General features: G+C 42.3%; 7 protein-coding genes across 14 annotated transcripts in view; 4 read left to right on the top strand and 3 right to left on the bottom strand.

The window, feature by feature from the left end:
* LOC131592299 (C-type lectin domain family 5 member A-like) overlaps positions 1-6,944 on the top strand; it is an 8,011-nt gene extending 1,067 nt beyond the window's left edge. The window contains exons 2-7 of the mRNA XM_058863716.1: positions 1,067-1,135; positions 1,676-1,762; positions 3,181-3,246; positions 4,547-4,689; positions 5,315-5,424; positions 5,976-6,944. Of these exons, the coding sequence (XP_058719699.1) occupies positions 1,067-1,135; positions 1,676-1,762; positions 3,181-3,246; positions 4,547-4,689; positions 5,315-5,424; positions 5,976-6,126 (626 nt within the window). The 3' untranslated portion in view covers positions 6,127-6,944. The remainder of the gene's footprint in view (positions 1-1,066; positions 1,136-1,675; positions 1,763-3,180; positions 3,247-4,546; positions 4,690-5,314; positions 5,425-5,975) is intronic.
* Positions 6,945-11,570: 4,626 nt separating this feature from the next.
* LOC131592301 (C-type lectin domain family 2 member L-like) lies at positions 11,571-17,949 on the top strand. Its single transcript, XM_058863718.1, has 5 exons — positions 11,571-11,729; positions 12,410-12,493; positions 13,730-13,914; positions 14,660-14,760; positions 16,385-17,949. The coding sequence occupies exons 1-5, from the start codon at positions 11,672-11,674 to the stop codon at positions 16,500-16,502; spliced, it is 546 nt and encodes a 181-aa protein (XP_058719701.1). The 5' UTR covers positions 11,571-11,671; the 3' UTR covers positions 16,503-17,949.
* A 209-nt stretch (positions 17,950-18,158) lies between these two features.
* LOC131592293 (killer cell lectin-like receptor subfamily F member 1) lies at positions 18,159-28,270 on the bottom strand. Of its 3 annotated transcripts, none has more exons than XM_058863709.1 (7): positions 28,122-28,270; positions 23,796-23,870; positions 22,622-22,720; positions 21,852-21,989; positions 21,335-21,486; positions 20,771-20,883; positions 18,159-20,172 (listed from the first exon to the last, which is right to left on the bottom strand). In XM_058863709.1, the coding sequence occupies exons 1-7, from the start codon at positions 28,201-28,203 to the stop codon at positions 20,037-20,039; spliced, it is 795 nt and encodes a 264-aa protein (XP_058719692.1). In that variant the 5' UTR covers positions 28,204-28,270; the 3' UTR covers positions 18,159-20,036. The 3 variants fall into 3 exon arrangements, with proteins under 3 accessions (XP_058719692.1, XP_058719693.1, XP_058719691.1); XM_058863710.1 differs by having other exon boundaries at positions 18,159-20,169; XM_058863708.1 differs by lacking the exons at positions 18,159-20,172; positions 20,771-20,883 and having other exon boundaries at positions 20,957-21,486.
* A 21,583-nt stretch (positions 28,271-49,853) lies between these two features.
* Positions 49,854-75,585, top strand: LOC131591960 (ADP-ribosylation factor GTPase-activating protein 3-like). The gene is made up of 16 exons (XM_058863101.1): positions 49,854-50,065; positions 55,694-55,812; positions 56,309-56,381; positions 58,851-58,982; positions 60,417-60,503; positions 61,382-61,463; positions 61,755-61,811; positions 62,630-62,676; positions 63,771-63,916; positions 65,989-66,114; positions 66,544-66,666; positions 69,171-69,308; positions 69,987-70,110; positions 71,022-71,112; positions 74,279-74,400; positions 74,664-75,585. Exons 1-16 carry the CDS (start codon positions 49,997-49,999, stop codon positions 74,679-74,681), a joined length of 1,554 nt encoding a protein of 517 aa, XP_058719084.1. The 5' UTR covers positions 49,854-49,996; the 3' UTR covers positions 74,682-75,585.
* Positions 75,586-86,591: 11,006 nt separating this feature from the next.
* LOC131591522 (dynein axonemal intermediate chain 7-like) lies at positions 86,592-104,514 on the bottom strand. Of its 2 annotated transcripts, XM_058862321.1 has the most exons (17): positions 104,462-104,472; positions 103,986-104,000; positions 103,669-103,878; positions 101,991-102,036; positions 100,947-101,038; positions 99,959-100,060; positions 97,600-97,737; positions 96,705-96,851; positions 95,623-95,726; positions 94,260-94,539; positions 92,438-92,543; positions 89,934-90,091; positions 89,130-89,274; positions 88,662-88,876; positions 87,913-88,080; positions 87,616-87,729; positions 86,592-87,030 (listed from the first exon to the last, which is right to left on the bottom strand). In XM_058862321.1, the coding sequence occupies exons 1-17, from the start codon at positions 104,462-104,464 to the stop codon at positions 86,755-86,757; spliced, it is 2,319 nt and encodes a 772-aa protein (XP_058718304.1). In that variant the 5' UTR covers positions 104,465-104,472; the 3' UTR covers positions 86,592-86,754. The 2 variants fall into 2 exon arrangements, with proteins under 2 accessions (XP_058718304.1, XP_058718305.1); XM_058862322.1 differs by lacking the exon at positions 103,669-103,878 and having other exon boundaries at positions 104,462-104,514.
* LOC131591524 (electron transfer flavoprotein regulatory factor 1) lies at positions 104,189-112,174 on the top strand. Of its 4 annotated transcripts, XM_058862326.1 has the most exons (4): positions 104,458-104,591; positions 105,525-105,626; positions 105,730-105,974; positions 111,958-112,174. In XM_058862326.1, exons 2-3 carry the CDS (start codon positions 105,582-105,584, stop codon positions 105,943-105,945), a joined length of 261 nt encoding a protein of 86 aa, XP_058718309.1. In that variant the 5' UTR covers positions 104,458-104,591; positions 105,525-105,581; the 3' UTR covers positions 105,946-105,974; positions 111,958-112,174. The 4 variants fall into 4 exon arrangements, with proteins under 4 accessions (XP_058718311.1, XP_058718309.1, XP_058718308.1 ...); XM_058862328.1 differs by lacking the exons at positions 104,458-104,591; positions 111,958-112,174 and adding an exon at positions 104,189-104,324 and having other exon boundaries at positions 105,730-106,330; XM_058862325.1 differs by lacking the exon at positions 111,958-112,174 and having other exon boundaries at positions 105,730-106,330.
* LOC131591523 (GTPase KRas) lies at positions 112,150-133,303 on the bottom strand. Of its 2 annotated transcripts, none has more exons than XM_058862323.1 (5): positions 133,152-133,303; positions 132,061-132,299; positions 126,439-126,617; positions 124,595-124,754; positions 112,150-112,278 (listed from the first exon to the last, which is right to left on the bottom strand). In XM_058862323.1, the coding sequence occupies exons 2-5, from the start codon at positions 132,169-132,171 to the stop codon at positions 112,162-112,164; spliced, it is 567 nt and encodes a 188-aa protein (XP_058718306.1). In that variant the 5' UTR covers positions 132,172-132,299; positions 133,152-133,303; the 3' UTR covers positions 112,150-112,161. The 2 variants fall into 2 exon arrangements, with proteins under 2 accessions (XP_058718306.1, XP_058718307.1); XM_058862324.1 differs by having other exon boundaries at positions 132,061-132,183; positions 133,152-133,301.
* Positions 133,304-141,049: the final 7,746 nt, after the last annotated feature.

Genomic DNA, 141,049 nt, shown 5'->3' with positions numbered 1-141,049 from the left:
TTTTCGTAGATTTCTAGTAACATTTTTATGTTTCTCTGCTTGTGCCTTTCGGGGAAACCCCTACCAGCTTCCGTGTGTTCACTGAGTTTATGTACAAGATTTCCCAGATATTGTCTCCATCTTCTGAAAAGAGCTCAAAACCCTGGCTTCTGTCTTAGCTCTTTACAGTGATAAAACCCAGGAGGCTCAATGTTGCATATCACGAAGACTTTGAGAGTTTTATAATATTGCAACATCTTTTTTTTTTACTTTCTACCCACTTTTTATCTCCCTCTGATCTTTCTTTCCTCTCCATATGTTTTCTTCCCTGCTGGTTTGTATTTATTACCTGCAGATGATAGAAGAGATTTCACTATTCTCCATGTTATCTTGTTAATTTTGATAAGATCTCAAACCCCTCCAAATTTAGCACAATCTGCAGTTTTCAGGCTTTGATGTTTTAGTCATTCTCACCATTCCTGTCTGGATGAACAACCGTAGGCCACCTTTGGCACTTTCTGTCAAGATTGACTATGTGGGTGTGTGCCCCTGTCCCCTCTGGTGTTGTCTGCCTTGAAGAAAAAACAGATCTGTTCCTGCCCATAGCAAGTGCTCCAAGGGTGAAAGTGTCATCATGGAACATGGACTCATAATATCCTGAGCTGGAAGGGACCCACAAGGATCATTCAGTCCAACTCCTGGCTCTGCACAGACACCCCAACAATCCCACCCTGTGCATCCCTGAGAGCTCTGTTCAAACTCTCCTGGAGCTCTGGCAGCCTTGGGGCTGTGACCGTTTCCTGGGAGCCTGTTCAGTGCCCCAGCACCCTCTGGGGGAAGAACCTTTCCCTGATATCCAGCCTGACCCTGTCCTCTCCAGCTGTATCTCTTGGGTCCTGTCCCTGGCCAGCACAGAGCACAGATCAGTGCCTATAGTAGAGAAAAATATAATTTGTGCATAGTTAGCCACAGTCACATCAACCAGTTGCTGTCCTGTGTTCAGCATTTCTCATAATTTCAGTCATTTTTGTTTAATTTAAGTTGATTCACAGCTCTCTCTGTGCTTTGTTCTTATTCCTGGACTCAGATTGTACCTACGCAGAAGTTAAAGTGAAATCCCAAGACACAAATGCTGCAGCAGACTGCAAATCATCTGGTGAGTTTAACTGTCTGATAAAGTGATGGGAATTTAAACAAGAAGGGGAGAGGGGCTGTTTCTGATGCCCCAAACATGCTGTGACACAAAACCATGAGGACACAACTGTCTGCTTTCCACACTCAGAGCAGGGGCAGCTGAGGTGTTGCATCCTGTGCCCCTAAACACTTGTTGGCTTTCCCTGGCAAAGGAATAGAAGGGTAAGATGGGCCACACACAACCACCCCTGAGCCCTGGCTCCTGCCCCCAGCAGCAGTGAAAAGTGAATAAAGGAGATGAGGGAGCAGGGGGTGGCCACTGATTGCTAGGACTCTCCTCCTTTTCACCTCTCCTCAAACCCACTGCAAGTTGGGATCTATTCAGTTCCCTGAGCACAGGTGACCAGAGCTAGTGGGGAAGCACTGGGACATTCAGCCTGGCTCCAGCTTGCAGATCTGGAAGGCCCCAGATTCCCAGTGTGGGCCTGAAAAGGGCACCTTGGAATGCAGAGGAAAGGCGCTTCTGTCCCACTGTTCCCCTAATCTTTATTTTTCTCTGTAGGTAAAAGCTGTTGTTCCAGAAAACATATTGCTATATTGGTGGTGATAATCCTCATACTGGTCCTGGCAGTATATTTAATAATCACATGTAAGTCCTTTTGTTAGTGTCATAACAGCAATTAATTTGTGTCTTGCTCCCACTGACTGATGTCCAGGCCATGACATATAAATCCAGTGGGAACAGAAGCTTGCTTTGAAGGAAAAGGACAGCAGTTTTTTGCCAACCATGTAAGAGGAAATCTGTAAGAGTCAGGTGGTTTGAAAGATTAAAATTCCAACAGATGGAAAAGCCAAAATCCAAATGAAAAACTGACAACACTGAAATGACAAAGAATTTATTATACAAATGTTTTGAAGAAACAAGTTAAGATCTGATAATGCTTACCAGTAATATCATTGCTAACTGTGAGAATCCCACAAGGTGGTGAGGTTATATCATGAGAACAAGATGTCAATAAAACAAAAAATCTTAAAATAGTTATGAATTAAAGTTCATTTGAAGGAGGCAAATAAACCACATCTTAAGGGAGTTTGCTTAAGATCATAACATATTTTGAGTTACATAAAAAGATAAATAATATTTTGGACCAAAAAAAAAAATCTTACTTACATCAGAAAAATAATTTAATAGATCCATTTGGTATTTCCTTGTTTTCAAAGAACCATTTTTAAATTTCAGATGGTTTTGCTTGTTTCATTCCATCCTTTCACAGCTGAGAAAGCTTGAGAAGCTTCCACAACCAATCGCTCTCAAGTCCCAGAGTTTGCCACTAGCTCAGAGATGCACATGGGGAAGACATGGAAAAGCCTTTGATCCTTGGAACTTAAAAAATAGGGCTGGGGGAGGCAATTTATTCTTCTTTTTCAAGGCAAAGAGTTCAGGATTGATATGTGACAGTGCCCTGACATTTATAAAATGTCAAACAGCAAAGGGTGAGGCAAATTAAAGACAGATAATAAACCAACAGAAAATAAAAAAGTGTAATTTGCATTTAATACAGCTTTAAGTCTAACATGGAAAGAGGAGTCCTTAGATCCAGGACTGGCTTTAGTTAGAGTTCCTTTGTGGGGCTCAGTACTGGCTCAGAACAGCTACAGACCTGAAAAAATACTCCTAAGAAACTTGAGATCTAGATCAAACTCGAGAAATGAAATCAAAGTAGTTTATAAGTTCAAGAGCACACAGGTTTCACTTGTGTCCCAAATAAAAACTGGTGCATTTTGAGTTTATTCTAAGTTTTAGTTTTTTATTAATTTTCCATAGGGTCTTGTAGGGTTATGCCAACTACACTGTTATTAAGATATAAGTTATTTAAATGAACTAAAGTGTTGCCTTTTACTCAGTGGAACCTGACCTGACCATTTCATGACTTTTTATAGTAGAATCATGAGCAAAGAGACAGAGTCTGCATTCTGTGTTGGGTGATGGGGCAGGGGTCAGAGAGCTCCAGCAGAGCTCTGACAGTGGTCATTCCTTGCAAGCAGAAACTGTGTTCTTATTTCCAGATGGTCCCACTGCAGGCAGCCAAAACAGCTCAACAACTTTGTCCCACATCCCTGAAGAGGAATTAGGTAGGCAATCTTCTGTCATTCCAAAGGGAGTTGCCAGAAGCCTGTTGGATTGAATGCTAAGGAGGACAGAAAGGGGGCTGTGTCAGGATTTTGTTCAGAAGAAAAACAACCCCTCTGCCATGTCAGGAATACAAACCTTACCCTGAACACTCCCAGGATGAGCTTTGGAGCCCATGGAGGGTTTACATTTGCACCTCCTTTGGAACCAGTGCTGATCCAGCTCTGCATTCCTGTTCCACAGGAAAGAACTGATGCCTCTCTGCTGCCAGAGCAGAGCAGTCTGAGGCCAGGAAGGGACAAGAGGAACAATCCCTCTTTGACCCCAGCCCTGCAGGGAGCAGGATGGACAATGTGCTTGTGTTGCTTTCCAAGGCCCCTCCACTGCCAGCCTTTGGCCTCAGTGCAGTTCCATGCTGTTGAAAAATGGCTTGCTTCTCGAGGCCATAGCTCCTTGGAAGGCCTGCACAACCCTGACTTTGAGCTAGCATAAGTCCTTGGCAGAATATTGTATCAAAGAAATGAAGAAGACTAATTGTTAATAAGACAATGAAGAATAAGAATTTAGGATGAGAAATCTGCTAAATGTATCTTAATAAGTTTTACTAAAAAGTATCTTATAGAGCTCGGGTGTTATGAGCTGGACCAATAGAAATGTAGAAATTAACACGTGAAAAATAGTGAAAAAATTATCCAATCATAGTAGAATACAGATCGCATGTTACCTTTTCAAAATACTATAAAAATGTAGCTAAGATGGTAATAAATTGGGAACAAGCAGCTAACTCACATTGGGTCGTCTCTTGATTCCCGAACCCATCTCCTACACCATGCTGCTCTTTAGGAGCTGCTGGATCCCCAACCAAAGTGTCTCCTGCAGGCCCTGTCTCCCTGAATCCCAGCTCCCCTCCTCAGATCCTCCCACTGCCCTGCCTGGCAATGCACACAAATGTTGCTGCTTTCAGTAGCACCTCTGCTTCCCAGTTCTGCATCAGGCAAACCAGACTTCAGGGATCTGAGAGCTGCTTCTGTGCCCTGAGCATTTCACTGTATGCCCTGATCAAAGATGGGAAGGGCTGGATCATGTTTGCCATGCTGCTCTGTGTCTGGCTCTTGCCTGGTGATTCTGGGCTGGTATCAGCTCCAGAGGCTGTGGGGGATCCCTGATGCTCTGTTGACAATTCCCAGCAGGAGCACACGGGGATTTCTGTGGCTGGAATTTCCTCTCTGACCTCTCTTTCGTCGTGGCATCCTTTGGTCAGCATGAGCATGGATTTTCCACACCTCTTCTTCCCTTCTGCAGGGTGCCCCCCACTATGGAGAAAACATGGGAGAAAATGCTACTTCTTTTCTCCAGAGAAGAAAGAGAAGGACTGGGAAGCCTCCCGTAGAGAGTGCAATACCATGGAGTCAGACCTGGTGGTCATTGACAGCAGGGAAGACATGGTGAGATCCAACTCCTGGGGCAACTGCTCAGAGGCGGGAGCTGCCTGGCCAAGGGCTGAGCAGTGACATTTGTGCCGGCTCCTGTCACATGTCCTTGGGCTCTGGGACGTGCTGCCAGCCATGGACACCCCAGCCCAGGCAGTTGGAGCAAAGCTCTGCACAGGGGGAGGTCTCCTGGGGCTTGGAGTCCTGCCCCTGGAAGTTTCTATGCCCAGGCCTGATGCCATGGTAAGGAGCAAACTCCCTGCCCAGCTGGCTGGGGTTTCACAGGGATTTAGCACACAGGCCATGGAGATTGAACAGACACTGTAAGAAATCCATGGCTGTGACAAAACCTGAAAAGGCTTTGCCACCCCCATCAGAAGGGAAAAGTGTCCCCAGGTATCAAGTCACAGCTGTTAAACTTCAAACTACACCTATAATAGCACCACAGGTGAATTATTGCATTTGTTATATTCATAAGGGGCCTCCAAAATGGAGAAACTCATCCTCTGGAGCTGTGGGAAGAGGTGCTGTGGCTGGATGCATACTGCACTCTCTGTGCTGGCTATTTAACACTGAGACTTGTGCCTCTGGTGAAGAAAATGTCATTTTCATGTATTCCCATTGTTGGCTTCCTTTCCAGAGTTACCTTCTCTCAGTATCAGAATATGCGTACTACTTACTTGGTCTCAAATACTTTGAAAAGAAGAAGGAATGGAAGTGGATCAACGGCATGAAACATGACCCAACAATGTGAGCTGAATCCAGCAAGTCCCTGCCATGCAATGTCTGGGAACAGGAAAATCCCAAAGCCAGAGCAAAGGGCAGAGAGCACGAGGGAGATCAGGGACTGTAGTTGGGGGGAGCCTGATTCGTTGAGATCCAGATGTTTCAGCACATGCCTGTGCCAAGGGAAGGGAGCCTTTCAGTGCCAGGGAACACAGGCCTGTCCCATCAGAGTGGCAGGAGAGGACACAGCTGTAGTTCTGCTGGCAAAGGAAGAATCTGACTGGATGCAGTTTCCTGGGGGAAGGAAGGAGACAAGAGGCAGGGACAAGAGAGAGGGTGATGTCAGCACCATTGGTTGGAGGGGACCAAAGCAGGGGAAGGTCTGGATGGGAAAGCACTGCCCAGAAACTCTTGTGGAGATGTGGGGAACAAAAATGAGGAATAGGAGAGAGATTCCAGCAAGGCAGTTTCTGATCCCAGTGACAGTAACACAGCTTAGCAGCCAGGCCAGGTGCCACTCTGCCTTTCTCTGCATGTCAGGAATGTAATCAAATTTGACTTTTTCCCCTGTTCAGGTTCAATATAACCAGACCTTTTAGCGACTATGAATGCACAACCATTGGATTTGGTGAAGTAGAAACTGCACCTTGTGGTGGGTCCCAAACAACACGAAATATGTGTGAAAAAAATGCGACAATTTTAAAAAGGCATCAGAAAGAGAGCTAAAAACAAGAGGTCCAGGCTATGTTATCCCCAGCTTCCTGTAGGAAATGTGGATGGGATGTGACTCATTTCTCTTCAGCTGCCCAATCTCTTCTCCCAGGGACTCCTGCAGCCTCCCTTGAGACTTGTGGCTGAGCTCAGCCCACCCTTTTTTCTTTGATGTTGTCTGAGCTTGGATGGATCCCCTCTGGAAGAGCTGGCACTGGAGCACAGGAGGGGTCTGGGACTGTCTTGTGCCAGAGGTGGCACTTCCAGGCAGGCACTGCCAGAGGAAAGGAGTCCAGGCTGGGGATAGGGGTGATCCCAAACAGATCCTGACTCTGCAAGTAACATCCATCCAGAGACCTGCCTGGGCACAAGGAGACCCTTCCTGGACACAGCCTTATCTTGCTTCCAGCCAGAAGGGAAGGGCAGCACAGATTTCTGGTTGGGATCTGACAGGGAAGGATCTGACCCCTCTTCTTGCCAGGTCCTGTGGCCAGGATGGACAGAATAAAGCCAGGTGTGGGTGTGGATAAGCCTTCCCTTGTCCCAGACTGTCTGTTCCATGGGATCCCAGAGCCTGTGGGGCAAATGGGAATCAGCACAAGGGAAAGGAACCTACAGCAGCACAGCTCTGGGCATAAAATCAGCCCCATTCCTGTGTAAGGAAGGCGTGTCAGATTTAGGATCTGCTGAGGAAGGGCACAGAATGGAGGCCAGCAGAGACCAGCAAGGCCTGAAGAACAGAGTCCCAACAGAAGCTGTACTGGGCAAAAAACAGAACAATGAAACCCACAGTGACCTGTGAAGGAGCTGGTGAGAAGTATGAGAGTGGCCTGCAGGGAGTGGCAACACCGTGCTCTGCCCTCTTTTTCTTGGAGATTGATCACAGGTGGAAATGATGCCTGAGGGCTTTTCCTGCTCAGAAAAGTTCAAGCCAACACAGAAACAGGCGGCACCAGGAAAACAGAGCTGTGATGAGTAAACAGGGAATGCCACCAAAGCTTTGCCCATGTGCTTCAGTGGCTCTTGGGACCCTGTCTGACTCCAAGAATTATCATTCTTACTGTGTCCTTTCAGGCAATATCATTCCTCCTTTATTGGTGCCTTTCATGGCTCTCTCCTTCAGCAGCAGGATGGAGAAAGCTCTGTGAAGTCCTTGAGGAAGTGACACTGATGGCCTGGTTTGTCACTGAGAAAAAAATTGCTCAATCAAAAAATCTATACACAACATGTTGTGGCCACTGGAAGGGAAAATGGAATCCTGCAGGTAAATCTGTCTCTTTCTAAATTGAAAGCACATTTTCACATCCCTCACACCAGCCCTCCTCACTAACTGCTCCCATCAAGATGCTTTGGAAATATATTTGCAGTTCTTTACCTGACTTTCAATCCCCAAAGAACAGAGTTAGAACACGGAGCTGTAGCAGAACAATCTCAGTCTCAGACCCCAGGATCTGCACTGTTATTCCAAAAGGAAGCTGAGCTGGAGAAGCTCTTTGCTCGCACTCACTTTACTGGAGAGGGTGGGAGAGCATTCTATGTTGTGTTATAGATTTCTGCCCTTCTATTTTCATATTCCAGCTGCTGGAATGTACCCCCTTGGATCAAGTGGGCTCTCCTGAAGGGCCACGGAAAAGCCTCTTCCCTGGGAGCCACTGGCCCTCAGCTGGAGCTTTCAGCAGGCAGCAGAGGCAGCAGCTGTGCACCAGAGGGGTGGGAAGGGGAAGCCACCCTGGGGCCACTGCGGAACTGCACAAACCCCATCAAACCCAAAAAGCCACAGGAAGACTCAGGACTCGGGAGCAACTACAGCTTGCAAGGAAATCACCAAGGGCAGAAGTTCGACTGAAAGTGCTTTGTTTCCTCTGCCTCTTGTGTTGTTCTTGTTCACAGTTCTCTGATCCTGTGATCTAAGTTTTACAATAAACTTTCCCTTTACAGTGTGTGTTTCTTGGATTACCTCTGACATCCCTACTGCAAGGGAAGGGTGAAACATTTCCTCCTCACTCTGGTGTGGTCAGGGTCTAATCCTGATGCCAAGGCCAGGCAATCCCTAAACAATCCCAACCTGACCTCCCACTGCTTCCGTGCTCAGTGCCTCAGAGAATGCCAGGCTGGTTTAATTCTTGCTGCAGCTGGGCAATGGGTGACATTCCCTGGGACAGGCCAGGCTGGCAGCACCACCCCCAGAGGGGCACATCATGGACAGGACTGGCTCCATTAGTAACCTTTATTGAGGAGAACCTGTGACAGGGACACCTCCAAGAGCTGATCCTCTGGGCTAGTCCTATTTCTATGGACCTGATTCCCACCAGTATCTCAAGCTGTGGTATTCTTGGCAGAAACCACAACCAAGGGATTTTGATTTTATTTTGGGATAAAACAGTGGATGAAGGCAAGGTTCTTAAAAAAAATCACCCCAAACCATTAAAAAGCCCAGGAACTGGTGCACAGAAGTAAACTAAGCAGAGACAAACATGAATAGACATTTCAAAGATGAGTGACATTTTATGTAAACAAAACAAATTCATGCAGTATTGTACTTGCAAACAATTTTATCTGGTTCTAAATGACAAATGCAAGAAAAGGACCTCACTGCCAAATGGGCAGTTCAGGGAGGATGCACTGCCAATGCAGATTTGGTGTCAGAACAGCAAGCAAGGTTCAGGACACACAAAGAACACCTTAAAGGCACTGAGAGTGCTACAGATCTTGCAGCAATCACTGGCAGATTGGGTTCCTTTTTAGCACACACTGGACTTTCTGGAACTGTTTTGGGTTTGTGACTGCAAAGGCTTCAAATGGTGAGTGATGTTTCAAGGTGCTAAGAGTGATGTTTTCTCTGTGGTGAGTCACATATTCTCTGTAGAGAAATCCTGTTCTTTCTTGGGAAGTAGTCCATGGGAATCTCATGGGGTTTAACCAGGCCAAGTGCTGGTGCTGCACCTGGGTCAGGACAACCCCTGGGACCAATCCAAGCTGGGGATGGGCAGAGGGAGCAGCCCTGGGAGAAGGATCTGGGGGTACTGTGGGTGAGAGCTGGACATGCCTCAACTCAGAACCCCCCTGGCTGCACCCAGAGCCCCAGGGCAGCAGAGGAGGGCGATTCTGCCCGGCTCTGCTGAGCCCTCCCTGCAGGGCTGCATCCAGCCCTGGGCCCAGCACAGGAAGGACAGGGAGCTGCTGCAGCCAGGCCAGAGCAGGGACACCAAGGGCATCAGAGGGATGGAGCAGCTCTGCTGGGAGGAAAGGCTGAGGGAACAATTGGGATTGTTCAGCCTGGGGAAGAGAAGGCTTTGGGGTGACCTCACTGTGGCCTCGCAGTGCCTGAAGGGAGCTTATAAAAAAAGAGGGAGAGCGACTTTTTACATGAGCAGATAGTGACAGGACAAGTGTGAACAGTTTTGAGCTAAAAGAGAAAATACTTAGAGCAGGTATTAGGAAAAATTTCTGTACTTGTGGGGTGGTAAGGCCCTGGCACAGGTTGCCCAGAGAAGCTGTGGCTGTCCCTTCCCTGGCAGTGTCCAAGGCCAGGCTGGATGGGGCTTGGAGAAACTTGGGATAGTGGAAAGTATCCCTGCTCATGGCAGAGGGTTTGGAACTAGATAAAAAGTCTATTCCAATCCAAATCATTCCATGATTCTATAATCAGTGAGTAATAAAAGGTAATCAAAGATTATTTGGGGTAGCAGCAGGCAGGAAGCAGCACAACAGGATCCAACTGTGACTTTTCAAGTCAGTCCCATGAGAGCCCTTTTGTAAAATGTCATACTTTTTCCTTAAAATGCTTGCATTTTTCTCCCTACATCATGGCAATATTTTAAAGTAATTTTCCAGTGATTCAGTTTGGAGGATATTTCTGCCTTTAGGCTTCAAGAAATTCCTATCTTGTTAAACTTTCATTTCAGGAATTGTCTGGAGGCTTCTTAGCCAAACTGACCAGTGAATGTGAAGGTGAAGGTGAGTGTCTCAAGCATCTGGGATTAATAACAGTAGTTCTGGAGGATCAGATGATTCACAGCTATGTTTACAGCATTTCTCAGGGTTTTTTTGCCAGCCTGGAGAATCTCCTGCAGCTGCCAGAATTACCTTCTGTGGTAGAGAATTACCTCATGGGTGAACATGAAGAGAGCGCTCACTTCTCAGTGCTCTGTGGTTAAAAGCCACAGTGCTATTTTTTACCTCAATGACAGGCAGGACTGAATGGCAGGAGCCCAAGCCACTCCTTCAGAGTGAATAAATGCTGAATAAGCTGTTCTTAGAATGCCAGCTGTGCACACACCCATGTTCCACTGTCTCCTTGTGTGTAAAACATGCTCTGCATCATCTCCCTGCTGCCCTAATTCCACACTCCACTCTCATCCTCTGCCCCTCTGGATTCATGTCTTGCAAAGCCTCTGGTCTCCAGCTTGTGGTCTCTGGATCCATCACCTCTTCTCTCTCCTGGGGATCTGTAGTTCCCTAACCTCCCTGAAGCCACCATGCCTTAAGCCTTGTTACACATATCTTTTTGGCTCTTCTCCATCCCTTTATTTTCCTTTCTTACCTCAGTGACTTCCTGGGAATTTTGACCAGTCCAGCTCTCTCAGTTCAAAGCTTAAATTAACTCCCACTGCAGGCAAGGGCTAAAATCAATTGCAATTCAAATTATACTTGTGGAAGTATAAAGTTTATATGGTTCTTTATAAGGTGTAAACATAAAGACCTGGAGATGATTTTCAGCAGCTCAGCACTGCTCAGAATCCTTGACAATGAAAGTAATTGGAGACTGCAGTGAAAGCTTAAGTCGTAACCCCCCATTCCCATGGTTTTCTGTTTGAAGTTTCCTGCCCAGGTACAGAAGGATGCTTATTTTGGATAAACCACTGCTGAATTCCTCACACAGAGCCCACATGATGACTGGGAGAGAGCTGTGCTCCTCAGGCTGTTTGAACACACAACACAGCCCGGATCTGTCGTAAGAACAGCAGTTATTGTGCAAAACCACCGGATGAAATGGATGGTATGTCTGGCCCTGTCCTCCAAGCAATGCTGAAATTTCTATTGCACCTTCATCCCCACAGCTGGCAAGACAGCATCATCAGGCTTTATGCTCTTCTAGGTAAATCACTGGCCAGGTTTCCCAAAAAGGGTTAAGTAATCAATGTTTAAATACTTGATTTTATTCTCCTCCTCTGTACAAAAGAAGAAAATAAATATTAAATAAATTTTAAAAACCCCAAACAAACAAATAAATAAACAAAACCCACAAAACCAAAACACCCGACACAAAAAAACCCAAACAAAAACCAAACAAACCCCCCCCAAAAAAAATCCCCAGCAGACCAAACCAAACCAAACCAAACCAAAGCCTTCTCTCTTTGTATTAGTTCCTGGAATTTGCTTATTGCAGAGGATCTCAGCGAGATCTTGTGGGAGCCGACTTCTCCTTGAAAGCGTCGCTGTTTCCTGTTTCTGGGAGTTGCGAAGTGACTGTTCCCGGCGCCAGGGCCGGCTCCGAGCCCACGCTCCGTGGCCATGCCCCCGGGGCCGGGCCCACCCCGGGCCCCGCAGCTGGGCGCCCATGGCGGGCGGCGCGCGCGGCGGCTCGGCGGGCCGCGGCACGGCCCTCAGCGGCAAAGGTGACGGCCGGGGGACAGCCAGGGGCTGCCGTGAGGGCGGGGAGCCGGGACATCCCTCCGCAGCTGGCCGGGTGTGCCGGGCTGGGGACGGGCGGAGACTGCCAGGAGAGGGGAGGGAGCTCCTCTGGAGCCGCTCCACGGACGCTGGGCAGTGGCAGGGCCGTGTCCGCTTCCAAAGCCCTGGAGGGGACAGGGGAACAAAAGGAGACTAAAAAGCTGTGGCTGTGGGATAAGGCTGGATATTGCTCAGACGTTTTGGGCTCCAGAACTGATGGCTTTTTTTATTTCACTTATCCATGCCATGTTTAGGCGCCAGGTCAGTATCAAACTTACTGTCCACAGTCATTTTTCCCATGCTCGTTTCTTTCTCTTTTGATCGCTTCAAGTTCTGGATGATGTAAGTAAAATTTAGAGTAATTCGGAGTTCTTGTTTGCTAAGTAGCCTTGTGAAGATAAGTTAAATGTCTCTGCTCCCAGCCTGCTCTCCACAGCTATGTTTTTGGGTTTTTTTAACAGCTTTGTGCCTCCTGGGCTCTACTTCCCACTCAGCTGGTTCTTATTTGTTGTTCTGGGTTTTTTTGGTGTTGGTGGGTTTTTTTTCGTTTGGTTTTTTTTTTGGGGGGGGGGGGTTGTTTGTTTGTTTTATTTTGTTTTTTAATTAATTACATTTATTTTTTCAGGTCTGTTCTCAAACATCTGGCTGTGGCGGGCTGTCGCTGGAGTCCTTACTGCTGCTGTCATTTTGATTTCATCTATTCATTTTGGTAAGTAAGGAATTTTAAAAGGAAATATAATTAGCAGAGAAATTACCAGAGTTTGGGATTCTATACTCAGAGAGTGGTGAGGCCCTGGCACAGGCTGCCCAAAGCTGTGGCTGCCCCATTCCTGTGATGCCTAGAGAGGCTACCTGGAACAGATGCTAGACAGAGTTAATGGAATAAAGTAGGTATTTATTAAAAGGCCTTCAAAGGATACACCTTGGGCAGTTGAAGATCCTGGCTGTGGCTACACCCAAGATGGACCCAAAATGGATGACCGCTCATGACTTTCCACACTTTCATAAGTTTTGGTCCATTTGCGCATTGGGGTTAATTGTCCAATTACAGCTTCAGGTTATGAAGTCCCATCCTCCCAGATTGCTCTCCTCAATTCACCATTATTTATACCTTTTTGGGCTTGAAGCTGCAACAGTGTCCTTGTTTCTTGGGCTGGAAAAGGATTGTTTTGTCTAACTAAACTGTGAAGAGAATTTGCTAACACTTCATATGAAGTTCGGAGTTATACATTACTGCAGTACAGAATCTGAGAAATATGAAAGCTAAAACTTAAGGCATCACCTGGAAGCATCCAAGGCCAGGTTGGATGGAGCTTGGAACAACCAGATCTCACAGAATCTGTCCCTTCCCATGGCAGGGGTGGGAAAAAAATGGTCTTTGAAGTCACTCTCAACCCAAGCCTCTCTGTGATTCTGTGTTGTTTGAAACTGGGGGCCAGAGCTGCCATCACCACATGCTTCAGTGGGGTTAGGGAGGGCTCAGTTTAATTTTACTGTTCTTTTGGTATCAAGTTTGTCACATCACTGTTGGTCTTAATCCAAGTTCAAGAAAACAAATAACAACAGAAAGATTGTCCTACTGATCTGCAGTCCTTCAAAAATGACACTATAATAAACAAAGCTACTAATTCAGCTGCGAGGAAGCCATGCCTGCAAAAACTGGAGTTGTTGGAATCCTTAAACTGTAGAAGAGTCCTTGGGTGATACTTTATTATCACCTTCTCAGCTACTTCTACAACTTGTCCCTGACTATCTTTTTAAGGATATATCAAGGGGCAGAAGGTGCAGGATCCAGACTGTATCATTAGTTTACAGTAATTATCTCAGCTGGACAGAAGTAACAATGCTGTGGCTAGACTGGGATTATTTTAAGTGATGCAGTCAGAAAGTAAAACCTTTCCCAGCTGGAAGAAATGGGTAGATTGTGTTTTTTGTCTTTTCCCAGCAAATCGTTCTCTGGGCAAAGACTCTCCTGTGTGCCCTCCCCTGGACCTGTGTCCATCAGGCTGGCTGTACTTCCAGAGGAAGTGTTACAACCTCTCAGAGAGTGAAGCTGACTGGAACTCCAGCCAGAGCCACTGCTCTTCCCACAACTCTTCCCTCCTGGTCATCGAAAATCTTCAGGAGCTGGTAAGGGAACCAAAGGGAGATCCTGTTTCCCCCCAGTTCACTTCCATGGAACTGCTTTCCCAGCCTCCTCAGCTGAACAGTTAGGAAGCTGATGAAAGACCACAGTGAGTCACAGCCTGCAGAAAACTGCCTCTTCTCCCTGAAAACAGGAAACATCAGCTTGAGCAGTTGATGTTTTGGAAAATGTCCGAGTGCTTGTCTGAATTAAAGTTGGTGCTGCGAACAGTTATAAACACTCAAATTGAAGGCATCTATCAGGGTAAACACTGTTGCATCTCATTTTTCTTTAATTAAACAACTGTTTTCTCATATTGAGATAGGTTACTGACACACAAGTTGGTAAATGCGTTAATTGTGACCTTTGGAGTTAGGAAATAGTTACCCAAAGTGCAGCTTGCAGCATTTTTTCCTATATTATACCACAATATTAGGAAAGATTCCACCCTGCACAAAGGGGTATATATATATATATATATGTATGTATGTAGGAGAATATATTCTTCTGTACCTGTTGCAGACCTTGAAAGCAGATATTTTAGATATATTTTTGATATTTTAGAATAGCCTCTCTTTAGGTCAGTCAACCCTATCCCAGTCACCAGTCTCTCTGTATTTAGGTTTTAATATTGTTTCTTCTGCAAGGCTAGAATGTTGTTTTGCTTTTGCCCTGGATCAAGGACTTTGTATTTTGATAGCTGGACTGAACATGGAGAACTTCTTTTCTCATGTGGGTTTATTCCTACAGAGCTTTATGATGAAGATAACAAAGCAAAACCCATGGATTGGACTCCATAAAAGAAATGAAGAGTTCTTTTGGGTAAATGGAAAAGCATTAGACAACGAACTGTAAGTTGATGTGGAGGGGTTTTGCTGGTGATATTCGATTATAGGGGAGTAAGAAAAATAATACAGAAATAATGACTTGTAGGAAATATCTGTTATTATGTTGAAGGGATGATTATGGAGAGGGTATGGAATGCAATGAAGGTTTCACATGGCATTGGTAAAACTGGCAGATGAAGATAGGGGATAAATTTGTAATGTTGAGGAGCAACATGACGCAGGCTCATGGTAACAGACATTAGAGAAAGTGAAACCAAGAGACGCCAAAATACCAAAGGCATTGGGGGTAGGAAGGGAAGATTACAGTAATACAAATTCCTCATTATAGAATATATTTTGCAAAAGTACAAACCTGCATGTAAGCTGTGTGAGGTTTATAGCAAAGACTGCTAAGGGAGACTGCTAAGACTCCATGTAAACTCCATATAAAAATGTTTTCATTTTTATAGAATGTTCTTCTGAAAGAGGCTGCTGGAGGGAAAGGAAGATGTGAATTTGTGTTGCATGAGCTGGTTGTTCTGTGCCACCAGTGCCAGGTGTGGGGCACTTTGTTCCTCTCCCTGGCAGCCATCCCATCTCCTCAGAGGCTGCTGCAGCTCATCCTGCAGCAGCTGCTGGCAGGAGTTGGCAGAATTACCATTAATAGGCATAAGCACTGAGATTTCACAACTCTGAAACTACCTTAAAAAGTGGAAAATTTAAATACTTTTAAGTCTGTGACATTACTGATGATGTGTAACTATAGTCACTTCATCCCCAAGCCCTGAAGGCTTGATCTGACAAAGGCATTTAATGTGAGATATGAGGAACACGTGGGCACCTCAAATTGAAAACTGCAGTCCTTCCCACTCTTTTATCCCCTGTCTGCAATAAGACATCCACTGATGCTTTCATTTTCAGTGAGTTTCTTCCCATTCTTGGACTTCTGCCTCACTGCTTGCCTCAAACTGCCCCTCCTGAAGGGGAGGGCAAACACCTTGATATCTAAGCTCAGGTGTTACTACACTGGTGGGGATTTGTCCCTTGGCTTTTCCAGAGGCCATCCTAGTTTTCTTGGCCTATCCACAGAATTTTATAGCACTTTGTTTGGAAACAGAGTTGCTGAAGGAGTCCCTTACCTCTTATGTAGGGACACCTATAGTGTGGAAACTGAGGTTTGCTTCTTGTTTTTCCCCAATCCCTTAACCATGGTGCCTTTTAGATTCTGAGCAAGGGAGAAATGAGAGGTACATTTGCTTCACAGCTCCTGCTGGAACCTTTTAGCTGTATAGGAGGATGTGGAAATGCAAAGTGGTGGTGCCCATCTTGATGGCATGGCATCCCTGAGAAGAGCAAACCCGGGTTTCAGTCTCTGCCCTAAGGGTGTATTTCACATTAAGTGACCACCAAACAAGATGCAGGAGTACAAGTCCTGAATTTTGTCTTCTTATCACAAGATATCATTAAGAAAAGACAATCTCCATGGTGTTCTCTTCAAGGCATGAAACATCATTGTCCTGTGGTACCTTGCCTGAGATAAATCAGGCTTTATTCAAAGAGAACCTGAGATCCCCGTAGCTGTCTTTGCGCTATTGCAATATTTGATTGAGGGTGTCCAAGTAATCCTGTCTTCCCTTCTCCCTGGCAGGTTTGAAGTAAAAGGCTCTGGGAGCTGTGCCTATCTGGAGTCCAAAGGAGTCTCAGCCTCGGGATGTTCTTTAACCAGGAAGTGGGTGTGTAGCTTGAATATCAACTCAGCTCAATAAAGGTGGGCCAAGCCACCACCCCTGACACCTCAGAGCTCTGATATGATGCCTACACAGGCTATGTCTATACTCTGGGACCTGGGAATGTGTGCCAGATCCTACCCAGAGGTGAATGACTTTTCTGGTAGCCAGAATTCTACACCCATGGAGGAAGGCTTTAAAGATACCATTTAAAAGGCTCTCTACAGCATCTCAATGAGTCATTTCCTTGCCCCATTTTTCCAGCTACTGCCCAGCTGTAGTTTCCTTTTTGTTGGGCCATCAATATTTCTTCCATTTACTCTTCTCTTGTAGGAGCAGCTGTTCTTTCTTTCCCTTTTGGGTGTGCAGTTGGAGGTTTTTGTTCTGCTTTTCCTTTTGCCAGCCTCTGTGCAGGGATGGGGGGTGGAGTGGGTCTGTCTGGAGGACTGCCAGTGCCTTGTGGCTACAGGGTGCAGAAGTGAACACTGTTGTTTTAGACAGGATCACAGTAGATTCCTCTCTCCATGTTTGATGGGATGCACCTTGCATTGTATTCCACGTTTTGTTAATGTTATGTTACATTAATCTTGTTAAGTCCTGGTGATAATGCTGTCAAGCTAATTTATGTAGCTGCACTGCACCTCAAGTGATCCTCACAACACTTTCTTTAGCCAAAAAAAGGTCACAATAGATTGTGAATATTTATTTACGTGAGCATCTGCACTGATGGAGGTGGGGGATGAGGAGTTAGAACTGGAAGAGTGATAGTGAAGCTGCAGGCATTAATATGTAAAGCAGTGCAAGGAGGCAAAGTCAGAAGAAGTGAATGAGAGAATTACCAGCAAGGGATGTTTCTCTGTGTTTTCCTCATGCCCTGTGCCTGTCACACTGTGAGGCTTCTGAGCAATAGAATATATATGACATTTCCAGATGGACAGTCAGTGATTCCTTGTGTAGAGGACATTTTCAGCAGCAGCCTCCAGTACTCTAAGATTGCTGGGAGCCTGAACAGAATTAGGGCACAATCCCTTTGATTGTCTGAGTCCCACTCGTGTCTAGTAGGTTATCTAAAGATTCAAAGTGTCATTTGACCCAGAGGAAGAAAATTTTCCTGGAAGGAATATAACTATTAAGTTTCTAGAGAAGGAAAAATGGGAAGTTCACCTTCATCATTTTCTGTGACAGAAGGACTTTACTGTAGCACATGGACCGCACACATGTTTCAGATGTTTATTTAAATATAACCACTAATTTTGCTGGATTACACTTTTCTTAATTGCTTGTATTCTTTATAGGCACAGTAACAGGAACTCTACAGTATGAAAAGCCTAATTTTCTATTAATTTATATGTTGGGGGGAGAGTGTTATTCTGAAATGTTTTTAAATTAGCTTGATTCTGAAGGATATGGAATGTGCAATAGTCCTGAAAAGATACTTAATAAATGTCTTTACAGAGCCCTTGAATTACAGTGGTTTGTATCTAAATATTGAGACATTAAAAGTCTTTTTCATCTCAGGCACCATTTTGGTGAAAAAAAAAATTTGAAGCGAAGTAAAATATTCAGGTTTTGAACATGAAAAAAATATTTAATCATAATGTTGGGGCTGACATGAAACAGGACATTTGATCCAAAAAAGAATTCTTTTCCCTTTCTAATGCCTCATAATGGGTCAGACTTTATAAAAGAGGTTACAGTGAAGGCTCTTCTGAAATCTGACTCCTCAGGGATAGCATCTTCTTCAGTGATGTTAAGCAAAGAAGGGTCAAGCTGCAAACTCTGACAACTTGCTTTACTCAGAGTGGAGTTTGATGAAGTACTTCAGTGGTAATTTATTTTTTCTTTTTAAATAAGTGACTGCTTAAATTGTAGGTGAGAGCTTCAGTAAGGCCCTGCAAAAACTTACATGAATAATAGCAAGAAGGTCCAAATAGTAGATGTTTTGTGAATATTGTTAAAACCTAAACACCACAACTAATTTGAGAAAATCCAGCATGCAGGAGTTAGTTTTTCTTGTTAAATTCAGCATGAATCAAGAAAGATCTGCCATAAAACCAGCAATTGTCAACTCTACTGCATGGAGAAGGGTTTGCTGTGAGTACCCTGAAAATTTCTCAGCAAAGAGAAATTATCTCTCTATAAAGCATGTATTATATAGGTATAGACGATTATCTTACTCATTTTAGACTCTTTCCTTTTCTTTGCTTCTCTCTAGAATGATCAAACCAATCCTCTTCCCTCCACATGCTGTGAATTTGGGGGATTTTTGTTGTTTCCTCTTACATAACAGCAGTTTCTCATCAGTCTTGAGCTCCTGATGCTGCATTCTGTGGGGTAAATCTGTGTTGGAGTTTTTTTGTTGTTATTGTTTAAAGGGAAGTCCCTGAGGGGACAGTTCACTTTTTAATCTGCAGCCCTAAAGTGCTGAACATTAACCCTCCCCAGGCATGTGCAGGCGTGAAAAAACATCTCTGTGAAACTGCAGCTGCTTTTATTTGTGTGCATCACAACAAAGATGAGGTAAAGGCTCACCATCTCAAAAGCCATGTTACATTTGTTTCTCTTCTCATTGCTGTAAGGACTTAAATTCCAGTCGGTGCCATTTTTGTTAGAGAAACACCTTCAATTCATGACATTTCTTTACTTTTGTCAAATAATCTGAATCTAATAAAAGCACTGGGTCAGAGTGCTCTTAGCATTTTTGTGTTCTAGACCTAGAAATAGTATTTATTCATGACACTTCAATACCTAAGTAATGCATTTACTGAATCCACTCCCAGGCATTCATTTCACCAGTCTTATGGCTCATTATAGCATAACTGTGGTTGGAATTTACAATGTAAAGGGACAAAATATAGGTGGAGAGGAAGCTTACAAACTTCATTTCGTTGCACTGCAATGTTGTCTTACAGTCCAAGCCCCTTCCCTAGTTAATCCCTTCAGGTTCCAAGGCTCAGCACCAGAAGAAGGTGGGAGCAATCAGCAGATTAACCACGATTGTTACAAGTCATTCCATGCCTGGTCTCCTGTCTACACCCAGTAGCTCTGCAGCAGCTTTAAATAAGACACTGTCCAATAAATGCTTTTTTTTTCCAGCCCTGAAGTGGCTTCTGTGAGTCACAGTTAGACCCCAAGGAAAAGAAAACAAACCCACAGACTTCAGAAAACACTAAAATCCTGAAACCCAACTAAGAAGTCCTCAGTTCAGCAGCTGTCTGCGGGCAGGGGTGACAGCAGTGGGCCCAGCACACTCTTCATCCCCCACAGGGGCCATAATTCCTGCACATCACACAGTTCACGTGCACAGGGCTCCTCCTCACAAGTATCTCTTCTCCTCTGACCTTTCCTGAGGCAGCTGCTGCCAAAATCTGTCTGTGTGAAGGCTCAGCTCCCCAAAATCCTCATGTGCCAGTTTACAGCCCTGTTACAGGAGCTGTCTTCTGACTTCTTAGAGAGCCCAGCAAAGTGCAAATTTCCCTGCAAGTCTGATCAAAACTATTTACACCACAAGTAGGTTTGTCTGTAAAATGGGTCTTCTGACAAGAAGCTCTGCCTGTTGTCTGGAAATGCAGCTCAGAGCACCAGCAAGGTTGCGTTCTTCTTACAGATCCACTCCTTTAATGTCTGGCAGTTATCTGCCTGGATTACATTTTTCCTTCTATAGACAGCACAGTTCTTGTCAGCCTCGATGCTTCTTAGAGCTGTCCTGCTGAGAGACCAAAAGGAATGCAGTTGTCAGCTTTAAACTCAGCTTTAAACTCATCCTGGTGGTGCTCTGAGTGAGAGGGAGGGATGATGCCCACTCCAGCAGCCCCTTGAAGCACAGCAGCTGTGCAGAGGTGGGTTGGGCACCCCCAGCAGGGACTGCTGGCTTCTGAGAGATGGATGCTTGGGATTATTAGTGTTAAAAGGAGAAGAATCCTCCCCATGCAGCCACAATGCTGAAGAAAGCTGCTCAGATCCCAGCCAATGCTATGTGACAGGCATCACCTTCAACAGAGGCATGGTCTGTAAAGTGAGAGTTTGTTGGCAGGGATTTCAGCAGAAGTGTGTAATAATATCTCTGTATTAATAAATGTATGAGCTGTAGCTGTGGTTGGTCCTGGAGGCAGAAATCAGTTTCCAAAAGTGCCCGGCAGGAACCTGTTGACCTGAAACTGGGCATGAAATAGACTCTGAATATGTACCTGAGGCTGCAGGGTTCGATCTGTTCTTTGGGTAATTAGCTCAGATTCAGAGCTGTATTTCTAAGCAGGGAGACCACACTTTGCTTTCCCCAAAGATATCCTCCCCCCACAAATCCTCACCTCTTTTTTTTTACTGTGTGATCTTCCACTGAACTCCATGTTTTCTCCATGTCTTCAGTGTCCAAGCCAATCCAAATATATTTGGTATCTTTGTCTTTGTTGTCTATAAATTCCTGTGGAATGATTAGAAGGATGTTACCTGACAGAAGAGCTTTCCTGCTGTGCCCAGGTCACTGTTCTGCCTCATGCACAGCTTTTATTTCCTCTTGAAGAGCAAGGACAGGGATGCAGCCACGGCAGAGCAGCCTCTTACATCAGCCCATACACATGACCAGGCTCCTCTCTTCCCAGAGCCAAGTGGTAGAAACGAGTGGAAAGTCCCAGCATTTCCTCCTCCCAGTCAAAACTACTCTGGCTTCCACACTTGGCACCTTTTGTGCTTCTCCTCTTCAGCTCTGCTCTGCTGATATTCCCAAACTCAGCTCTTGTGCAGGGAGGGTCAGATCCTTTCCCTGGTGAGGCTCTTGCTTGTCTACCTGTACTTTTGACATCCAGGCCATTTTCTCTTGGAGAAGTGTTTGGCTGAGGCCTGTCACATGCTTTTAGGGCTGCTGCAAGACTCACCATCTCAATTTCATCCTCAATGACAAGCAGCTGGGATTTCCTGGCCAGGCAGTTTTTCTGGCTGTCCTCCCAGCTCCTGGCCTCCTCAGAGAAGAAGTAACATCTGCTCCTGTGCAGCTGCCACCCGGCGGGACACAACTCACATGTTGTCCCTGTGGGTGGACAGGGGCAACCTTTAGCTCCTACAATTAATGGAATTCCTCCCCCTGTTTATGAATCATTGTCTGGAAAGTATTCTCCAGGACAAGAGGAGGATATATGGCATTTCTGACAGCAGCTCCTGGCAGAAAGAAATGTAATGAAAATACTGGAAACTTTATACCAAAAGAGGAGTGAGACTATCATGGTTAAAATGTTAGTTTAGATTTTGCTATCACTGCTCTGCAGGAACACCATGCTTCCTGGGTAGCACCAGTGACTTCCCATAAACTGCAGGGAGTCACAGAAATGGGAACAGAGACAACAGAGCTTTGCACACCACATGTCCCCTATGCTGGGAAGGACTAACGCACCTTACCCTGTCCATTTTCACACAGCTCCTCCATGAGCCATTTCAGGAGTGCTGCTGAGACAGTCCTCTCTGAAGAAATGTCACTGCTGGTGTTCAGACCATACTGGGGCAAACTTTCTGATTTTCCCGCTCTGCCCTTCAAAACTTGAATGGCCCAAAGTAAGCAAAAAAAAAAAAAAAAAAGGGAAAAAAAAAGAGAGAGAGAGATCATGGTTAACAACAAAGATAAAGAAATGAAGAAATTCAGTCTTTGTACCCAGTGCTGTACAGTGAATGTGAGGATGTTTCTGCGTACATTGCCTGGTACAGAAACAGCTGTGGGCAAACTCAGTGAGTAAAGCTCAATGAGCAAAGCCCTCCTGCGAAGATGTTCATTAAATGGCCTGGCTTGGAAAGACTTTAAAGATAATTTCATTCCAAACCCCTGCTATGGGCAGAGACACCTTCCATTATTCCAGGTTGCTCAGAGCCCATCCAACCTGGCCTTGGACACTGCCAGGGATGGGGCAGCCACAGCTTCTCTAAGGATCCTGTGCCAGGGCCTCACCACCCTCACAGGGAAGAATTTCTTCCTAATATCCAACCTACATCTGTTCTCTGTCAGTGTGAGGCTATTGTCCCTTGTCCTGTCACTCAGGCCCTTGTCAAGTATTCCTGTATTTGTGTACAAGTTGACATCTTTCAGTGCAACACTAAGGGAATTTTTCTCTCAGCTCGTTCAGAGGTTTAAGCATGTCTGCAATGAAGGGATGAAGCAGGAGGAAGGATCTACTCACATTGCTTGGCCTGTATGGCCACGACTCCCAGTAGGATGAGCACAAGGACTGCCAGGACCAGTGCCACATAGAACCAGGCTGAGCACCTGTGCCGACAGTCTGGAGGGATGCAGGAGGAAGAGCAGCTTAATGTCCTGGCACTCTTAAAATTATCACTGGGTAAACAACAGAGAACTCATCTGCCTAAAATCAGTCTGCTGCCAGGAGGATGCAGTGGCATTTTACTTATTAAAAATCTGCATCCATTTTGCATACATGGAAGTGAAATCAAAACATTTGGTCACATAGAGCAAGTGATTGTCAACCATTAAGAATTTGCCTTTTCTCCTTTGACTTATTTTTCTCAAGCATTGCCTCCTCACACCTACCCACACACACCGGCAGGACTTTGCAGAGCAATTCAGGGAAAGTATCAAGGATGGGCTGGGGTGTCGGGGATGGGCTGTGGAGTGTTCCTCCTCTCTGTTTCCAAATGTAGCTGTTCCTGTCCTGCACCTCAAAGATAACTTCCCTAAATGCATCAGAAAAAAAGCCCCATTCTGACACTCCCTGGCACAGGGAAGTGCATCAAAGCAAGCATCTCTGCAGCTGTTTGGCATTCACCCTGTGTTGGAGGGAAACACTCAGGAAGCTTCAGAACCTGAGGAAATTTGGGGTAAAGGTGCCAGTTCCACGAGACACAGACTTACACTGTCATAACCTGTGTTTCCCTGACCTTGCCTGTATGAGATGAGCAACTGCTCCGTCCTCTGGCTACCTGAGCTATCTGGTATAATGTTCACTTTCCCTGGCAGGCAGGTCCTTCAGTCCAGGGAGGGTGAGAATCACCAGGGCACTAATGGCACACAGACCTGCATTACCCTGCTTCCAAAGCCAAATACATCCCTGGGACTCTTCCTGCACGAGGGCTCTAAAAAAACATGGAATTTTACTTTGCTTTAATACATTTTCCATGCAGGGCACAAAGGCATTTTTAGAAATTATTTTTAAAACACGTCTATCAATATTTAGGAAAGTGAAGAATCTGAGAACCCAGCAGAAAAAAAAAGCAGCAGATGAAATGATAGATCAGTCCTTCATTGAGAGAGTGTACATAAAGGCTTTTGATAACAGGTTTCACTGTTGGGCAATAGGAAAAACTAGATCTATAATTAGTAACCAAATTGTACAGTACCAGGAGCGGAAGTCTCTGCTCTGCTGTTTCCATGGGGTCTCTTCACGTGCAGCTCAGCGTACGTGATCGTGCTTCCTGTAAGGAGAGGGCAACGCTCACATTTGTGGCTGTGCAAATCACCGAATAGAGGAACAATAAAGGCTGAGCCTCTATGAAAAGCGGTGTGTGTTTGCAGGGCTGCCTGTTCAGCATTTTCCTTTTCCTAGGCAACAACAGGCAAGATGATGATTTACCACTTCCTCCTGCTGTCAGGCAGGAAAAGCCTCCTCCATACGCTTTGAACTGTTGCGTGCTGTGTGGCTGGAGCAGAAGCCAGACAAACAGGCTGAAGGATGGGAAAGACCTGGATCCGATCCATGGCAAGCATCCCATCCCTGTTGCTAAGCCAACTCAGAAGGTACCACAGGGGCTGGAGGGGCACCAGACCGTGACTGCTTTGTGGGGCAGAGAGACGCCAAAAGGAAAACCAGCATTTAGAGAAATGCTGCTGCAGCAAGGTAACTCCTGGGGCATTCCTGACTCATGACTGTTTATCCCAGGATATTACAGGTGGTGCCTGTAGCAGCAGAGGAATGGACCTGATGGCTGAAGACATCCTTTTCCAGAAGCACATTGCCAAAACAGAATCAAAAAGGGCATTAAAATCTCACGGTGTGGGTTCAAGGCACATGGATTCTTTCTGAACATGTTTTCAGTATCATTTACCTGGGTATTTTGCAGAGCTACTGGTTAGTCTTATGGAAGGTGTCTGGACCTTTGGGACACTGCTTTTGCTTCCATAAATGGAGAGATTTTATCCATCTGATTCAAGAATAAGCTTCTGTGCTACCACCCTAGTTTGTGACCACTGGGGCTTTTAAAAAGAGGTATTGTATTAAACTTCACTGATCAGGGAAAACCTTGGCAGAAGAAGAGAGTCTCATTAGGTTAAAATAAGGCAGCATTTCATATGAGAATTGCTGAAGTGTGGAGAGGTTTTACAGTAAAACAAAAACAAAAACACTGAGAACCTGATTGGCAAATAAGGGTAATTCATGTAGGGGAGACAGTCTACACTTTAGAGAATCTGACCTAACACATTTGGTTTTTTGCTTTATTTCAATTTATTAGTTCAGTGAACTACAGAAAATTTGTAAATTAAATGTAATTGTTCTCAAATCAAATGCCTTAAAAGTTTTTCTTCTTAGAATGTAAATAATTTTCCAAAAACACTCAGGACTTTTAAATGCACTAGCCCTGTAAACAGAGGTACTTCTAAAATAAGTACTTTAGACATTCTTCTACAATTAGTAAATAATTTGTCTCTCAAATGAACATTCATTCCTTTAAAGAATCTCCAAGTCTCTAAGTCTGTAAAAAAATAATTATCAATGCAAGCTGAACATTTAAACAAAGTTATTCCTTCTATTACAGTGTGTATGGGCACACAATTATTTGAATGTGAATCCTCAGAAGTCAGCATAAGCTTAAGTCTGCCGGATGCTTCCACACCCTCACCTAATTCAACAACAAGGTGGAGATCTCAGTCAGTCACTAAAACTGAAATTTCACTTTCCTGTGCCTGTTGTCAGGTGCAGAAAAACCATCTCTGTTTATTGGAAGCTTCTGTTTGGTGAAAGTGCAGACAGCGAGTGCTGCTGGAGGGGTGTCAACAGTAGTGTGTCCAGCAGGAGCAGGGAGGTAATTCTCCCCCTGTGCTCAGCACTGGTTAGGTTGCTCTGTGAGTTCTGTGTCCAGTTCTGGCCTCTCAGTTCGGGAAGGACGTTGAGACACTTGAGCGCGTCCAGAGGAGGCAACGAGGCTGGTGAGGGGCTGGGAACACAAACCCTGTGAGGAACGGCTGAGGGAGCTGAGGTTGTTTAGCCTGGAGAAAAGGAGACTCAGAGGTGACCTTATCACCTATCACACTCAGGTGGGGGTTGGTCTCTTTATCCAGGCAACCACTGACAGAACGAGAGGACACAGCCTTGAGCTGAGCCAAGGGAAATTTAGGTTGGATGTTAGGAAAAAGTTCTTCATGGAAAGGGTGATAAAATACTGGAATGGTCTGCCTGGGGAGATGGTGGAGTCTCCATCCCTGGATGTGTTTAAAAAAAGACTGGATGTGGCATTCAGTGCCATGGTTTAGTTGAGGTGTTAGGGCTGGGTTGGACTCGATGATCTTGAAGGTCTCTTCCAACTCAGTGATTCTGTGATTAGAGAATGTTGTGTCCAGATGTGGGCCAGCACCTCCAGGGGTCTGGGGGAAGCTGGAGAGGCTCCAGGTGGACCTGGTCAACACCGGAGCAGCCCAGGAGGTTAAGAAAGGGAATAAGAAGTTAAGGGCACAACCAATAGCATGCTACAACTACTTGTGGGTTAGTTTGGTGATGGATTTGAACTTTCCTTGGCTTGTTCTTCTCCCAAGGAAAGTTCTGTGTAGCCACTCACTATTTATAATCAGGCAACTCTCAAATTATCTGTGAGGGAACCGGGACACAAAAACTACTGGAGTCTTCCACTGGAAAATGGATTCCCAGGTGTCTTTATCCTTGCTGGGATTTGGGAACACTTTTCTACTTTTGAACACCTGTTTTGAAGCACCTGCACAGTAACAGCACCTGCACCTACCATAGTGCCATTGCTAAATCCTCCTCAATACCCTCTGGCAGAGCAGCCAAGAATCCCCTCATCCTTGTCATTCAGAGCCCCTGAGTGACAGCTGAAGTCCAACTGTAATCTAAACCCAGTCAAACAAAATATATTTGAGTATAATCAGACATAAGAGTGGGGAAGGTGAGACTGGGAGCTATAAACAGTGAAGAAAATATTATGTAAGAGATTTTTGTCTCTGTACAATTGAGACAGCATAACCAAGACTTGTAGAAATATTGGGTGGATCTCTAGTGCCTGTTTTTTAAAGGAGATGGAAGCACTGGACTATGAACAGAAGAACATCCACAAAAATGATAAGCATTTTTGAGAAGTTAAATATTTAAAGGGAAAAGGGCATTGAGAAATCACTTAATTACCATGGCCAGTAACTTCATGTGAGAAAATATCATGAGTTAAAATCAGTTCAACAAAAGTTTCCTAAGAGCCATCCACATGTTAATGATAAATTTCATTGGAACTGGCCTGTCCAAAGTTGAGCTTTTCCTTTAGGCAGCATGATTCAGGAATAGTTTTGGATGTCTTCTAATCAAGATTTGATGTCTGTCTCCCTTCACAAACAAGTTTTATCACTTTGGATACTGGGTAAAATTACAGGCAAGCCCTCTTTGTGTTGCACAGGTTACAGCAGTGCAAACAACATCCATGGGTGCATGGACACACAGTCTAAGGTAGTATTTCATATCATAAATATAATAAAGTGAACTTATTTTTATCTTTTTGATACCAGTCTTGTAAAAATATATGAAAGATATTCTTTTCTGTCACTTAAGTGCATGTATTCAGAGCACCATCGTCACTATCAATCTCCATTCTAAGCAGAACATCTAAAAATATTCATTACACAATGTTATTTCCTTAAGGGATTAAATACATTCATTACTAATGAAAGCATGAAGATATCCTTAGTTGATGCCACAAGCATTTCCTATTTGCTCATAATAAGCTGTCATTCATATTAGATGTGATCCAGAATTTTGTCCAAATGCTTTCATGAATGAATTTTTTTCCAAGTAGTAGAAATGTTACTTCTTCAGAAAATTTAGTTCAGAACATCTCCTTACCCTGAATATTGGCTCAATCCTTTGGGTTGTTTTTACAAATATAGGAAGTGATCACAGATTGATAATTTGGTTCTGGAGAATCACCACTGGAAAATTAAAGAGAAAGAGCAGGAAGTTTTTAGGGGACATTCAGTACTTCCTTCAGTGACAGTGACTGCACTTTTGACTGCCACTAGTTTCCTGATTTACTGGTTAATTTACTGCTCCTTTTCCATGAACATAAACACTGATCTGATTTGTGGGCTAGGTCATAATTCAGTTGAGCATTGTCTTGATCATATTACTAATTTTAAAAGAAACATTATGCTCATTATTCAAACAATGAACACTTTTTCTTTCTCATTCTGTTACTTAAAGCCTGGGACCAGACCTGAGCTGCTGCTCCTTGGTGATTGTGATTTGGGAGCAGTTTGGCTGATTTGTACTGCGAGGATCTCATCCACTATTCCAACTTCTCGCCCTTCCCATGCAGCATCCTATGGCCTTCTTCTAGTTTTACCCAATTTAAAATGTGAGACAGAAAGAGAGAAAGAGAGAAAGAGAAAAAGAGAAAAAGAGAGAGAGAGAGAGTGCACAAGAGAGCAAACAGTGCATGCCCAAGATGTTTTACCTGGGTTTGATGTTCCTGAAGGAGTGTGTGGCCTTTCCCTCGGCAGCATTGCCACGGCCGCGTAAGTGACATCCCCTGCCATCTGTGAGCCTGTCCCTCGGAGCTATGGAAAGAGCAGCTTCACCACAATTATTTGCATGCTGTCTCAGCTTTGCCTGCCTCCAGAACAGTCACACGCTGTGCTATGGCTCTGGGGAAGGCTGAGAAACACTAAAAAGGAAGTTACTAAGTCACCTCTTTCAGTGCAGCTTCAAAGCCTGTTTTCAGCCACTGTTCTTCTTGCCTTTCAGAATAAACAAGAAAATGAAGATTACACTCTGCCATTCTTTTAACTAATAGATATTAAAAAACCTTATTGGTCAAAGCAGAGGGAATTTACTAAGGAATACCCAAAAATGGACTTACACAGGTATGAAAGGTTTGCTGGTTCTCATGAGAATAGAGGGTATAATTTGTGCTGTGGCTGTTTTGTGCTCCTCTGCATGATCTTACACAGCCTATTCACCTGAAAGGAAGATAAACAAAAAGTACATGTATCAGTATAAGATGTTTTGGGGTTAATGTAACTGCAACCACACAGCTTCAAAAATGTAACTCAAATTCTAACCTGCTCCACCCACAAAGTACTTTAATGGCTTAACTTTAATGGTTAAATTTTGGTGATATTGACAATGCATGAACATGAACTCAAAATAAAATCTAAAAAAATATGATCAATGCTTTTTACAAGAATGTTTCCATACTTTACTGTAACAGTAGTTAAGGAGCTGCTATTCCTACATTGCTTGAACTATTCCCTGCTTGAGCCAACAATTCCACAGATGGAACACCTGAGTTGCCTTTATTACTTTAAACTCCTTTTTCATTACCCACGTGTTTGCTGCAGTATATTTGGATGACAGTGTTTTTGTCCTCTACTTCAGGTCGGGGGAAGCCTTACAGATTTTAATTGAAATGTAAACAAGGTTCGAAAACCTAAAAATACATTTAGAACACTCAGACACAGAGTTCTGTGCATGACATTTCCTTCTAAGAGCTATGCTCTTGGTCTTGTGCCTTATTCCCACTTAGAAAATTCCCTCCAAGTTCAACACAGAAAGGGTCTGCGAACCTACATGGGTCTGTTGAAAACAATGTTTATACAGGCTGTTTGCAGGGTTTTGTTACATTCAAAGGCACCTAAAAAAACCAAAGTTTGGGACTGTAATCTTACACTACTGATCTTTTCCCTTATGACGTTAAACACTGGTAATGGTGTTAAGTGCAGAAACACAAAAACCTTTGAGGGGGGAAAGAGGAACCTTTGATAGTCATGGAACAGATTAGTCAGAAGTGCTGCCTGAGTATGATTTATAAGCAACGTATCTAAATCATTATGGGTTTATAATCTGATAATAACTGATAAATCAATACTGTGTGCTGGAGCCTGAAAAGGTTTGTTTCACAGACACATACATAGAAGCCATATCACCAGATCTCACATGAAACAGAACTTTGTCCTCTGAATCAGTTTTCCCCTGAACTTCTCAGCATCCTTTACAGCAGGATAGTTAGGCTCTGAAATGGAAAAAAACAAAAAAAAACCAAAAAAAAAAAACCAAAAAAAAAACCCAACCCTGAACTAAACCAAATTTCCTTATTTGGGTTTTATTTGAAACTTTGGTCCATAAAGGAAAGTTAGAAGGCCTAGTGGGTTGTTTGAACTCTCAGTCCCTTTCCATCACTGCACACACTCTTGAACAGTCTCTTCCCTCATGACTGCCTCCTAAACCAGTCACAAGCATCCAGTCTTGAGGCCGTTTCCTCTTGTCCTGTCCCTTGTTCCCTGGGAGCAGAGCCTGACATCCCCTGGCTGCCCCTCCTGTCAGGGAGGTGTTCAGAGCCTGAAGGTTTCCCCTGAGCCTCCTTTTCTCCAGGCTGAGCCTCCCCAGCTCCTTCAGCTGCATCTTCACAAGCTGTAATCTGGGTTGTTTAATTTATCGCATGATCCACCTTCACCTTGTGTTTTTGGGGTTCTCCAGGTAGAGCCTTGCCTCAGCCTCTTCTTCCCTCCAGGAAATGAATCTGGATTAATATGCAGAGCTTACAGAACCCTATGAGGCCCCTAAAATACCAAGGGCTGTGTATTAAACATCCATATGTCTGGGGAGGGGGGAGTGGTGTTTTAGCCTTGTATTTTCACTCTTTTTGTCAAAACAGGGAGATATCTGAAGGCCCAGACTCTATGGCAGCACCTGCAAGAAAAGATGGTGGGATTGTTGTGTAGGATTTCTCTGCACATCATGTAGAGCTTGACAACCTGAAGCTCCAGGGGCACTGTGGGGGTAGGCAAAGGATGTGAGCTCATGTCATTCCCCATCCTGCGTGCACACAGACTCCCGCTTTCCAAGTGCCAAGCCTGAGTGATGTCACTGAGTGATGTTCTGGTGTCAGCACAGTTACCAGCTCCAGCTATGCACAGAACAAACGTGGTGACAACTGCAGATGCCTCCCTGTCTTGTGGGTGTGACAGCATCACCTTCTTTGCCTGTGGAGGCAAAGGCAGACTGAAAACAGTGACGTGGGCTGCTAAGCAGAATCCAGCAAAGCAGAATTCAGCCCCTCCTGCCGCAGAACAGGCGGCTCAGCCCAGGACTCCAGCTGCCTCATAATGCACATTTGAAAGAATTTGAACTGCCAGTCTGACAATAAAATGCAGTTCCGAAAGGCTGAGCTACAACACAGAGGCTTTCAGGCTAAACTGAGAGAGTCCCGTGAGTAAATGTCCAGTTTAGGTTTCAGTTCTAAGCCTCTGCTCTGTCACAGCAGAGCCTGTTTGTATGATGAGCACCCAGAAGGCATGATCAGAGCTAGGGCTCTGGACAATCTGTTCAGGGCTCAGTCACTGCCCAGGACAGAAGTTCTGCCTCATGTCCAGGTGGAACTTCCTGGGATCAGTCCCTGTCCGTTCCTCTGGTGCCATTGCTGGGCCCCCCGGAGCAGAGCCTGGGCCCTGCTCTGAGCCCTCCCTGCTCACAGGGACACCCAGGGCTGAGGGCCCCTCTCAGCTGGGGCTCCTCTCGAGGCTGGACAGCCCCAGCTCCCTCAGCCTTTCCCTGTCAGAGATGCTCCAGGCCCTAAATCATCTCTGCAGCCTCTGCTGGCCCCGCTCCAGGAGCTCTCAGTTAAGTTGTAATAATGGACAAACTGGAACAATTTATATCAATAACACAGCACACAATTTATCCTGCTATGCTGAGTAACTGATGTTGGCTCTTGATTTTTCTTCTGTTAAAAATTGTTCTTACATGAAATATTGGTCGTGAGCTGAATATCAGAGCTAAGTAACCAATTCATGTTTGGAATCTAGATGTCTAAGTTCTCTGAGGGTTGGGATTTTATGATCTGAAAGGCTCTCCCCTGGGACACTTCAAAGAAATAAAGTTTAGAAAGAGAAGCTTGAAAGCTTTCCAGCAGAAATCCATGTACTTTGCCCCTTGCTGCTTCTGGTGCTTTTGAAAAAATCCCCAGAAGTTCTTGAAAAGACCTTAGGGGACAGTAAATTACTGTCTTGCAGTGTTAATTTCAGTTATTAAATTTTCCTTAGATGTTGTTCCTGCAAACAAACCAAAGTGAAACAAACCAACCAAACAAAAAGCAAAACGAAAACAGACACACACAGAAAATCCCCCAAAACCTATAAAAAACACCCAAACTGAGATGGTCTCTGGAGACCCTTCCACCCCGAGGGTTCTAAGTGTGCTGAACAAGAAGGGAGCAGCAGATGGCCATTGTGCTTTGAACTGCAGCCACGCAGTAGTGTGGAAACTAGGAAAGGAATTGTACAGTGTAAATTACACAGCCAAGTGAACTGTTTCTCTCTCCCCTTGCTCTTCCTCTGCCTCTGACAAGCTCCAGACCCTTCTAACAGGTAGTTCTAACACTGCACTTTCCTCTGTGCAATCTCACAGTCACCAAACCCACTCTTTCAATGCACACACACTCCTTCCTGCAGGGAGAACAGATTTGAGCCCCTCAGGCCCCTTTTACTGGATTGGTGTACTTAATTTCATTTATCTTACGTTAAAATCAGCTGTCTTAATTTCTGGGTTTTTTTCAAATGCTGGAAATTGCTTCTTACTTTATCAAAAGAAGATGGTGTGCACATGTCTCATTAAATAGCTGGAAAGGACATTTAAATATATGTATTGATCCTTAGTTCTGCTTTGTTCCTGTCCACCTGAGGAACTGTTGCTCCATTTGAGCAGCTTAACATCATTATTTAAATGGAGACTTGTGAGGTCTGGAACTATGGAAGCAGCTCTGTTGAAACCTTACAGTTTTCACTGTAAGGTTTCTGTTGCACTTCCAAAGGACAAGCCTGGGCTTTTTGTAACAGAAAAGATTTGTTAACTTTGAAATTCACAGGCAAGGTCTTTTCCACAAAAGTTTCTTTTATGTTCTCTCCTATCCTGCTAAAGAGCAGGAATGAGAGAGAGGTTGGATGGGTATCTGGCTGCCAGCTAAGGTCAATCCATCATAACCATCTTACCAGCCTATACTACTTTAAAATTTTCTTTTTTTCTTATATCTATTTGCTAAGCTGTGTAAAGTTTTAATGTAACAAAAGCAGTGGATCCTGTGGTTATCTCAAGAAGCTCTTAAAAATATTAGCAAGAGACCACCCATGGAATATTGACAGAAATTGACTCCTAAGTGAATTATCCTCCTGAACAGGAACAAACCAGTTTTAAAAGTCAGGAACCTGCTAAATAAGCTGTTCAAATATTTCAGTCTTTTGTTTCACTTGCACTAAATCCCCTTTACATTCTCAAATTAGTTTTTGAAAGTTTGGAGTGGAAGTGAAATTATTTTCATGTAGTGACACATAAAGATAGCAGAAAGCCCACCCAGGGAAAGGAAAACCAGTCTTTTAGTCTGACAAGAGTAACACCCCTCTCATCTCCATCCAAGTTAAGCTCAAGGCTATTCACAGGCTAGCAACAGAAATTGATAGCAGCATTGCAAGGATGAAGGTCAGAGACAGTGCCAAGCCTTCAAAATCCAGAGCACTGCCTCAACAGAAGGATGAAGGTCCCAAAGGGGAGCAATGCAGGGAAACTCAGGCATGTTTACATTTAAACACAATGTTCCCCTGGAATTTTCTGAGTAGCTGTGTACCTGAAGATGGTGTGCAGTGTTTTTAAAGATCACAAATCTTGTTCTTCTTCTGCACATTCAAAGAACTGGCTTCTTGTTACTCAGACAGACTTCACGCTTCAGGTTTTATTTCACCAGAAAGAACATTTCAAAGCCACTCTCACACATATATAAAATGTAGTGGCACTTCCTTTTCTTTTGTAAAGTGCAGCACATGCTTTAACTGAATAAACAAAGAGCAATTCTGAGAAACACAAATCCTTTCTTGGCAATGTGGTGTTGTGAATCCAAGGCAAAAACATTGGGATTTTTCCTTTATTTCAGAAGGATATTCGTATTCCTTTTACTGAGATGATAGATCTAGCAAATAATGGCAGAGATAAGCAACCAGGCAAGAACAGCAAGAAGCCAGCCTACAGAAATGCAGGTGTTGAAAGGAAGCAAAACGAGAGAACCATAATTTCTATTGGGCTGAAAACCTGTCACTAATGGGGTCCCACAGGGCTATTTCCTTGGCCCTGTTCTCTTCCACATCTTTGTGAATGACCTGGACACAGGACTAAGTAAATTTGAAGATGATCCTAAATTGGAAAGGGTTAGTACAATGTGCAAATGCATTATTGCTTTTCATATCCTCTTTTGTTCTTCTAGCTAGGAAACATCCAATTCCTAAATGCTCTAATATTCTGTTAGGTCAGTAATGTTGCCCATAAAATAGAAAATGCTATGAAAATTCTGAACCACAAGAACTCAGAGTTTCTGATTACACAACTGGTGAAGACTTTTTGTAATGTTTGGGCTTTATGTCTGAGAAATCTCTTTACATGCCTAAAAGCAGCCACGGTTTTAGCAGGTCTCAGTGGTTCATTATCACTCAGTTATGTTGGGAAAATCAACCTGTTTACCTCTGACACATAGTAACATTTGCTTTTGTGAACATCCTTACAGTGCAATATGTAATAAAACCCCGCTTCTCAAAATTCCACTTCAAAAGATGTTTCATGTAAATGAAGATCAAAATTCCTGTAAGTGGCTTTGGTACCATCTAAAGAAGCAGGAAGTTGCCTAGGGGTTTAATGATACAGATCAAAGGACACTAAAGGTGCTTTAATAGAATGTAGATGCTCTCATACAGTCAGAACAAAAATAAGGGGAACTTTATTTTATTTTATTAATAAAGTTAAATTAATTTTATTTATAAGAGGAACTTTACTAATTCCCATGGATGCTCTTATCATGCTATGGATGTTCACAAGTTCAAAACCATTCTTATCTGGTAGCACTGTTGTCACAAATCTGGCACTACCCTCTTTTTCCATCCTGTAATCTGCCTCTGGATTTCTTCTGTAACTTCTATCTTAATTTTGCCTTCTGCAGAGCAGCCTGGAGCAATGTCTTGCATTGTAGAATCATGGAATGGTTTATGTTGGAAGGGACCTTGTTCCACCCCACAGCCATGGGCAGAGACACCTTCCACTGTCCCAGTTTGCACAGAGCCCCATCCAACCTGGCCTTGGACACTTCCAGGAAATGGGGCACCCACAGCTTCTCTGGGCAACCTGTGCCAGGGCCTCACCGCCCTCACAGGAAACAATTTCTTCCTGATATCCAACCTAAATCAACTCCCTTTCAGTTTAAAGCCATTCTCCCTTGTCCTGTCACTAACTTTCCCTCTCCAGCTTTTGTACAGACCTCCTTCAGGCACTGGAAGGTATCTCAGCTCTGAGGTCTCCACACCCTCTCTTCTCCAGGCTGAGCAGCCCCAATTGTCTCAGTCTGTCCTTGTAGGAGAGATGCTCCATTCTTCAGATCATCTCTGTGACCTCCTCCACACCCATCCCAACAGGTCCCTGTCCTGTGCAGATCTCCAGAGCGGCACACAGGCTCGTTTCCTAACCACCTCCTAAATCTTTCTTCCTGGGAAATAGGTCTCCATTCTGCAGCCTCCTCTTATTTGTGGCTGATTTTAAGAAAGAGAGTGCAAATAAGAGTGTGAGGAAGCTCTTGGATGACTTGATTTGAGCCACCAGCAAGTGGTTCTGTAGTTTCAGCAGCCTTTAAGCCTCTGAGTAATATGAAAATGGTTGCTGCAGGAAGTGGAGGTAACTTCTACACATGGGCAGATCCTCTTCTTTCCTTGCCAGAGCTGGGGTGAGCCCTGCCTGTCTCATCCATGACCTTCCAGCTGTATCAAGGCTGGGTGGCACATCCACTGGTACAAAGTCAGAGGTGAAGCCTTGAGAGTGGAGGTAAAAAATTGTCTCTAGTCTTGACAAATACCCACCTCTTCTCTATACTCAGGCTTTCCATTTGCAGCACCTTCCATGTCAGTCAGCACAAATTCTTTAACTTGATATTTATGTCCAGTTGGTGCTCTCTTTTTTTGCAGGAGGAATCCTTACAAATGGGATAGGAAGTTGGAATGTGAGACCTTGGGCACAGTTCTCACGTGTGTTTGTTCCTGCACTAAATGTTACATGACACCCCCACCCCAGAGGATTGTCAGGGGATCCTCCAGGAATCCCCAGGGGTGTTTGGGTTAACAAGGGAAGGAAGAAAGGTGTCTGTGGGTGCAAACAGCCCTGACACAGGGTAAAAAGGCTGCTGCCGTTTTTGTTAGAGCCCCCCCCCCAGCAGCCACCATCAGTGTGTCCTGCCATGGGGCAGCCCAGCTGCCTGGCTGCTGTGGTGGTACCCATGAGACAGCTTCTACTTCACCACCTCCCCTTCCCCTCTGTGAATGAGAGGGGCTGGGAGCCCTGCCTGATCAGGAGGGCTGTGAGGTTCACCTTTTGGGATCTGAGAACATCAAAACCTCAGAGGTTGTGGGCAGCATTGCTGGGCACTACAGTCACCGCAGATTCTAAGCCCTAAAACCTCTGGACACAGTAGATCCCTTTAACCAAGCTTGTAGAGAGTTTTCAGTTAATGCCAGCAGGAACAGGATTATGTCCAATAACCTTTGAAGAGAAATATCTGGCAACTAAAGACTTAATTTTAATGACTGAGGGCTTTGAGATTGATATATCTGAGGAGTATGTTCTATTTTTTAGGTTTACCTTGCATGGCTGGAAAATAGCTGAAATGTGGCGCTTGCAAGAAGAAAGGGATCTGTCTGATGAGTTCTTAGGCAAATAAGAAAAATGAGAATTCTGCTGGACTTCAAGGAATCATGCATGACCAGGCGTTTAGACCTCCCCATCACCCTTTAGAAATGTTTTGATCAGTTGTTATGTAACATGGGCTTGTGTGAATGTGTCACTGCTGCTGTATCAGTCACACTTCCATAATTCCCTCCCTTTGTAGCTTTTTGTGTGCAGTATTCTGTGTCCTCAGCACCTGAACAGAAAACTCAAGCAGAAGGACAGTGTGTGCAAACATCACTGATGACCAAACAGCTGCTTGTGCTGCCTGAAAGCTGCTGAGCTCCAGTGAAACTTTTCTTGAAACAATGAAAATGATCCCTGAAAAATGCCAGCATGGGGAAGGTCTTTGGTAACAGAAAATAGCTCAGTTTGGCCCAGACAAACACAAAACAAAATCTGTAGTTGTACTTCAGTGCAGTTCATTCAAGACAGTTTTTTATTATCTTTTTGTCTCAGAATCCCAGAGGGAACATCCAAGGTGCAACAGCTAAAAGACCCAAACTGCCTGACAACTCTCTCAAAGAGCCTCTACCCAGGAACTCAGGGAGGGAGCTTTCCACATTGTAAGTTTGAGACTCACTGCATTCCTCTTAGCATTCTGTTTGCATCAAAATTAATTATTTACATAAGTCACAAACCACCTGCACAGCTGCTGAAATGCACAGCATGAGCTCTTATTTCAGCAGCACCAGAGTAAAGCAGGGATAACCTTAGGGAAGTTGACTGTGGAAATTCCTGGGTGTGAAGTTGGCATCAGTGGGACCTTCAGGATTTTCTCAGCAGGTCCACCTCCAGTGTTTCTTGTCACTAATGGAACACCCACCACCCTTATCTGAGAGCTTTCCTGCAAGCTATTGGAGCCAGTCAGGCTTTGACTTGACACAGAAAAACTACAGAAAAAATAGGGAACTTTATTCATTGTAGAGTTATAATTTTTATATATTTTCATTCCTTAATGTGCAAATAATACTAGTTCAAAGTTTTATTATTATGATGATGATTATGCAAACAAAAATAAACCTGTAAATGTCAGTTCAGGTCAGCTGTGCAAGGGATGGACCAGAATTCAGTAGTTTAGCTTTTTAAGCTCATACTCAAACTAGGACAGCATGGAATGAGAATAAAAGCAAACTGCTGTGATATATCCTGCAAGAATATGGTATTTCCTGCAGTATTAGAACTTCCAGGTAATCTATCCAAGATTTCATTAACCTATTTTTACAGGAAATATGCCTCAAGTATCAATGCTTCCAGTGGGATTTCATAACCATTCAGAGTTTATCTTAGTGCATCATAAAATCTTTAAGATCAAGACTTATTGAACATTGTGCATAAGATACTGCATTACTTTTTGGCAGAAGATAGATGATTATTAATTTCCACTCAGCATCATATCTTTATTGTTAGTGTTGTTTATGATATACATTGTAAATTGATCTGCTCAGACTCAGGAAGATCTTCAAATATTTGAAATAAGGTTATCAGAGGAAATCTTGAAGATACAGCATCCAGTACTATTGAATTTGAAGTATTTTTCTATACCCCTTCTAGGAAAACATATAAGGGAAAAGGTGGTTGGTTATCAGATGGGAAGGCCTTCACCCTCCTTAAAATACAGGATTTATTATCCAGGGGTACTAAGTTTGCATCTTCTGACTCATACAGATTGCATAAAAGGGGGGGGGAAGAAAATACTTTTTTAATACTATTCTCAGTGGCTTTTATTCTGCTTGTTCAGCTTTAGTCAGCTCCTCAGTTTATACTCAAAAGCTGAAGACTTAAAGTGAAACAATGGCCTTTATCCAGGGAGATTTATATCCATAAATGTGCTTGTTTTGCATATGAATGTTATGAATTTATTCTCCATAGTGAAGAGTTCAAAACCATGAAGTAAATAAAGCTTCTTCCCTTCCTACTCTGCCCAGTGCAGGAACAACAACCTGCTATTATCTATTTCAGGGAGGGAAAACATGGGTTTTTTAGCCTAAGCCAGAGGATTTCCTTTAACCTATAGCAGAGCTTTAGGTGCTGGGACAGAGCAGGTTTATCTGCAGAACTCAAGGAATCAAACAGGTCAGTGTTATGTAACTCATACTTATGAAAATAAAAAGGCTACATAAGCACTTCAAATTTCCATCAGTTTAAACTGAATAGAAATTCTGATACGTTTTATGGTGAAGTAGAGACATCTAGTGACTATTTTGTGTGATTCAAATGCAAAGGATTCATGTAGGAGGGAAAAAAAAACTTCTTCCAAATTCTTTAATATCCTTCTAACAATAAGTACATCTTTATATCTAAAATAAATTTAGCCTGGCTCTGCATTACTGGCACTGAGGACAGTTTAGTGCCCAAGTACTAACACAAATCCCCTCCTCATGCTACTTTGTTAAAGAATCTTCCTCAGAACAACTTGGCTGCAATCTCAAGCAAAAAATGTCTTTTTCTACTGAACCATCACCTGGCTGCTAAGGGAAGGGGAAGATGCTGGAATTAGAAGGGGAAAGATGTTGGAACTGGAAGCAGGCTGGAATTAGACGGTCTTTAAGGGCTCTTCCAACCCAAACCATCCTGAGATTGATTCCATGCTGCTTTGGACAGAAAAGTTTTAACCCCATAATCTTCTGCTCACCCACTTAGATGCCTAAATCTCAGCTGTTTACAAAATTCTGCTTTTCCAGTTGGTACCTCCACAGTCCTTCCACTTTCTCCTGAAAGGTCTGTGAGGTACTGCAACACTGTGGAACACTTCAGATTTTCTCATTCTGTTTCGGCAGCCAAAGAACACATCATTCCAGAGAATGGGAGAGTATCACTTTCTCTCTTTGCTGCCCTCCTTTTCATGAAAGAAGACATTGTGGTTATTCTCCACTCTGGTGAGGGTCCCCCTGCAGGGCTGCATCCAGCACAGGAAGGACAGGGAGCTGCTGCAGCCAGGCCAGAGCAGGGACACCAAGGGCATCAGAGGGATGGAGCAGCTCTGCTGGGAGGAAAGGCTGAGGGAACAATTGGGATTGTTCAGCCTGGGGAAGAGAAGGCTTTGGGGTGACCTCATTGTGGCCTTGCAGTGCCTGAAGGGAACCCACAGGAAAGATGGAGAGAGACTCTTGACAAGGGCCTGGAGTGACAGGATGAGGGGGAATGGCTTCAAAGTGACAGAGAGATGATTCAGGTTGGATATTAGGAAGGAATTGTTCCCTCTGAGGTGGGTGAGGCCCTGGCCCAGGTTGCCTGGAGAAGCTGTGGGTGCCCCATCCCTCAAGGTCAGTTTGGACAGGACTTGGAGCAGCTTGGTCTGGTTGGAATTACATAGTCTTTAAAGTCTATTCTAATCCAAACCATTCCATGATTAATGCAGAACCTTTTAGTTACCAGGATAGTGAAGGCCCATTCTAAAAACATCTCAGTGATATAAGCTGAAAATGCCAAAGTGTTCATCCTTCTTCTATGGCTGTTCCCAAGAGGGAAAAACATCACACTCCTTGACTTGCCACCATGATACCCCAAAGAACCCCATTTTCTGCCTTTATTGAGAAAATTTGAAGATCAACATGCAAAGGAAGCATAGGTCAGACTCAGCCCTGGTTTAATTCTGAGCTCAGCAGTGCCCCAGGAATATGGGCATTAGCATATGGTGTAGAGCTGGTTGAAGAGCAGAAGTTCCTCTGTGAGAAGAATTCAAATTTTTGGTATCATTCTAAGTTACCAGAAACCCCAAAAATTTAGAAAAAAAAAAAAACAAACCAACTTTAGAAATTTCTATGGGGAGGAAAATCCAACAAAAAAAGGGACCTTATAGAAACATTTTTAAAACTAACTTTTAAAAATAATTTAATTCTGTGTGAAATATTAAAAAAAAATAAAATTCAGAAAAGCGTTATTTCAAAAATAATTAAAATAGTTTTTTCAGCAATATCAGATCTTCTTTCTGTTCCTCCCCATATCATTGCTTTCTTGTTTCAACCCTAAACTATGGAAGTTTAGGAGGAAGTGATCTGATAATCACAAATGAAAGCAATATAATAACCAAAACATAAGCAATCTAATAATAATGAACTGAGTTTTCTGTTGAAACACATTTTAACGTCCAGTTGGTTTGAGGAGAATATGAACACACTTAGCACGTTGCCAGCTCAGGTTCTAAATGAAAATGATGTGGTCTGAAAGTCACAGTTCATGAGAAAATTGATCAAAATCTCAGTTTTTAACAGAACAGACATCAAGAGAAGGTAACAAGAATTAAGAAATGTTTGTCAAAAGCCACAAGGTGAGAATTTACATTTGAAAAAAACGGTTCTGGTTTCCTTCCGTTTTGCAGCCATCTAAACACTTCTTTGACCTAATGTGGTGTGATGGGGGGAGGTCAGAAATAGGGGCTGTGTTTTTTTCAGTGAGTCCATTTTGATAGCAGACCTGAGAGCTGAAAGCAGCTTTTCAAAATGTCAAGTGAGGTGTTCTACACCAAGGTGTCACCCAATGAAAGAGTGAATTTTATTTCAGAAGCTTCAGATACAGGTAAAAAAAAAGCTTATCTTAATATTACCTACTTTGTTCATTGGCATATTCTTAAAACTTGCACTCTCTTAAATCGTTCGCAAGCAGCTGAAGTCATGTGGAAACCTTTTATAACTATTAATACCCCACTCTGTTTATTATATATATCTATTGGCACAGCAAATTCATGTTTATTGATAGAATGAATGCTGAATTTTGCTGAATTCTAGCAAAAGTGAAGATTGACCTTTAAAATCCCATTCTGGCTCGCAGTAAGATGGCTGAAATAGGATCTTTCTTCAACACATTAATGTTCAGACATTGAAGAGCTTTATACAGATTATTGGAAACCCATTGAGAGTTGAAGTTCACTGAATGGACTTCTCTCTCCTGTAGTCCGCTTACATTTTGTATTTTAATTTGATACAGTTTCTTAGAAACCAGAAATACTTTTAAATTCTAAAGTGATAGGTCTGTTTCTCTTTTTTCATACTTTTTCTTTTTTTCTCTCTTTCTCTGTCTCTGTCCCTCTTTCTCTTCTAAAAGTTTTGTGTTGAGAAAAATACAAGTCAAGATTTAATAGCACTTTCTATAATTTTGAAAACTCTTAGTACTGCAATTTGTGTATAACCTACTGATGCCTTCAACTATAAAACTGTACTGCTTAAAAAAAATAGTTTCAAAAAATAATATGCAAAATATAGCCATTAATGGATTTAGGTAGGAAATAATTCATGGTTTTAAAACAAAATCCCGGGTTTTACTTTTTTAATTCTGATCAAAAATAATCTTTTCTTGTTGTAAGAGTATTGAGCACGGAAAATATTCAGAGTTTCCAACAGGAAAGAAAAACGTGTCCTGAGTATGTCAGTAAAGCAATATTTAATCTTAGAAATTAGATATGTATATTCACGCATTGGAAAAGAGTACAAAAAGCACCTGTATGGGTATGAACACTTTGTCTTTCATTGTTAACTCAGCTTGCCTCTTAAATTACGTGATCAGCTCTCTGCAGAGGAGCTGCACTGACAGGACCATCCTTGGCACTCCAGTGTAGAACGGTCCCCTAAGGATTTATTTGACATGCACCCTCATGCCCAGTACAACTCACTGTGAAAATGTCTCAGACTTGGAGAGTGTAAAAGTCTGTTCCATCTATTTTTCTTTTTTTCCTCACCTGTCCCTTAATTTTCCAGTTGTATGTTAGTTTTAATTGCTTCCACACAGCTTTTAATTCACTTCAGTGAATCATGTTTAGAAATTGCTGTATAAATTATTCTGTGAGCCCCCTAAGCCAAGATTATACTTCTGAAATTTGCCAATATAAGGTGCTTGGAAATTCAGACTCTAAAAAATTCCAATTATGAGGCTAATTAAGTAACCAAATTTCACGCAAAATGCTATTCTTATTTTTTAGAGTATGCCAGCATGGTGTTTAGCCTGTCACAATATTTTTTTTAAATATTTTCAACTGCAATATCTATACTCTTGTCACTTCTGTGAATCTTGCATCCCTGTTGGTGTCCCGAAAATTGCTTTACTTAAATAGCATCCTAAAACAAGGACTTCCACAGGCTGATTGTAACACCTTACATGAAGAAATATTTTAAATCAGTCTTGAGTTTGGCATCTGTTAATAGCACCAGTGTGTCCTAGTGAGATATAGCAGAAAAAAAAATCACCTATCTATAGAATTAATATCTTTTCATGTTCTTATGGATATAAAATCATACCTATACATTTTCACAATCTTCAATTTCTTTGTGTATTCCATCGCTTTTGTACTTGTACAAAACTTGTACTTTTGTACACCACAAGTGCAGGAAATGGAGCCTTCATCTTCTGCCAGATGCTGTGAAATTGTTCTGTCCACTCGGCTGTTGCCTGTGAAAGATGCCTAGTTCTGAAAATGGGTTGGTTTTGATATTTTTTTTGTAAATCTAAGGTTGATCTCAGAAGCTCTGGCACCTTTAGGAGGTTGCCTTTCTTCAGGCAAAAAAAAAATAAATCTTATTTCATACACTATCAGTGAGCAAATTTTTTGAAAGTAGCTCCTGGGGAATGAGGCAAAACATGCAAAGCAGGCAAATCTGGAGGTTGTGGTGTGTTGCAGTTGATATAAAAATAGAGCTCCTTCCTTCCTTCTGCTGCCACACCCGCCAAAAACTGCTGGGGTCAGTGACACATTCCACACCTTTGGAGAAGCCCACCCTGACAACACTTTTTATGCTCTCTGTTGCTTGCAAAAATCTTGTAACACAGGATGAAGAACTTTTTATAATGGTTGTGACCATGAGTGTCACAGCCCCACTTGTGGTTTATTAAGAAGTAAACAGAAAAAAAATGTTGAAAGAAATGCTGTCAGACTACTAACTTCTGCTTAAACACTGACAGAATATATAAATGTGTGTATAAGATATGGGATGACAAGGAAAAAACAGAATTATTAATAGAGTAGCTCAGTGTGTGGTAACTGAGAGTCACCTAGAAGGATTTGTAAAACTGTCTAAAATTAAAAAATTAATAAATTAATTTTATTTATTTGTTTGTTTATTTATCTGGAATACTGCACTGAAGAACCGTTGTTGCAGGACCTCTTCTACTACTTTCAGCCCTTTTTATCCCTCCAGGTGATCCAGTCACATATGCTGAGGTGAATGTGAAATGGAGATCTGAGAGACCTGACAGCACACCCAAAATTACACAATCAGGTACAGCAACACTGCAGGAAACTTCATGTTTTCTTATTATATTTCAGCAGCCAAACATGATATTTTTCCAGAGTATGGGAGAGAGTCACTTTCTCTCTTTGCTACAGGTGATTTCAACCCATTTTTCCCTGCTTCCCGCTCCTGAAGGATGATCAGAACCTGCTAAAAATTCAGTTTGCAGTAATTTTTGGAGTAATTTGAAAATTCTTCTGTTCATTTTAGTAACAATTTCTATGTGTTGCTTTCCACTTCCAAACGAATTTAGGGTGAATTAACAGGCCAACAATAGTATTTAAAGCAAAACTGAGTTACTTTAGGAAAGTAATAGCCAAAAAGCAAAAATTCTGAACAGCTTTTTGACAATTCCAGAAAATTGTCTCTTAAGTTAAATTTTAAGATACTTTAAACTGTCTCAAACTGTGCAACCAGCTCTGAAAGAATTTTTTTTCCTTCAAAGTGAAACAATAGATTGGATATGGGTTTTGACTCTTGTGTATGAGGTGAAAATGAAGAACAGAATATTGCATTTATGTGAGGCATAGGAACAATTGATATAAGTATGGAAAAAATGCTAGCTGTGAGAAATACCAGTGCAAACAAACATTTCCATTGGGTTTAATTTGGCCTCACAACAAGGAAAAAGAAACCGAAAGCTTCAGATGTTTTTTTCTGAATAAAAGTGGCAGTCAGGCAGACAAGAAAGTGGCCCAGGTGGAGACCCTGTTACAAAGAAAAAACTAATTTACTGGCTTCATTGAAATGCCCTATGATTTTATCCCAGTGAAACCAGGCTTGGAATGCAGCATGGAAAGCGTTGTCAGTAATGCAGTTTTGATATAGGGGCACTGACCTGTCTGCTTTCGGGCTCCTTTTTACATCCCAGACCTCAGTTCCTCCCTTCCTTTCTCTGATTCTGGCTACATTGTTCAGGTTTTTAGAATTTCGTTCAAGGAATATCAAAATCCATATATGTTCTACATATGGATAAATGCTACTAGGAGAGCTCTGTCCCTTCACATCCTTAACTGGAACCTCTTTAAAACCACAGAAGCCAAATGTTTGTTCTGATTCTTGTTTAGATATTGGAGCAGCTTAAATGGAAAGTATTAAGGAATGGGGATCAAATGAACACAGTGATCCTAGTCAGGATTAAAGCTGGAGGAGAAAATGATGGAGGCAGGGATTTAAAGACCAATTAAACAAGAGTGTCTTTGATGTGCTTAAAAATTATGGTAATCTGGGAAGGGTCTCTAGAATTTCAAATTACCTATAAAATCTTTTTCAAAAGCCTGAATGGGACCTTCAAGCTTTCCTTGTGAGTCTTCAGTTGAGTAACCTCAGACAATTAACACAGCGTAGCACAAACACTGCAAGCCATTTTCCAAGGAAAAGACAGGGCATATTCCAGAGTGGGAAACACTGGCAGTGCTGTGTGTGCCCGCAGCAAAACGCTGGCACAGCAGTGCTGGCAAAGCTTTATTCTGCCACTAAAGGCAAGAGGTCGAATTTTTAGGTTTCTTCTCAGTGGCTGTGATGATAAAATTTAGGAGTGGCCAGGAAAAGGCTTTTTTCTGACCCTGAAAGTGTGATTTTAATAGCTACACACAGGTTTGTATACATATAAACCTGTATAGATATACAGGTGCGGTGTCTATAGCAAGAGGGACAATGATTTTTCATACTCCCGTAACTCAGAACGAAAGTCGCCTTGCTTCTGCCCGCGGTGACACCCCTGTCCCTTGTCCCTTTGGCAGTGACCTGCTCGGAGAACTCCCCCTGGTGCTACGCTGTCTTCGCCCTGCTCTTCTGCGCCGTGCTTCTGCTGGTCACGGTCATCCTGCTGGCGGTGAAATGTTACAGCCGCTGACCCTGCTGCCACGCAGGGTAAGCCCTTCCCTTCCCTTCCCTTCCCTTCCCTTCCCTTCCCTTCCCTTCCCTTCCCTTCCCTTCCCTTCCCTTCCCTTCCCTTCCCTTCCCTTCCCTTCCCTTCCCTTCCCTTCCCTTCCCTTCCCTTCCCTTCCCTTCCCTTCCCTTCCCTTCCCTTCCCTTCCCTTCCCTTCCCTTCCCTTCCCCTCCCTTCCCCTCCCTTCCCCTCCCTTCCCCTCCCTTCCCCTCCCTTCCCCTCCCTTCCCCTCCCTTCCCCTCCCTTCCCTTCCCTTCCCTTCCCTTCCCTTCCCTTCCCTTCCCTTCCCTTCCCTTCCCTTCCCTTCCCTTCCCTTCCCTTCCCTTCCCTTCCCTTCCCTTCCCTTCCCTTCCCTTCCCTTCCCTTCCCTTCCCTTCCCTTCCCTTCCCTTCCCTTCCCTTCCCCTCCCTTCCCCTCCCTTCCCCTCCCTTCCCCTCCCTTCCCTTCCCTTCCCTTCCCTTCCCTTCCCTTCCCTTCCCTTCCCTTCCCTTCCCTTCCCTTCCCTTCCCTTCCCTTCCCTTCCCTTCCCTTCCCTTCCCTTCCCTTCCCTTCCCTTCCCTTCCCTTCCCTTCCCTTCCCTTCCCTTCCCTTCCCTTCCCTTCCCTTCCCTTCCCTTCCCTTCCCTTCCCTTCCCTTCCCTTCCCTTCCCTTCCCTTCCCTTCCCTGCCCTGCCCTGCCCTGCCCTGCCCTGCCCTGCCCTGCCCTGCCCTGCCCTGCCCTGCCCTGCCAGATTTCCGTGCAATACCTTGGCATTCAGCGCAGGATGCACAAGGAAGCTCCCAAAACAAAGGCTGGTATTTTTATGCAGACATGGTAACAGCGCAGGTGGAGCTTCAGTGAGGTACTCTAATTCTAGCGGTTTTCTCTCTTTTTGTAATAAATGGAATTGATTCGTGCTAACTAAACTGTAACTGTTATTAAAGTTACTATTAGAAGCAGTCAAAAGAATCAGTGTTACAAGGCAGATGCACCCCTTTACAGATGTTACATGTTAAAATTGAGGTACAGTAGTTTACAAGATAAGTGATGTCCCAAGATGAAAACAGCCTTGAGATGGAAAAAATTAGAACGACTTTAGGCATTGGGCCTAAAAATCTGTAAATATAAGACTTATTAGTAAATTTACATAACACAACGCTTAGTACACACGTGCAAATCTGTAAGGTTATCCAAAGGACAACGAGGAAGAGAAGCCTTCGCCAAAAGGCCACCAAAAGAAGACTGAAGACCCCCTAGCAACAAGTGAGGCATGCACCATGAGGAAAAGTGATGTAAAGTCAGAAAAATTGGAAATAGGAGGAAACTTACAGGAAACATTAATGAATATGTATAAGCATACAGTATATAAGCTTAGCTTGAAGTGCTTTGTTTTGTATGTGAGGTGGGGTGATAAGCCCTCTCTGTACCCCGGTCAGCTTTGCTTATGCTTTAATCATACTTAATCACTGGCAAATTATATATATAAATTTTAAGTTTTTACTAAATTGTATTCTTTTACTAAACTGTATTTTTTATACCCAATTACTATTCAATTTATTAAATTGTATTTATTTTTAATTAAACTGCCATTAACCCAAGGGACCTAGTTGTCAAAATTCTGATTTCATTTATAACATTTTATTTCCAGATAAGTCAGCACAGGAACGTTCTGCTTCTTCAATGGGACATAGTGCTTGTTTTATTTTACATTATTTTGGCTGAAGAGACAAAATGAAGATGCGCCATCAGTCTGATTACTCTCCAGTTATGTCATCCCAGATCTCTGTTAAATCTCTAAACTGTCCATATGGGGACAAGACATATATCCATTTTATCTGGAATTTTCTTAGTCCTGTCATTCCAGCAACCATCCAACTATATCAGTGCATGCATCAAGACATGGGGTCAAACTCCTGCATCGAAAGGTGGATTTGTGCCTAGTTTAGACAATAAAAATGACCAGGTGGAGACATACATTTAATTCACATCTGACTTAATTCTGCAATCACTTGATGTGCAATTCAGATAAACTTTTGGTTATATGCAAGTGCAAAAACTAATGAATTAAAAAGTGAATGTGGAATGTCGCACTGAGATTTTTTATAAAGCCTAGGCTAGGACTTGATTTTTTTTCTTCTGACAGCTGTTAGTTGGATTTGTATGAAAGGGATATTGAAGGTTTGAGAAACTAAATGCTGTTAGTAGAGAAGTCTCAGTTTCATCTCCTCATTGGCTTGAGTTAAATTATTCTGTTCCTCTTGTCCAGAAGAGCATCTCACAATACACCGTTTCTGTCTTGGGGCAGTAATTTGATTTTTGTATTTGTTTGGGGTTTCTTATCCCCATCTGCTTCAGTTAAAACTGAGTCCTCCTCTGGAACTGGGGCACTTGAGGTTCAAATGCATTTGTTTGTAATTTTGACCTTATTGTCTGTCTTTATATTGGTTTTGGATCTTACCCATTATAACACCTTCGTGGCAGGCTGCAGAGGATTTGCAGACCCCGAGTAGGAGGAGTCTGTACAGCAAACGTTTCTAGAATATTTATTGTATCTAAACTTACCTGTACTTTAGCTGCTGTTGCTAATGTACCCCATCTTTATAAGATATATATATATATATGCACAGAAGTCAATAAAGGGGTTTAGTAAAGCACTTTTGCTGGTGTTTGGTTGGTTTGTTTTCCTCCAGTCTTCTGTTAGTCAGTTTTAGTATTTGTATTATTTTAGTATTTATTTAGTATTTACTATGAGTGTCAGTTTTTGTGGGGTAGCCCATTTATGGCACACCTGTTTTACAAATCTTACTACTTACCCTCTTTTTTTTTTCCTTTTTCAGACTTACCCTTGCCCTCCCCTCTTCAAGATAAAAATGTAGCACATAAAACCCAAAAAAGCCAGAAATTAGACCAAAGACACAGGCAAAATCATGAGACTGGACATTTGTTGATATTAGAATATTAGAATTACTAGATGAGCAGTAGAAGACAGTGCAAGGTGAGAGTAACACAAGGCAGTCAGTGAGGTGTCAGAACAAAATATGCCAATATCACTTTTAATAATCTTATATTTTTTTAATAGTTGAATACAACTCTTTTAGAGGAAGGCTACCTGACTGGTATTGCCAGGGAGATTAATTTCTTTTCTGCTCGCAAATGTCTTCAGCCAACAGCCTCACAAGTACCCTGGGTCATGCATCCCTCAGATTTCTACAGTGTGTGATGACCTGTAGAGAGAAGGAGGAAAATTTAATTGATTTTATGATAATTTCCTGGATACTGGCTTTGTAGCCTATTCCTTTATGAAGTATAAGGAGAGACGGGGAAAAAAAAAAAAATTGTTTCTGGCCTTTTCATCATCCTACAAATATCTTAAATTTAATTTCAGGCCTCCTAGTTTAGTTGAAAAAATTCTTGTAGGTCTGAGAGGGGCTGATTACCATTCCCACATCCTGTGATGAGTGATCTGGACAGGCTGGATAAATGGGCTGAGATCAAAGGAACGAGGCTCAACAAGGCCAAGGGCCGGGTCCTGCCCCTGGGTCACAAACCCCATCAGCTCCAGGCTGGGGAACAGTGGCTGGGAAGAGCCCAGCAGGAAAGGGCCTGGGCCTGCTGGTCCATAGTGTGTGCCCAGGTGGGCAAGAAGGCCAATGGCATCTGGGCTGGGTCAGCAATGGTGTGGCCAGCAGGACCAGGGCAGTGACTGTCCCCCTGTTGTGGGCACTGGTGAGGCCTCACCAATGTGAGGTGTGTCCAGTGCTGTGTCCAGTTCTGGGCCTGTCACTGCAAGATGGACATTGAGGGGCTGGAGCGTGTCCAGAGAAGGGAATGGAGCTGGGCAAGGGGCTGGAGCACAAGTCTGATGAGGAGCAGCTGAGGGAGCTGGGGGAGTTTAACCTGGAGGGAAAGGAGGCTCAGGGGGACCTTATTGCTCTCCAAAACTCCCTGACAGGAGGGTACAGCAAGGTGGAGATGAGGCTCTGCTCCCAGAGAACAAGGGACAGGATGAGAGGACAGAAGTCTAAAGCGGTGCCAGGGAAGGTTTAGTCTGGACATAAGGCGGATTTTTTCACGGAAAGGGCGATTAGATATTGGAACGGGCTGCTCAGGCAGGCGGTGGAGTCCAGGTCCCTGGGGCTGTTGGAAAGATGCACGTGGCGCCCAGTGCCACGGTGCGCCTGACGCGGTGGCGAGCGTTCAAAGGTCGGGCTCGCTCATCTCCGAGGTCTTCTCCAGACCCAAAGCTCCTGTGACTCTGTGGGTGCGGGTTTCCCACCCCTCGCACCACGCACCCCGGCGCCGCCTCGCTCCGCTCCCGTCTCCGCGGCAACCGGGCGGGCCGGGCGGGGCCGCACCGCCCCTCAGCGCCAGGCGCGGGGCCGGCCGGGCCGCGGCGGGCGGAGCGTCCCGGGAGCGGCGGCGCGGGCAGTCCCGGCAGCTCCGGCCGCTCCGGCCCTTCTCCCCCGCGGTTCCCCCGGCGGCCCCGCCGGCTCCCCCGGCGCCATGTGCGAGCCCAGCAAGCAGGACATCGCCGCCATCTTCAAGCGGCTCCGCTCCGTGCCCACCAACAAGGTAAGGGGCCGGGCCGGCGGGCAGCGCTCCGCCGCGGTGACACGTCGCACAGCCGGCGGGGCGGGGGAGGCGCGGGGCCCGCAGCCCGGCGCGTCCCGCCCGGGACAGCAGGGAAAGGCCCGGCGGCTCCCCGGGGTGGCCGTCCCGGGAGCAGGGCGGCTCTTCCCAGCCTGCCCCCCGTCCCTCCGGCCGGCATCCCGCGTCCCGAAGGGATCCGTCCTCGGGGAGGGAGGTGCGGCGCCCACCGGGTGCCTCAGGTTCGCTGAGCATAAAAACAAGTTCCCAACCAGCTGCAACGTTGAGTGTGTGTTGCCTTTTTGTTTTTTTCCCCTCCTGTTTTTATTATCCAACAAAGTGGTACAGCCACTTAGGCAGTGATAAAAGTTTGTTGGTTTTTAATCTTGCTGGGCTTGTCCCGTGCTCAGGTGGCTTTCTCCGTGGTGCGAAGGTGTTGCTGTAGTGTCCATTGCGTGTGGAGGTGTGGGCTGGGAAAGGTGTCTGGCCAGGTGACAAGTACCTGCAGCTGCTCTGTGTCGCTTGTTTGTGTTGGCTTTGCGATATACGCTGAGAGCATACGTGAAATATACACCAGGAAATTTGGGATTAGCGTTACGGAGAAACACCTTGGGTTTGTTTTTTGAGACTAGGAATCCGGATGTCTGTCTCTGGTCCAAAACTGACTTCCACTCTTTGAACGCAGTTCATGAAGACTGCACAGGTCTGGTTTCTCAAAGCACAGCTCAGAGATGAACACTCAGTTTCTAGCAAAAGTATTCTTAAAACTTGCCTTTGCGATGGGGTGAAAAGTTTATCAAGGAAAGGTCCTAGTCCCAACAACGAGGGTGAGAAAAGATCTCTTACAAGCTCCTGAAATTCACTGGCACTCTACCTGAAAATTTAGTAGTTTAGGGCTATTGTGATACTTTTTCTATATTGGGATCACAGGAGAAATAGAAAGTATTGCCCCTGCTTGGCAAGCATGGGGTGCCTCGGGCAGTTCCCCTGTGCTGGACTCCTTGTTGCTGTGTAGATTTAATCAGGTGGATGTGGTACCTGTGGTTGCTCAGGTGTATCTGTCTCCCCGTGTCAGACACCACATAGAAATTCAGTGTTGACACAGCAGTATTGGCACAATGTGTGCTGCCACTCACCGTGGGCCAGTGGCAAAGAAGTGGCTCAGGCACAGAGAACTCCATAACAATGCGGTGGTGCCCGGTCTGGTTGACCTAAGAAGGCAGAGAGGGAGAACATCAGCTAAGGTCTCACAACTCTTCCATGCCTGTCTGTCTCACCATTCTTCTGAAGTAAAAGTTGTTTCTTCCATCACTTTCTCCTCTCGTGTTTTTTACCTTTATGTTTGTGCCCGTTCTGTTGTGTTCTTCTCAAGCAGCCTGTCTGCCCCTTTTATTTGTAAGGTTTTTTTTTTGGTGGGGAAGAAAGACATGGGAAAATGCAAATAAAGAAAAGGGTTCTGGATTAAAAGTTTAGTAATTTGCTTTAACTGTGCGGTTTATGGGTAGAGTTTGGGAAGAACTGCCTGCTCTAGGCAGGCATGTGCATTTACTCTGTTCTGGGTGCTCTGTGGTAGTTCTTAGTGCATGTGAGCTCAGGAAAAGAATTCTCATTTAAATAAACGTGCAGTTTAATTTGTGGGTGATAGTGTGTTGAAAGTGATGCTTGAATAATTGTCTTGAAATTCACATCTGTAATTTCATGTTAGTTCCCTTTATGATGAGGTTTTGAGTTCTTGGTGTCTTTGGGTGTTACATAATTAGAACTGCCTGATGACAGCAGAGTGATCAGCTGCCTGATGACTTAATAAATGTTACAGTTATTAAATAGGACGTATTTTGTACCCATAAAAATGATCATAGTCCTTAAGCTACTTGATACTGTTTACTTGAGTGTTTGAGCTCTACAGCTCAACCCTTTCAAAGACTTACGTGCTCAGGCTGTGCTGAAAGTCTCTTCTATTCTGTCATAGATCTGTTCCTCTGAAAATGTTTTTTCATTCTTTTGTGCCTGGTTCTTTTCTTTGGTTGATGATGGTATTCCTGTCTTTGCTTGGACTCCCAGCATGTTGTGCCAGTGGTTTATCAGTAGCTTAGTTTTGTTATTACAGTGTGTGTTTGGGAGTGGTTTGTGTTGGGTTTTGCCCCAGGATGGGCTCTGCTATCTTGTGTCCCTTAAGTCATGTTGACATGATGACACTTCCAGAACAGGCAGTCCTCTTGCCTTCCCGTGGCCAGCACTGCAGTCCCTCCCTTATGCTGGCATTCCTGGTGGCTGCACTGTGAGTTGGCCCTGCCTTTGCTCTGAGTCCGTGTGCCTGTGCAGAGCTGCTTCCCAGTGGGATCAGCAGCTGGCATTATTAGTGCTGATGCGAGAGAAGAAGGAAAGCGTATCTGGGGACAGTGGCTGGTGACTAAGAGGAGCTGCTTGGGTTCAGATCAGCTTGGCTGAGTGTGGCACTCCTGACCGCAGCCGGGTTGGTGTTCAGGCAGCTGGATCCACAGCCTGGGAATGGCAAGGTGTGGATCTGCCCTGGGGCTGGAACCCTGTTCCAGTGGAGGTTCAGAGTGTAGAGGCTGAAAGTTTCTGTGTAACCCTGACCTCAGGGATAAGTGCTCTTGCTGAACCCACTCACCTCTTCTGCTCATGCCAAAAATAGCATTTCTATCAGCTATTTATTACTGCATTTCCATAGCCAATGTCAATATTTAATTAATTTATTTATTAATGTAGATGTTTTGCGCAAGGTGGATGTTTTATGATTTATTAACTGCTTGCTGTGGGTTATACCCAAATCTCTGTGTTTGCTCTTGTACAGACATCTCAGTTAGGTCTTTGGCTTTTTTTTTCCAAAGTGACGCTTACTGAATCTACGCTGTGGAGTGTCTCAACACAAAATAAACAAAAAGCATGCAAATGTATTTTGAAAGCACTAGATTATTTAAGCCTATCCTTCAAATTTATTTTTAATCAATATTTTAATATGTTAGTTGCACCTAAATCTGTAAAGAAAATACAATTTGTCTGTTTTTAAAATGGAAACAATTTCATAGTGTGGCTCTGAAATTGATTTTAGTTTCTTCCCCCTGGTTCTTAAAAATTATGTGATGGGAAGCACTTTAAAAATGGAGAAAATAAAGCAAAATTAATCTAAATGTTAATGAAACATGCATCTATTTATATTGGCATAACATTGATGGAAATAGCAGCTCCTCCTTTGCTTTCAGAAGAAAATTGGATATTCCTGCTTTCATCTCAGTCCTCAAAGGTACATTTTTATGCCGCCTGAATAATCTCACAGGTATCTGGTAGGGACTCCTGTGTGACACTGAAGATACTGAGCTGTGGAAACCAGCTCCAAGGTGATGCAATTGAATTTCAGATGTTAAAATTACAAAGTGCTCATAATTGGAGGAAAGGAAAGGGAAAGGAAGAGAATCTTCAGACATGTTTATGACTGAACTTTTAAAAACATGAGTGGTTTTTTTTTAACCACCCACTCCAGATTCTAGTTTCCCATTTGTACTCCAGGCAATTTCCACAAGACTTCCACCTGTAAGTCAGCTTTGCTCTCCTGTATCAGAAGTGAGACCATGGTTGCTCTGTCTGCTTTAGTTTCAAGCAGAATCTTCTCTTTTGTTGTCCCCATCCTCCTTTGGCCTTGTAAGAAAAAGCCTGAAAATTGTCAATTTAAAATGAAGATGAGTCTTTTGTTTTTTAAGGAGCTGCTTCAAAGAATTTGGGGAAAAAAACCAAACAAGTTCTGACTATTTAAGCTGTGTGTTTTCTTAGAATATGGCATGCATGAAGTCTTACTCATTATTTTTCCCCTCACCCCCTGTGTGCCATTCCACCTGAGCTTGTTTCAGGGTCTCCCTCTAACCCCTCCTGTTGTCACCCATTCTGTGTTGCTTTCATTTCTGCTGTATGCCAGTGAATGCCCCATTTCCATGTGCAGGAGTGGGACATGTAAATAACATTAATAAGTATTAGGCCCCTGTTGAGAGGGAAAGGAAGGAGTTGCACATGCAGGAGCTGTGATCTCCATGATTTCTGTGTGTGTTACCAGTCATTACCTAACTGCAGCTCACCCTTAAAGTGTTCAGTTGTTGAAAGAGTTAATGCTGAATCTGCTGGTGAGCTGTGCTTATGCTTGATGAATTTGGAGTGCCCAAGCTAAATAGACCCACATTAAGTTGAGGAGTTTAGCCTCAAACTACTCCTAGGCATGCACCTGAAATTAATTTGGATGGATGATGGGTGACATGACTTGATCCCAGACTCAGGGCTTGTTTGACTGTGTATGTACACAAAAATAGAGACAAAAATCTCTCTCCAGGTTTACAGAGGGAGTTTCTGGCAAGACTTCTTAATTTTATTTTTATTTTGTTGTTCAGCTTGGCAAGGAGGTGCTGGAAGCTCTGTGGCCTGTTTATGATGTTCCATATGTTCCCACCTGGCTTGGAATAAACTTTATTTTTCATATCTGCATATAGCTAGAACTTCCACTGCGATCCAAGGATGCATTAAGTTTATATGAGGATGTTAAAGGATAAAGTTGCAAATTGGAATGCTGTCAGTTTGTGTTTAAAAGCTTATCTCTCTCTGGATTTACTTCTTATTAGGTGCCACTGGGTGGATGCTTTTGCTGTAAAAGCGCTTCTCTGCAGCCTTTTCCTTTTACCTCTGAAAAAGCATTGATCAGATAAAGACCTGTCATACAGGAATAGATGTGTGCACATGGCATTAACTCTGATTAGCTGTTTATGTTTAAAGTTGTTGTGTTTCTTGCATTTGATAATTGATTTGTATCAGATAATTTTTTTCTGGTTCTTGCTTTCCTTGATCAAAGTGGCACAGAATTCAGAACAGCTGAAAAAGGGCTTGAAGGTCATGGTCTGCTGACCTGCAAAATGTGTGAGACACACACAGACACACCTCTTGCTGTTTTGGCTGAATGTTAGAGGTCCAATGTGGTGTCAGAGGAAAGGAAATTCCTGGGTTTGTCCATGCAGTAATTGTGGATCTGGTTGCTTTTTAACCAGTGTGGCCCAGACAGTGGGAAGGCTGATGTGGCAATTGGTGAGTGATGAATCATGCAAATATCTGCAGAGGCTGCCTGGATAAGCAGTGCTCAGAGGCCTTCCTGACACAGCTGGATTGCCATGGCTTGCCCTGAAGGTTAAGGTTTCAATATGGGAAAGTAGATAATGATGGCATTAGTCCTGCTGATAACCTTCTGGGGCCTCACAGGTGCAACATGAGGAGAGCCTGCCTTCGGGGAAATATTTCTTAACCACTTTCCTATTCCAGCAGTGCTGAAAGTGCTGTGTTAAATGTGTGTTTGAACTAGGCTGATGTGGGTTCTCTGACCTGATTTCTTAACCTGTGTACAGTGGGTATTTTTGGAAATGGGGAGGCTGTAGTTGTGTGGGCAGATTGTGTAACTCCTCTTTAGATGCCTAAAATTAGGATACATGGAGTTGTCATGTCAACAAATGCCGTAAGAATGAGTTAATAAAGTTAGATCACTGCAGGGGTGTTACATTGACTTGTAATACAGCTCTAAGGCCTGGTTATGCTCAAGTCCTGTTACTGATGTTTGCTTTCTTTGAGGTATGTTTTGACTGTGGAGCAAAGAACCCCAGCTGGGCAAGCATCACCTATGGAGTGTTTCTCTGTATCGATTGCTCAGGGACCCACCGGTCCCTTGGCGTTCACTTGAGTTTCATTCGGTAAGTATTGGTGTGTTTTCACAGTAAAATTCATCTTTTAATAGTTTTGTTTGTTCACAGACCTGCTCAGAGAGGGAAACCCATTCTTCCTTCAGCTTCTGGTTCAAACCTTCTTAGTGTTTGTGTTGGCTTTGCTGATAGCTTATGATCTGATAGCTTCTTGGGAATTGTGTTCAGTTGCCAGCTTAGCTTCCTGAAACAGCTCATTGTGGTGGCACCTGAGTTCCACCCTTCCAAAGCCAAACTATTCTGTGGTTCTAGTACTTGGATAGTGCTCAGGTAGTCAGCTGGTGCAATAAATCTGCACCCTGAGTTTGTCCTATTCCGGGTGAGTGTCCCAGCTGCTGACTCAGGGCCTTCTGGGGTCTGATAAATAACTACAGATTACAAAAAAGAGGGGCGGGGTGGGGGAGAGAAACACTTGGAAAAAGAACAGAAACAGAGAGTTTTTTAAATGCCTTTGGTGGTAACACTAAAAACATTTCTTTGTGTTTAGGTCTACAGAGCTGGATTCTAATTGGTCCTGGTTCCAGCTGAGATGCATGCAGGTCGGAGGAAATGCAAACGCTGTACGTACTCCCTGGTGTTTTCTTTGCATGTTGAAGCTTGGTAATGTTGTAATGTAAGCTTGGAAAATGTTCTCTTTCCTTACTGCCTCTCTTTCTGGAATTATTTTTATTTTTCCAGTCCTTTTTTTTTTTGTTACAGCACACACACACACACACACACACACACATACACACATACACACATATCTTCTTTTTAAGAATTTCTCTGTCCCTCTGGATGCTGATTTAATCCTCCATTCTTGCACCTTCTCCATTTTGGTGTAGTCTGAAAATGTTTTGGTTTTTTTTCTTAGAAGTCAGTGATGAAAATCATTGAAAAGGCCAGATCAGATTCCTTGTCAATGTCTAATTTAGACAGCTGCTCGAAGATGGCTTGTAAAGGAAGCTTATGGGTCCCTTCCTGTGACCATCATTCCTTCCATGTCTTGTGAAAAAACCATGCCAAAACCCATGGACCTGCCAAAAGTCACCCTGGAGTCAAGACCTAACTTCACCTGAGTTAGCACTGAAGATAAGATGTGCTGCATTGTTGGGGGGACTAGCAGTGTCATGGTTTGGGCCAATTCATATTGGCTGTTACTTTCAACTTGATTTTTTATGTAACTATACAATGTGTTTGTAAATTGAAGTTCTGTTGACAGCTGTCTAGTTCTCAATCTCCCTTTTTATTTTCTTTTGTAAGCTCCTTGGCAATCTTTTCACAGCTTTTTCCACTAATAACTGAGTGTTTCCTTAAGTTGGCCCACCCAGTGTGGGAACATGCAACTTCCAAAAGCAATTTCTGTTTTTTTTCTAATTCCCTGGATGCTTATCCCGTATATTTTTTCATTTGTGCTTGGTCCTTAATGCTGTTTCTATAAGAAGCTTTACCCAAGCTTGTTTTCCATAGTCTTTTCCATGACAGTTTTAACCATCTTTCCTTAAGTCTTTAGGGTTTTTATAATTTTTTTCTTATTTACATACAAAAAATGCTGAGTTCAGGGTCATTGTTACTTATCTTCCACTTCTGTATTTTCCAGTCAAATATTTTTCTTTGAATTTGGCATGCAGCAAGTCACTATCTCAGGCTTACAGATCTGAGCAGTTACATGGTATCTTCTTCCTTTTTTTCTTCTGTCTGTCCTTGCTAAGTTATTCCTTTCCATGTTAGTACTGCTGTTATATTAATGTCCTCATCAAGTTTCTGTTATACCACTGAGTACATAAAAAATCACTGTTTTGACTAATGAGAATAAGGAGATTTCATGTTAAGAACAGTTTCTTTTTTAGCCAAATGATTAAAAACTTTGATTAAATTATATCAATTTTGCTATGTAAAGGGTTTGAGGCAGTTGGAAAGAGATGGCAAAGGCTGAAAAAGTCTTCAGTTAATCTTACAAAGTCTATTAGTGGAAGAATTACAATAAACCTTAACTGTTTAATTTTGTTGGGTTTTGTCTTCCTGCTTGGATGTCACTGTTTCCTATCATATGTTGTACCAAGAGGTGCAATATACCCTCAGCAATTCCCCAAATACCTTAAGTTCTCAATGGTCTGGTTTGGGTTACTTCAGAAGATTAATACCTGAAACTTGAAAAAACAGATTGTTAAATTGTCTGTACATTGAAGTAAAATTAACACTTTTCTTTTAATGGCACTAAAAAGCCATTCCCTTTTGGGTCCAGTCAAATACCAAATTCTAGTTTTACTATTGGCTAGAAGCATTGCTAGATTAACATCAATCATTTGTGTTGTGTAATTGCCTGATGATGCTGAATCCTGGCTAACTGTGGATCCTGAGCTTCCTGGTGCATTTTATATAGCTAGAAAATCCAAAGTGTCCTTAGCTCCTTGTGCTTTCAGATCACAGCTCTATGGTAATTGGAATTAGGGTTTCTAAGAAGCTTCTCTAAGTGCCAAGTTAATAGTGTATATATTTACATGCAGAAATGCACAATCTTCATTTATTCATTTTATATAAACACACAAGCCTATAAACATATCTGGGCACATAGATATATACATAAACAACCCTTACTTTTGAAGGAGGACCACTTTTGTACACTCATTTTGATACTATTGAAATTGATCTCCCCAGCTTGACAGAGATTAATCCAAGCAATGCCTTTTAGAATATTAGGAATGTCCTGTGGAGCAGAGCTACTGGCAATTAATTTTACCTCTTCCTTCCACTTAATCACTTCATTTCAGATCAAGGATTTTTTTGTATATGGTGGAAGCTTGCATTTGTATATGCTCTTAAAGCATCACACTGATATATTGTTTTTTTTCTGTTTTTATTTATATGTAAAGAAGTCACCAGAGTGGAGTTTCCTTTGTATTTTACAGATTTCTTAGACTCCATAACTTAAATTATTAGATTTAGGCAGGGAAGCAGACTAGTTTTCTGCATTGCAATGTATCTTTTTGTCAAATGACATTAGCTTTTAAGTCTGTTCCTGACAGCATTTTCTGTGTTTTGCTTCCCAGTCTGCTTTTTTCCACCAACATGGGTGCACAACCAATGACACCAATGCCAAGTACAACAGTCGTGCTGCTCAGCTCTACAAGGAGAAGATCAAATCTCTTGCAACACAGGCCACGAGAAAGCATGGGACTGATGTGAGTAGTGTGTGTCCTGAGGCCAGGAGATTCCTGAAAAAAATCACTTTTTTTCCCTCTAAAGTCACTTTACATTTCTGATCAGTAATACAAAAGGTTATCAGTCTTTAGATAATGTGGCCATTTCTCCATGAACCATGTAGTGGTTTTGTCTTTACTTCTCTGAAATTGGATATCTAGAGGAGTATAGCATGAAAAATTGTAATGGGATTAACTACACACTGTGTGTGATTTAAGTGGAGTTTGTTTTGAACAGGTAAATAATGTATTTTTTTGTTTTTTCCCTACAAAAATAATACTTGGGAAATTAGTGAGTTGTGTAGAACTTGCTGTTCTCTATCAGAAACGCTGAGGCAGTTCATGCAAACTGTTAAAACATTGTTAGGTTGCTGACAGAAGTCAAGCAAAGTATCCAGAATTGATCTCTGAAGTTAGATTAAGTTTTGACAACAGTTCTCTTCTTCATACACAGAAAACATGTTTTGATTGTTTAATTCAGGTTGTTGAAGTTTGGGACTGGTTTATTTGAAGTTGATCAGATGAGTGGAAATTAAAAGCAAGAAGGCTTGCTTTTTTTCTCTTATCTCTGCATCAAACAGCATGAAATTTAATGGATCATTCTCAATTATTCATACCATGGACAATATAATTCACATCACAAAGTTTAGAAAATATTTCTTTTGACTTAATAAACAGCTTAAGATGTAAAATGTGTTTAAGTATAATATACTGTGTGTATCTAAGTTTGTGGCAAGTTTCCCAAATGAGTCTTTGAGGAAGTGTGATTATCTTGCTTCTATTACAGATTCCATCCAATTGTTTGATATTCACTAAAATATTTACTAAATTCACTAAATATTTAGTGAATATTTTTAGCTGTGCACTGCAAAGTTAAGTAATTATGTTCTATTTAAATTAATGAAGTAAATTATTCAGATGGTTGCATTTAGTACCAACCATCCCCTCCCCTGTCACATGGTAAAAAATTCCTTTTCTGACTTGCTGATGACACTGACTGTTGAATGGTGAAGTGAGTTTGTTGTACCTTCAGTATCCTTTCTGACAGAGATCATTATTCCTGCATGGAGTAAGAAGAGCTGTGAGAAAAGATTTGTCTGTGAGTAATCTTGGAGCGCAGGTCACAGGTTGGAGTCCTGTCCTGCAGTCCTGTGGCACTCTGGGGACCCCAGTCCTGAGATCTGCCTTTGCTCCAAGCTCTTGGCTGGTCCACCAGAAGCACAAGAAATATGTGTGAATTTAATAAAAAAAGGAATGTCATCTATTGAACATTGGATAAATTTGTATGGAAAAAACACGGACAAGAAGAAAAATCAATATGTTTTTAACCTGAAAACAGAGTTCTTTTAAGATTAATACATTGGAAAAAAATACATTCGTGCAATTAACCTGTAAAATTCTGTCCCTTAATTTCAGCTGTGGACAGATGGATGTGGAATGCCACCAGCATCACCTCAAAACAAAGAGGAGGAAGATTTTTTTGCATCCCATGCTTCTACCAAGGTACAAATTACCTGTCTAATTCTTGTTTGCTTTCTAAACACTTTGGTTGACTGTGAGCTCTGTGGTGGAGATTAAACCCTGAAAGAAAACTTTATAGAGAAAAGGTAGGTCAAGGAGTTGGTATTTATCTGCTTTTCCTTCTCTGAGTCTCAGAATTCTTCCTGGATGTGAACCACTTTCTAAGATGATAATTTTAAATGACCCAAATAGTAGCTAAACGTGGAATGAAAATCTATTTTTTTTGTAGACATAACAATTCCGCTTGGAGCCGGGGTTTCTTACTTGGAAGTGCTCTGATATAAATATACTGTGTTGTACCTTGGGTTTTCGATCAGCAAAGTGTAACAGTTCTTACAGCATTCATTGTGACCTGGTCACAAACCTGCCTGTTGAGGGGAATGTGTTTGAAGTGAGTGGGAGGATGCACCAGGAATGTTGCTCACAATCAAAAATGAAGTGAAAGATGAAAACAGGAAATGCAAGAGCTTCTAGGGAGAAGGTGTGGTGATTATATTTAATCACCAGCATACAATAAATAAATCTAAAGCACAGTTATAAATGCTTATTATTGGTTTTGATGATAAACATAAGATAAATAAAATTCCTGAGAGGAGAAATAAAAGTGTTCAGGAGTGGATTGAAACCATTTGTTTTTAGTAAAGGTAGGCATTTCTTGTAATTTTAAGAGCTGCCCTTCTGAGTACAGGTTTTAATCCTAAAAGCTAAAAAGTAAATATAACAATAATAATAATAATAATAATAATAATAATAATTCAATATTAATAAAACAGTGATGCTTATGCAGTCTTTAGCTAAGTGCTCATATTTATTTGCTGTATTTTCTGTGCACTTTTGATTTTGTGGGATTTTTTTTCAAGGCAAAGAATACAGAGTGGATGTTACCAGAACCAGTTTCTCTCCAGCAGAAAACTTCCGAAAACATTTCAGAATCCTGTGAAGGTATGACTGGTTCTTTAGGTAGGAAGGTATGATTAGTTAACAATAAGTTGCATTTTTTTTTTATATTATCTTAGTTTAATCTCTTTTTGCCCTGCTTTAGTAGTTAAATAACCTAACCATGCTTAGTAACACAAGAATTTGGGGTATCTGCTGCTCTCTTTGTGCCTGGGAAAGCTGTGATGGAAATACCACATTATGGTGTCTCTGCCAGGCACTACCCTGATACAGTGAGATTCATGCATTCTAAAGAGCCTTCTGATATTCTTACCCTTGTTATTCCTTATCTTTTAGGACCAGAACATGGACCAAGTGTTGATGGCCTTAACACATCCCCACAGCCTGCATTAGGTAATGAGTGCAAGCAGCAAAAGAGAGCAGCAAATGTAGAAAACCCAAATATCCCTTTGGACAAAGAATGCCTGCCTGGGAAGAGCTGTGGAAATAGATGTTGCTCTCTTTTCAGAAATCTGAACATAAAAACTTGGACTGGAAAAATCCTGTGTTGATAATGCAATACCTTCAATCACCAGGCTCTTATACTTAACACTGAGCAGTTTATCATACTGTGAGTAAGGAAAAAAAGCTGATGGAAATAGAATAGAGTAAAATACCTCAGTGATTTGTCACTTGGAGGCTTGTCCTGCAGGAACAGGTTTCTGAGAATGAAGTGTTGATTCTCAGCAGCACAGAGGTGGTAAAGAAGAGCTATCTGGGCCTGTTTTGATACTTTAGGCAGGTATGGTCTTCATCACTGTTTTAATTGGGTTTGGTTATTTTAGAGCTGAAGACTACAAAAAAGTTCACTGGGTGCACTTCCTGCTTTTCGCATTTGTATCTCTAACATGTTCTCCTAAAACAAGTGCTTCACTTTTTCTTGGTTGGTTTGGACATGACAAGTTCTGTCTTAAGGGAAGAATCTCTCTTCTGTTTATGCCCCTTATTGCATGTTTTCAAGAGATGCCAATCAAAGGTAGCTCCCCACATTTTCTTGGAGATATTCACAGCTCTGTTGTGTCACTTGGTTTAGTATCTCAGCCCCTCAGTGTAGAAAGACAGTAAAATGAATGGCAAAAACTATTTTGAGGTTGATGTTACGGAAATTTTCTTCTGCAGTTCCAGAATAAATAAAAATTGTCTGTTAACTAATGTACATTTAATTCTTGCAGAGAACACCACCTTCATAAAAAAGAAGCCAAATCAAGCTAAGAAGGGGGTGAGTATACCTATGAGAATTTTTAACTGCATTATAGGTCATTTATTTCAAGAGAGTTTAAAAGATAGTTTACAGACTTGATTCTGCATGGGGTCTTAGCACTTTCTTAGCATCTGGTCTCTGTAAAAAGGCAGGAAGAGAGTTTAGTGTCTCCAAATGATGGTTCAGGGCACAGGAAGACTGAGGAAGGCAGCCCAAGTTTTGAATGTGTGGCTGTTGCAACTCAAGGAACAGCACTAATAGTCACCCTAATGACAGCCTAATTGTGGGCTATCAGGGTGGCAGCTTTTTACAGGGAGTCTCTCCTTTTACATCTGGGCCACTGTAGAACAGAAGATTTTGAAGGTTTATTGGAGCAGATAATTTAGATTAAATCCCATGATTTTGTGCTCCCACTAGAAGACCCTAATATCCAAGAGGAATTTTTTATTCTGGGTGGTTTGTGCAGATCTGGTCCCTTCCAGTGAGAACAACAGAACTGGGCTGACAGGTGCAGGTACAGTTTGTGATCTGTGTGTGCATGGCCTGGAGCTTTTACATTAAGGCTTTAAAGTAATAAAAAGTGAAGATAAATGCATTGTGAATTTTTTTGTTGCCGCACTGTTGCAGGTGAGGAATTAAACACAGAGGAGACTAAGAGCAGCAGTCTGAGGGCTGGGCCACCATCCGAGTCAGCACATTGTATCCATATTTGCAGTATTAAGTGTTTTATAAATCTGATAATTACTCCATTGCAATGAAATTTATTATTCCTATACAGCAAAAGAAACCAAAGTTGTTCTGTGTGCTATATTTATTTGAGCCTGACAATCTCTGAACAACTAAAACTCGAATACTTCTATTTTGTTCTGTGGGACTTCACTGCAAAGCTAACTAAATTTGTAAGAACAATTAGCAGAAGCAGAATTTTGAAGTCCAGAATATGGAAAGAAGTATTTTCTTTGCTCCAAATTGTCCTTGCTGTCTGCAAGGATTGGTCCCATACTGAGTGTAGTGTTTGCTGTTGCTTTCACGTCTTGCTGTTGAGTCAGCTGAGGTGGCTGTCTCAGTTACAATATTGTGGCTTTTGGTTTTTTGTTTTTCATTAATTCCAGCTTGGTGCCAAAAAAGGTGGTTTGGGAGCCCAAAAAGTGAGTAGCCAAAGCTTTAATGAGATTGAAAAACAAGCACAAGCTGTAGATAAAATGAAGGAACAAGAGGATCTTCACAGTAGTAAGAAAACTGAGAAGGAAGAGCCACTGTGAGTATGAATTAATTATAAACCATGAAGCCTAATTTAATGAGCTAATTGACAGCATTTTAAATACTACCATAGATTAGCATATGCCAATAAAACTTCAGTTCTTAAAAATGCCCAGACTTGGTTAAGGTGAGCCAAGCAGTAATTCTCCCAGTGCCCTTTTTTGGCTATTAAATATATGTTTATACAGTTGATGAGTTACTGTAGAAAATTAAGTATTAAGAAGACTCTTGGCTCTTGACATTTTTTTTATCTCATGCTAGTTACCTAGTTTATTTTGGTTTGGTGCAGTGAACTCAGTAATATTGAAAACAGTCTTTCTAAGAGCATAGGGAATATTCAGCTTAACTTGTACTTAGTGGGTAAGAGCAGAGGAAGTTTAAATATGTCTCTAATTGCCTGATGAAGCTTTTGGCTGATTTATACTGGAACTGCCCTCATTTTCGCCAAAACCCTTTGAATAATTCTGTCTGAGGCCTTGAATCTGTTGGTCCGCCTTAATTAATAAATACTCAGCCCTAAAGCTCAGAGGGTGCTGTTCCTGATTCCTTCCACATTCCTCTGCTATGTGCTTTTGGTTTCTAATACTTCATTACTTGTCATCAACATTAGACTACTAAATAGTTGGTTAGTGTACACTTTTGTTGTTAACAGAGCTTAATAGCCTGTCAGGTGCTAGGGAATCCTTCCTATAACCTTTTAAGTTTTCTGAATTATTACATAATTACAAGATCACTTTTTGCTCGTGATACCAAGGTGTTTGATCTATAATCTCCTCCCCATTTATTTTGCTCACTTTTATGTTGTCCTTGCAGAGATGGATGTTTTGGTTGCATTAAAAATGCCAATCACAAGGGGATCATTTGAAGTGTTTTAAGCACAACGTCATGGTTCTTGGTGATTGCCAAAAAGTATCAGTGGAGAGACTTTGAAGTAAAAACTAAATAATAAAAAAATGATTGTTCATGTATTATTATTCTTTATCAATATTGTCTTTGATTGTATAATTTAGTTTGGAAGAAAGTCCCAAGTAGTGTCTTGGGTTTTGTGTCAGAAATGTATAAATCTAAAGATCCAAGCCAACTTTTATTGTAAGTTCTGCAACCTTTCTGCAGTAGCCAAAACTCTAAAAATGCTTGTAAACATGAAGGATGCACATACACCTTTATGTTTATGGATCTAGTCCCAGTAGAGGCAAGAGATCTGTATTTCCCTGAGATTATTATTTTGGAATTTTAACTGTAGGTGGCAGCAGATACCAAAATGAAAGGAAGGGTGAAGTCTGCTAAAACTGCATTTGATTCAAACCAATTTGTGTGGTGGTTTTAATTTTAAAAGCTTGAGTAATAAGCTTTACTAAATTAATTCAATAAGACTTTGTTTTGTGGCAGGAATGGTAATTATTCTTTTGTAGTTTAGTATTTAGAGGGAGGAAGAGTTCTGAGACTTGAAACTTTAAATGTGATTTTTAAATTTGTACACAATTCCCTTAGCTTCTGCTGAGCACTGAAAAGAATAGGGAGCTGAAATTACTTCTAAAAACTCAATCCGTATTCCCATTTGTTTTAATCAACAGCAAATACAATTTGGATGTTAATAAAACAGATTTCCTGAGAAGGGCTGCTAATCTTACTGCTTGAAGTGCTGGGTAGATGTTTTCAGTTATTCCTTTTTGCTTTGCACCACATCTACCAGCAGCATCCTGAATTTCATTTGCCTTTCTTCTGATAGTTCAGCTGTACTTCATGCCAGTTGAGACTTATGAATTAAAATATTCCTGAGTTGCTCATTAAAATCAATAAAAATTGTATCCCTTTTGACCTGACAAATTAAATTTAAGCCATATTTCTTCAATTCTGTAATCAAGATGAAAAACCTCGGTCTCTGCTGCACTGGTGTGACTGGGAAATACTAAGATGGTTTAGAGGTGAGGGATAGAGACTTAGCTGGGCCCAAATGTGCCTTAAGGAAAGACATTAGAAAATAAAGTGCTACAATAATTATTGTTAATGTTCTGCTGATCATTCAGTGTAGCATTGGACATTTCTCTGGTAACTGTGTTTTTTTTCCAGTGTATCATCTTTAAGGTTGGCCTACAGAGATCTTGATATTAAAGCAAGAGAAGAAACCTTAAACCTCTCTGGTAAGAAGAAAACGGAACTGGAGAGGCTTGGCATGGGATTGGGCAGCAACAGGAGGTATGTGAAGTTCTGGAAACGGCATTTGAAATACTCTGTGATTTTATGCACTTAGCCCTTATTTTACTCAGGAAATGAAGAAATGGACTAGAACATGTTATGGAAACTTGACAATATCAGCAAAAAATCTTCTCTTTGTCAAAGGGAAGCTTCTGGTAGATTTAAGTTCTAGCTTGCCAGACAGAGGTCAACCTAGATTGTGTTTTCCAGGTGTTAGAACAGACATTGTGCTTGGAAGTCCTGTCCCTACTTGAGAGAATGACAGTTTTCCAAGGGTCCTTTATTTTAATTCCTCTTTCCTTAAATGTTTATATAGCTTGGACTTTCTCAGCAGGCTTCAGAAACTAGATTCGGGCTTTGATTTTTTTTTTTCTTTAAGGGTGTGAGTTTCGTCATCTCTTTACATGCTTGTTTTCTTCCTGTCCCCAGTGGCATTTCTCACTCAGTCACCTCAGATATGCAAACAATAGAGCAGGAAACACCTACAATTGCAAAGCCGAAGAAGAAGTACATGGATGATGTGGAAGACTCTTACTTCTCTTCTAGCTCAAGGTATTCTGTAAGCTTTTGATTTTGGATGGGCCCAGAAGGATGTGCAAATGCCATAATAATATGCACAGTAATTTTGAAAGCTGAGATGAAGGCAGTTTGAACTTGTGTAAACACTCATCATGTTTTCAGGGGACATCTGAATCAGAAGAGTTGTGGAAAAGTTGACTTTGCCTCAGTGACAGATGGATTTGTGAAAGAGGGGAGGCAGCTTTGTTGGGAAAGTGGTCTGAACTTTGTGTTTGTAGATTTTGTCTTGTCCAGTCTAGTCTCTGCTTGCACACACAGTTGCCACATAAACTTTTATTTGCTGTATTCCAAATCCAGTGAATTTTTTGTCAGAATGACTTGTGTTCATTCCTTTTCTCTTTCTTTCTATTGTCTTCAAATTAAACAAGCATTGAAGTCTGATATTAGATGTACTACAGTTGCATCATTCTCTGCATGCCAAATGCAAAAACTTCAGTCTTTTTGAGGTATTGTGCTGGGTGTGTTGTGTGGATGTCTGCAGTCCTATTCCAGAGACTTTATGTAAAACATAAAATGTTAAGCGAAAAATAATTGAAATGTTTGTTATCAGAGGATGAATGCAATGCACACTATAAAATATTGCTCTTGGGAGAAGAAAAATAATTAAATCTTACAGGCACTAATTGCAATGAACCAGGTTTTTCTGGACTGAGAGATATAAAAAGGTGTTACTTTCATAAACTGCCTTTATTGCATCCATGTCACGGCAACATGAGAAATTGTACCTAATTGCTTGTAGACAGGCAAATAAAAGCACAAAGGCTTTTGTGTCACGATTTTGTAGTGCAGTCACTGCAGCAGAAATGCAAATGTGAGTCCAAGGAAAGTGGCAGCAGTCTTGTAAAATAAAATGTAGCATTTCAGTGCTTGCCTTGTTTGTTCCCTGAAAAGAACTGTTACTGCTCTCAAAGTACTCATCAGCTAACAGCAGGCAAAGGATGAATTATGGAGGAGGCTTTTTAATGTGTTGTGGTTCAGTGATTAGAGGATAAATTGTAACCTGGCTGTAATTGTAACCCTGCTCTTGTTGTTCTGGTTCGAGCTGGGAGAATCCAGTTGGAGTTGGTACACAAGTTCATTTTCTTCAAAGAAAGAACAGTCAGATTTGGACTTGTTAAGGGTATTACTATCCTTTATTTCAAGTTGTGACTTTGAAATAGAGGCAAAGTAGCTTTAGCATCATCTTAGTATATTTTGCCCAAAAGCAAAATAGTCATACTGGATATTAGAGTGCTGATAAATGAATTAAGCAAGCTAAAAGTCTCAAGGTTTTTACATAAAATTCAAGCCTCTAAAAATCCTGAATTTTGGTGTTCTGCTTTTGCTACAGTTAATGCAGTCTTATTAACATCACAATGTAAAACTTTATTATCTATTAAATGCAGTTTTTCTCTCTTCCCCCACCCCAAATACTGAAGAAGTATTTTGCAAAGCTACAAAAATGTGAGAGGGAAGGTTAGAGAAAAGAAACACTTTTACTCAAATCAGCTCATGCAGCCCCTGCCCAATGCCATGGTTTTGGTGGCCATTGTGAGACTGGAAAGCTTCAAATCCATAAAAACACCTTGATTGTTTGTTATTATGGAATTAAAAGAATTGCTGTGGGTTCTTTTTGTCTGTCAGGAGAAAGGCTCCTGCTTTTTGGAGATATTCATTCCAAATCTGTCCCTCATATTTTCCGTGCTTGGTGCTGAGACTTTGCTGCTGCAGGTGTCACGTTTCTCATAAACTGCAAAATCGAGTGGCCTGACCATTCATAGTGCAAACATCAAGAACTTTCTTTTTTAAGAGTATTTTTCACAAAATGCAGGGGCAGGTTTTAATATCCTATCTTGTTGTACTAAATGGTTCCATTTTCCTATCCCCCTGGTCATCTTTCTCTCCATCCTGGTCATAGCCAAACTTCAGGTAAATTTCTTCAAGCAGAAAATCTTAATCTTCAGCATTTTAATAGGTTTTTGGTGGTGTATTTTTATTTTTTCAAATACTTTCCATATATGCTGAGATATGTGTAAGTAATAAAAAGAGGAAAAGATCAAATCATGTACCAGAATTGACAAACATGCTTAATTTTTTTCCTTCTGTTTTGTGTTTTCCCTGCGGTTTTGGTGTGCAAGAGAAGACTGTCGTATTAAATTCAGACTCACTTTCAAGAAATACGTTTTTAGCATTTAATTGTAATGAATTGTGCTGCAAAACTCATGAGTTCTTAGTATTTGGATTAAAAAAAATACAGAACCAGAAATAAAGGCTTTTCTGCCTGTTCTGAGCCATTGGATTAAACTGTACAAAGCTTCTAAAGCAGTATTGTGAAATCCAAATTACCCTCACAACTGACAGCTGTAATTTTGGTGAGAACGTACTTGCTAATGAATACTTATAGCAGTCATTATCTAACAACAAATAAATATATTCCCACTTTTCAATAAATAACAAAGTTCTGACTTCTCAACAGGTTTTTCTTTCTTTTATTCTAGGTACTATGATTCTTCAGATTTGAGGAGCAGCACTTTCTCTAAATGGGATGACAATTCAGATGCTTTTTGGAAGAAAGAAAACAATAGTAAAGACATTGATATATTGTTAACTTCAAAAAGCACAGGATTTTCAGACAGGTACCCCAAGAAAACCAAACTGATTTTTGTCCAGAAAGCCCAAGTTTTAATGTGATTTGGGTCATGGTCATGGTAGTGGCATTTTCTTCAGTCTATAGAAGAAAAATTTGGCCAGAACTTCCATCAGCAGTCAAGAGATCTCCTGACTGAATTTCTTTTGTAAGCTGAGTTTCTCACATTTTAAGCACTGTCTGTTCTGCTCAGAGCTGTTCAGTGCATGTACTGGAGGTAATTCCCAAACACTTTCAGCAGAAAAGGAAGTAGACAAAAGATGTGGGGAGAAACTCAAATATTTGCCCTGTTCTGAGCACCTACCTGCTTTGTTTATTGTGTGATGAATCAAAGGAAACCTTGTTAACAAATGAAAATTTGGGGTGCTCAGTTCTGAGGATGGAGGTACTGAAGACACAAAAAACAAGTCGGATTGTGATGATACAAAAAGTATATTTTCTCTATGACAACTTTCTCTGACAATCTTTGTAACCAAGTAGAAAATGTAAGAATGGGGGAGGTTATGTGCTTGGTTGGTGTTTTCTGCCTGTCTTCTTTCTACTTCAAATGATATTTTTCATTTGCCTGTACAATAGAGTTGGAGCACTTAAGTACTTCTTGATTCCTTTCATTCTGTCACGATGTGAATGAGGTTTCTCTTCCTGAAGCAGTTTGTTGTCCTTCCAGGCCTGCATCTCGGCGTAAGCCTGAATATGAACCTCCTGCAAACACAGATGAGGCACAGAAAAAATTTGGCAATGTCAAAGCCATTTCATCAGACATGTACTTTGGAAGGCAAGATCAGGCTGATGTAAGTAGGAAACAGTGATAAGTATTTTTAAGTGTTAAAATATTCTATGGCTATAAAAATGGTATTCTTGTAAGTAAGAGAGAAGGCAATCAATAGTTAAAAATTTGTAAAATTAGTGAGCTTATAGAATTATGTCCCCTTGATTATTTGTTTGATAGAAATGTACAAATTTCTGATCATTTAGAATTTAAGTAATTGCAGTTGCACATAGAACCATACCTCCATCATTCTTCTTTCCTGACAGAAGTGGTAGATTGTGATTTAGCACTCCCGATTTTTTATAGAATCAGGTTTAATTTGTTCTAAATACCCAAACTGATGCCAACAAACCACTGCTGAAGCCTCTTCCTGCTGTGTATTTGTTACATGAAAACATCATTAATGTTGTAAAGCTAACCAAGTAAATAAATTGTCCATTGAATTGCAAGGAGCTGAATCAGCCTAGAAAAAAGAGATTAGTATTGTGCTGCATTTTGGAGGTGGGATACAGATTTTTAATGAAAATCTAACAGTGTAAATACTAATTAAAAGTATAATTACTGTTTGCAGGGCACTTGGAAAAAGATGACTTAAAAGTGTCATGTGGTTTGAAGAGTCAGCAGGATGTTAACTGCAGTGCTTTCCCCTCCATTTCATGCTTTGTAGTTGCTGTTTTTAGTGGTTTTTCAGCAATTGTAGGGTAACTAACAGTGAGTGGGACCCTTGGGATTGCAATGATAAATGTCACTCTTGGGTGACAACTCAGAAATGAGATGGTGGCAAACTCAGTGTAAGTAGTGTGAAAACTGAAATGGGCACAACTTTCAGTATACTCCAGTTCTAAATGTCTGTAGTCTCTCAGATTATCTGATGTGACCTCAAAAGGTGGCAGCAAGCTGATAAAATCCTTTTTATTCTCAATTCTTTTCCAGTATGAAGCAAGGTCTCGGCTAGAAAGGCTTTCTGGAAGCACATCCATAAGTTCAGCTGATTTGTTTGAAGACCAGAGAAAACAACCAACAGGTACATATCAAACAGAATGAGAAACTGGAGCATGTGGGGAGTGCAGGCCCTGACTGCTTCTAATCACAGTCATCACTGTGTTGTGCAAGCAAAATGCTAATAGCGCCAACAGGGGCAGCAGGTGTAGTCATTGTTGAAAAATTAACCCCTTAAATCTCAAGTTCTCTGTTTTTGATTCTGTAAGTTCAGTATTTTATACTGGGGGCATGTGTTGCAAATAACAGACTATTTTGTAAATAACATTTATCAAAAGAAAACTGTAATATTTTCCAGTGAGGTAACACCTAAATGTAGTTTCAGTAGTTTGAGTAGTCTCAGGGAGTTTTTTGATCAGTTACCATGAATAGCTCATTAGCTGTCATAATTATACTGGATCTAGGAAAAATCATTAATAAAATGTTAGTGGACTTGAAATTCCCATGTAAACTGTTGCATGGCATATCCGTTCAGTGGGATATTTGCTTCTACCTCTGGCCTTGCAAAATTATTAAGGAAGATCTTCACTTGGATTGTCTGTTTCAAAGATTTGTTGGAACACCTCACACTGGAGAGTGTAGTTCATCAAATCAGAAAGGGAGAAAGATTAGATTGAGTGAAAAGAAGTCTCTTAGGATTCCTGTTTTCTTTCCAAAGCTTCTTGGATTGTGCAGTGATGTGCAATGGAAAAGGTGGCAAATACTGGAACATTCTATAGGCTTAATCAGTTGAGTTTCATTCCTTAGCTTTTGAAGGAATTGGAAAAAGAAGAGTTACTGAAGAACTTGAAATCTGTGAGTAATTATTCAAATAGGCTGGAGAAACAAACAGGGTGCAGCATCTGATTTCACTTTGAAAAAGTAGGAGTGAAAATCCCCAAAACACGTGACTGTTTAGTTTTGATCCCCAAAGCAAGTTTGAATACACTGACTAGCAGAGAAATAGCTCCTGTTACCAGTTGCTTAAGACCGGGGTTTAGAAATTTGAAATGTAAAAAAAAAAAAGTAAGGAGGGAAGAAGATATGAAGCAAAAATCCCAGTAAGTTGCTTTAGCCACTTGAAAGAGCCTTTGCAGCATGGTGTCATAAATGAACATTTTATCAAATGTACAGAAACTTCCTTTCCTGCATGTCTCTGCTATACCCCTCACCCCAAAAACTGAGGGGTGGCCATTCTTGGAGAAATGCTACTGCACTGACAGTTTGTCTGGTGTGGAATTAATGCCCAGAATATCATTAGTTCCATGAAATAAACTTAATCAGGACACTGTCAACAAAAACACTACTGTTGTTTTGGAATCCTGACTGGGATAAAACATCCTTTGTACCTAAGGTTGTTTTTATAAGCATTTATGAGGTGTCAGGGTAGCACAGTGTAGGGCTTCTTGTTTTTGTACAGAATGCTGTAGGGAGGTTTTTAACTAAAGAAGGGGCTGCAAGAAAAAGCCTTTTTGCATTATTTCAAAGCTGATGCTTTTGAAAGTTAAGTGACAGACTTGGTGCCAGTTTGGAAGGAAACCACAAGAAAAGGAGTTGCTTTTCTGCCTTGTTCACAACTTTTTCACACCAACCAAACTTAGCCAGCAAATGATAGGGAATTCTTGTGGCTGAAAAGTGATTAGAGCTTCTCAGGTTATTTATATCTGCAGATTTTATTTCTGTGACTGATTTTATCAAATGCCTGAAGCATTTGATGAGTGGAACAGATAGTGAGGAAGTCCAAATTACAGCTCAGAAATAGGGCTGTCTGAGGGAAATCTTGAAGATAATTTATAAAGAGGATCTATGATATCTATAAACCCATGCTGGGTTGAAGTATTGTAGTGGGAAGTTCTCTGAATGTCACAAGGCAATGTGACTGTGATACAAACCAGCTTCTTGTCTTAGGTAAAACAAATTATCTCCAGGGTTGTCTGTCTCAGCCTGTCGATGAGGCCTTAAACTTCCCAGGACACAGGAGCTTCATGGTCTCTCTCTTTCTCTCTCTTCCTCCTCCCCCCCCCATTCAAAAGACTAAAAGGAGTCTCCATTTGGAAAATGGTCTGGTTTGGGATGGTTACTTCCTGGAGCCCTATTAATTCCTGAGAGCTTTGGGGTGACCTCATTGTGGCCTTGCAGTGCCTGAAGGGAGCCCGCAGGAAAGATGGAGAGAGACTCTTGGCAAGGGCCTGGAGTGACAGGACAAGGGGCAATGGCTTCATGCTGACAGAGTGTAGGTTTAGATTGGATATGAGGAAGAAATTGTTCCCTGTGAGGGTGGTGATGCCCTGACCTCTGGTTACCCAGAGAAGCTGTGGCTGCCCCAGCCCTGGAAGGGGTCCAAGGCCAGGTTGGAGAAGGCTTGGAACAACCTGGGCTAGTGGAAGGTTTCCCTGCCTGTCACAGGGAGTCAGAATGTGATGATATTTGAGATTCTTTCCAACCCTGGCCATTCTGTAATAGACTCTGTGATCATGGTTGTGATTCTGGTTTAGCTGGATTTGTGCCCTAGACACTATCCCATATTTGATATTAAGGCATGCCAGTAATTACTTTCACTAGTGAGTGGGTGATGGTAATTGTTGGCATGTTAATACTTAGCACGGAGTTAGTTTTGAGTATAATTAGAATAATTAATTAATTATCTTTGAGTTCTGTTACCTTTAGGACCTGCACTTTACATAATAACAACAAACTTAATTCTGTCTAAAATATATTGACTTTAAGGAAAGCTGGATCGCCAGCATTATTCTGGTGTTTTAAAACCTGATTTATTTACATTAACTGTAATTTCTATGGATTTTTCAAAGCCTCAGATGTAGTAAGGCAAAATGTGTTTATACAGCATGGAAATCACCACTCTGCATGCACACAAATAGGGTTCATCACTTCAGCCACCTCTGAAGTGCATTCATCTTCAAATTGCAAGGGGATAACAGCTGTTGAGGATATAAAACAACATTGTCACAGCCTGGAAGTACAGAATAAGTCATCTACTATCCAACATGAATTACTTTGCTGGGAATACAGAGTGTAGAGGATGACACTTGGGTGGAATTATGAAAACCTGAAAACAATCCAAAGGAAAATGCATTTAAGACATCAAGATCTCTGTGTAGTGCTCCTAGTCATACATTGTACTTCAGGGAGAGAAAAAAAGGTTAATTTTAATACAAAATTCTGTTTCCTCCATGTGTGTGTTCTCCTTTTAGGAAGCTACAATATTACCAATGTCTTGCCTTCAGCTCCTGATATAGCTCAGTTTAAACAAGGAGTGAAATCTGTGGCTGGGAAACTTTCTGTCCTTGCTAATGGAGTGATGACATCTATACAGGTGAGTAAAAATGTCACAATCTATTAACCATCAGTTGAAGTCTTTCTATATGGATCCTGCCACTGAATTGCCTTTAGGGAGAAAAGAATGAATTTGGTTTTGAGTTCTGTAGACTTCTCAAAGTAGATGGTAAAGCACTGGTCAATTTTCTGAAAGTCTTGAAGAATGGAGCTGCTATTTATTGCACAAATGGAAGTAAAGCTGACTTCTTTCCATGTAAAACCTACTCATATTTGGTTTGTTATTTGTTTTTACTTTTCTAGGATCGATATGGCTCCTAACTGAAGCTAAAGGATTCCTCTTCAGGCACACAAGTAATCACTGCTGATTCAAATGAAGGTTGCCTTAAGACTGATGATGTTTTTACCTGTTTCTTAGTGCAGATTTCTGACTCAGCCTCTTCTTAGTGCTGTTGCATCTTCCCAGAAATCTTGCAGCAACTTGTTACATTGCATATACTTTTTCTTTTTTCTTCCTTTCCAGTCTTTATTTCTTAACAACCTTACTGTTAGATAAGCTGGGAGCTTTATTTTGTTACTGGCTCTGTCTGTGAGGCAGGAAGGAGAAAGGAGATGTGCTGTTTAGTAGACTGTAGCAAAATATACATTTAAATTAAACCTGTGCTTGCCAGGAAGTAAAAGCTCTTGAAGTCATTAATTGATGTGCATTAAAATGGTGGGGAATTAGTGGTTTAAAACAGTATTCCAGCTAGAAGGTTCTGTGCTTAGATGTGAATGTGGAGAAATCAAAACGTGGTAATACTGAATAGTGGATTTCACCTTGTTGTGGGAACAGTCTATTTATACCTAGTTTTGAAAGTTACAAAAAAATTTGCAATATAGAATCCTTAAGTGCTTTTAAAAATTCTGTATTGTGTAAAAAATAAAAAATAAAAAAAACTTGAAATCTACTAAGGGCCTAATAGAGTAGTTAATTAAATACTTGTTAAAATGTTTAGCACAATCTTAGATTTTTGATAAATTATCAATTATTGAATAAGGAAATAGCGGGGCTGTGTTTTAGACAGTCTAGAATTTATTGCTGATGACATCCTGCATGAAAATTATTATGACCTTAAAGGAAAAACTTTACAACCAAGAATGAATTCAAGTTAATTCTGTTCTGTAATTTTCTTAATTCAAATTTGTAAACTGCTGATATCTAATAAAAACAATTGATATAAACTCAGTTTTGAATCCAATTTCTATGTGTTTTCATCAGTATCCAGCTTTCTAAACACTGTCATCTGTATTTTGTCTACAGAGTGGTCTGGTAAAATTAGCCTTTAGTTTCAGGTAGTCAAACTTGCAATCTTACTAAATTGTTGTAGTGATTTAGAAATCTAAACACTGAAGTTGGGGTAGAAAATAAACTACTGAACTGAGATATTGTGTTAAATACTGTTAACAGTGTAGCTGTATTTGGGATTTAATTTTTACCTGCCTCCTCCTAATTCCCACTTCTGATAACCTGTTCTTATGGCTGTTAGATTTAGATTTATTGATTAAATTTATTCATCAAAAATTACCTTTCTTTTTTAAGAGAGTTCCAAGATGAGCATTTGTGCTGCCTAATGGTACAGCTTTGCAATAACAGATTTGCTTTCCTACCTCCTTTCCCACCTTATAGAGATTATTTTGGTAACATAAAAAAAAAAAAAAAGTAGTGCTCAGGGCATGTTTTGGTTTTCCCTAATTACGGGTAGCAATTTTTGGCCTTCAAAGCATTTTTCATTTGAGTGTCCACGTGAATTTATTGCAAATAATCAGTGATTATGATCTACTTCTTGGAGTTGTGATACACAAAAAATATCCAAACTTGCAGAAGAGATGCTCCAGTGTCTGGGCTGCATATTCCGACATCTAAGGATGCATGCAGATGCTTAAATTAGAACAGGGGAGGGTAAGGAGGTGTAGTTCTGTCCCCTCTCATGGCTCCTCATTTTTAACAATTTGTGACATCAGCTACACTGCAGTAATTGTGTCCTGGTTTTATGCATTGTTGCATACCACTCCTAGATGGAAAAATACAAATATTTATATATATCTATAAATGCTTTTGTGACAATCTTCTAAGGGAGACTTGGCATTGGTCACCAGTTGTGTTTTGTTGCAGCTCTTCTTCCCTTAATTCCCTCTTCCCAACATTCCACATCATGCTTTCCCCAAAAACAGAAGCAGCAAGTGTGAAGCATGCACGTTAAGCTTCCCTCTTAAAATCCTGTAAGGGGAAAGAGGGTTATTTAATACTTTATATTTCAGGGAGTTTATTTTTGATGGTTAAATTGACAGAGCTAAAAAAATGTTCAAACATCAGAACGTTACAGACAAGTCTGTGTCCCATATTCTCCTGCCCCAAGGAAGCTGTGAACGGAATCTTGTTGCACTCTTGATTTAATGCTGTCATTCTGGTCTGCTCCACATCAGTTTGTCCCACTGCTGGGAGAAGTAACTCCAGAGCCATTCAGGATATTTTTGCAGTGTAAGAATGAGCTGGGTGGCTCCCCAGCACAGGAGACTGTAAGTGTTGGTGTAGCTGCCTGTATTTTCACACTGCTGCTGTCCTGCTCAAGCCAGAGGAGTTCAGCTGTTGCTCTGAATCAGGGCTGGAGCTGAGGGCCACCTAAAACACTCTGTGCTTCTACAGAAGTCAGGACTTTTTGCATATCCATACATGAGGATGGATTCTCTTGACAAGTAATGATAAAGCAGACTTGGAGGGGGGTACAAAGCAAAAAAGTTGAGGCCATTCTTTGTTGCACTGCCTTTGTCTCCCTGCAAGATCAGCTGCAACTGTCGGTGATCACTTTTATTCTCCAGAGAAGGGAACAGAGCTGGGGAAGAGACTGGAGTGCTCCAAGGAGTGGGTGGGGAGGCTCAGCCTGAAAAAAAGGAGGCTCAGGGGAGACCTGGCTCTGCACAACTCCCTGACAGGAGGGTGCAGCCAGGGGAAGTCAGGCTTTGCTCCCGGGGAACAAGGGACAGGATAAGGGGAAATGGTTTCAAGCTGAGCCTGGGGAGGCTCAGGTTGAACAGCAGGAAGAAATCCTTCACAGAAAGGCTGACTGGGCATCAGGTGGTGTTTAAAGAAAAGCCCGTACTCAATGCCTGGTTGATAAAGTAGTGTTTGGTCACAGGCTGGTGATCTCAGAGGTCTTTCCAGCCTGAATGAATGATTCTGTGACTCTAATGAAAGGCTTTGTGCTCTGGCAGTCATTTGCAGCCTTTCTGGCACCTCACCCAGCCACCTCAGGCTCGTGTGCCCCCGCCCCCTGGCTTTGTGTGTTCTGGCACAGCAAGAAGACAGACCTTGACTGGAAACCAAGTCATCAAGGCAGGGAAGGACTGATGGCTCACCAGCCTGGCCTGGGAAACACAGGATACGGGGGTTCAAGAGCCTCCGGACTTGAACTGGCTTCTGCCAGAAGCTGCCAGAGGGGTATCCAAGCAGAAACCTGGGAGGGGCATGGATGGGCAGAGAATCAGGGGACAGAATCAGACTGCTGAACTGAACCCTCCCCTCCAGGAGCAGAAACAGCATCATGGTCAGAAGACAGCTTCCACAAACTTGCCTGCTCATCCTCTTCACAGGCTCTTTGTCCTTCCTAAGCAGGACAGTATTAACCAAGTCCTTTTTCCCTCAGAAATTTGACTTTCTCTGTTTGGTCACTTTGCCTTCTCCTTATTTCCTGTCTGGAGTTACCTGTGCTCATGTCTGAGCAATCCCTTTTCCCAGCTAGGAGACACTGGTTTTTGTAGCCTCTCAGCACTTGTATCACCCACCCTCCACTGTCTTGTTTCCTTCCCTCATGTGCAGTTATTTTTAGCACGATGAAGCCAGCTTGGTGGATTTTCTCCCCTTCCTTAACGACATTAATACCACTAACTAATGCCAGTTGCACTTCTGTGTTCAGTTTCTCTTCATTTTCCAGGACCTGACAGAGAAAGGTAAGAAGTTTGGGATCAACACCTCAGGGCAGTGTTTGAGGTTCCCAGTCTGCAGGCTTCAAGTAAAATGTGCTTGTTTGAAACAAGGGGTGAGGGGCCAGGGAGGCAGGAGCACAAACCCCCGAGGCTAGGGAAAATGGGGAGTGGGCAGAAATGTCAAGTAAGGCATTGCTGAAGTGCAGAATTCACATGTGGCTGCATAACTAAGTTTTAACTGCTACTCTGATCAAATTTGATTGATACAGAGAGGAGCTGATGCAGATAATCAATAGCAAGTGGCTTTTGGTCTTGTCTCAGACATCATGTTCTCTGGCTTGTTTTCCTAATTTTTCTAAGCATCCATGGAAATACAGTTTAATACTTTTACCCCCCCCTTTTCTCTTGGTGGAAGCTGTGACACTCCAGCTTTTGCAGGATCTGGCAGCAGGATCTGAGGACCTCTCCTGGGTTGCGGGGGGTTCCTGCAGTCTGGGAGGTGGGTGTCCTGTAGCAGCAAAGGCAGCAGAACTGCTCGCCTTTGCCAGGCTGAGCAAGCAGGCTGGGGTTTGCCAAACTCGGCCTAAGAGGTGATTTATTTCTTTCAAATCAGAGACCTTTCAGGTGAAGGACAACAGAAAACTAACCAGACTGAGCAAAAACACCAGGAAGAAATTCTCTGTTCTCTGACTCTTTCATTTGCCAACAATTTTTTTTGGCATGAGCAGATTGGAATCCACAAAGTTTTTTGTCAACATCAAGTCCTCACTTTGTCTTGGAAAAAGCTTCTGGATTCAGTGGGGCTTGGGATTTTTTGTTCTGTTTTCCCTCATTCTCTCCCTCAATGTGTGCACAGGATGAATTACAGTCCATTTCCCAAATTCCTCCCAGTCTTCCTCCTCCACTGGTACAGGAAAGGAGAGATCCCTTCCCTAGGGATGAAGGGGGGACCAAGGAAGCTACAGCAAAAAAGCATCCAGTAAAGTATCTTTAGGGAGATTCCTGCTCACATGAGAGTATTCATGTTATGCAAAATCCACGTTTTCACTACAATGAATTATTTTAAAAAATTGTCATAATTGAGGAAATAATGTAAGTAGGAATTACTTCTGCTTGAGCCTCTACAAAACCTGCAGCAGCACGGTTCATGTTGTGATTCCCCACAGCCTTTCCCACTGTTCCAGTGGTGCATTGATCTCTCCTCTGCGATGGCCACTACCAGGAGACCCACACAGAGGGGTTCCAGAGGAAAAGTGAGGCGAGATGTGGTGATCAGCCACTCACACAGCAGGTGCCTGGTTGGGTTTCCTCCCTTTTGCTTTAGTTTCCCTCAGCAGCATGGTCAGAGCGAGGGTGATCTAAAGCTTCTTCCTCATCTCCCTGGCACAAGGCTCTCCAGGTAAAATGAAACAAGCTTTGGCCCTCTGACCCCCACTGCAGGAGCACAGCCACTGTGATTTGTCCTGCCAGCAGAAGGGTGTCCTGGAAAGAAGGTCCATCAGTGGTTCCTGGTGTGACTTTTGGCCTCTCCAGCCATGGAGTTCAGCACTGTGTCCCCAGGTGGGTGACAGCTGCACCAAGGGAGCAGTTCCAGGCAAAAGGTGGTGGCACAGCCACAGCATAATGGGAAGCTGTGCCCGAGCCTGGGTGCCTGCAGGGAAAGGATCCCTGGACCCAGGGGTCAGACCCCACCACAACCACCGAGACACCCACCCTGGGGACCAGAGCTGTGGCTTGGGCTGCTGACAGGGGCAGGAGGCTCCCAGGGGCCTCTCCTGTTCCAAAACCCAGGGTCAGCCACAGGCAGAGGCTGCTCAGGTGGGTTTTTTCAGGAACATGCTTGGGAAAGTTTGTGGGCTTGCAAGTCTGCTGAGGTGACTAAAGAGCACTGGCTCACTATTTTAATTTGGGTTTGGGGGTGGCTCTGAGGCTTTAAAATACTTCTGCAAAGCTTTTTGTCACAGCTACAGCATTCTGCTTCCTTCCCTCAATATGTGAAGCTGCTGGGACTTTGTATAGGAAGCACATGTGATACATGGCTTAAGAGAGGAGCAAAACTCAGCTCAGCAAAACTCAGGACTCATTTCATAAAGCAGCAGCTTCCCCCAAACCTGGCAGGAGGAAATCCCTACCCCCTGAATGGATGGAACAGTGGAATGCCAGAATGGTTTAGACTGGAAGGGACCTTAAAAGCTCATCCTGATCCACCTCCTGCCATGGGCAGGGACACCTTCCACTATCCCAGGTTGCTCCAAGCCCCTCCAACCTGGCCTTGGACACTGCCAGGGATGGGACAGCCACAGCTGCTTTGGGCACCCTTTGCCGGGGCCTCAGCACACCCACAGGGAAGTATTCCTTCCTAATATCCAACCTTATTTTTTTCCTTCAAAAAAAGGTACATCTGAAAACAACTTTGCTAAATTCTTGCTTATGTTCTGTCAAAAAAACCCCAAAACAACCTGTAATTTTCCCCTCCTCCCTCTCAGCAATGTAGCATAGATGCCAATGATGGGGAAGAAGCTGGATTTCACACAGTGGAGGCCATGGTTTATGCAGCAGAGAAGGAGCTGCTGAATATTAAAGGCATCAACCAAAGCTGGCAGAATCCCAGTAAGGATGTTCTGGAGCTTTAACCCACCCTGACGTTTTTCCTTCCCTCTCCCTCTCAGGTTGTACCTGTGGCAAGGCTGAGGTGAGACCAGGATCTATAGAACCTCTGACCCTCTGTTTCTTGCCGAGGCCGAAACCATGTTTGCTGTCAGTACCAGCAGAGTGGGAGATGCTGAAAACTCCTTTTCTTGCCCTGGATGCCCAGACTCTGTGTCCGTAAGAGGCTCCTTTGCTGGTGGCACCTCAGGGATGCTCCCCAAGGCAGCAGGGGGAGGAAGCTGTGGTGTGTCAGCGTGGGAACTGTGGGACACACGGAGCACAGCCGGAGCTGTTGGGAAGAGGCCCAGGAGGATACTGATGATGTCCCAGGTTCCTGGGTGTTCAGACCAAGGATTGTTCTGGCTGGCAGAGGCTGCACCAATCTCCCAGGAATCTCAGTCTGGGGAGGGAGGGTGGGGGGAGGCAGTAGAGGGCGGCAGAAAGGAGGGAGGGAGGGGAGAAAAGAGGATAGAGGAAAAGAAGTACAGAAAAAAAGAAGCGCAGAAAAAAGAGAATGACAGCTATAGAGCCCGGCCCAGCCGCAGCCGCTCGCACCGAGGGACAAATGGCTCCAAATTTAATTCCCGGGGCTTAAATCCCCTCGGCCTCGCCCCGCGCAGCCGCTCTGGGCCCCGCGCACCTGAGCCGGCCCCGCCCCGCCCATAAACCCCGGCGGCTCCGCGCCCGCTCCGCTCGGCTCCGCGGTGGGGGCTCGGCCCGGGGTGCGGCGGGACCGGCACTCGGAGCGCTCTGCGGAGCCCGAGGCGCTGAGATGGGGCCGGCACCGGGACCCGGGTCCCGGTCCCGCCCCCGCCGGTGTCCGCTGGGGGTCCCGGGTGGAGCCGCTTCTCCCTTGGCGGGCGGGGTGCGGGATTGGCACTGGGATGGGCCCCGGGCGGGAGGAGCCGCTCCGGGCCGGGCGCCGGCGTCGAGCCCGGCGCTGCCGCTCCTGCTTCGGCTGGCGCGGGGCTGGGGTCCCGCCGGGGCTCCGGGCGCGGTCCCGCTGCGGCCGCGGGGAGCCGGGTCTGTGCCGGTGCCGGGAGGAGGGCGGTGGCTCCCCGGAGCAGGCGCTGGATCGCGGCTGGAAGCGGGCGGGGAGCGGTGACCGCCCGTGCCGGGCCCGGCCCCGCCGCCGCCTCAGCGCCGCCCGGCCCTGGCGGGGCGCCCCCTGGCGGGCGGGAGCGGCGGGCGCAGCGCCCCCTGGCGGACAGGAACGGCGAGTGCAGCGCCCCCTGACGGGCGGGCCCCGCCCCGCAGCCCCGGAGCGCTCCGGGCCCAGCTCCGCGCGGAGCCGCCCCCGCCCCGGCACCCCCGAGGCCACCGCGCCCTCCGGACCGGGCAGCGCCCGCCTCCCCCTCCCCGGTGCCCGCACCCCCGGGCCGAACGAGCGGGGCTGGATCGCCGCGGGCGGCAGGAGCCGCTCCGGGGCTGGGGCTGAGTCCGGCGCTGCCGCTCCTGCTCCGGCCGCGCCCGCTGTGGCACCAGAGCCCGCCGGGGCTCGGTCCTGCTCCAGCCGCTCATCCGACACCTGCCGGGGGAGGCTGCACGCTATCCCTGCTCTCCCCACTTTCTCTGTGCCTCGCACTCTCCAGTGGAAAAACCTGTGGGTTTAAAAAGCCGGTGAAACTCGGTGACTCCCACTCACTGCCAGGAACGTTCCGTGGTGTTTCCTCCGTGTGTCCCAGCTGGCTGGGAGGGGGCTGGGAGCCCCAAAAAGGGAACCAGCACCTCTTGTCCTCGGTGTTTGCAGGGCAGGAGCTGTGCCTGCAGTGTCCCACCCGCGGCACGCAGCGTGCCAAGGGCACATCTCAGGGATGGGCACTGGGATTCCTGGGCAGTGCTCGGATGGACGTGGATAAAGGGCTGCCAGCAGCTCCTTGGCCAGGGGCTGCTCCGAACGGGCACCTGGAGATACTTCAGCCTGGGCAGACCCCACCCACAGCCCAAAAATACCCCAAGCTGGCATTACCTGGGAATGTCAGCACGGTGCATTTGTGGAGACGCTCAGACAGCAATTCCCAGTGCCGACCTCCTGGAGCACCCACCCACCCCAAATCCCTTCCCTTCCAGCCCAGGGACACCATCCATAAGCAGCATTAAAGCCAAGGGAACCTCCCCTCATATAGAAATTAAACTCCGAGCAATAGCCCTCAGAGATGCCTTAAAATAAAAGGTTAGAGTGGGATGAAGTTCTGTTTGGATGAAATTTGGAGTTTTTGAGGGAGCCAGCTGGAGCTACAGAACTGATGGAGAGCTTTCACAGGAGAATACCACTGGAGGTGTGCTGAAAGCAGGGATGTGCATCCGTTTCCTCAGGGTAAAGAACTTCTAGAGACCACTCCTGAGGCTCTGAAATGAACTCAGCTTCTGCAGGGAGAGATGTCCTCCCCTGGGCCCTGGAGCTGCCTCAGCACTGGCCAGGAGTTTGTGTGGCCACCGCTGTCTCCTGCTTTAAGATACCGACTGGAGCTTGACCTCAGGGAGGTGAAATTGGCTGAATTCCAGGGAACTCTGTCAAGTGTCCCCCAAGGACATCGGTGGGGCTGGGGAATGAGTGATATAAGTAGCAAATTCTATGGATTATAAACCTGTCTTTGTCCTGATCCCACTGAGCTTCCCTGGAAACTCTGCTGGTTCCTTACACAGCTGGTGTTAAAGTGGCAGCTCTGCATAGGAATATCCACATTCCATGAGGCACTGTCAGGTTATTACAGCAGGAATTCGGGGCTACGGGTATAATTCATCTGAACTAGCAAAGCTGATACTGAACCCCAGATCTGGGCACCACACAGAGAACAATCTTCGTGCTGTCCTGTCAGGTAAAGCCCATGGGCTGGGAAATTTCAGCAGCCAAGTGTATGGAAAGATCTAAATCCCAGCCCCCAGCATCCCCCAGAGGGACAATCCAAGTCCAAGGGTGGGAGCTGGTGTCCTTCCCCTGCTGCTGGCGGGACAAATTCCCTCTACACAGTTGGCCCTGGCTGGGTGGGAGCTGAGAGCAGGAGAGGAGGGAGGGTGGATCGGCTGCCCAGGAATCACTGGGAGATGAGGCTGCTGGAATCTCAGCTGAATCGGTTGAGAACATTCTTTCCCTGCAGAAGACAGGAGCCAAAGCAGATCCCTCCTGGCCAGGCTGGATCTGCTCTGGGGGAAAACACCCTGCCCCTGCCAGGAGCTCTGACTGCTTTTCCTCCCAGCTCCTGAGGGGCCACTCAGGGCCACTGTGAGGGAGTTCAAATCCAAATAAACCCCACAGCCACAGGAGTGAATAATCCCAACAGAAAAATGCCGTGTTGTCATAAAAAGCTTAAAGATCTGTTAAAAAGGCTATGACAACACAGTAATGGGATTCCCATGAGCCTTCTTAGTACTCTTAGTTCCATTTTTATGTATTTTTAGTCCCTCAATGGGCAGCTTGTAGAATTTATTCTGGGACCTAGAGGTTGAGCAGGGTTGGCTTTCGACTGACCATCACCTCTGGTCCCACTTTGTGCAAACACAACTTGGGCTGAGCTGAGTGATCACCTCAGCTTTTCCCTCCAAAACATCCTTTACTTTCCCTGCAGATGAACTTGGATTTTGCCCCAAGCTGTCCCCAAACTCATCTCCAATTGCCCTCCCAATGTCCATTCTGTTCCCCACAGGTGCCCTGGTGACACCAGGGAGGTGCCCACAGTGCCTTTCTCTCCAGCCAGAGGCCACTCCTCTGCTGGCTCTCTTCAGTCTTGTCCCACACAGTGGGGCACAAAAGGGGAAAGGTTTGAGCATACATCAGCACGTTTCTGTGTTTCAACATATCTCTCATCAAATCATCTTTGTGTCACTTTCCATGTGAGGTTTATGTGTCAAAAAATCCATGTTTTCCTATTCAGACTAATTTTGAAGTTTTTCAGAAAATCATGATCTCACAGGGACTCACAAAAATTCTCCCAACACCAATTGCTGCTTCTCTCTCTGCCAGGGCACCAGCAAGAAGTTCTGGGTCAGTTCTTGTTCCATGCTTGCCAGTGACCTCAAGAGAAAAAGGTACAGCTATTGCTATTACTTATTGCCACAGATTTTGGGTTTACAGTTGGGTTACATTTCTATTATATTCTGTAAATAAAAGGAGACAGACATCAACCTACTAGAGCTGACTTGTCCATTCCCTGCTCTGTTCTCCCAAACCCTTTAACCACTCTCCCTAACCCAGCACTGCTGCAGATCTCTACACAGAACAGCATCTTATTCACAGGGGGTTTCTCCTAACACACATTTCCCATAATGTGTCCAGAGCAATCCAAGTGCTTATTTTACATCTCCACAAGTGTGGCCAAAGCCCCAGGTACACAGGAACACCAAATTTTAAGTGTACCAATAGAAGCAACAACAGATTTAAGTATTATTCTTCACACAACAACTAATCCAATTAACTGCTGTGCACTTGAAATGCTTGGTGTGGGAGGGTCAGTAGAGCTTCTGTCTATCTTGAAGTACAAAGCATGAAAAGAAAATTAATTTTTTCCACAAAACAAAATGAGAAAAAAATAAAAAAATAATGCGATACACTAGGAGCTGCCTTTTTAATTTTAAGCTTAGTGTCCTAGAACTCAAACATCCATTAAAAATAAAAAACACACATGAAATGGACAAAAGCACCAAATACTGGACAAACCTTCAAATAAGGATCATTCTGGAAACTGGGCTCATCCAAAACCTCTCTCCATCCTCAAGGATTGCTGCACTCACTCCGGGGTACTTAGCAGGAAAAAAGGAGCAAGTGGAGACTTTACGGCTTCCCTGGGATCTTTTCTCCTTTGACCATTGTGGGCAGTGACCAGTGACTGGGAAATGCTCTCCGGGAACCCCGTGTGAGGAGCACGGGTGGACTGCTGACAGGGGTCAGCTTATCAAGAATTTGCTTCCTTGACTGTGTTTTAAACCCAGAACCAAAGTTCCCCCTGCACAGCTCCCAAAACAGTAACAACCTGTCACTTTTGATGTTTGTGGGATCTAGTTTGCTGTAAGGGTTTTGGGGGTGGGCTGGGAAGAGTTTCACATTTTGAAGAGACACTGAAGGGCTCTGTGCTTTCCTGCCCTGCCCAGGTACAGTTTGATCTCAGCGTGGGCATCCCACTTCAAGGCTTCCTTCAGCAACGCTAACAAAACCTTCTGGGTGTCCGTGTCCATGCTGGTCCTGCTGGCTGCTCTCACGAGCTTCCTGATGGGGCTGTCCCTGCAGAGGCCAGCAGATGCAGCCCCTGTGGGCACTGGGGACTCCTGGACATTGGTGCAGCAGCTGCTGTGGCCCTACACAGGACTGCAACACAATGGCCCTCCCCCGGTATAACCCCGGCTCCGCTGCTGGAGCTGCGCTGCCACGCTCTGCCGGACAGGAGCTGAGGCTGGCCTTGATTTAAGGTTACGTGTCTGGATTTGTTTTGCTGAGTTGTGGGTATTTTTGGGGAGGAGATTAATTTTTTTTCTTTAAAGCATGACTTGAAATTTAAAAAAAAAGTATTTTTCTTCCTATTCTGGCAAAAGTCATCTTTAAAAGTAGCTAAAAGGGTCTCAGTTCTGTTGAGGTTTACAATAGAACAGCAATTTTTAATATTGTTAACAAGAAAAACGTCTAGGTGGTCTAGCCACAAGAGAATAAAGAATTTATTTTGCTTGAACAAAGATTAAATGTTTACATTTTAGAACCTGTTTCAATGATTTGAACAGAAAAGGATTTAAGACTTGAAATGTAACTTTTTGGAAAGCTTTTGATAATGAAGTTTTGAAGGAAAGCTTGCTGTATCTAAGAGTATGCTAAAACTCTGGTAGCAAGGAGCAGCTGATACACAGAATCAATAAACAGGAAGCCAGCTCTTTCCACTTTATCCATGGCTTCATTGCTGGCAGAAGCCTTGAGCATATGGTAGAGTGTGGAGTGAAATTCAGACTCTTCTTCCAGCTCTTCTGTAAAAGCTTCACTGGTTTCAGTGAGCTTGAGGTTTTGTACTTTCTCACCATTGAACATATAAAGAGACCAGTTGTTGTCTTTGGCAGAGCCCACTGTAAGATGTTCACTTGCCTATGGCAGGAAAAAATGCACTGTGAGGTGAAGCCTGTGTCACTGTCAGAGTACAAATTCTAATATCTGTGTGCCACATGCATTTAACCTGAGAGTGAGAAAGCCACTCCAGCTTTCAGTAGTGGGGTGGGTTACCTTTCTCCAGCCACACATGGGAGTGTTTGTCTGGCTGGGAGAAGTTTTAACCATGTGTTTTAGTTCACAGGTGGAGACAAATCAACACTGAGGTTGCTTATTCCCTCCTCTGCAGTAGGGAGCAAAAGAAACCCTACAGGCAGGAAGGAATTTCCAGCTGTTCTTTAAAAGGCTGGCAAAGCAGATTGCTGATTTTCAAGAGGCCTCTGAAGAAGAGCATGAAACTCTGTCACCCCAGCTCTGGCTAAAGCCTCCCTTGGTGATTTATCAGCTCTGTTTTCCTTAGCAAGTGTCTTTCCTGCTGAGACTTGTGTCCCCTGAGAGCTCTCTCAGGTGCAGTCTGTGACACTGCAGGGGCTGAAGCCACCAGAGGTGAGTTAATTGTTTCTGTCTGACTGGGGAAGGGGTCAGTGCTGGCCTGCTCTGGAAGTTTGGTCTGACTCCACAAACCTTGAACACGACTTGCTCTGGCCCTGCTTCTCCATTCCACTTGCTGTGAGCAAAAGCAAAAGCAGCTGCAAGCAGAGCCATCTGCTCATAGGCCTTCACTTCTGCCAGGGCAGCCTGCAGTGCACAAGTAGCAATCAGACAAAACAGAACTTGCTCTATTTCCCTGTGTTACAGCAATGTCAGGGCCTGCTGTACTCAGTCCCTGGCTCAGCTGGCAGCACAGCAGCTCCCAGTGCAGGAAAGGGTGACCTGAGTGAAAAATGGGAGGGAAAACCACCAGGAAACTCTGGCACTCACCTTCCCAGGCACAGGGACATACTTGGGAGAGTACTCTGCTGGGAAAATGTTCACTCCAGCTCTTTTCAAAGCTGCTCTGAGGGCAAAAGGACTCATCCATTTTCCTGTCATCTGGGAAAGCACCTCCTCCTCTTCCACCACTACTGCAGACAACATACACTGATTATCCTGTTGTACAAACCAGTGAAAGCAACTTACTGGTCATGGAAATACCTTTCTGGTGTAGGCTTCAACTATTGTTATCTTTGCTGGCTATTACCCCCATCATCTGCTACACTGGGCTGTGACCTTTCATTTACAGATCCTGAAGAGAGCCAGCTTTGTGTAGGAATTCAGAAATTAGACTGGTGTAGTGATTTGTACAGCAATGAACCAATGAATAATCATGAGTAGCTTGAAGTTTGAGAAGCAATAAGGAACGTTAGTAGTAGGCTGCTAGAAATGCTTTAACTTCTCCTGGTAGAGCTGGGATGAGAGAGGAACAATTTTTTCTCTAACAGGTGGAACAGGCTTGAATGCAGCAAGGCAGCACCAGCAGCAAAGCACTGACTGAAACTTTCCAGAGCAAATGCACAGATGTTTTCTCATAGTAAATAACTGAAATTAAATAACCAACACAGTGCTTGTAAAGGAAGAGAGATTCAAATTACTCTTGTGGAAACATCCCTAATTCTTACTCAGGGACACTATAATAATTATTTGATTTTTTAACTGCAAATGTTTGATTTTAAAAAAATATGTGACAGTACCTTAATTTGTATCTGAATGGTTGCAAAGGCTGCAGTAACTGTGAAGAGTCCTTCATCCACCCCAGTGGGGTGCAATTCCCAGGCCTGATAGGGCAGGTTCAGGTGAGCATCCTGGAAAAGGGCTACTGTATAAAAGGCACCCATCCCAAAGGTGATGCTCTTTTCTTCTGCTTCATACGTTATCTCGCTGATGCCATCACTTCTCCACTGCTGGCCTGGACAAAAACGAAGCAATGATACACTGATGTACATGAAAGGCTTCTGGCAGTAATGCTCAAGTAAAACAAACCAAAAAACTAATAAGAAAATAAATGTAAAATCCCCAAATCAATTAACACTGAAGTCCCCCAACTATTTCTGGGCTCTAAACTGGAGCCTTATCTTTACAGCTGGATTGTGACAGTAGTCCAACTTGGGTATAAATTCCACTCTTCAAATTTAAAATAAATTTATGTCCTAAGTTCGTACCTGCAGCATCCCATCGGGCTACCACAGGCACTTTAAAATAAATCACATTATCAGGGAGCTTCAGGGTTATCTGTACTGCAAACTGTGTGCCATCTTCAACCTCTCCTGGGGAATATGGATACACCTCCAATCCAACATCCAGCAGCTTTGGCAAGACAGGAAAAGGACAGATAAGGGGTTTATCAGAAAATGCAGGATTTTTTATTTGAGTTCATCTAACTACTGCAGAGTTTTTTAATGCACCATTCAAAGGGTTTACTAATATTGCACATTTCCAAGTACAATTTTGAAGGCAGCAGAAGAGTAGCTACCATGAGGCCTTGGAACCCTTCCTGTGCCCCAGTGTGGGCACAGCCTCAGAAACCAGGAGCAGCTGGGAGGCAAAAGCAGGTGTAATTCCACTCCCAGTGTCAGAGGGAAGGTCCCAGGGGGCTGGGAATGAACATCCTGGGCTGCTCCCCTGCCCACAGTGCTGCTCTCTGTGTTTGGCTTATTGGGAATTGCAATTATTGAAAGTTTCCAGCGTCACAGTGCAACCTGTGGGGTAGCTCAGCACTAGAGGAAACCAGAACACAGCGATTGCAGCCCTCAGCCGGCCTGAAGAGCCTGCAGCTGAACCAGCAGCTCTTTTGGTACCAGCGTGCTTTTACCTTTCACATGTGAAAATCTGATGATTTGCAAACCTCGTCTCGTTGGTTTGCCGCTCAGAAGTCGTGTCCAGTGCACGTGCCAGCAGTGACAAACCTCAGGAGCGGCTCCTCAGGGGTGCCAGGGCAGCAGGGGCTGATCCCTTTCCTCCCTCACCTCCACCATGCTCCAGTCCCCGACGTCCTGGGCCTGGGGCGGCAGCTGCAGGGCATCGATGTGGTACACACCCCCCAGGGGCACCAGCTGCTGCAGATCAACACCTCTGGGTGCCTCTTCTCTGCCTCCTGCCTCCTCCTGCAGCAGCGCATCCTCTTCTGAAAAATTCACCGGACACCAGGAGTTAACCTGGTGCTCAAACTCAGCATTTCCCACCTCTCTTCATCTTCACTCTGTGTGCTGGAAGTGCTCCAGGAGGCAGCATTTCAGCCCCATCTGCTGGTGCTCTTCAATAATCACTGAAATGTGGGGAAAGGCAGAGAGCTGGGCAATGAAAAGCGCTTCTTGATTTGGGACTTTTGGATTTGTGGCCAGTGCCAAATGTTTTCAATAGGAATAAGGTTTTACTGACAAAATGAGTCCATTGTTACATGCACAAGAGTTTCACAAGCACAGTAATACAGTCGATTCTGGGCAAGTTTCGTAAGATTATATTGATATTAAAAGAAATGAAGCAGATAAAAAGATATCTAAAAATAAGGTGCTAAAAGGCCATGTGCTGACGGTGAAAGACATGGTAATTATGAAGAGCAAGAGGGATTTAACATTAAACACAATTTTCAGATAACAAAGATAATTCCTTTTCTGTGCATAATTACGGATATTTCACATATGTATGAACTTAAGGTTTAATTAGCTGGAAAATGATAGTAAAAGGCAGAAACACTGCGGACAAAAATGACCATAAATATTTTCTTTAAGAAAGAAACCAAACCAGCCCACATCAAACATCACATGAGATGGTATAGGAGGAGAGAAGTTACTGTCAACAGGAATCAAGATAAAACATTCAGTACTGTAAAAACAGGTCTGAAATTGTTACAAAATTTGCTCTGAGTGAATAAGACAATATAAAAAAATGACAACTCTCTTTATAAATTGGCTTCAAGCTTAAAAGAAAAAAAAAAGTGAAAACAGTGTTAATTTCATGTCAGATTTAGTTACATTCTGCAGAGGTTTGACTCTACTGTATCACACACCATCATAATGTCCTTTTGCAGTTATTCTGAACAACAAACTTACCAGAAGTAAAAAACATTTTACTGCATTTTACAGTGGTAGCTTACACTTTATCTTGTTTTTTAAAATAATAATACAAAAATATATAAGTATCCTCTAAAGAAACTATTTATTGTCCCAAGGTAATTTATCTCTTTAACAATGGCACAATAAGGGTAAATCCAAAGAAACTGTCACTCTTGTCTGTTGGTGCATTTTTGGTTTTTAACCCTCATTTACCTGGCTCCTTGTTTTGAACTTAAGGTAGCTGAGCAATATTTCACTGCTATTCTCAAAAGTGATTGAAAGGGTTTGCAAACCATGAGCATGCCAGAAAAAGCAGTTTTTTCCTTATTAAAACAGATGAACAAGCTGGAAAACACTCAGGTATAATTGGTATCTGTGCACATCCACTTCACCTAATACTGTGGCAGAAATAAAATACAAATTCCTCCACATGAGGCCCAAGTCCTTTATATTCTCTTGAAAACCTTGCTTTTAGGGTCTAATCTGACAACTGGTTCTCTGGACTGCATGTTCATTCCAAAGTGTTGTGGGCTGGGGTTTGTTTTTTTTACCAGAAGAAAAAGGCTGTAAAGTGGAGATAAATTATGCTAATAATTGTTTGCAGTTGTTTTATTTAAGTCAGTGTCACAAGAAAATTCACTCTTATTAAACCAAAGGACAATGCCACAACACTGGAGAAATTTGTAACTTATGTGGATAGACAAACAGTTTTATTTCCTAGAATTTGGCCCTCTCACTTTAAGCACCCATTTAGGTAATGCTCAGTAACACCCCACACTACACCAATGCCTACTATGATATGCATTTGAATCATCATTTTCTGAGGAAGTAAACCTCCCCAGAGCCTGGCAGATTCATAAAGATTGTGTGTCTCACCCATAAACATATGTATAATAGTACATATGTCTATATAAACATGATAAACATGTACATAAGCATAAATAATAAATAAATAAGTGTGGGGATGAACTCCATTTTCCTGTCCTGTTATCTCCCCACATGATACAATCATGTATAGAAATGATTGAAAAAATAGAAATGTATAGAAATTATTAGAAAAAAACCCAATCATTAATAGAAATGTCAACAAAACTCAAGTGTTATCAAAACATTCCTATATTTACAAACTTTGGTACATTCACATGGAGATATTGCAGTGTTTCCACAGATCAGGGAATGGCCTGGGTTGGAAGGGACCTTAAAGTCCAGTTCCAGCCCCCTGAACACTTTCCACTATCCCAGGTTGCTCCAGAGCCCCATCCATCCTGGCCTTGGACACTTCCAGGGATGGGGCAGCCACAGCTTCTCTGGGCAGCCTGTGCCAGGGCCTCCCCACCCTCACAGGGAACAATTTTTAATACATAAAATACTTAGCATAAGTACTTTTGTAGTGCTGCATGTAAAAAATAACCAAATACCTTGTGATGGTACATCCAAGACGTCTGCATTCATCTCAGTTTCCTCCTCTGTCTCTTTTATATCATCTGTGTTATTGCTATTTTCTTTCAGTGAGGCAGCACTCTCCTAGACAAAAAGCAAGAAACATTTTTCCATTAGTCAGGGAGAAGAAGGTATCACCTCCTTCAAGGAGGCCCAAGGAGAAGAGATACAGAAACAGTTGTACTGATCTTGGTACAGGGCAAGGTTTTAAGAGAAATAATTTCTACCTAGCTAGCAAAAATATTTTGATTAAAGGTACTCTCTAATTTGGAACTGGATTTATAAATAGTGACAAAGTATTTACTTAATTTCCACAGCAAATTCCATCTGATCTCCCTGAGTACCAAACAAGCACCCAATACTTTATCAGCAGTATTCACTCAAAAGTTGTGGTTTTGCTCATTTTACAGCCAGCAGAGTGGCACAAAGTAAAATGCACATTGAGGCTGAATGCAAGCCAATACTGAAACTGTGCTAGAACCCAGCTTTGACCCATGCCTGGCCCATAATATTTATTCCCTTTCACACTGTATTTCGCTGTATTTCCACACAAGAATGTGGGGGAGCTCAAGGCACAGCCAGACTGGAGGATGCTGAGAAACACATTCCCCAGACAAATATCCAACCCAGACAGGGATTCATCCACGCCACAGCAGACTCCTCTGGAGGCACACCACCTTCTATGCCCTGGCTCTGCAGGCCAGCATGTGGGAAGAACACACATCTCCTCTAACAGGACAGGAGGTGAGAGGACAGAAGCTGAGAGAAGTGGAGCCTTCAGAAAAGAAGTTACAGAATGGATTGAGAGAAAGAGTGCAAGACCTGGGAAAGACAAAGAGAAGGAATAAAATGAAGGAGCCTAAAGGAAGTCTGAGAAATATCGGTGAAAAGTGCCAAAAGATAAGATTTGTCATACAAAAAAAGAACAAAAGGAACCAAGAGAAGTAGGATTTCAAGCACTGATCCATTACAAAGGTGTTGGGGGACTGAAAAGGAGAAAAACCATGATCATGAACAGTGGTTCAATCCCCATTAGATCCCTATATGGATCCCAGAATTTCTTCACCTAAGAGTTGGACTTAAGGATGCTTGTGGGCCCCTTTTCACTCAGAACATCCTGTGAAATTGCTCCAAACATACTAAGGAGAAACTTGATGTTTATTTCTGCAGAAATTTTAGGTGGAGAACACAGGGCATTTATTTGAAAGTCACACATGATACACAAAGTGAAAACCCCAAATGCAGTATGGACAGCACAAAACCAAGCAACCTCCATCACACCTAAAGCAAACATATTCCATGGAAGAGAGCTGAGGAAGAGCACAGACAGCCAGAAATAGCATTTGAAAAGCCCTTTGAAAAGCAAAGGGTCAGCATACAGACATGGAGCAGCCAGGCACCTGCACAGCCAACACCTGCTGAACTCTGAATCCTACTCTGCACACTGCAAATTTTCCTAAAATTGGATTCCTGCAGGAATTCTGTGGGGATGTCTGCTTTCAAGAAGCAGAATCCATTCATCTGTATATATGCCAGAAATTTATAGAAATATTTTGCAATGGCACTTCATGCTTGATCCTACTCTCAAACCACCAACCAAATGCCAATTGCGCACCCTGTCCAAACTTCCCTTTCTACTTTCCATCTTTCCATTCCCTTGAGAAGATCTATTACACTGTTGACAGAAGTTGTCTTTTCCAAAGAAACATTTAAGGATTTGGCTGTCCTTCACAGGACACTGTGACTGAGCTTCAAGTTAACAAGAACAGTGTAGGATATCCTTTGAGGATTTTTACCCACCTTCCTCCCTGTAGAACACGTTTCTTCCGCAGCAGGCACACTGGGCTCTTTAATGCCTTTCTCCTCCTCTTCTCCTGGTTCTTGCCCAGTGTCTTCGGGATGCTCAGCCAACTCCTCGTTGTCTGAGGCCTCTGGCCTTGGCACCCCTTGGCAGTGCACCCACAGGGGAGACACGTGGTCGTAGCAGGTGTGCAGCACGCGAACGGCCACACTGCTCAAAGCCAGGGATTTGGGCAGGTCAAAGCCATGCCCCACCTCCTGGAACATGTGGTTCTTGAACCTGGGAAGGGCAGTGACAACAACAACAGGCACTGGTAAGATTGGCAGCACTTCATTTGGTGTTTCCTCAAAAAGGTTCAAGTCTCTTTTGGGATTTGTTGCACCTCCTGAGAAACGTGGGATGTCACCATGCTTGTGCTGGCAGGTCTCCGTAAGAGCCTCCAGTAAAGCCACAATTGCATCAAGGGGATCAGAAGTTTCAAAAATAAGCCTTGGCAGGATGACAATGAGGCAGGATCAAATGGCAGCTCTTCTAGGAATTACATTCCTGGTAAAATTGACTAATTTATTGGGAAAATCCCTGCACAGCTGTCTGTGTTACATCACTCTCAGCACCTTTCAAAATAATTCAAATAATACTTATTTTTGGATAAGATAGGCTGGTCACAAGTTCTAAAAATCTTCTAGTGAAGCAACACTTAGCTTTTAATTGTTAGTTGAATATTTTAAGTGCATCTCTCTACTGGCCAAAAGGCTTTAACACTTAACTCACATGGGCTCTTCCTGCAGGTCAGTCTGACATTGCTCAGCACCCACCCTTTTACTTAACAAAACTCACAGTAACAGGTCCTTAGTCAAGCTAAAGTCCTTTTAATAACTTATTCCTTATATTTATGGAGTGGGAGTAGGAAGTCTGCTCAAAAATCTCATTTTGAAAATGTACCATTTAAATGGTAATCCAATAAAAACACAAAACTTAGATTCAGGAATGAAAGTGCATCCCAAGCTCTAAAATATTTTCTCTTAACTGAGCACAAAGTATCACTCACTGCTTTGCAAGCAACTGGAACAACTTAGAAAATATGAAATGCATCAGCAAGAAACACTGCTTCCAGAGGAATTTCAAATCTCTGCATGAGCTTTGTTGTTTTTCTTCCAAATTTCTTCTGGCAGTGACAGGGTTCTGCTGTTGCATTTTAAGAAATTTATATATCTCTAAACCACTCCTTAGCAACAGCCAGCACTGGGAGTCTGCAGAATGAATGCTATTCAACAAAAAAAAAAGATGGTGAGAAATTGATTCTTGGTGTTTATTCAACAAAGCCAGGCCTCATTTCAAAGTAGTAATTTCAGTGTGCTGTACCTTGCTTTCTTCTTCAGATTGGCCCAAATACAGAAAGTAGTATTTTTATCCTTTATAACTGTGTGCATATTCCCAGTTTCAAAATCTTCATACATACTAGCTGCCTACAAAGAAAAAAGCCAATTAAATAATGTTTTATTTATTTCACTTTGATTTACCTTGAATAAATAAATAAATAAATGTAAGAATGAAAATACACCAGACCAAGTCCAACTCAAATCTGTTTCTTAAAATTTGAACTACATTCCCTTTTTTCCCTCTGACTTCATGAATTCTGAGCCATGTACTGCCAAATAGGAGTTCTTCCATTATTTCCCAAATTCTCAGGATAAATTATAAAAAACAAACAAACAAAGGATTTACTGAGCAATAATGGACTCTTACCCCAGAGTCATTGAACATATTATTTTATCATTTAGGCAACATCAAACTTGTGAAATAATAATTACATTGGGAGCTTAATCCTAAATTCACTAAACAAGAATTCAACATTTCTTAATTTGCAGGGGGTTCTGACTGTGCAGATACAACTGGTTCACTATTTCACTAATATTCTCTTGCTAAACATATTTTATATATATGATTAATATCCTTGAAATAGCAAGGTCACTACCAACACATACAGCTCAAAAAACTGACTCCCCAGCACAATTTAATTTTCTTGTTTGAGTACTCTTCACCTTTCCCCAGATCTTAGTTTAAAAAATATTTTAATTACATGAACTTACATTAAAAAAATGTGTACAAGGCTTATGACCTTATGAGCTGCTTTTCACATCTACATTTTTTGGTCAACAAGTTTCATACAGCACCTCTTGTTTCCATTATCTCCAAATCTCACAAAATTTCCCAGTAGTTTATCCTTGTCTGACTTAATGATCAGATTTTCCACTGTAAAGTTCAGATTTTCAGGAGTTTTGAACAATTACAAAGTCTGGCAAGTGCTACAAGCATGGTTTGAAAACTCATAGACTCATCTCTGTGACAGTTTAGGATCAAACAAAGCCAACGATCATTAAAGGACACTTGAAGTTAAGCTTATGTGCACATATCACAATTTTGAAGCAGTAAATCTCACTCACTTTGAGCAGGTTCTGAGTAGCCTCATTGTACTTCTGATTAAGCAGATCCTGCAACTGCAAAATAAATTCCTGGTACTGGTCTCGTTGTTTTTCTGTGATCTCATCTGGTGATGCTTCCAACAGAAGAAACTCCAACTTCTCAATCAACTGGAAGACATTTACATGGGAAAAGTCTCTGTTTTGACACCATCCTTAACATACTGTGTGCTCTGTCATAAAAAATGAGGCAAACCTACTTCCCTTGTACCTAAACAGATTTTGGTCACAAAAATAACCTTTTTTATTTTGTTATAGATAGATAGGAAATCTAACTTAGAACCTAACCAGCCCAATAAAATCTGTATTACACATGAAACTTTCCCCCCATCCAGTTTCTAGAAGACCCCATTTACCTTTCTGAAAAGCCACAGAAAGTCAGCATAATTGAAAATAAAATCCCAAATTTACAGAGCAGACAAAGATTGCTTAAAATTGCTTCACAAGCTATGAATGGCTGGTGACTTTTGTTGGTAAAAATCCATTCTGGGAACTTTTGCTCTTACATGGCATTTTACTGGCTCAAGTGTTACAAAATGAGGCTGCTGTCCACCAAAGCATTTATATCTGATATGAGCTTGTATGCTGTGGTTTAAAATGGAAAGGAATATGGGTGTTGGAATGCTAGACCTCAGTGTAGAAACACAGCACACAAATCCCCTAAATGCATATTGAAAGTCAATACACATCTTCTACAGGGTTAACAATAAATCTGTAATTAAAGAAAAATAGAAAAATTGAAGAAAAACTTTTAGGTGTTGAAGGTCTTTCAGTCATTTGGCCACAAAAAAAGGGAAAATAGAGGAGGCTGTTAAGGATATGTTAAGCTTAAACTGAAAGACATAATTTTAACATTTACATTTAGGACCACTTCCTCCTTCTCCATCACAAGCTGAACGTCCACATCTTGGTCGTCACGCCACAAGCTGATGAAAGTGTTGATTTCCTGAGGTATAGTGGGGTCAGGAGTCCCATCACATTTGAGGTAATGCTCCCACTAAAGAAGAGTTCAAAGAAAAGTGGATACAGATATATTGCACAGTGCTATTACAAGAAAAAGGAGGATTCTGAAAGACAAATATATTATAGTGACAAATTCACACCTTCATCTAAACAGGATTCTAACACCACCTGGTTTATTATCCTTATGCCAGGAAAAAAAAGGTTTACTTTGATATTCATGTGTTAAGATGCTTCTGCCCACCTCACACTTGCTGTTTATACCCGTTTATCAGTGGGTGCTCCACAAAAGCAATGAATTCATTACCTGCAACAAGAGAGGGGTGGAAGAATAAAATGACTGAGAACAGAAATGAGGAAGGTGCAGGTGGGTCTCAGATCAGATTCTGCCAAGAAAACTGAAAACTCCTACGCTGGCAATAAAGCTGATTAAGAGCCTCTGCTGCAACATATTTACTCCTCCTTTCTCTGCCTCTGAGGATTTCCTCTCCCTTGCTAGCATCAATTCTCCTTCAGCAGAAACCCCTGGTAGGAATGTGAAATCCTAGATTAGTGGATTTTTTAAAATAATTTTATTTTCAAATCAACACTTGGCCATTCCTACAAGTGGTGTAAAGAAAAAATCTGTGGCAGACTAATGCCACTTAATACCAAATGTAAGCCTAACGTTGGCTCCTGGGATCAATTTATCACCCATAATGGAATTTTTTTTCATCCATAAAATAGAATATCAAGGAAACACTGCCCTCCTGTTTGCTGTGAAGATTAATAACCCCATGTTACTGAAAATTGCATTCCAAAGGAAAATGTATCTTTTAAAGCAAAAGCACTTATAGGATTGCATTCTCAACCACTTCCATCAGCATCCCCACTGACTTCAAACAAAGCAACAATAGGGGAGTGCTGAGTGCACTGGAAATTCCTGTATAAAAGACTGATCAATTTTCAGTAATAATTAATCTGATTTCTTTTTTTTACATCTTTGCACTTAAAAGAGAGCTTCACTTTTATAAACACATTCTTGGAAGTAACAGCACTTTTATGGAGAAAAAGGATAAATTTCATGGTAAGTTGTAAATGCATGTCTTCATCTAAACTAAAATTGTTCAGAAATAGATGTGGAAACTCAGTATTTGGTATTATATATCTATTTTGCCCTAAATAATCTTAAAAACAACAGACTAACAGAAACTCTGGTATTTCCCACCATCTACCAGTGTTTTATCAGATTTATTTTAAAATCAATAGTTCTAGTTTGTAAAAAACATCCATAAACAACAGCTGGCAATGATCACAAACTGTAACAGGGAAATGCCAATTGCATTCAGAGAAAAATTGTTACAGTGAGAGTGGTAAAGCTGTCAAAGATGCTGTGGTGCCTCCAGCTTTTAAACATTTCAAAGCCCAACTGAAAACCTTGATTTAACTTCAGACTTTGCCCTGCTTGGTGCAGGAGGTTGAACTACAGGAATTTCACAAGTCCTCTCTAACATGATTTACCCTATGATTGTAAAGTTGTTCTGCAGAGATTTTGAAAGGAGTAAGCAATACACAAGACAAAGAGAAAATCCTTGTGTCCTCAAGACTGTAGGGTATTAAATCTTAGGTTCCTTACCTGACCAAATCTCATTATCAGACTGTTACTGACTGATGTGTCTGCAAGATTCACAAGAGTAAAATCTACTGTATTTCCACACCTTATCACTTAAAATTGAACTTGACAGGTACATAATACCATTGGGTGATAATACAACCATCTTGGATGTCATCCCAAACTGTAGACATCAACTTTTAGCTGCATTTTCATACATTCCCAGCCCTGACCTGGGTTTGCACCACATCCTTCAAAAATCTGGCACATCTCTCTCTCTGAATGATACCCAAGAAGCACTGAAACTAATGTTTTATAGAATTTCTTTTTAAGCCATGGCAGAACTTTCTTGGTGAAATGGTTAAAAGCAGAATGATTTAAAGAAACAAAGAGGAAGAACAGACACCAGAATATCTGAAATCACAATTCCTTGTGACTGTTGGGGTAAGGTGTGGGGCACTGATACTTTGATCACCAAACAGGCTCCTCTTTGCCCACATTTCTTTTCTGTGTGCTCCACAGTAAAGAAGAGGGTGAGCATGGCCTGTCACTACTTTGAGATGGAACTCAAAATGCTGTCATAGCACACTCCTACATTCAAGAACTGGAAGCTCCTGAACTCTCTTCCTTGCCAAACCTATGGGCAGATTTTGGCAAGAAAGCTTACCTTGGCTTGTTCTCTGTAATCCATTTTCCACTGCTGTGCAGAAAGAAACTTCTGTTCCAGTGAATTAAGTTCTGCTAGTTCAGACTCCTTCTCTCCTTGATACTGTTAAAAAAAAATAAATAAATAAAAATAAAATATATATATCAAACAGGGCAGATAAATATTTGGCTTATTTCTTACAATTATTTTACACAGAAGAAACAAATTTGGGATATTTGAATGAGTTATTATTTTTTCTTTATGAAACATCCAATTGAGAAGTCTGCAGTAGTTTGCAATATGTTACTGTCATCTCATTAGCTACTGAGCCATATGATAAACATAATGTGACATATGATTGTAACCTCTCATTTGAACAGTTTCCATATCAGCATCCTGAAGACAGCTCTAATGGGAGCTGCTAAAAAATGTAAGCATAATTTGGAAAAAAGGGTGCAAGATTGTTTTATTTGTTCCCTTTTCATTTCTATTATTTTAAAGTCATCTTCTCCCTAGGAGGAAAAAAATATTCTGTGAAGTACAAGAGGAGTAGACAAGAGTGACTCTTTAAAAAAAAATTAGTTTATTGTAAATCTCTTTTTTTTTTTTAAACACAAAAATATTTATCTATTACCAATCAGTTTTTGTTCTGAATGCCAGACTGTTGAGAAAAATAAATATGCATAATCTCAAATACAAATCACTGTATCTGCCCAAGCAGGGAACCAATTAAGGAATTTGTACCAAATGTCCTCATGGGGAACAAGAGAAATACATTCAGTTGAAAGCACAATGGAAATGGGAAAAAAAAATGCATTTCATCAAACTAAAGAAATGCATATCACAAGAGGTAATGTATTTAAATTTATCAAAACTGGAAAATTTCCTCAATATTGTTCCCAACAATAAGTACAAAAGGAAATTAATTCCTATAAATTACTGGTGTTTTACAGTCTTTGTCTCAAGTTTAGAAATAGGATTAGATTTTTTCATTGAGTAAAAAACTAACCTTTGCTTCAAGCTTTTCCAAGTGCTCTTGATATAGCCTCTCCCTTTCAAGTCTTTCTGCTTCTTCTTGTTCAGCTCTTAACTGGGCTTCAGCTGAGGATTGGGAAAGAGATGAAGGACATAACTATGCTTTCCTAAATTAAATCTAAAAAATTATTTGGTTACCAGCTATAATGATAAAACCACTATAAAATGAGCAACATAAATGTTTATCTTTCACTGCACAGAAATCTCCCATATGAAGATTGATACAAATTAATTTGAATACTTCTAAAACACACTGTTTCCGGTACTGCCCCTTCAGTCTGTGAGGATAAAAGTGGAAACAAGGACCAGCAAGTGCAGCAGCAGGACTGCTCTCTCCATCTGCAACTTCAATGGACACAGGTTCTCAATCCAAAGGCTTAAGTGAAACTCAGTGCTTTAATCCCAAACTCCTCTTCTTCTTTACTACAACTGCTGGTTTCCTACAATTTAAATTTTACATCTGTTTGTTCACTGAAATCCTCTTTAGGATCTGCTACTCCACAGTTCTGGCTTCTCTTTGCTGCCATAGGGTCTAGAAAATTAGAGAGGATGTGAAAACTAAAACTGATTCAACCTCTACGCCTTCAGTCTAAGATGGCACAGCCTGTGCCTCAATCCAGATGTTCCCAAACAGTGACTTGATGTCATCACTTCCAAGTAAATCATGCCAAGGCTCTGTGCTGCACTGAGGCAAGAGTAGCAGAAGTTCCCAAATCGGCCTGTGCCCACCCGTGCTGCCACTCCCACCACAAAAGCTTACCAGTGATTAGCAGTCACTGGCAGTCACGGCATGCCCAAACTCCCACGGGGATGGATTAACAGTAAGTTGCTCTGACAGGGAAATGAGATGCAGCACCAAGGAACAGGGAATTTGGCCCACACAAGAAAAGAGGAAGGAATCATTTGTATTTGTGAAAGAGACAGCAATTCACATCTATTTCACGACGTTACTTTCTGCCTGTTTATTTAAAATAAACAATTTGTCCATCATATCCCCTCTAAATGAAGTGCACAGTACCTCTCAGCTTCGCTTCTTTCTTCGATTTTTTACTTTTGCCATTGGACTTCATGTTTGCAGTAAGGGAGAAGAAAACAAATGTCAGTGTTATTTTAATACAATTTGGCAGTTCCAAAACTCTGTAACTTTGCCCTTCAGTGTGATCCCTCAATTGAGATTTTAGACTCCCTAGACAGCCAAAGAAGCTCCCAGAACAGTAATGCACATTCTGGACTCAATTTTCTTCTCTTTTTTATGACAAGATCTTACAATTAATGTATTTTTCTATGCTAGACATTCCCAAGCACAGCCACAACACAAGACTATTAAAATCTTTTGGTTTAATGTAGAAATTGAGTAACAGGCAAATCTGCTAAGAAAGTAGATGCTACAATTTTAAATATTTTAGGAAATACTTGAAAATGTATTTTGGGACAAGCCTGGCATTTAGAATCATCTAATTCACAAGACAAAATAGCAAAGAGTTCTCTTTTCTGTTATAAAATCTCACTGCAACTCCAGACAGTTCATTGTTCACCTCCAGCACAATCCTAGAATAACTATATTTTAAATTTGAGGTTCTCAGAAATTATCTGACTACTGGTCCTTCTTCACACACACTTACTTCACACTTTGATTCCAACTATCACACATTCAGATATATATAACTACTTGGTCACGCTACTTGGCATGGCAATAAATATATTGGCATAAATATATATATATATGAATGCAACTCTGAGTACAGAGATTGCCATGAAGCTGGGACAAATACAATAGTGACAATTAAGTCTCTCCAGAGTCTGAGTGCATCTTCTTGCATTTGTTACCAAAGCATTCATTTGCAAAATTATTCCAAAATAGAGTCAGTAAAATTCACACTTCTACCCATTAGGATTTCAGGAAAGAATTTGTTCTTTTCACTTTGCTAAATAAATAATTAATTAAACTGAAAATGGAAAATCTGCTTGTTTTAATTACTTGCAATCACGTTTTAGTCAACTTATTATCACATTCCAATGACTTAACAGAGCACTGAGAAGAGTGAGATGCACAGCTGGGGAGGGGTAGATAAATTAATTATCACAGAATTAAGAATAACTCAAAAGATAAATTTATGCAACCCAGTTTCCCACAGACTTCTGCCTGTTGTCCCTTCACCCCTCCCAATTCTGTGTTCAGCCTATGGCTCAGATAACAGAGTCCCAGAATCACTCAGGTTGGAAAAGACCTCCAAGATCATCGAGTCCAAGCTGGGCCCAATCCCTGTCTTGTCACCCAGCCCAGAGCACTGAGTGCCATGTCCAGCATTCCCTGGGCACCTCCAGGGATGGGGACTCCAAACCTCCCTGGGCAGCCCCTTCCAATACTTTGCAAACCTTTAATGATGAAATGTCTGCCGATGTCCAGCCTAAGCTTCACCTGGCACAGTGTGAGACCATTCACTCTTGTCCTGCCCTTTGTTCCCTGGGAGCAGAGCCTGACCCACCCTGGCTGCCCTCTCCTGTCAGGGAATTGTGGAGAACCAGAAGGTCCCCCCTGAGCCTCCTTTTCTGCAGGCTGAGCCCCCTCAGCTGCTACTGATGCTCCAGCCCCTCGTCCAGCTCTGCTCCCTTCTCTGGACACGCCCCAGCCCCTCAATGTCCATCTTGCAGTGACAGGCCCAGAACTGGACACAGCACTGGAGGTGAGGCCTCACCAGTGCCCGCGACAGGGGGGCAGTGACTGCCCTGGTCCTGCTGGCCACCCCATGGCTGGGACAGAGCCAGAACACGGCCTCTTTGCCTGGACACCTGTTGCCAAGCCAAACAAGCTGCACTGGCCACGCTCTCTCCAGCAGCGCTACAGGAACATTTGGCCTCCTTGCAAAGAGCACAAAAGCTCGGTGTCCTGGAGACGCCTCTTTCTCCTTCAGATTCAATTAACCCAGGCCAGTTGCCTCAGGAAAAATAAATTTAAAAAAATCAGATTAAAAAAATAAACACAACAGTGAACAGTGTGTTTCTGTCTACCTACCTTTTTTTTTGGACCCTAAAAGATTAGAAGGGGAAAAAAAAGGAAAGGGAACATCAGTCAACAACGTATCAGCCTGAAAGGAATAATTAGAAATATACTATTATTCTGTTAAAATTGAACGCGATCAGCTATTGAAAAACTCTAATGACAGTCATTTCAATACTGCATAAAATTAGCCACTCACACACGACTCTCGGAATGAACTTTGTTACCACAGACCCATTCTGACAACGAAGTCAGAGCCACCTCCCGGCTGCTTCCACACGGAGCAACCACGGCAGCAAAACCACCGCACAAGGACTTAACGCCGGGGCTCACAAAAGATAACGCGTCCTTCAGGTGCTACATTGAGACTAAAGCCTTTATTCCACCTCCCGGGACTCCGGTAGCTAACGAGGAACACCCCGCTTTCCTCCACCCCCTCACCCTTCCCCTGTCCCGCACGTATCCCGCCCGCAGTCCCCTCCCCGCCGCACCATGTCCCGCAGCGGCGGCGCTGCCCCTCAGGCCGCCGAGCCCGGCAGGCCCCGGCGCAGGCGCGGCTCAGGCCGGACGCGCTCCCGGCGCTGCCGGAAAGCGGCGCCGCGGCGGCTCCGGGAGCAGCGGGTGAGGTCCCGGTGCGGCCTTGCCGGGACCCGCGGGGACGCGGGGATGGCTCCGGGGGAGCGGGGCGGCAGGCAGAGCCAGGGCGAGGTGGCGCCCCGAGGAGCCCCGCAGCGGGAGCTGGACTGGATTCCGGTCGCTTGTGATTTGGTTTTGGCTGCGCAGCGTCCAGGGCCAGGCTGGACGGGGCTCTGAGCAAGCTGGGATAGTGGAAGGTGTCCCTGCCCACGGCAGGGTTTGGGACGAGATCATCTTTAAGGTCCTTTCCAAGCCAGACTGTTCTGTAATTTTGTGCTTACAGAACTAAAAATCGGTTACTTTGTCACTTTTCCTTACGTTTTGCCGGTGCACGCTGGACTCAATTTGTAATGCACTTAAAGAGTCCTTCAAAAAGTAACATTTATAAATGCGACAGTTGCAGGAATATACATGTATATGTATAAAATTTATATATATATATATATATATTACAGGAATTTGTAATACATAAATATATATGGAGATAAAAATAAATGCATGAAAATATGTTATTATAAACGTTGCTATATGAATATATAAAACACATAGCAATGTATTCTATTTATATATCTTTACCACTTGATATGTGTATATATGAAGATACAGTTTTTTACCAGACCATAGAAGCAGCTAGGCCAGCTGGTACAGAATTGTAAGGGTGTGAGAAAGCAGCCAATGAACAGCACAAAGTGTTGCAGCTGTTGAAAGTTACTTAGAAGTTTCTTATTTTCTGTTTGAGGGTGGAGGGGAAAAGACAATGAAAAGCTAAATATAATAAAAAGTAAGAAAGAAAAAGAAGAGACAGAATAGAACTAGAATTAGAGCGAATGGGGCTCAGTAGGATACAGAAGTTTTAGGAAGGCTGAGGTGGTTTACTGACTTCCAGAGAAGGCTAATTTCAAATTGATTATCCTTCAGGTAACAAAGCCCAAACAAACCAAAAGTCACACAAGGAGAGTTCATTGAAATGTGAGAATGGCCAATTCTTTAAGAAGTGAAGTGATAAAACTGTACAAAAATGTAAGTGTCTTAAATGCCACCAGCACTTTTCTTAACCAGAAAATGAATCCCCTCTCAGTGTGCACTCAGTTAATTAAAAACACATTATTCTTTTCTCTCTAAGCTGCTGTACCTTGGAAGAGAGTATCCCAAAGGAGCAGACTACTTCAGAAGCCGTTTGAAAGCAGCTTTTCTAAAAAACAAAGATGAGACAGACCCTGAAAAAATTAAGCAACTGATTGCCCGGGGAGAATTTGTTATAAAGGAGCTGGAGGCTTTGTACTTCCTGAGGAAATACCGAGCCATGAAGCAGCGCTACTACAGTGATGACAAGCCCTGACTCTGCCTGTAATCACACACCTAGGAAAGGTAACAATAAAAGAGCTCTAACTGCAAAAAATGAAATGTAAATCCTTCCTGGTCCTCTAGGACCCAAATCGGGGAGCTGCTTCCCTGCCAGGAGTCACTTGAAGGGTTTCGGGTGTGCAGGTTATGAGTAATAGGTTTTCCTCTGCTGCTTTTGACCTCCTCAACCAAAACTTCATGTATGAAACAATTTTGCAGGAAGGAGTGCTTGCACAGCCCTGTTCTGTTTCACTTCAATGTAATGTGTTGAACAGAAACTCTTCTTACCCCATACCTGTGTGTTTGGGTGTCAGTTCAAGGTGCTGTGCTTTGTTACCTAGAACATGAACCTGATTTGAAAAATCTTCCACATTGAATGACCCATTTCCCCTGGGAATGAGCACCCTCTCAAAAGTGAAGTTCCCAGCCCTGGAGAGGGAGTGCTGTGCTCAGTTCTTGTCTCCTCAGTTCAAGGAAAGACAAGGAGCTACTGAAGAGGATCAAGCAGAGGCCATAAACATGAGGGGTCTTAAGCATCTCTTATGAGAACGGACTGCAGGAACTGGGCCTGTTTAGTCCAGAGAAGAGAAGACTGAGAAGGGATCTCATCAATGCATGTAAATATCTCAAGGGTGGGTGCCAAGAGGACAGTGCCAGCCTCTTTTCAGTGGTGCCCAGCAACAGGACAAGGAGCAATGGCAGTAAACATAATGCAAGAAGTTCCACCTCAACAAGAGGAAGAATTTCTGTACACTGAGGGTGGCAGAGCCCTGGAACAGCTGCCAAGGGGGGGCCTGGAGCCTCCGTCTCTGGAGACATTCCAAACCCACCTGGACATGCTCCTGTGTCACCTGCTCCAGGTGACCCTGCCTGGGTAGAGGGGTTGGATTAAATGCTCTCGAGGTCCCTTCCAACCCTGACTATTCTGTGAAAGTAAATTCTTGAAGCTTTTAGCCTCATCTGCTGAACTTGCACCACCTTCCTGTGTCAGGGAGACAACTGCGGGGTCAGGAAAGGGAGCATTTGAACAATAGTGCTTTAAGCACTTGGGCCCTGAAGACAATTCCTGCTACTACTGATTTCTGCTGTTCTGTAATTGCTGCAGCAGGAATAGAAAACTTGATCTTTGCCCCTGGAAGAGAAGTTTGGCCATAGCTGTTTGCTTCAGGCTGTCTCTGTTGGCCTTGGCTCGACTCACACTTGTGTCAGAGCTGATACTGTTGGGTTGGTTGGTGTTTTCACCAAATAAATGACACTGCAGAGAGAAATAGTCTTTGAAATATACGTAAGGAGTCACTGCAGTAGAGCTGTTGGCAGTAGCAAGTCTTCACACTGGCAGTAAGGAGTGTTTTAAGATCACTCAAAGAATTGCCAGCAAAGGCATCAGCAAAACCAGATTTAATATAAAAGCAAAAGTATGACAAAGTCCATTCAACAAGGTTCACTCCACTATTTACTAGATAGTTGAAGCACAAAGAAAAAGCAAACTAAAATCTATGATCTACTGATCTAAAACCAAAATCAACCAAAATGTACCTCTGAGGATGCTGAGGATACAAAAAGGGTAAGGATGGAAAAGGGTATGGATAAAAGGAATAAGGGAGATGCTCCTGTTGAATCACGAAGTTCAGAGTGGACCCCCTTGCAAAACTGAACCCCAGATCTGACCAGTGGTTTATGCCTGAAGCTTTAACAGCACTTAGTCCACAGTTTAATTTAAAACATATAGAATTTCTCATATGCACAATAGCAACTCGCTTGTAGGCCTGAGTTACTTGCAGATCTACAGTACTTAGAATCTCTGAGAGCACTATCCATTGTACATTTTCTATAGCATATCCACACAAACAGTCCTGAAGGAGTATGTACAAGGTATACAATTCCCCTGGAATTCAATGAAGCACTTAGGTTGGATACCTTTGCATCTTGTCAGTGGCTGAAGGGTTGAGCCTCAAGGAAAGGCGGCATCATCATTCCATGCTCTGTTGTCACTGCTGGTCCTCCAAATACAGCAAACAGGAGTTCACTGGCTCTGAGGTGCCGCACACAGAGGGAGATTTCTGGTCACTGCTGTCCAGGAGAGCTCTGAGGGCCTCACTCAGGCCCACTCTTTATAGGGTCACAAGAGAGGTGGGTTTATGTATGTATGTATACATACTATTATGTATGTATGTGTGTTTATGTAAAACCACAGCAGTTTTCCATCCTGACCACAATCCAGGTCAGTAACGTCCTTTGGAATTTCAACAGCAAAAACGCTGTTCCACTGAGGGTGTTCTTCAGGCAGGCAAAGTAAGTTTCCAAAGCTGTTGGTTACAAAGCAGGAGCTCTTCAGACAGCAGCAATTCCTGGAAACTGTTCCTGAAGAGCTCCAGACAACCTCAGCCCAGGTGCTGAATGAGCATTTCTGAGATTACAGCTGCCTGAGGAGGGAGCAGGGGATGCAGCAGCATCCTCACAGAATTCTAGGACAGAATTTAAAAAGTGATGGCAGATTACAGTACCTTGCGATGAAACGCACATGCTCCAGTTTCTGCCACCACACTGATGTGAAAAACTCCTTCAGCATCAACTGAGCTTCTCTGCACTTCCACCTGCTCTGAGCAGCCACCCCTCTCAGAGACAGGGACACCAAGGGGGGCAAGGACAGCAGCTCTGGGACAGGCAGCACCAGCAGAAGTACAAGACAGAATGGAGAACAACTGCCAAGCACATGGAATTTGTGGGATGCCCTGTTACCTGAAATTCTTGCACAAGAAAAGGAAGCTGGGACAGACATTCACAATAACTATTTTTTATTACATTACAATAAATAGGAGCAGTACAGTTTGACAAAAAAATGACAAATTCCAGATCACCTCACAGCACATACTCCTAAAAACATTAAAAATTTTAAAACAAACAGTGGTCTTTTTTTTTTTTTTCCTTTTTTAACTTAATGTCTGGCATGACCAACATTCCTAGGTCACACAACCAAATTATGGAAAAACTGGATCACACTGCATATGTTCCACATCAAATAAAGCACAATGTACAAAATGTGCATGTTTCAGTTTACACTATACAAAAATAGTTAAAATACATTCCAGGTAAACATATTACATTAAGAAGTCATTCTAGTAAGAAGTTGGCACTCAAGAGGTCAAAGCAGAAGTATTTTCAACATGAAAACACAAGACAGTGGAATAAAGAAATGTTAGGAAAGATTTACCATCTATGTAGCTTTATGTAAACTTGAGACACAATGATTTGTTTTACAGTTTGATGGTCTTTGAAGGTAATAATTGTATTGCTTCATAGTCTAGACAAGAGCAGAAGATTGTGTGTGTCAGTATTTACCCATTATCCTGTTACTGTAACAAGGCCCACACAGCAAAAACGTAGCAAAAACTTTCAGGGCACAGAAACTGGTCAGAATAATTCCTTTTGGAGCAAACCAAGGATCCAGGTATTTAGCAGAGTTACATAAAGCTACTGTAAGAAGGTGTTACTCCCTGACACATGGCAGTTTGACATGGTGACGTGAGCAGTGACTCCCAGGCTCAGGAGCTGCTCTCAGGACACACAGCACCCAAGGATGTTCTGTGGAAGCATCTCAAACAGGGCAGTGATGATGGAGCAACTTGTGCAAGCTACAATCCAACCTGCTTCACCAAATCTTAACAGGAAGACAAAACTGCATGACAGTGGCAAGGATGGGGTTGGGTTGGGGTTTTTTTCAAGTAAATAAGGGCTAATCTAAATGGATTTTGTACTAGTTTAATTAGACTGGCAGCTACAGCTCACTTTTGCTGAAAAACTCCAACATTGGTTCTTATATAGCTTTATAGTAGAGCTACCAAAATCCACTTTTGATGAAGACATTTCAGCTACAAGTTCTCCTAACAGCTCTTCGTTAAATTAATATCAGAATTTTAGACCAGCCCTAATTTCACATGCAGTGTGACTCAGTTACCAAAATTAAAGTAACCTTAAGATTACTTTCATTTCCTCAAGACTTACAACCCACTTTTGCTATGTTCTTCATGTATTATCAAGAGTGTATAAAATGTGCAAATAACTGTCTCTGACACATTTTAACCTTGGAAGCTCTGAAATATTTTGTGACTTTAAGAATCTGTTCTTACTCCTTACTGGTCCTTACAGTATAAAGTTAGGTTCTCCTGCTACTGTTCTTCAGAATATTTCATAACCTACATTTCACACTGAAGCTGAGAGGAGTGGATGGGTCTGGATTTTGGTGAAGGGTGGGAATGGTGGGCACAGGCAGGAAAAGGCCTGATTTCTCCCAGACACAATGAAATTAAAGAATATGGAGCAATCCAGATACTCTGTTCCCTGTCAGCTTTGTAGGTCCCCACCTACAACAGTCATTCTGGGATTTTTTTTTTGTAGAAGCAAAATAATACTTCTCACAGAAATGGTCCAAGTTACACAGTGCAATTTTTACACACCTGTGTAAAATTTCCATGGAATACCTTAGGTTAGGGCAATGCTACTACACCCTGTTCCAAGTTTTCCAGTGTCCTGAACTGTCCTACTTCAGTGTCTTGTGATCTATTTTTTGGGTACACCAGTCACACCTTCCAGTGTCACTTTGCAGCTGAGTTAGCTCCTGTGAAGAAGTGCACCTTCAGGAACCAAAGCTCTCCTGAAACAAACAACTCCACATTTACAGGGAGACGCTAGGAACTGGAAACACTGGAACTACTGGCTCATACTTCAGTGAATAACTAGGTCTACTGCAGTACCAAAAAGTGAAAGGTCCTGCAAAAATCCTGCATTAATTCCAATCAGAATAATAAAAAAAAAAAAAAATTAAAAAAAAAAAGTGGTGGGAGAAAAGAACAAAAATCACAAGACAATCACAGAGAAAGACAACATTAAACTCTTGGTGCAGCTTCATGACAGCCTAGACACTGGAATGCCACTCACCAACCACTGAATCAGTACTTCACAGACATCACACAAACAACACTGACTCTGGAAATCATGTTCTATGCTGACAGATTGTGCAAATTCCACACCATTTCCATGGCATAGTGGATTTCAAAATTATTTGCATGAAGCAGCTAAATTCAACTCTTTCATTCACTCATTTGATGTTACTAGAATTTAGAATTTCTCCCCTATTTTTCACAAAATGGGCATCTGGAAGTATTTAATGCCACTCTTGGGGGGGAAAAAAAAAGAATGGTTTTACTCCACTGTGTAATTTAGGACTGATTCTGATTTAATTCTTATGGTAAATTCTGGGTCCATGTATGAATTAACCTAAGAATTTGAATCAATTTCTCTGTTAAGGCATTCTAGTATTTCCTAGGGACACTCAGGGTGAAATCTTGACTCTACCGAACAAAGCTACTCAAAGCTTTGACACAGGAGGATTTCACCTTGCTCTTCAGACACAAAAAGTCAGTGAAGCTCTTAAATCAATGCATTAACAATAGCAAATCAACCTAATTAGAACTTTTACTTTTTCCATTGCCAGGTGTGCATTGTTGTCTTTCTAAAAATTTTTTTTTTTTTTAATTTTTTATAGAAAAAATAGAGTATTTAAGGAGTGACCGTGACAAATTGCAGTGAAATTTTTTTTTGAAAGTTTTCTTTTTACATTCATTAAAGTTGATCTGAAATGCTACAAGACTAGATGCCTAGAAGCAAAATCTACAGGAAGACTATAAAGGCTTCTGGTCTCTCTCTATTGCAATCAGTCTAAAATAAAGGAAAGGCTGAAATGAAAGCTTCTTTTGCTAACTAGTCCTTTTTCCCAACCAAATTTATAAACCCAAAAATTTTGAGGGGATGTTAAAATGTGTAGAGCATCATTTGTTTGCTTTGCACACAGAACAGAAGTTCACAATCAGTAAGAAAAATAGGAAGTTAGCAACTGTGCATGCACCAAAGAGTCCTAAGACAGTTCTTGGGATTTCTGTGGGTATTTTTTTGTTTGTTTTGGGTTTTTGTTGGTTTTTTTTGTTGGGTTTTTTTTTTTTTATTTTCACAGGCATTGCTAGTTCAAGAACCAACAGTCAAAGAATACTGGCACTTTAAGAGGAATGAAGTTTCCACTGTCATTTAAAACAAGCATTCAGGTAAAGCTAACAGGATCATGAAGCAGAAAGTAAAGTAATGCTAAAACAAATGCTAATAATTTAGTGTAATGTACAAAATTACTTCAGTACTTCTTAAGAATAAGGATAAATTGTATTTACATAATTATACACTTTGTCTTTGTCTTCTTTTTCTTCTTTTTACCGTCTTTGCTCATCTTCTCTTTGTGTTTTCTGATTTCTCGAACTAATGTGTAGAAGGCATCATCAACACCCTGAAAAGATACAGAAAGACACAAGATTGTGTTCAGACTCACAGGCCTGCTGAGGTACAGCCTGTGTCCCTTCCCTGGCCACCTGAGGGGGATTCCATCCACACATTTTCCTGCCTGGCGTCCTTTGAACAATGAATCCTGGCTGCAGGACTAATCCTGTTCCCCTCTGGAATTCTGAGCAGCACTGACACAATCACCTAAGGGAACTGCTTTGGTGCCAGCAGGAGCTGACACCTGCTGCCCTACTCCTCAACTGCTCCTAAACGAGGCTTAGGGCAGCCTGCAGGTTACTCACAGGTGCCCCACAGGTGAAATTCCATTGCTGATGTGGGAGGGAAGGTAATGAAGTGTGTCCTGCCCTCACCTCAGTCTCCAAGAGCACACCTTGCTCGACCTCAAGCTAGGAAAGTATCATACAGAGTGTGTATTTATATAATAGCACCTCACAATTGGGTTATAAGTATATATTATCACAGAATCATAGAATGGCCTGGATTGGAAAGGACCTTAAAGATCTTCCATTCCAACCCCAACACCTTTCACTACTCCAGCTTGCTCCAAGCTCCAAGCCCCATATAGCCTAGGACATTTCCAGGGATGTGGACCAGCCACAGCTTCTCTGGGCAACGTGTGCCATGGCCTCAGCACCCTCACAGGGAAGTTGTCAGGCATTAACTATCTTTATTTATGCTTTAATAATCTATATACAGCTTTGGAATATGAATTCTAATATTTGTACCAATAATTCAATACCAAAGACACAGACATGCTTTATCCACGTATTCTGATGATTTATCAGGCACATTGGTACAATAATCACACCACAGTTTTATAAATCTTTACACATGCAAATCAATCAAATCAATCCCATGTCCCAGTGACAAGTTATTTGAGACGTCATTCTATTCAGCTTCCAAAGTTAAGGACACTTGAAACACATTTTCTGTGGTGATTGACAGTCACTTAAAATCTCCATGGCTCCAAGACTTAAGCTACAGTCACAAAAGCTGATGTTTGTTCACACTGAGTAGTTTCTCATTATTTTCAGAGGTAATTACAGCTGACCAAAATAAACTCTGATCTAGAGACCAGCATATCCAAAAGCCCGATATGGACCACTATCAAGTACAACACTGTACAATGTACTTTGTTACAACTTACTTATGGGAAACAATTTATGGCCTTGCTCTCATGTTGCCTCCAATCCCACTAAAATACTCTTGTTGTCAGTCTGCCTTTACATCTAATAATTTGAGTACAGACAGTTATAGAAGCTTTAGGATAAAAATTTTCTTGATTCTTTCCTGCCTTACTCTTTATATCTTTTAGATAGATGAGAAATATTCCTGTATTACAGCAGCCAAATGCATCACTATAGAACTGGATCTAGAAATTCAGCCATATGAGTTTGCCTTCAAGCTGCCAAAAACAAAATAACACTGCATTTCCTCCTCTATGCCTACTTCAGTAAAGAACTGAAAGTGAACTCTGAAAAAATAAAAAGCCAAAAATCACCTAATTTGTTACTGGTTCAGCCAAACTCCAAGTGGTGATGAAACTTAATATGAAAAGTCCAAACAACAGGGAAGTGTGAAATAGCTTCACTTAAAAAGCAGCACTCAGTATAAGCTAAATTTATTTAAAACCTTCAAGTTCATAAAAGATTTACACACAACTGATGTTCAAAGTCCTTGGCAGTGTATCTCTCAATATTAATAGCACACTTTTGCATATTACAAGACCTTGCAAACAACTTGTTCTACATTTTGAGGCATTATTGGCCAATGTAAAATGGATGCCTAGTGGGAAAATAGCCTTACTTCTGCAAAAGGTCAGGTCACTCATTAGTTTTTGGAAAATTAAAAATACCTCATATTACTTTGGAGAGAACTAGTGTATTTTGTTTACAGCTTCAGCATTAATGCACATAGACATAATATGCGGAAATGTTCAAATAGGAGAATGTTATAGAACAACAGTTCATGATTCCACTGCAGGTCTCAGTATTAAGAAGGAGGAGGACAGCACTAAGAATCAATCACAACAGACAAAACAACAGTTTCACACTTCAAACACAAGAACCATGTAAGAACAACCTCTGCCCAAGACTGTTCACACTGCCTTATAGAACCACCTTTCAGAACTGGCTTTCAGTTCGTGCCTTCAAATCAGACACACCTAAAAACTGCAATTTAAGTCTTCAAACAAGAAATCCTCCCTCATTAAACTTGTTTTAAAATAAGTGCAGAGAAAATAACTTGTACAAAGTAATACCCAGACACAATAATCATGATCCTTTAAACACACAACTTCCCAATCAAGGCTGAATTTTTTTTCTACCTAGTAAGATGAGTATCTTTTAAATACAGCACATGCTGCAACATAGAATCATAGAATAGTTTGGGTTGGAAGGGATCTTAAAGATCATCTCATTCCAAGCCCTTGCTGTGGGCAGGGACACCTCTCACTAGATCAGGTTACAGAACTGACCTGGCTTTCATCCTTGCATTTACACCTTTGTAGACCAAGCCTCACTAATTATTGATTATGTTTGCTCCTGCCACAATTCATCTTCAATTCAGGTCATTAACAGAACATGACGTACAAAACTGTGCTTAGACCAACTGTGAGTCAGAAGTGGAGAACACAAGGTAAAGGGAGGTCTTTCACTTTTCAGCCTGCCCATTAAATTTTAAATGTAAGTAGTGGATACTCTGTCTCCAGAAGGTCCCTAAAGGCATCAATGCTGTGAGATCAAAGACTGCCAACCTTTCCAGTCAGCTCTTTCAGTAGGAAGGGACTGCAGGCAGCTGACCTTCCTCCCTCTGACAATGCACTTATTGTGTGCAAGCCTTTGGGGAAGTTAAGAGGTACTGAATGAGAGCTTTAAATTCAGGCTTAGATTAGAAACTCACAATTCCCTGTGCAGACTCAGAACTAAACCCTGGAGCCTCACTAAAAGAGCACTGACAGGCCTTGCTCCTGGCCCTTGTTCTTCCAAAGGGCAGAGGGAGCAGAAACAACAGAACTGATCCCACAGGAACAGCCTGCTCCTGGCTACAAGTTTGCTTTTGGAGCCCCACATGGTCCCATGCCTGCAGAAAAGTCTGGAGATGTGGCTGCACCACCACAAGCATACATGAGACTGACCAATGAACCTGGCTGGCAATAACAAACACCAAATTCATAAGGAATTTGGAATTCCTTAAAATCCCAGTCCCAAAAATAACCCTTACAAAATTTCTAATTTGTAGTTCTTTCTTGTATTTTTTTAATATATAATGCATATATACATACACATGTGTCAGCTGTGAGGAACAGAAGTTATTTGTAGCAGTACTATGGAAGGAAACCATTAAATTGCAGTTTAATCAAGAACTTAGGCATTTTTAAATTCAAATCTAGAACTTTTCTAACTCAAACTTTTCCCTATTAACCCAGCTCAACCCAGATTATATAATCTAGACGTCTGCATGTAGCATGCTTTTTATTTTAAAAATCTGATGCTGAAAAAAAAAAAAAATAGTTATTTTGAGGATTTCACATGGAGTTTCAGAGATTTCTCCCTGCTAGCTGAGCAAAAGATGTTCTGTCCTTTCTGCTTTACTGAATAACAGCCAAAGGAATGAAACTCTTGGAAAGCATCAGCAGTTCAAGGCAGTTTGGGTAGTCAAAGTTTTCAGTTTCCTTGTGGAAGATTAATATAACTTAAGGCATCCCACAGGCAGCAAGAAGATAAACAATATTCCAAGAGGGAGAAAAACACTCTGAACAGTCCAACTTGATTATTCGTGGAATACTATGATTGCAGTCTGTGTTACAATGAATATTTCTGAAGTCTAAAATCCCAGCTGTAAGGTTCACACCATGAGGTGCTGCTCTCCTTAATCACCTACTACACATCAGACTGAAATAATACATTTTTTTACTGACTGGAAAGTAAAAACAAACCACGCTGGGTTAAATATCAGACTTCTCATTTCACTCAAATCACTACTGAACTACAGCTGTGCCATAATAATTTTGGAGTGTGCTTCCTCCAGCTTAACTCTCTAAATACAAAATTGCTGGAAAAGCATATCAATACCATGTAGAATTCACTCGGGAATAAAGGCAAATGATTCCTTTTCTAAGCAGACTCCTGAAGTTCTAGAGCCTTAGATCCAACACTATTTTCTAAACAGGGTGCAGGGAAAAAAAGAAAACACAACAAACATCCAGAAGTCAACAATATCCACTGCTGACAAAAGATTTCCCTGATTGGAAAAAAAAATGCAAAACCCCCCAAAAATACTTCTCTTGGACATCATCATCAGAAAGTAGGAAGCTGGTAGAAAGAAAACATGTGTTCACTGAGACATAAACAAGGACTCTGCAATCTGCAAAAATCCTTCCACTGAAAACCACAATTCCTCCCATCCTATTCTCATTCTCCCAACAGGAAGGGAAAGCAGACAGATCTCAGGATCTTTAAAGTCCCAGTATAAAAAAAAATAATTCTACTCGGTGGTATGGTTATAACAGTAACGCATCAAGTATCTAAAAAGTTGGTTTCCAGAAGGCTACAGGGCTTAAGCAATTTAATTTCTAATGCTCTCCTCAAAAGTCATCTTGCCCAGCTTCTGTTGTTTCTGATAGGCAGGGAAGGATAACACAAGGTGTTTTGATGGCATCAATTTTAGTAATATTTGGATGCAAGACTAGGGAGCTCCATAACTGAAACTTCCAGTTTCTTGCAAAGGAAACCTGTGATGCAAAGAGTACCACAAAGTAATTGAATCATATAATTAAGGTCAGAAAAGACCTCCAAGAGCACCAAGACCAACCTCTAACTGATCAGCAACTTGTCAACTAGGCCACGACATTAAGTGATATACAATCATTTCCTGAACATCTCCAGGAAAGTGGACTCCATCATTTTCTTTAGGAAAAAAAACCAACAACTAAGTAATTACCTCTGAACAGTCATTCATCACTTAAAAGCTGAGACTAACAAGCCTGAGCAGATCTAGTATGAACTGATATGAATCAAAATTTCTTCCCCAGAAAGAGAACAAAACTCCCTCACTGAGAAGAATATTCCCACAGTGTGACAGTCTCTGGAGGACACGAGCCAAATTCTACTACTTCTCTGCCACATATTCTGAAGTACAAACACACACCTTGAAAAATGAAGTTTTTCTTTTACAAAATGGGAAATTCCAGGTCATCCTCCAGTTGGACAAGTATATAAGGAGTAACAACTTACTCTGTGGAATGGTGCAGTAGAAGGTAGAAAATTAATGGGATAGGAATATCTGCAAGGAGCTGCTCCAATAGTTTGTTCAAAAAACCCTGGAAGTGATTGAGACATGCACTTCCTCCATACCAGTTTCTTCTGTCCTCACCTCCGCCCCTTTTTCTAACAGCTCAATATATAGATTAAAAAAAAAGATTTTGTGAGAATTTGGGTATTGGGGTTTTTTTCTTGCGTTCTTGTTGGTTTTGGCTTAGCCCCCTCTCTCCTCCAGTGTTCCTTCACTGTTGCTCAACCCCCACCTCTTGTAAAGGTTCTCAAAAAAAGGTAAAACCTTATTTTGTCCAAATCTGGATCACTCACGGCATTATAATTGCACAAAAAATCCTGGAAATTGTAAGGTTACATTTTTTAAGCTGGGGAAGAACAAGGAAAAAATAGCATGGCATAAGGAAGGGCCTGAGAATTAAAAAATCCTGTACACCAGTTAAATACTGTTTTGCTGGATTAGGAACCTCCTATTTCTGAATCTGAGGAGGATTTTCAAGTGCTATAATCTTTTCCTCCCAGTTCATCAGCCTGAAGCTTCAGCCAATATTCATTTCAACAGCATCTGCAATATATTCCTAATAAAACTTCTTCCTCCTAACTTCTTCCCACTCAGAATGGTCCCTCCATTTTCCAGCTGGAGAATTCAACAGGCAGCAAAGACTTTTTGTTAATCCATTTATCAAAACCCCACGAAACAAAGCAAATCCATATTCAGGACACTGAAATGTGATTGGTTTTATATCTGAAATTGTGTCATTGATTAGCCACAAAACGTCTGATTGGCAAGATACCCTCAATCAGTTTTATTTTGTCAAGTGATTCGCAACCCTTACCCTGGTACATTACAAACTTACCCTGTTACATTACAAGGCATTTTTTAATTTTCACGCACCCTGGAGTCTTTTCTTCTTTGCTGATTTTTTTCACTCTGTACTGTCGGATCTCTCGCACCAATGTATAAAAAGCATCCTCCACTCTCTGCATTGTAAAACACAACTCCTTAAAAATCACTTTGTTAATGACTGAGACAAGCTGGGACACCCGTGGAAGGGGAATAAATCACAACAAAACCACTGAAATTATGAGCTTTACTTGAGAAAAGCATATGGGTTTATGTATTTAAAATGCTGGGATTGCTCATCTGCTGCTTGATAAATACTTAATTCAAGCTTAATTCAACATTTATTGATTACCAATTATTGTGAATATCTACACTTCAAGCCCTGCTTTTCTTCTGTGCATAGTAACGCTGGGCCAAAAAAAGAGTAAGACTTATTTTCTTCCATTGCTGAAAATAATACTGCTTGTGTTACTGAACTATTCCCACATTTCTGTGGGCATGTTCATGTGGGCAGGAGGCACAAAACCTTAACAGATTGTGAACTAGGGGCTACTTATGAACACACATAGTTAAAGCACCCACTTGCAGTTTTGAGGAAAATTGAGAACATGTTACTATTTAGACAAAGAAAAGCAAGCCTCTTCTTTAGGTAAAAAGGGGAACTTTGCAAAAATCCATGGATCAAGCTAACAAAGTATTAAAAAAGTTTGTCCAGGTGATTTCATAAGTGGTTATAAAGAAATAGAATTTTCTAAGAATCCTAAATTTGGGGCAGTGTTGTTTTTAAAGCTACTAACTTTGTGAAACAAGCGCTGTGTTATTTAATTTAGGAAAAGTGGTATCTGAGCCATGGCAGCATATGTTCAGTACTGTAATCTTTAAGACCTTTGTTACATCAACAAGACACACCTGATCTGTTCCTCTGGGCCAGACTCAGCAACCACGAGGGTCCCATAACAACAACTAAACGCAAACAATCTGTGAAGTTCTGATGCTCAGATTTTTATCTGCTGCAGAAATGTTCCTCATGGGTTCTAGGGATGACACAGAGCTACATGTTTTACTTCTCCAGTCCCACACCTTACTTTTCTGCAGCTCTGCATTTAGGCCACTTGGATATGACACCACAAGCATTAAAAAAAAAATAAAAAATAGATGTATGGAGACTGAAAACATCTTTAACCAAACACAATATAAAGAGAAACAGCACCAGCTCTAAGTTATAATAGTTCAAAATTAGTGTACCTGTGAATAAATTTCATTATTTATATCAATCTCTGAGGATGTTCTTATTAGAACAAGATGAAAAATGTTCCACTGCAGCTTTTGAAGGGGAGAGCAAATCTCTCCTGTGCCTTACTATCAATCTCAGTACTTGTCTCCTCAATCAGATCAACAGGGCTGTTAATTTAATAACAAACTCATCATTTGGAAATAAAGCCAGGACACACTGATGATTGTGGTAAGCAGCACAACTGCTTAAGCCCCAAAACTTTATTACTACCAATGGGCAGTCTGGGCTTACATTTTGCAGATTTTCCATAAATTCTCTCTCCATTTTCGTATTATGCACTGAGTAACTGAAAATCCAGCCAGCATTTACTGCCACAATTACCGGGTCATTTTGCATGACCTGTGTCACAGGTTATCACATGGAACATTTACTTTTAACACATTGTTTATCTGAGGGTTCTTCTGAACTACAGCCTCTTCAATTTGAAGATTAAATGAAATAGATTTATTTCTTGGACTGTATTTCCCTGTATAGACATAGCGTGCCCTCTTAGGATGCAGTCAAGTATGGACAAGTCTTACATTCCAGGTCTCACAGGTTGCAAAATGTAAGGAAAGCCACTAAAACAGGCAAAATCCAAGTAAAGCTCATACTTCCATGTTTTTCTGGAAGGAATGAAAGTTTCTTTCTGAAGTGGAAACAGCAAACATTGATCAGCTGCTATGTGCCAAAGCACAGGCTGTACAAGGATCAACATTTTTGCAAATCTACTGTTTTGCAGCAGAAAGATGTAATTTGATTATGGAGCTTTCACATGAAAAATTAGGTAACAATAGTTGAGTCAACATTTATTGCCAACTTTCCCATCACCAGTAGGAGCTGTAATTTGCTTTAGCAATGCAGAGATGGAGAGATACAGAGTGAGAAAAGAAATCGCTATTACTGCCACCACCAAGAATAGACTTCTGAACACTGCTGAAAGAGATTATTCTGAAAGAAAATCTGTACAGACACATATTTGCTTTTATCATTAGCACAAGGTGACATTTTAAAGAGCCAGATGCCAATCCTACAAACTTAAGTCATTTTAATACTTAATTCAAGACACTCTAGTATTTTTTTCCTTCAATAAGCAATGACCATATATATAAAGTGGGACTAACCAGTTCTTCTAGCTGTCAGAGCTGGAAGCAAAAATAGCCTCTGGCAGTTATTAAAACCTTCAAAACTTCTAAACAGCCTGAGGAACCCAGGACCTTGAGGCAATGTTTTCGAGATGCTTTTGCCTCCAGAATGACAGCCAAACCCTCCATTTAAAATATGACCATGTGCAAAGAAAGGCTGCTTCAAACACAGACCCAAACAGGAATTTTCATAGGTTCCATTTCTGTATTGCCTAAAGGAACCTAATGAAAATTAGCCCTGACAACCCAAAACTGTTTTGTGCCCATCCTTAAACACTTGATCACAGCTGATCTAAAAGCAACCAAAACTTTCTTCCCTTGGAGCTTTGTCCCTGGGGGAGGACTAAGCTTTTCCAGAAATGTTCTACCTTACAACAGACAAGGTACATGAAAAAACTCAACCCCCTGTGTAAAAAGTCTGACCAAGTTAAAACTCATTGAAAACAATGCTTTAAGATAAAATCTGTACAGAAGAACTGGATTAAAAATGGCTTGGAGTAATACAGTGTCATGAAACAGATATGACAAACCCCTAAAAATGGTTCAAGCAAACAGTTAGCCATGAATTTTAAGAAATGTAGAAATGAATTTCTGTAAATATTGCCACAGTTACTTCACCAGATCAGGCACAGGTTCTCAACTTAGTTTGATCACAAGGCTGGGGCCTAACCCAATGTGTATCAGACAGCTGAAATAACTAAAATGCTTTTTTAACAGCGTTCTGGTGATTTAGGTCAACTTCTTCATTACACACTTCAAAAGTGTGTTTAAGCATATTCTAAATAATGAGACCTCAAGCTCTGGGAAACACTTTACTATGCTTCCAATAATTGTCATTCATCTGCTTTTCCTGTGAATCCAGCAAGAAAGCTGAAATGTTCCAAGGGAAACAAAGCCCAACAGTCAAACCACATTGGGGTTGTTTGGCCTTACAGCATTTCCCTGTCTAACTCCCAGGCAAGGGGAAGCCCAATAAAGAATGGTGGGTGCAGCTTTGGTGGGGATAAATCAAGTTTGTCGCTCATCTCTCACTGAGATTATCAATAATAGATAATATTGGGAACTACATGCTCATGTAGACAGGGAAGAACCTGAATATAAAGCTTATGTCAAACAGAGAAAAGCAAAATCAGCAATCAAAATAAATCTAAGCCATTCATCCCCTTCTCCATAAGGACTGTGAAAGGATGAGTAAATGCTCACGGCCTTACAAAACCACCAGTACTGCCACTTGCTTACATTCAGAAACAGGACTATCACAATTTTTCATAAATTACATTGTACTGATTTCAGTCAGTGGTCTAATTGAAAATATTAATAATCTGTAGATTTATAATCAAGTTGTAGGGCCCTCTGAGGCGAGGTTTCACTGATGAATTCAGTATTTTGTTTGAAAATTCACAGAGGGATTAGGCTTAAAACACAATCTTCTTGCTGTGACTTGAAGTTTGCATCTTTATTCCAGTCAGAACCCTAACACGCTAACCTCTGCAACAACTTATTTCTGTACTTCATTTCAATATTCTTCTATTTTCTGTCCTTGCCTGAGAAGGTTTGAAAATCTTAAAGACTTAGTTGAGCTGAGATATCAACCTGCACGAGCATGCAGTGCCATCCTTTTAAAAAAAGTGTCTTAGCAATCAAAAAAGTCTATTCCGTCAACTCCCTCCCATTTCCACCTTCATAGTTTCCTTCTACAGAAACATTTCTGATTCCCTCTGAGCTCCAGCAGAACTGTGCACAGGAAAGGGCAGAGGCAGGAAAATGGTGCCTTTCAGCAGGGCATTAGTGATGGTATTTCCATGTGGTGGAAGATGAGGACAGGAATGGAAAAGAAGGTTCCTACTTCAAAAGATTCATGGAAGACTTCCCACGGGCTCTAGAAGACCACCAGCTGCACCTGTTCATATTTGGAAGTTCTCCATGAGGACAGAGAGGACCAGAGTTTTATTTATATATTGACTTTTAAACAAAAAGAGAATAAAACTATAGCCCATGGGCCATATGCAGGTCACAAAACAGTCTGAATCCCCTAATTTAAAATTAATTTTGAGGAAGGTGTGTGTGTGTATATATATATACATATTTATAAATATGCAAGAGTGACTGAAAAATCATTCCATGCACATACACACATGTATATACAAGCACATACACCAAAATTTAGATCCTCCTGCTATAATTAAATTGCAGTTCCTTCTCCAATGCCTTTTTATCTTCCCAAAAATATTTTATTTACATGGGATCCTATGAAGGAATTTCATAGCACAGCATGCTCTGCACTGGGAAAGAATCAGCAGCCATCACTAGTGGTGCCAACTTTTCAAATCCAACAGGCTCTAAAGAGTCTATTGGGCATCTTTATTTTAAAATACCCCTTTTAACAGAAGTGGCTATGCAAAAGAGTATTTCCCCAGCAAAACCTGTTGCTGTATAAGACAGACCAAACAAAGTAAAACCTAGATGTTGGTGCAGCACTTCTGTTGTTTCAAACTTTAAATATAATTTCAGAGTTATTTTTTCACCCTCCTATCTCCATGACAGCCACTAATACAGCACCTTCCAAAGCCACTGTCATTATTCAGTCCATTTGTATGTCCCCTTCTTCAGCACAGTCGTGTGGCCTAATTTATTGTCAGTCATTCAAATTTGGCAATTCTGCTTTGGTTTTTTAAATCCTACCTATCAGAGACTTTCTTTGTTGCCAGAAGTTAGCACCGTTTTGTGAAGTTTTACTAATTAGCCCAAGTTTCAACTTGTCAAAACTTAGGGTGGGTGGGTGGGTGGAACAAATTTGCACTAATAAAATATTCTCTTCTCAGATCCACAAACACCTTACAAACTATGAGGAAATTCTGCCAAGTGATGTAGCTGAATCTCTACAGAAATTCTGAGCAGTTACTCAAACTGCAGCATTCTGCCCTTATTTACCTTCTGAACTCCTGCACATAACACTTCTGATTATGTAGAGTAGGAGCCACTCAGGCCTGATCTAATTTGTACTGACAGTACAATCTCAGCTCTTAAAAGACAAACCACCAAACAGTATTTTTCAAGATTGCTTTCTTCCAGAAGTACTGAACCAGTTCCACCTCTATCCAGAGTTTCTCTTCTCCTGAAAGCTCAGATGTGCCACTCTGACACCTGCGTCCTCTCTCAGCCCAAGAGAGGCACTGAAAGGACCAGTGAGCTACAACAAACCAACAGCGAGCTGTGAAGTCTTAGGAAAAGTACCATTTTACACAAACAAGTAATTCAGGAATTTCACACATAGCCTGAAGGTCAATTGCTTAGGTGTATCAAGCATGTCCCCCTAATTAGAGAATCAATGCCTCAAGGAAATTTATTTCCTTGCTATTCCTTTGTTATTAATGAAAACACTTAAAGCAGAATAAACTAATTAACTGTTTGTCTGTTTAATCCTCTTGCTGAGGGAATAAAAAGCATTTCACCTCTAAGCAGAAGTGCTTTTATTCTACTAAAGCCTCTCATAAGGTTAAGAATGCTGCAACCACCTGACACAGGAGAGCAACAGCAGGCCAGGTCTCACTTCGAGTCTGCCCACTTGAAGCCAATCAATCACTCACTCATCAATAAACAATTACCAATTAGAAGCAAGTTGACAGAAAGAAGAAACACCCCAAGAATTTCAAATCTGCAGAAATGCATCCATTGATATGACCACACAAATGTCAATGCCTGGAATAACTAACATTATGGTAATTCAGGTGAGAGCTCTGCCTTTGCATCTGGGAAGTTTTGAGCTTTACCTGTCTTGTCTTTGCTGATGTTTCAATGAAAGGAATTCCGTAACTTCTTGCTAAATCCTGAGCTTGTTTTGTGTCTACTGTTCTGGAAGGCAAATCACATTTGTTTCCTACTAGCACCATTGGGACATCTTCTGAGTCTTTAACTCTCTTTATTTGTTCCCTAAAAACAAAGAAAAAGAAAAGATTGTGTTTAATAAGTATTCATATTAATAGTTCATATGGTAGATTTAAAAACTGTTATAACATTAAATTAACAGAATTGAACATCAGTCCTTATGTTAATCTACTGTATGTGCACTATTGGAAGACACTAAAAAATAAATTGATCAATCCTGTCACCATCATGTTTATCATCTTACTAAACAAAAACAAACCAACCAACCAAAAGCCTGACATTTTACAAACTACTATAGATATTAATGTCATTACACTGGGGTTTTTAATTTATTTTTTTTTTTTTTAAACTTTTTAACAGCTAATACCAGAATAAGCTTAAGAAGCTCTGGTATTAATCTTGCTACTTACCTCTTATATTCAACACTCATAATACTCAATTCATTTGCCAAAACACTGCCAGAAGCTCTATGTCTGCTGTCTTGATTTTGTTTTGGGGGAGGTCATAATTTTATTTTGTTCTTTAATTAAAGACAGCATTAAAAATTCTGCACTTAGGAGGTTTAAAATAGACCACTAGTCTGGCTCTCTACAGTGAGAAATTTGGTAGGAGTCCTTTCAAGCACTAGTTAGAAAGCATCTTGAAAGATGCTAGATGTACTTGTGAAGAATCTTGAATAAAAATCATTGATTTCATAACTTCTGCCTTCCCAAATATGCTCCTTAATTAATATAGACACTGTTTCCAGCTCTTTATGATCGTTCAGCCTCAAGCCAGTTGAGGCTTGAGACCTCAAGGAAGGTCGCCCACAGGTCTGTCACTGCACAGAAGAGATTCCAGCACTCAACACCCAACACTTTGAAAGAAACTGTGAAGGTCTTATGCAAATCTACAACTCTCATTAAAAACAAAAATTCCTCATGAAAACTTCTATGCTCCTTCTTCCCCCTACAACAACATCTTTCTTGCCTTTTTCCCTTCCTCCTCTAAACCAACAGGAAACACATGTGTGATATTATTATTATCATCATCTAACTGTGCGCAGATTAACACATGTTTGAAACTAACCTTAGGCTAATGCTGATGAACTCAGTGATCTTTGGTGGGAATTGCATTGGCTTCTAATAGAATACCCAGGGAGAATACAGGGTAACAGTAAGGTACTAAGTTATAAATAATCTGCTGTGGTAATCACCAAAGCTATTTCTAAATTAGTGTAGCTGAGAAAGAAAGCGTGAGTTGTAATTCTTAACTAATTATTTAAAAGAAGATAATATGAAAAAAATAATAACAGGTTGGTATTTACTGTCATATTGGAGCTTTGGTTTTTTTGTGTCTGTCCTTCTCAGGCATCAGGGCTCACACAGGTTATTCTTCTCCAGGTATTTTCCCTTCCAGCCCCAAACAAACTAGCAATTGACATTATTGTCTGTACAATTACAACAGCTACTGTTTTTCCATCTTAGCAAACAATTTTATCAATGGAATGGACAGAATTTATCTTTGTCTTGACTCAGAATACTAAGTCAATAATTTACACCTCATTTATGAGCGAAGCAGATTTTCAGATTACCCAAAATTCTAGATAGCAGATGCACAAATAAATTGCAATATTGTTAATTTTCAGACTTTTCCTATTTCATGAGAGACCACTGTATTATTCAGAGGAAGAACAAGCCCCCTGCCCACCTAATACAAAAACTGGTGGATTATCTCTTCACATACACACCTATAATGGTGAATATCTTCAAAAGACTTTGTATTGTTTATGGCAAACACACACAGAAAGCCTTCCCCTGTTCTCATATATTGGTCCCTCATTGCACTGTACTCTTCTTGACCTGCTGTATCAAGAATATCCAAGAGACAGGTTTCTCCATCAATTACTACTTGCTTCCTGTAGGAATCCTAGGAAAATAAAAAATAAACCTTGGTTAACCACAAGCAGGTAAGGTTTTGAACATCATTAAATCTGGAAAGAATCGTATTATTTACTAGCAAGAAGAAGGACTGAAAAAGTTTGACTGTGCTTAAATTTACTCAGTCTACTAATTTCTTTTTTAAACTACAATTTTCCCCTCATTCTGTGCTACAAGAATGTACAAAATAATAATCCAGAAAGAATGCACAAGTAAGACAACTCCAAAAAAAACCTTTGCCAATGAAAAGAAAGTGAAGAATACAAAGCCTTCAGTTGGAGCAGGAAATCTGTTTTGCATGCCTTAGCAGGTGTGTATAATGGTATCTTCTATTAAGTTATCAAAGCTGAGCTGATATATTTGAAATTCAAGCTTTTCAGCCAGGACAGACCAACAAAGCCATATTAAAACCCTGATGGGCTGGTTCACAGAGATGTCAGAACAAATTATTTCAATGCTATCAAATCAAAGCTTTCAGGTCACTGACTCAAGTAGCTAAAATCTGTACAAAGTCCCACCAGCTAGATTTTATTACATCCCTGTTTTGGTGCCAGGCCTCTGAGTACACAGCTTTTAGCAGTAAGAAGGTGAGCATTACATGCCCAATAACTTCTATAAACATCTCTGTGTTTGAAATAAAGCCATGGCAGTGAGTTTAGAAAAGGTGTCATCAACCAGCACCATGAATTATTCCCAGTAAGCAGCTCTTGTAACAAATAACAGGTATGAACACAAGCTCCTGATATCACCTTTCAGCTTCCTTAGCCAGAGATTAACACAATATTGCTGCTGTTCTGACACTATACAGGAGTGAAACTAAGCTACTGGGAAGGGAATTAAAGAATTAAAACTGCAATTCTAGCCAGCTGCAAGGTGAATTCAGAACAACCTTTCTATTCATTTTTGGGCACAGTACACCTACTCTATCCATTTGTAATTTTACAAAAGACTCTATTCTTTCCTGTTGCTCATGCTAAGAAAAAATCAGGAGAGAATTGTAAAAAGACAGTATTTTAAACTAAACGAACTCTGTAATCTCACATTTACTGCTAAATGTCATTAAGGCTCACGATATCAGGTAACACAATACTTACTGTTTACCTTAAAGATAAAAGTTTGCCTCCAACATGATTTTGGGACTATTTATTTCACAGAAGGGCAAATTCAATGTTCAGGTAAGAAACAGGTAAGTTACTTCAGAAACGTATAAACCATGTTCAAATATTGATATAGCTGAGAAACACACAAGCTCTGACGTGTTTTAAAAGAAAGTTAATATTCTATCTTGCTGCTTAAAGGGAAAAAAAAAAGACAAAAAATTCCCAAACCTAAGGATTCACCTTCATTCCAACACTGCTATTCAAGAGCAGAGCCCTCATGTCCTGGGATACCTTTACTACTGTACTAGCAGAACTTTTATCATACCAGACATATTACAAAGCTTGCATTTTCTCTTCTTGCAATTTGACTGCTAGTTCAAAAATATGAAAAGCAGTTCTTGAAAAGCCTGTATTATTCCTTTCCATCTTAAGGACTTCAAAGGGAAGGCCTTTTAGAGCTCAACTGATCTCTAAACAAAAGCTTTAAGAAATTTTCATCAAAGAAAATTATTTTTAAGAGAAAAGAATTGCTTTTAAGAACTGCCTACCATGTTAGCAGTAGCAGCAAAGACACACCAGCATAAAACACAGCACAGATACAAAAATTACTATTTTGAGGTGCTAAGTTGCTTTGCCACTTCTGGGGAGAAAATCCTTATGACTACCTAGTGAGGGGATTTAAAGCAGAAGGAAAAGAAAGATGTGGGAGAGAAAATTGAAGCTTATGATTTCCAGACAAATGAAAAAATAAATACTTTGATTTTTGGCCTTTTTTCCCCTCCCCCTTGCAAAACATAAAACCTTAAATCACATTTGATGCTATTAAGTAAAAACAAAATGCAAACTAGAAATAATGCAAACTAGAACATTAATTCCTGATTCCTACCCAGCTTCATATGTGAAATTCCAGTTTTTCTCCAGTACACAGTATGTAACTACCAAAAATTTCATTCATCACTTAACCTGCTTTTATTGGCCTTTTGTAAATCATAAAAAACAGCAAGAATTATGTTAAAGTAGTAATAATTCCATCTGCTCACAAGCACTGATAAGAAAATGTGATCTGAAATCTCAGCTTTACACTACGTACGGAATTTAGCTAAAAAAACTACAGTGCTTAATAAATCCCATCTAAGCAAGTAATTATTACTCCACAAAACTCCATTATACCAGAGATTTAATGCTAAAATATCGCAGCTCATGAGACTAAGCTATTACTAAATATTGGTGCTTGTTTCAGGAGGGCACAGGTCATTTAAGAACACGGACTTAAATATCAGTATTCCTACATCAGCCGAGGGATTTGGCTAATCCAATTTCAAAACCTCTGACAAGCAGCTATGAGAGCTGCTCTTTCTCTGGGACATTTAAAAGACGACACATATTTAGAGCTGAAATGTCCTAAAAGTGTAAAAAAGCTAAAAAATGAAAGAAATTCAAGAGAGCACAAGTAAGATTTACTCAGACTCGGCCAGTAGAGGGCACTGCCCCAACTGCTCACGCCAAATTTACAATGGTTGCTGCCCATTTAATTTAAAATAAAACACTTAAAATTACTTGGCTATAAATCCTTGCTCGGACATCTCCTTCAAATAAAGCACTGGACTGTGAAACACACATAAAGCATGGATATCTGAGCAACTGCAGCCACCCAAACACTCATTTTCAGTCCTCCCCCTGCCCTGCCATCTGCTGTGCTCAGATTTAAGTAATAAAACACTCAAGCAGGCCCTGAAATTTGACATTTTCCAACCAGGTTATCTGTTGAATCATTAGGTTTATTCCACCAAAAAAACAGCAGCAAAATTAACATTGTAAAGGCACCTGTGATTAAGTAATTAGTGGGGTTTTCCTCTGCTGCACCATATCATGTCTTCACAACATGAGAATTTTACAAGTGTGGAGTTTCATTCTGTTAATCACAGGAAATATTTAGAATTATTCAGTAACTGCGTAGTTATGAAATATATCATGGACAACAAACATTAAACTATCTTCTCTATCTTACCCCAAACTATTTAGCTTAACTATCTGCAGGGAAAAGGAGTATTTTGCTATATGGCAATGAAAGAAACAGTAGTAAGTTGCAAACAACAGTAGTGACACTACTGAACTATCCTAATTATTTAACAGTCAGGGCAATTTTAGCCTTATCTCCTCATACTGCCTAAAACCCGCTCCATAGCTATTGTTTTTTGATCAGCATCACAACTGCACCTAACAGAAAGCACCATCACCAACCCTCCTCAACCGAGTGGGATTCTGCCCAAGCATGACCTGGAGCATTTAAACCGAATTTTTATTTTTGTTTGCCACTCCAAATCACAGCCTGCCGTGTTGGCACTGAATTATTTCTTACCCACATGTGAGCACACACAAGGCCAGTTACCAGGAGGAGGAAGATACAGTTTCCATCCCCGAGGTCTCAGAATTTACAAGATAAGAACGGGATCTAGTAGACAAGAACTTGTTAAAGGAGCAGAAATAAATGCTGCTGCATGTGACACGCTGTGAACGCTGGCAAAATCTATTGGGTTGCTTAATAACCAGTTAATTTGGTGTCATTCGTAAAGAAGAACACATGGATTCTGGACCACAGCACTGCATTTGTGGCTGCCCCATCCCTGGAAACGGCTGAGGCCAGATGCACCTGGAGCACACTGGTCTAGTGGAAGGTGTCCTTGTTCATGGGAACAAGATGATCTTTAAGGTCCCCTCCAACCCAAACCATTCTATGATTCCATGAATTAAATACACAGCTCTGGGATTTTCAGGTTCATTCTATAAGGAACTGTATTTCCAATTTATTATTTTATATTAAAAATGTGTTTAATGGCCTTCAGATCACTCAGCTGGTTGAATAGCAAAATCCCTCAAGTGCTCCAGGAATACTGGCATTTAAGTTTCTCTGTTCCTAAACTGTTTACACAATGACAGCTTATAAGATGGAACCTGCACAGCACTTTCTGCAGTGCTTAAACACACCTCTAACCTAAGAGAAACTCAGGTAATTATGAACAAGCATCAAAGACCAACAGCCTCCAAAGATCCTTTCGCAGCAAAAAGTAAAATCCCATTTGGCTTGTTCCTCTCAGCAAGTTTTGTGTGATTTTAGAGAATGTTTGGGGTTGTCATTGTAAGACTTCATATCTTAATAATTGAAAGAGCTGCTCTGCTGCTGTAAGTCAAACAGTTTTCTGTACAAGTCTAATCAAAATTGCTGCAAGCAAGACATTATCCAGCCATGCAAGAGACAGACAAGAAGACACACAGGCACATGAAACAACCTCAAGTCAACACATCTATGTTTGGGCTCAGGCCCTCACTAAATTTGTGCCACCTCGGGGCACTGGCTCCTCTTGCTTGTGTCTCCCTGAAAATCACTACCTACACACTTCCCAAGTCTCCATTTTAAGCCCAGATTTAAACCCCTGTGATTCCTTCAAGTGAGCCTGGAAGTGCCTTGCTGGATAAACATATAAATGAAGTCATGAGATGCAGAGCTTCAGTGCTGGGAACATAAAAAAAACCTGGGGTAAGTTATGGTGTCATTTCTCCTTTTATAGAGTCGGAGGTTGTTAAATGCAACGATCCACAGGAGATTGCAGACAACACTGGTATTTTTCTTGTATTTAAAAAGCAGAGCTTGCCTGCTCATTATAAACCTTTAAAACAGCACAACTTTTAAAGCTTAAATACAATTTCAAACTTTGAGGTACTGAGCCATGTATTTCAAAGAACCCATTCCAGAAGATATGCTGTAACATTTTCTCTAGATAGGAAAACACACACTGGTGTGTCTAAACAGAGAAAAAATAAAACAAAACAGGCTCCAATTTTTGCTTCATTCACTGTAACATTCTAAGACACATTTCTCCCTGCGTGAAACAGATCCCAGTGATAGGAGCTGAGAAAGACTGGCACACACGTTTCACAACCACTAATTTACCTTCTTAATTCCTTCTTATCAAAGGAAAAATGTCCCATCTAAGAGGTTGAACAAAGCTATGAAGAGTTTCACCAAGCGTTTTCAAGGGAGTTTGCAAATACTTTGTCATAGAGATCCTAAACACAAGCATCCAAAATGCCCGAGGATACATGGCAATTAACACCACGCTTTTAACTGATCAAAACTGGTAATTTTTTACTGCAGCTGTTGTTCCACAGCCAGATCAAGAAGACAGCAATTCTGTCTCCAATGCAGACCATTATCTATCTCTGAGCTCTTTCTACTATAAAGCCCTGTCCTTGTGGTAAGTGTCCAAAAGCAAACAAGAACCATTATTAACTGATAATCTCCCCTCACGAAAAGTATGAGATGAAAGTGTTTACCTCTATTGTGGGGTCATATTCATCCACAAAGTGATTCTGGATTAGCTGTATTGTCAAGGCGCTCTTGCCTACACCACCAGCTCCAACCACCACAAGTTTATACTCTGTCATTTTTTAGCAGACCTGATGACAAAGAAACCAACATTAAGCAGAGCTGGGCTCCCACTAACGAGGATGCTGCCGGTGCCTTCTCATTCAGCGTCAGGATCCTCTACTATTACCGGGAAGCAGCTCCCTCCCTGCAAGACAAGACAAAAAGGGATGAGGGAATGCTGCTCCTCAAATATTACACACACAGGGAATATGGAGCGGGCACTCGGCCGACAGGCAGCGGTCACACAAAGATTTAAAGAACACGAAATAAGTTTTAAAAAATATATTTTTTTAAATACACTAAATAAATTTAAAAAGCACTGAATTCCGGTAAAGGCCAAAAGAGTATTTCGTGCAAGGAATTAATCCGTGCAGGGATTTAGTTCCTCGCTGCTTCCTCCCGGTGCCTCGCAGAGCCCGTCCGGGTTTCCCGGAGCGTCCCAGCTCCCCTCGGGATGGGGCTCACAGCCGGGAACGCGCCTCCAGTGCCCGGACAGGAGACAGGGCGAGCACGGCTTCCTCTACACAGTTTAGGGTGGGTTTTATTAATTTTTAATTGCCGGGCGAGCCGTGCCTGCGGGACCCCCGCGGCTCCGGGGCATCGCCCGCCCCGCCCCGGCTCCCTCTGCCCCTGCCAGCGCCGCGCCCGCGCCGCCCCAACTTTCCGGGTTTAAGGATCTGGGAGAAAAGGTGTGGGGGGGAAATAAATCCATGAGGGCTCAGGGAGGGATGGGGGATGTCTCGGGCGAGCGCCGGGTCCCGCAGGGCGTTGGCCACCTGTCCCCTCCCGCCGGGAAGGACCGGGAATGCGGCTCAGGGGGATGCCGGCGGGAGCAACGGGGGTGCGGGATAGGAGAGGGAAAGGGGGACGGGAGGGGGAACGGCGATGGGGGAGAAAAGGGGCGCCGGGTGCACTTCCCACCTCGAAGGGAAAGCGGGGAAGGAGAGAAGGAAGGAAGAGGGTCGCCCCGGCTCGGCGGGGTGGGGATAGGCGGTACCTGGCTGGCCGTGCCACGGGAGCTCCCGGCACCCACCGTGCCCGGGTCGCGTCGCGTCCCTTCCTTTTCTCTCCTTTCCCTTCCCTCTCCGCCTGGCGTCGCGTCCCGTCCCTTCCCGTCCCGGTGCGAAATGGCGGGGGACGGGCAGGGCTGGGCGGGCGCTGCCCAGGGAGCCGAGCACCGATGCACGGATGGACGGCGGCGATCGATGCGCTCGGCGCTCCAGCGCCCCTTGCGGCAGCGCCGGCACCTCCCTCCTGCTGCCGAGCGGGGGGCCGCGGGTTCGAGACCGCATCCGGCCACTCCCGTGTCCAGTCCTGGGATACTCACGATGAGGGAGACATGGAGCGCCTGGAGCGGAGGCTGCGGAGATTATTTAGTGACTGGAAAGGCTGGCGGTGTGGGGCTTTTCAGCCTCGAGAGGCACCCTCAGCCCGGTCTGTCGCTGTCTGCAAGGAGGGCTCTGAGCAGGGCCCAGGCTCTGCTCCGGGGGGCCCAGCAATAGCACCAGAGGAATGGGCAGGGACTGATCCCAGGAAGTTCCACCCGGGCAGGAGGAAAAGCGACTCCCAAAGATTGCCCTGAGAGACCGGGAATTTCCTTCACTGGGGATATTCCAGGGGCATCTGGACACAATCCTGTGCGCTGTGCTCTGGGATGGCCCGCTGAAGCAGGGAGGTGGCACCAGGTTCCCCACTGAGGTCCCGTCCAGCCTGACCCATTGTGGGATTCCGTGGGGCCAGAGGATGTGAGTTTGGGACCAGGGAGAGGCTTGGAGGAGACATTTGGGAAGAGTCTGTGCGGGAAGTGCGCGCTCGAGGGCGGTGAAGGGAAATGTGTACAATTCCAGCACTTCCTCACCGTTTCCCCCTTCCCTCACTGCCCGTTGGGGACCCGGGAGGGGAAGAGGCACAAGAGCCACCGTAAGGCTCGGGACAGGCTTGTCCTGAGGGGACACGTGGAGTGTCCGGACAGGCAATGCCCGCTTACACATACAGAGCGATTTTATCCATCATGGAAATGACAGCAGAGGCTTTGTGGAACTGCTGCGACACTTAGAAACCAAATAAAGTTGGTCAGCTTTCAAAAAAAAAAAAAATGCAAGGTTTGATTATTAGCTGTGAATAACAGTTAAACAGTGTTTAGGACTTTTAAACAAGTTAACAGATGCATAGTAAACCATGATTTCTTATAAAAAGGCTAAAACTGTAACTCTGTGTAACTGAAATACGGAATCATAGAATGGCCTGCGTTGGAAGGCTCCTTAAAGGTCATCCAGTCTCACCCTCTGCCATGGGCAGGGACACCTTTCACTATCCTAGGGTGCTCCAAGCCCTGTCCAGCCTGGCCTTGGACACTTCCAGGGACAGGAAACTCTGTATGATCCCCATTTCACCTCTCCCACAAATTTAGGTGTCAGTAACCTAGTAATTTTTGTGTTAAAGGTTATCGGTTTGGTTCCCAACAGCCACAATAAAAAAAAAAAAACCCTCACAAAAATCCATGTGACAGAGTAACATGAGATCATCTTGCAAATCAGGGTTATTAATTAGGCTGCCTCACATGAGCAGATGTAAAACCCAAAAGTCAGACTTGCTTTCAAAGAGCAAGTAGCCTGGTGGTAAAACCACAAGCTTGGGATGTGGGAAACCCTGAACCCACACAGCCACAGCTGGGATCACAAGAGTATCCGGAGAGCAGCTGCTGTTGGCAGAATCTTCTCCATGAAAACTTCAGGTCCTGATGACAGCTTGTGCTGTCCTATCTCCATAGGATCTCAGCAAAATGTGCAAACAATCCTTTTGCATGTCATGTGGAGGGAAAATGATTTGTTAGGATTCTGGAAAAAGCAGAATGCAAAGCTGGTTTTTTTTTGTGCACAGGTTTTGTTTATAAACATCTATTATGAAATTGCTTTTTGCTGTATTTGCATTTAATTTAGAAATACCTTCTTGTGCTTATGTGTGGAGTGGTTTGGAAATGAGATCAAATAAATGAGCTGATCAAGAATATTAAGTGCAAGCCCACTCACTGCGCTGATATGAAAGCTGGTGATAGTCAGTACAAGTGATGGAAAACAGATTCTGTGGAAGTTTTTTTCTATGAGTTACCATCTTAATTTTAGTGATTGTTTCCGTGGTGTAATTTGCACAGAGAATTCTGAACATGTGCAAAGATGATGCACACCCTCAGATCCCAGACCAGTGTGCTGCAGCTAAATACTTCTGTTAAGTTAAAGCATATTTTCAATTCAAAGGTTTCTTCACAATGGCAATAAAATACTCCAGTCCCTGTCTTCAGGATCCTCCATGGGTATGGAACATTGAGGGCAACACCAGTCACAGCTCCATACCCCAACAAGATGCCTCCCTTATGGTAACAAGCACTAGGCCAAGTATAATCGCACATTTACAGTACTCAGATTTGCCCATTCCTAAACGTGATACAATAAATTCAATGACATTTTCGCTTTGAGAACATAGGAGCATTCTTGACCTGTCAGGAGTTGCAGGCTGGGGGAGCAGGACATGTAAGATTCAGCTCCAGCCTGGGGATGAATAGTAAGCTTTCCCTGTTAACAGAGAGCATCGGACAAGCTGGGACAAGAGTTCATTTTCCTGTGGCTTTTCCTGGCATTGAACTCTATGCAAAGCAGATGCAAAGCCAGTGTAGTGTTAACACAGAAAGGTGAGTTTCGTGCAACTTCAGGTTTTTCTGCTGTGAATTAGGAATATTAGTAAAGGGAATTATTTTTTTAGATAGGCCAAGGATGGCAGTGATACCTACATTGCCGGACAGCAATGGATTCAGTCCTGGTCACATAGTGATGCTTCCCTGGGTTTAGCCAGAGGTTATTTGGGATCTGACAGCCCTCAGGTTTTACCTTTGCCTCTTCTTCCACCAGGAAAATTAAGACTTTTAAGGAAGTCCTGCCAACTTCCTTCTGTTGCTGTCTTGTTGAGATCACCTACAGAAGATTTTTCATTTTAAATTCTATTTAGAATAGTACAAATGTGCTTGCAATTTTTTGTCTGCTGACACAGCAGGATACAATTATATTCCCCAAGATTTTTAACTCACTAACTCTACTCAAGACGGGATCTACACGACATTTATACAACAGCATACAGTGAACTTAAATGTATAAATATTTGCATCTGTAGATAGATAATTGCTCCATGTGCAATTTGGAATATGTGGGTTTATATTAAAATAAAGGCTATAGTTCTCATGAGATGGTGACTTTTGCACCCTGTCAAATTTCCTGGAGTGGTCTGGGGGGCTCCAGTAATTTTACATGTATAGATTGAAGTCTAACAAAGCTGAACTCACCCAGAATATGAATACAGCATGTATGGGCACACACTGAATGGGAACATGTATTGCCCCATCATTGCAAATCTCTTTCAAATTATCTGATGGACCACAAGAAATCCACAGACACTAAACCAAAAATTACATTTCAAACCCTCAGCTATGTAAAGCACGAGTCTTGGTCCTGCTCCTTTGGCTTCAGTTGCAACTTGGTTGGCCGCTACCCACTTTAAGCATAAGAATAGCACGAGGTCTTGCAAGCCTTTCTTCTTTTTTTAAACATGTAGGCACTAAAGGAAACATAGCTAATGTATTTTTTCTGCAATAACATTAGATTTGGCTTGGATATAACATGTTAAGATACATGGTATTTATGAATGGTTTGACTTTTGGTTTAATTCAGCTGTCTCTGACTTTTTGAATATAGTTCTGTACTAAAAATGGGGTGGGGAGAAAGGAACAGTTCCACTGTGAACTATTCTTTACAAAACTGGATGCTTTTGCCATCCCACTAATGTCATCTGGCATTAATTAACATAGCATCTCTCTAATTATATTGTCAGCATACAGCCACCAAATTAAAATACAAAGAGAATCATTAAAATTTCCCAATTTAACTTCAACATTTCTTTTAAAGCACGATTTTTCAACTTTTGTGTATGTAGGAAATCATCCAAAGCCCACTGAAGTTAATGGGTTTCATCCAATGGGGCCCAGAAATGTTTAAAAAAATCAGTGGGGTGTCCAAATTGCCTCTCTAAACTGATTCAATACCTCTTTTCTGTTGTTGGCACCAGCAGCTCAGCACCAAAAACTGAGGGTGCAGGGCTGGTGGCTTCTTCAGGGGAGTGAGGACCCTCCTGTGCAGAGGAAAAGAGGGCAGAAGTGGAAGTCCACCATCCCTCTGCTCCCTAAAAGGAACCCAAGGAAGAAGGACTTAAGTAGATCTCTGCTACCTAAGACAGCAATGGAAGAGCAGGAGGGTTGCCGCATAACCTGCTTCCATCCCAGGTTTCTGTGTCATGCCTTGATCAGCTGCCCCCTGATGCTCTCCTCGTGAGTTTTGTGTCTTTTTCTTCCAGTGGGGAGGGCTGTGGAGGAGAACTGGTGCCTTGGCAGAGTGTGTGTTCTCAGTCAGCGAGGGCTCAGAGGCTGTGAACAAAGCCTTGGGTTCCAGCTAAGTCCATCGTGCCTCAAAGCACCCTGTCCGTGGGCAAGAGGAATCCGTGTGTGAGGCTGATCCAGGCTGAGGCCAAGCCCAGAGTAAAACACTGGTTTGATTTTGCCTTTCGGCATGGCCTAGAGCTCAGTCCTGCTATCAGTGAATGGCATTGCTGCCACTCGTTTGTGCCTGGCCCTACACGTTAGCACTGTCTGCCCTTCAGCATCACTGACCTCTGCAGACATCCCTTGCTGTTATTAAAGTCTTTGGGATCAAGCTGATTTCTACCTCACCAAGAGCTTCACCTCTCTGGAGTTTGGAAAAACTATACATCACCCTGAGATGATCAGAAACACATGGAAAAATATTAAAATGGTTCATAAAGAGAAAAAAAAAAAAAGAAATATTTTCTTTCTGAGACTTTTACTGCTGGATTTTTACTTCAGGGGGGAAAAAAGAAGATGCTTGTCAGCACTTCAGAAACTATGTTCCTTTTTCCACCTCAGCAGCCCTTTGCCTATTTTGCCTAGACCTGTTAAGCCTAGTATGTTGCTACAGCTCAGGACAAGGCATGGAGAGCTAATATTTTTCAAAGAAATAAAAAACGTTCCAGCAGCAGTAGCAGCTCACGTTTTTCTTGGACAGGATGTATTTCCCCAGCTCCCCTGGGAAACTTGAGGCAGAATCCCAGGGTAGCCCTTCTCACTGACTGCTGTGCTTGGGCGTCAGCTGTTTGGGGAGTATGAGCCAGACTGGGAAAATCAGCCTCTGGAGATGCTGGACAACTGGAAGACTTAGGGAAGGCTGGAAGCTTCTGACCTCAGGATCCACAGACCTCTCAAAGCTTGGAGCCTGAAAAGCCAAAGGCACCCAGGCTTGCAGTTCAGGGAGCTGCCTGGTAGCTTTGAAGCAAGCAAGTAGTTTAAATTGAAATCACCAGTTCCACACAGAGAGACACAGAAAATTCCAGGTGGCAAATCTGTGTTTCTCCATCAGGGCCATCATCTGAGTGCAGTTATTTGCCATCAGAAGGCTGGTTAGCACAGGGCTGTGTTAATTCAGGGAGCTCTGAATGCAGAGGGCAAAGAGCATGCTGGGCTCATCCTACCTGGCCTTTCCCATGGAAAATGAGGTGCTGCCCCTTCCATTAAGATGTACATGTCTCTTGCTACGGTACTTTCGTGACTGTCAATGATTCTCATTCACTGCTATTCTGAAAGCTAAAATATGGAGTGGCATTTTTGGCCTGTCAAAGTAATGCAAGACTGTATTCCCTGTGCCCTGTGACTTCTGTGTTCATGCACACAGTGTCAGAATCTGTGTGGGCAGGGCACATATGCAAGGCCACTACATGGAAGTGGTGGGATTTTACACGGGGAGAAGGGCAAGCACACACCCACATTCCTGGGCATGAGGAGCTTAAAACGCATCTGGTCTCTGAGCAGATCATTCAGTGAACTGAAACTAAGCATGAATATACAAATTTTCTGCTCATTCCTCTTGATTACAAAGCATATTCTGGCAGGTGGTAGATGGTCTAGGACAGCCCCTGCAGCCAGATCCTCCACCAGCATAAAGGAGTGAAGTGTGAATAGAGTGATACATATGAAACCTCTTGCAGCCAGGTTTGGGCTTCACAAGGTTATATTTGGAACTAAGTTTTGGAACTTAAATGTATGGCAGAGAGGACCCTTCCATCCCTGCAGTGGAAGACAGAGACATGTGACTAGGATAGAAACCTCTGGTGAGCTAAACTTTTCATTCCTGTTGCTGCCCAGGCACAAGGAGGCATTGGACAGTGGTTGCTTCTGAGTATGGCCAGTGCCAACCAGATTAATCATTGGTATCCCAAATAACCAAGCTCTTCTTGGCACAGCAGCTTCCACACTCTGCCAGAGCCATAGGCAAAAAAAAAGAGGGCCCACACTACTCCTGCCTCTTCCCATCCTGGTCTGCTGTCCTCACTCCACCCCTGGAGCCAGCCTAAATAAATTATATGTGTTAATATATATGTTACATAATTTTATATCAATCTAATTTTTTTTTTCTTAGTTTATGCCTCTGGTTGTTACTACCATAATAACTAAACAAACACAGGAAGAAACAATATCTGTCTGCAGCAGCAGCAGTTTGGTTACCTGCTTCCTCATACACACACACTCCAGGGCTAGAATTTCATGTCAAGAAAAGCTCACTGTACTCGAGGTTGCAGGTCCTGCTTTGCTGTGCAGTAATTCAGTTTTCATTCAGCTTCATTTCAGGAGACTCCACTGTCCATTCAGCAGCTTACACATGCAGAATTTTCTGGGAGTGGCTGCATTTACTCCAAACTTGAATTAGAGTAAGTTACAGCAAAATGCGTCTAGTGGGGGTTAATAAGTCCACAACAGCGTGCAGCCCTAGGAAGTGCATCCAGAAGTACTGCAAGAATCATCCTAGAATCTTAAAATCACAGAATGGTTTGGGTTGGAATGGACTTTAAGGCTCATCCAGTTCCACCCCATGTCATGGGCAGAGACACCTTCCACCAGACCAGGTTGCTCAGAGCCCCATCCAACCTGGCCTGGACTACTGCTAGGGATGGGGCATATGAGCACAGCGAGAAGTATTGCTGAGGTGTAATACCTTTAGATGTTAAACTTCTGTTTAATACCAATGTTGGGATTTTTAGGATTGCTTGCTCCTGCAGAGGCAGCTAAACAGATCCTGACATAGAGTACCAGGGAAGGAAATGTATGTGTTTATTTTGGAGTGTTTGGATTATTGGATAGAAAACCTATAGGAAAATGGAAAACTTGCAGCAGTAATTTATTTCTAAAGGGAAGGGGGAGAAAAGTTAAGGAAATTCCCTCACAGCCTGCTTGGAGCCAGGTTTTCAGCTGGTGTAAATCTGAGGCTAGGTTGAAATTATTGGAAGCAGCTCCTGTTCTGTACCAATAGAAGGCAATAGGGCAGTGGTGACTTGAGACCCATCTGGAGCTGGCACTACCAGAATCCTGCATCAGAGTCTGCCCAGGGTTCTGTGCTAGGATCAGCTCCAGCTCTCACCCAGAGTGGAGCTGTGCAGACAGGTGGGGTTCCCTGTCCCTTGTTACGTGTCAATAAACATGTCCCATGTCATGTGACAGCATCTTCTTCCTCCCACCAATCTGTCAAGACCCTCCCTGACCACATTAAAACACCACGTGAGCTTTGCAGCAATGATTCTCATTCTCTTGTTCTTAGGTCCCAGCTCTCACCAGCTCTGCAGACTGAGAGCATGTTCTTTGTGACCTCCTCAATACGTTTGCATTATCAGCTATTACATCTTTTATCACACATCATTGAATTTGATGCATCAGGGCTTCTGCACAGCTTGCCCCTGCTCTCTAGGAATTCCACAAATAAATCACTGCCATGCACTGCAAACTGTCAAAGAGTT

The sequence above is a fragment of the Poecile atricapillus genome, chromosome W (genome assembly GCF_030490865.1).
Source record: "Poecile atricapillus isolate bPoeAtr1 chromosome W, bPoeAtr1.hap1, whole genome shotgun sequence".
Classification (NCBI taxonomy): Eukaryota; Metazoa; Chordata; class Aves; order Passeriformes; family Paridae; genus Poecile; species Poecile atricapillus.
The sequence above is the reverse complement of the archived record's forward strand: the minus strand, read 5'-3'. Positions and strand labels throughout refer to the sequence as shown.

Excerpts from the sequence above, each read along its gene's own strand:
- LOC131591523 (XM_058862323.1), bottom strand. The coding sequence starts at position 132,171 with ATGACAGAGTATAAACTTGTGGTGGTTGGAGCTGGTGGTGTAGGCAAG. Across the intron at positions 126,618-132,060 it reads AATATGACCCCACAATAGAG|GATTCCTACAGGAAGCAAGT; the intron begins GTAAACACTTTC and ends TTATTTTCCTAG. Across the intron at positions 124,755-126,438 it reads GAAGATATTCACCATTATAG|GGAACAAATAAAGAGAGTTA; the intron begins GTGTGTATGTGA and ends CTTTGTTTTTAG.
- LOC131592301 (XM_058863718.1), top strand. The coding sequence starts at position 11,672 with ATGGCGGGCGGCGCGCGCGGCGGCTCGGCGGGCCGCGGCACGGCCCTC. Across the intron at positions 11,730-12,409 it reads CACGGCCCTCAGCGGCAAAG|GTCTGTTCTCAAACATCTGG; the intron begins GTGACGGCCGGG and ends TTATTTTTTCAG. Across the intron at positions 13,915-14,659 it reads TCGAAAATCTTCAGGAGCTG|AGCTTTATGATGAAGATAAC; the intron begins GTAAGGGAACCA and ends TTATTCCTACAG.
- LOC131591522 (XM_058862321.1), bottom strand. Across the intron at positions 102,037-103,668 it reads CCCCCCTGTCGCGGGCACTG|TCCAATGGCAAAAGTAAAAA; the intron begins GTGAGGCCTCAC and ends GCAAACATGAAG. Across the intron at positions 90,092-92,437 it reads CTTGGATGTACCATCACAAG|AAGAGGATGCGCTGCTGCAG; the intron begins GTATTTGGTTAT and ends TGAATTTTTCAG.
- LOC131592293 (XM_058863708.1), bottom strand. The coding sequence starts at position 28,203 with ATGGCAGGGGATGTCACTTACGCGGCCGTGGCAATGCTGCCGAGGGAA. Across the intron at positions 22,721-23,795 it reads AGCAGAGACTTCCGCTCCTG|ACTGTCGGCACAGGTGCTCA; the intron begins GTACTGTACAAT and ends GCATCCCTCCAG. Across the intron at positions 21,487-21,851 it reads GCTGTGTGAAAATGGACAGG|GGACAACATGTGAGTTGTGT; the intron begins GTAAGGTGCGTT and ends GTCCACCCACAG.
- LOC131591960 (XM_058863101.1), top strand. The coding sequence starts at position 49,997 with ATGTGCGAGCCCAGCAAGCAGGACATCGCCGCCATCTTCAAGCGGCTC. Across the intron at positions 61,464-61,754 it reads CATTTCAGAATCCTGTGAAG|GACCAGAACATGGACCAAGT; the intron begins GTATGACTGGTT and ends CTTATCTTTTAG. Across the intron at positions 69,309-69,986 it reads AGCACAGGATTTTCAGACAG|GCCTGCATCTCGGCGTAAGC; the intron begins GTACCCCAAGAA and ends TTGTCCTTCCAG.
- LOC131591524 (XM_058862326.1), top strand. The coding sequence starts at position 105,582 with ATGGCCAATTCTTTAAGAAGTGAAGTGATAAAACTGTACAAAAAT. Across the intron at positions 105,627-105,729 it reads TGATAAAACTGTACAAAAAT|CTGCTGTACCTTGGAAGAGA; the intron begins GTAAGTGTCTTA and ends TTTCTCTCTAAG.